At 41.6% G+C, this 116,701-nt stretch overlaps 4 protein-coding genes, 1 long non-coding RNA gene and 3 other non-coding genes across 18 annotated transcripts in view; 6 read left to right on the top strand and 2 right to left on the bottom strand.

Annotated features, from left to right (window-relative positions):
• Positions 1-1,418, bottom strand: part of naca (nascent polypeptide associated complex subunit alpha) — a 22,008-nt gene extending 20,590 nt beyond the window's left edge. For 4 of the 10 annotated variants that reach the window (XM_031895879.1, XM_031895880.1, XM_012956786.2 and 1 more), the window contains exon 1: positions 1,207-1,318. The gene's annotated coding sequence lies outside the window, so the exon portion shown is untranslated. Of the gene's footprint in view, positions 1-1,206 lie in introns of all 10 variants that reach the window. The other 6 variants (XM_012956790.2, XM_012956788.3, XM_012956789.2 and 3 more) reach the window with 4 other exon arrangements.
• A 15,952-nt stretch (positions 1,419-17,370) lies between these two features.
• Positions 17,371-30,723, top strand: ptges3 (prostaglandin E synthase 3). The gene is given in 8 exon segments (NM_001007104.1): positions 17,371-17,477; positions 19,958-20,071; positions 21,193-21,262; positions 22,876-22,974; positions 27,512-27,601; positions 28,499-28,561; positions 29,116-29,140; positions 29,272-30,723. Coding segments are annotated over 8 exon segments (483 nt in total). The 5' UTR covers positions 17,371-17,475; the 3' UTR covers positions 29,292-30,723.
• Positions 30,724-46,710: 15,987 nt separating this feature from the next.
• Positions 46,711-51,354, top strand: atp5f1b (ATP synthase F1 subunit beta). Its single transcript, NM_001001256.1, is given in 10 exon segments — positions 46,711-46,835; positions 47,339-47,521; positions 47,710-47,884; positions 48,034-48,155; positions 48,549-48,733; positions 48,902-49,060; positions 49,813-49,935; positions 50,175-50,387; positions 50,482-50,683; positions 51,121-51,354. Coding segments are annotated over 10 exon segments (1,578 nt in total). The 5' UTR covers positions 46,711-46,717; the 3' UTR covers positions 51,219-51,354.
• LOC116409369 lies at positions 47,560-47,631 on the top strand. Its single transcript, XR_004221810.1, has one exon. It is a non-coding gene; the product is annotated as a small nucleolar RNA SNORD59 (small nucleolar RNA).
• Positions 48,401-48,475, top strand: LOC116409370. The gene has a single exon (XR_004221811.1). It is a non-coding gene; the product is annotated as a small nucleolar RNA SNORD59 (small nucleolar RNA).
• LOC116409371 lies at positions 50,009-50,077 on the top strand. Its single transcript, XR_004221812.1, has one exon. It is a non-coding gene; the product is annotated as a small nucleolar RNA SNORD59 (small nucleolar RNA).
• Positions 51,355-60,592: 9,238 nt separating the features above from the next.
• Positions 60,593-107,546, top strand: baz2a (bromodomain adjacent to zinc finger domain 2A). 2 transcript variants are annotated; one of them, XM_004911895.4, is made up of 29 exons: positions 60,593-60,692; positions 77,608-77,752; positions 78,102-78,635; positions 80,018-80,203; positions 80,594-80,803; positions 81,788-81,955; positions 82,698-82,758; positions 83,836-83,944; positions 85,424-85,525; positions 86,468-86,675; positions 87,726-87,787; positions 88,318-88,362; positions 89,525-89,749; positions 89,893-90,147; positions 90,309-90,523; positions 91,925-91,999; positions 92,357-92,507; positions 92,592-92,654; positions 95,074-95,218; positions 96,282-96,781; positions 97,137-97,377; positions 98,153-98,308; positions 99,280-99,440; positions 99,973-100,253; positions 100,889-101,021; positions 101,196-101,342; positions 101,852-102,057; positions 102,223-102,366; positions 102,935-107,546. In XM_004911895.4, exons 2-29 carry the CDS (start codon positions 77,617-77,619, stop codon positions 103,101-103,103), a joined length of 5,088 nt encoding a protein of 1,695 aa, XP_004911952.1. In that variant the 5' UTR covers positions 60,593-60,692; positions 77,608-77,616; the 3' UTR covers positions 103,104-107,546. The 2 variants fall into 2 exon arrangements, with proteins under 2 accessions (XP_004911952.1, XP_002934572.1); XM_002934526.5 differs by lacking the exon at positions 60,593-60,692 and adding an exon at positions 73,854-74,092.
• On the bottom strand, positions 70,020-75,020 carry LOC105946554. The gene is made up of 3 exons (XR_001169996.3): positions 74,326-75,020; positions 71,528-71,622; positions 70,020-71,262 (listed from the first exon to the last, which is right to left on the bottom strand). It is a non-coding gene; the product is annotated as an uncharacterized LOC105946554 (long non-coding RNA).
• Positions 107,547-116,701: the final 9,155 nt, after the last annotated feature.

Below are 116,701 nucleotides of genomic sequence, written 5' to 3'. Positions count from 1 at the left end.
GCCCCCCAGGCCATACATAGTGCTCCCCAGGCCATACATACATACATACATAGTGCCCCCCAGGCCATACATACATACATACATACATACATACATAGTGCCCCCCAGGCCATACATAGTGCCCCCCAGGCCATACATACATACATGCATACATAGTGCCCCCCAGGCCATACATACATACATGCATACATAGTGCCCCCCAGGCCATACATAGTGCTCCCCAGGCCATACATACATACATACATAGTGCCCCCAGGCCATACATAGTGCCCCCCAGGCCATACATACATACATAGTGCTCCCCAGGCCATACATACATAGATACATAGTGCTCCCCAGGCCATACATACATACATACATAGTGCTCCCCAGGCCATACATACATACATACATACATACATACATACATAGTGCTCCCCAGGCCATACATACATAGATACATAGTGCTCCCCAGGCCATACATACATACATACATAGATACATAGTGCTCCCCAGGCCATACATACATACATACATACATAGTGCTCCCCAGGCCATACATACATACATACATAGTGCTCCCCAGGCCATACATACATACATACATACATAGTGCTCCCCAGGCCATACATACATACATACATACATACATACATAGTGCTCCCCAGGCCATACATACATACATACATAGTGCTCCCCAGGCCATACATACATACATACATACATACATACATACATACATACATAGTGCTCCCCAGGCCATACATACATACATACATACATACATACATAGTGCTCCCCAGGCCATACATACATACATACATACATACATACATAGTGCCCCCCAGGCCATACATACATGCATACATACATACATACATAGTGCCCAGGCAGGAGGGCTGAGCTAGTCCTGGTTAACGTTCCCCGGGTAGAAGAAGTCGGCACGATATGGGCCCCACACCGGGAGTAGGTATTCTAGTTTAAGGGAACACGTACGAACGTTTTATGTTCTAAGCACTACAATACATTCCTCTCCGCCCTGTCTCTCCGTGACACCCCGGTGTCCTGGGCGCATCACGCGTCTATTATGAGGAAAGGCGCACTAATATCAGCCATAGCAACACAGCCCTGTGCCGAACAGCTTCCCCTGCTCTGTAGTGCCACCCCCAGCCCGTAGTACTTTCGTGAGACAGAGGATGGGAACGGATAAGGAGAAGAGACACTTACTGTGTGGAGTTTAGATCCAAGATGGCTGTAGAAAGAAAGCCACAAGCCGAACGCTTCCGGGATATCGAACCGTACAGAAGATGCACATCCGGGTCATCGGCTTAGCGTAACACCTGCTTCCCAAGCACACTTGTGCTTTCTAAATATGGGAATGGCCCAACATGGTTGCGCTTCAAAGCGAGCCGAAAATACTGTAGTTAGGGAAAATCCTGTCGTCTAAAACTGACTTGTTTGGGCAAAGTTGGACAGTAAAATGATGCTAACAGAAGCCAAGGCAACAAATCAGAGGTTTGCGTTCATTTTGTAACTTGGTAAGCTGGTTGCTATTGGTTACTGCGCTAGTGCAATTTAGCAAGTTGGCGATCTGTACAGCAACTGCCCTGTATGTGTGATTTAAACCCAGAGGGTGATCTTTAGCCTATAAGGTATTCCATGAAAATGGAAATCTGAGCAGCAGAAACACTGATTCATCTGGGCTCCTGTTTAATGGATAACCTATTTTTGGCCGAGATCTGTCAAAAGGGGCTATATTAGTCCTGGCTACTGTTTATAGCATGGCCTTTTCAGTTTGTGTGTCTGAGCTCACATTTACACATAGGGACCCATTTATTAAACCACAATTTTTTTTTTCAGAAAAATTTGTATTTTTTTCTAAATATTAGAACTTTCCATAATGACCACGATAATATCGTTATAATAGTACAACTTTTTTTGTGGTTTTCATTAACTTAAAGAGCAAGGAAAGGCTTCTACTAAAACCCTTAATATATTGTAGAGCCCACTTGCCTGTAGCAGATCGACAACTTTTTTTTTTTTTTTTAAATAATCCTCCCTTCTCCCAAAATGTGCCTTCAAACTTTCCTCTCTTTGCACTCTGTGGTGGCCGCCATGTTCGATTTTCCCCCGGCTCCCCCAGCATCTTCCCTGCACAACCAAAAAACAACCCCCCCCTTCCCGCTCGACCTAACACCCCCAACCCGCAGCGCCACACTCTCAACACCCCCCCCCCACCCCCCCTGGCTCCCCACAGCGCTCGCCTGTTAGGTCTGTGTTTCCCAGCTCTGATCGCTCCTCATTCTGTGTCCTCTGGGTAGGGGAGGGGGGAGCGTGCCTGCTTGTCACACTGAAAACAGCAAAGCGCATGCGCTGCCTACAGTGTCCCGGTCACACAGTCAATGCAGTAGCGATGCATTATGGGAATCCTCTTTACCCAGCTCAGCGTTTTTTCTCCATGTTTGGCTTCAGATCTTCTGAACAGGTGAAATATGGGGAGACTTAAGGGCACTATTGAGAGAACTGAAGGTATGCCTGCATTTTGAGATTAACTCTTTACTAGCCTTTCCTTCTCCTTTAAAGGAAAAGTAATGCTAAAAATTTTTAACCAAAAAATCTATTCTACCCTCCCCCAATAATTGCCCTATCCTGAAAACTATTTGTTATTTATAATGCTTTAGAAGAAAATACCTGTAAAAAAACTTGGCTTCCGGTCATTTCACAAAGCATATGGCCATGCAAGTATCGGGTGAAGTTTAACTATGCGGTGATCGATTGATCGAGTCTAGCCTGACTCCTTCCTATACAGAAAGAAGGCTAGACTCGATCAGTCAATCGCCGCATAGTGAACGCTTCCCCTGAAACTTTCCCTGTGTCGCCATATCGCCTTTGTTGAAATGACCGGAAGTTTTTTACAGGTATTTTCTTCTAAAGCATTATAAATAACAAATAGTTTTCAGGATAGGGCAATTATTGGGGGAGGGTAGAATAGATTTTTAAAAAATTTTTAGCGCTACTTTTCCTTTAAGTCGTATTTTTCGCAAAGACTACGCCCATTTCAGAATTCATTCAAGCTTGGGTATTGTGACTATCTTTTGTCCAGGTTGGCTCTGTAGAGTGCCACTGAGTCCTATGGAAGGCTTCCAAAATCATACATTGAAGTTTCAAAGCCAGAAAGGTTTTTGCGCTGTTTACGAACATTCAGATACAAAAATTTTGTGACTTTTGGATGGCAACCACAATATTTTTGTACGACCAAGAAAATAATTTTTGGCGCAATTTTCGCACATCAGAAATTATTGTGTTTACTCCAAAATTTTTCCAATCCTGCTTTTAATTGGCGAAAATGTGTGGTTTAATGAATGGGCCCCATAATGTATAAACTATTTAGGTCAGATTTGTCTAACTTGTGTTTTTGAACATAGGGGCACATTTACTTACTCACGAACTGGGCGAATGCGTCCGATTGCGTTTTTTTCGTAATGATCGGTATTTGGCGATTTTTCGGAAAATTGTCGCAACTTTTTCGTTGCCATTCCGAATGTTGTGCAAAATCTGGCGATTTTTTCGTAGCGTTACTACTTGCGCGAAAAGTCGCAACTTTTTCGTAGCCTTCGCGCCGAGTACGAAAGATTCGGATTCATTCTAGCTTCAATATGGTGACTTTTCTTGGGCCAGGTTGGAGCTGCAGAGTGCCATTGAGCCCTATGGGAGACTTTCCTTGGGCCGGGTTGGAGCTGCAGAGTGCCATTGAGCCCTATGGGAGACTTTCCTTGGGCCAGGTTGGAGCTGCAGAGTGCCATTGAGCCCTATGGGAGACTTTCCTTGGGCCGGGTTGGAGCTGCAGAGTGCCATTGAGCCCTATGGGAGACTTTCCTTGGGCCGGGTTGGAGCTGCAGAGTGCCATTGAGCCCTATGGGAGACTTTCCTTGGGCCGGGTTGGAGCTGCAGAGTGCCATTGAGCCCTATGGGAGACTTTCCTTGGGCCAGGTTGGAGCTGCAGAGTGCCATTGAGCCCTATGGGAGGCTTTCCTTGGGCCAGGTTGGAGCTGCAGAGTGCCATTGAGCCCTATGGGAGACTTTCCTTGGGCCGGGTTGGAGCTGCAGAGTGCCATTGAGCCCTATGGGAGACTTTCCTTGGGCCGGGTTGGAGCTGCAGAGTGCCATTGAGCCCTATGGGAGGCTTTCCTTGGGCCAGGTTGGAGCTGCAGAGTGCCATTGAGCCCTATGGGAGGCTTTCCTTGGGCCAGGTTGGAGCTGCAGAGTGCCATTGAGCCCTATGGGAGACTTTCCTTGGGCCGGGTTGGAGCTGCAGAGTGCCATTGAGCCCTATGGGAGACTTTCCTTGGGCCGGGTTGGAGCTGCAGAGTGCCATTGAGCCCTATGGGAGACTTTCCTTGGGCCAGGTTGAAGCTGCAGAGTGCCATTGAGCCCTATGGGAGACTTTCCTTGGGCCGGGTTGAAGCTGCAGAGTGCCATTGAGCCCTATGGGAGGCTTTCCTTGGGCCGGGTTGGAGCTGCAGAGTGCCATTGAGCCCTATGGGAGACTTTCCTTGGGCCGGGTTGGAGCTGCAGAGTGCCATTGAGCCCTATGGGAGACTTTCCTTGGGCCGGGTTGGAGCTGCAGAGTGCCATTGAGCCCTATGGGAGACTTTCCTTGGGTCGGGTTGGAGCTGCAGAGTGCCATTGATTCCTATGGGAGACTTTCCTTGGGCCAGGTTGGAGCTGCAGAGTGCCATTGAGTCCTATGGGAGGCTTCCAAAATCATGCAAAGTCTGAAAGTTTCGGCCGCCGCTTACGAGCGCTCAATACGAAAAAGCTGCGACAAGATACGAGCGCATCGTAATGGCTATGAAAAAGTTGCGTTTTTTCGCGCAAATCATATTGGTAACGAAAAAGTCGCAACAATTTCCGAAAAGTCGTAAAGGCGCCGAAAAAATCTCAAAAAATACGAAAAAATCGCAAAATGTTCATTTTCCAATCGGAATTTTTCCAATTCGGATTCGTGGGTTAGTAAATGTGCCCCTTAGTGTTGCCATCTGTGCGGTTTTAACCAGTACTTTCAGGTTTTTCAAGGGGCTGTCCAAGTCAAAATCTGCCTGGTTTTTAACATTTTAAAAATAAGGCAGAAACCCTCCGTATTTTGTTTGGGGGACACCATAACCCCACCTCAAATGTTGTCAAATAGCTAGAAACGTCTTCACATTATGACATGAGCAGCTTGCATGAGAATGTTGTTTGATGCACAGCACCAATGTCACACATGCCCCTTTGTCCAGTTTTATAACCCAGCTAAGGTTGCAACCCTACATGAACTACAAAGTAATTGCAAAAAAATTTCCCCGTCTTTAATTTGGTTCTAGATTCGGTGGAATTCTTTGTGAAAGGATTCGTCCAAATCCCAGAAAAAAGTGGGCTTGGTTCATCTCTACTAGTAATCACATTTCTAGTCATTTGCTAGCCCAAATAAAGCTGGTTGTTTTTTCTAACAAAAATCCACATATTAAAAGAAAAGTCTAATAAACTGCAAATTAGCTCTCACATAAGGGATTAACTAAAATGCTCAATCTTAGACGTGCAGACTTTGCCAGTATAAGGGCATATCTGCAATGTGTCAACTGGGAATGGCTTTTCATAGGGTTAGACACAGAAGGACAATGGAACATCTTTAAAACATTGCTTTGCAAGTATACAGATCAGTATATTCCCCTTGTAAGCAAGGAGAGGCATCGAAAAGCAAAACCTTTATGGCTGAATAAAAGTGTTAGTGTCGAGGTTGGTAAGAAAAAAACGTGCTTTTAAAGCATTCAAGTTAGCTGGGACAGCGGAAACTTTCATCAGGTACAAGGAAGCAAATAAAGCATGCAAAAAATCTATCAGGCAAGCTAAAATAGAGATGGAAAGTGATATTGCAGCTAGGAGTAAAAATAAAAAATTATTTTTTTAATTATGTTAATAGTAAAAGCAAGAAGGGGTGGAAACCTTATTATCATGGGGGGGGGGGTAAGTTGGTTGATGAGAATGGGGAAAAAGCAGAAATTTTGAATACTTATTTTTCATCTGTCTATACATCTGAGAAGCCAGCTAATGAAGGCTTCCCTTTTAATATGTCCAGTTCTAGTAATATAGCTACTGACGCGTGGGTCACTCGGGAGGGAATTCAAAAGAGACTTGAACATGTAAAGGTAAACAAAGGTCCAGGACCGGATGGGATTCACCCCAGGGTATTAAATGAGCTGAGCGCTGTGATTGCCAAGCCTCTTGACTTAATTTTTCAGGGTTTGTTGAGGTCTGGCATGGTGCCGAGAGACTGGCGAATTGCTAATGTGGTGCCGTTATTTAAAAAGGGATCCCGTTCTCAGCCTGAAAACTATAGGCCTGTTAGTCTGACATCAGTAGTAGGAAAGCTTTTGGAAGGGGTAATAAGGGATAGGGTACTTGAATACATTGCAGTTCACAATACTATAAGTTTGGGCCAGCATGTTTTATACAGATCTTCCCAGACTAGTCGCCTTTTATGAGGAGGTGAGCAGGAACCTCGATGCTGGAATGGCAGTTGATGTCATCTACTTGGACTTTGCTAAAGCGTTTGATACAGTACTTCACAGAAGGATAATGATCAAATTTAGGAATATTAGCCTAGAACATAATATTTGTAATTGGATAGAGAACTGGCTGAAGGATAGATTACAAAGAGTGGTGGTAAATGGAACATTTTCTAATTGGACCAGTGTTGTTAGTGGAGTAGCCCAGGGGTCAGTCCTTGGTCCTTTGCTTCTTAACTTGTTTATTAATGACCTGTAGGTGGACATAGAAAGTACTGTTTCTATTTTTGCTGACGACACTAAATTGTGCAAAACTATAAGTTCCATGCAGGATGCTGCTGCTTTACAAAGCGATTTGACAAAACTGGGAAACTGGGCAGCAAACTGGAAAATGAGGTGCAAAGTTATGCACTTTGGTAGAAATAATATAAACACAAGCTATCTACTAAATGGTAGTTTGTTGGGGGTATCCTTGATGGAGATGGATCTGAAGGTTTTTGTAGATAATAAGTTGCCTAATTCCAATGTCATTCGGTGGCTACTAAAGCAAATAAAGTGCTGTCTTGTATAAAAAAGGGCATTGACTCAAGGGATGAAAACATAATTTTACCTCTTTATAGGTCCCTGGTAAGGCCTCACCTTGAGTATGCAGTGCAGTTTTGGGCTCCAGTCCTTAAGGATATTAATGAGCTGGAGAGAGTGCAGGGGTGTTCTTTTTTCCCATAAAAACAATCAACGCACCAGAGGCCACCCATTTAGATTAGAGCAGTGTTGTCCAACTTCTGCGGTTCCGAGGGCCGGAATTTCTCTTGCATACATGGTGGAGGGCCGCTAATGGAAGCCAGTTTTGGCCACTCCCCCATTTTAAACCACAACCACTTCAAACCACACCCATTTTATCACAATGGTCGCTGCAGGGATATCAACCATCGTTCATATGTTAAAAAATTGTATTGTCATATGCTGCCTGTGTGTGCCATACTCTGCCTGCCCTATGCTGCCTGTGTGTGCCGTACTCTGCCTGTCCTATGCTGCCTGTGGGTGCCATACCCTCCCTGCCCTATGCTGCCTATGTGCCATACTCTGCCTACCCTATGCTGCTTATACACAGGCAGCATAGGCCAGGCAGTACATACAATGTCTTAGTGCTGGGCGGTATACCGGTAAAAACCGATCACCGGTTTTTTTTTTGAAACCGATATAAATTTTTGACATACCCCCATACCGGTGTGCTGAATACTTCCGGGTGCGCACGTGACGTCAGCGCGCACGTGACGTCAGCGCGCACGTGACGTCAGCGCGCACGTGACGTCAGCGCGCACACTCTACAAAAGCGCCATCGCTAGGACGCATTCAGAGTCGGATACCAATGTGAGCTGTCGGGGGGGTGCCTGGCCAGTAATTATATTTTATGTGAAGGGGATGGGTGGGGGTGGGTGGGTTATACTTATGTGAAGGGGATGGGGTTGTGTTTGGGGGGGTGGGGTGGGGGGTTATATTTATGTGAAGGGGATGGGGTTGTGTTTGGGGGGGGTGGGGTGGGGTTGGGGGTTATATTTATGTGAAGGGGATGGGGGGGTGTTTGGGGTGGGGGTGGGTGGGTTATACTTATGTGAAGGGGATGGGGTTGTGTTTGGGGGGGTGGGGTGGGGGGTTATATTTATGTGAAGGGGATGGGGGGGTGTTTGGGGTGGGGTGGGGTGGGGGGGTGCGTGCGGATGGGGGGGTGGGGGGGCTGCGTGCGGATGGGGGGTGTTTGGGGTGGCGGGGGGGTGTTTGGGGTGGCGGGGGGGGTGCGGGTGGCGGGTGTTTGGGGTGGTCACCTAATCATGCATGGGGAAAAAAAAAAATACCGTCAAATACCGTGATAACGATATAATTTTGAAAAATACCGTGATATAAATTTTTGGTCATACCGCCCAGCACTACAATGTCTCAGGTGTGAAGAGGTGAACAATGTGGGTGATTACAGTCTGAGCCTGAGGTGTGAACAGTGCAGGGGTGAACAGTACAGAGATTAAAAAGTGTGAACAACACAGGGGATTACATTTTTAAACAATACAGAGGGATTACAGCCTGAATCTGAGGTGTGAACAATGCAGGGGGGCAGTTAATCTCAGTACCATTTAAATCTTACACAAAGGTAAGACATCAAAGCAGCCAGACAGGTGGGGGGCCACACAGAGGGGGGTCGAGGGCCGCATGCGGCCCGCGGGCCACCAGTTGGACAGCACTGGATTAGAGGAATGGAGCTTCCAATGGAAGCCGCGTAGGTGGTTTTTCATGGTAAGGGCAGTGAGGTTGTGGAATGCCCTTCCTAGTGATGTGGTAATGGCAGATTCTGTTAATGCCTTTAAGAGGGGCCTGGATGAGTTCTTGAACAAGCATAATATCCAAGGCTATTGTGATACTAATATCTACAGTTAGTATTAATGTTTGTATATATAGTTATGTATGTGTTGGTATAAATTGGTAAGTATAGGTTGTGTGTGCTGGGTTTACTTGCACGGGTTGAACTTGATGGACTCTGGTCTTTTTTTCAACCCTATGTAACTATGTAACATGCTCTTCAGTACAATACAATTTACACAATATCAAAGCCAGAAAACTCTAACTTAATCAAACTCACATAGTGCTTTAAACCCTAGAAGTAAGATACATTCACAAAATCATATATATATTTTAAATTTGTGTATTTTGTAAAGAAATTAACAGAAAAACTGCTGGTTATCCTCCAGTCTGCAATTGCAACAACAAAGCTTTACTATACCATTATAGTCAAATGAAAATATTTATTCAAAAACTACACAGCAAAGAAAAAGTACAACAAAACATAAATATAACACAACATACCTTGTCCTGGGATACTGTCATTACTTTAGTACAGTGCTGTCCAACTTCTGCGGTGCCGAGGGCCGGAATTTCTCTCACATACTGTACATGGTGGAGGACCATTAATGGAAGCCAGTTTTGGCCACTCCCCCATTTTAAACCGCACCCACTTAAAACCACACCCATTTTATCACAATGGTCGCTGATATCAACCATCATTCATATGTTAAAGAATTATATTATGTCATATTAAGACACACCCTTAAATCCATATGCCTCCTCCTCCCCTGTGGATAGCACAGCAACCCCCAGCATATAATTACACACCTTATGGACCATTTAATGGCTATTTCCAACTGCTAACAAACTCCCAGAACAAACCCCTGCCAGGTTCACCTCCCACAGGCAGCATAGGGTAGGCAGCGTATGGCACACACAGGCAAAACTCTGCCTGTCCTATGCTGCCTGTGTGTGCTATACTCTGCCTGTCCTATGCTGCCTGTGGGTGCCATACTCTGCCTGCCCTATGCTGCCTATGTGTGCTATACTCTGCCTGTCCTATGCTGCCTGTGGGTGCCATACCCTCCCTGCGCCCTATGCTACCTATGTGCCATACTCTGCCTACCCTATGCTGCCTATACACAGGCAGCATAGTCCAGGCAGTACATACAATGTCTGAGGTGTAAATAGGTGAACAATGGGGGTGATTACAGCCTGAGCCTGAGGTGTGAACACTGCAGGGGGTGAACAATACAGAGATTAAAAGGTGTGAACAACACAGGGGATTACATTTTTAAACAATACAGAGGGATTGCATCCTGAATCTGAGGTGATAACCAAGCAGGGGGCCAGTTAATCTCAGTACTGATGCCATTTAAAGCTAACATAAAGTTAAGCCATCAAAGCAGCCAGACAGGTGGGGGGCCACACAGAGGGGGGTCGAGGGCCGCATGCGGCCCGCGGGCCGCCAGTTGGACAGCACTGCTTTAGTATATACTGTCCGTTATAGTATAAAGGTGCATTAGTGGGTTATATTTAAGTTTGGGCCCCCATCCATGGGGTCCAAACTTTGTCATACAGTATTTGTTTACCCAGGATTTGTTTCATAAGTTTCTTGAGCATAATGACATTGTCCAGCTTAGTTTTTACCAATTGTGCATCCAAAATTGGGGTTTTCCATGCTCTTGCTATAGTTTGTTTTGCTGTTTGTTTAATGGGGCCTTTGCCAGGTCCTTTTTAAAAAAACAGACTGGTTACATTGGTAATTAAGGCATATATTCTTAGCCACGATCTGACTGCCTTTGGGCATTCCCACCATATATGTATAAAGGATCTGGGTTGTCCACAGATTTTGAAGCAGAGAGGTAAACAAGATGTCAGTGGTCTGCGGTGCTGGTTCTGGCATAACTTGGCTTAATGTGCAATATTACCCATTTTCTGCAGTGATTTGTAATGATTTTTGAGTTATTTGTATATATAATTGCTATTAAAAGCAGCGTTTGCCTGTCCTTTTCTATTCTCTGCCCTGGTGGCTCTGACTGTTGAAACAATGTAACACAAGCAGCAGAGTGACAGACTTGACTTGCTGGAGGAGACTGACAGTTGCAACATTGTTTAAAAAGTAATAACCAGGAGTTTAGCAAATGCTGCTTTCTTTAGCAATTACATTTACAAATAACTTTTAAAGCAATTTTTTTAATTATTTCATATTGGAAAATTGTGTAGAATGATGTTTTCTTTTTTAATGCAAAAAAATTATTTTTGACATGCCCTGTCTGAAAAGAGTCCAAGCCCCTGCAGAGGAGCCTCTCATTACAGTGACTGACTGATATTGGCCAGGAATTGGGCATTTTCTGGACAAAATCTACCTGTCACTGCTTGTTAATTAAAATTAATTGCAGGCTCCTTGACATGATTTGGTCTCCACCCTCTAAAAATGCCAGTGGAGGATATGTATGGCACACACAGTGTTTTCTGCACGACCAAAAAGCCAGATCCATACTGCTTTGTCCTGTATACAATATCACAAAAATGTATGAGCTCAGTCTGTCCCCTAGCACATGGGCAAAGAACACTGTGTTTATATTTTCAGTCCAAAATCTGCCTTGTGTGCAATGACAGACAGATTTCATTCATTGCTGTCACTTTGTATATGTGGCAGATGGAGGACATATCAGTCTTATCTCTGTGTTTGCCAAGGGCACAAATCAACCCTTTATGCTTTGCCAAGATACCGTGTTGAGTGGCAATTAAAAAAATACACCATCTAGGGATTACCTTACAGGGCATAAAAATCCAAAAATAAAAATGTTGTCTAATGAAAAAAGATAAGTAACTTTCCAATATTAATAACACATTTTTAGTATCAAACTGTTTGTAAATGGAATTGCAATTGAAAGCAATACTTTACATCCTTATTTTCTGCCCACATCTGGTAGGCAAAGAATAGGGTCATAAAATATTGTTTTTAAATGAGAAAGAAAGGTAAAAACTAAGTAAGCTTTATCAAAAAGGTCTATGTAAATACAGCCATAAGCACTCACAGAAATGCTGCACTGACTTCTGTCAAAAGATTTCTTGCGTCTGTAATTCATGTGCCACAGACACGCAGCTCTCTGTTCTCTCCTCTCTTCTGCTCCCCCCCCCTTAGGAATGTGGATCTGAGCCAATCAGCAGGAAGCTTGACTTATAGTCTAACTAACTGAGCATATTCACTTGGTCTTGGTCTTTCTTTACACAGCTCAGCGTTTTTTCTTCCTGTTTGACTTCTGATCATCTGAACAGGTGAAATATGGGGAGATTTAAAGGAGAAGGAAAGGCTAGTAAAGAGTTAATCTCAAGCTGCAGGCATACCTTTAGTTGTCTCAATAGTGCCCTTAAGTCTCCCCATATTTCACCTGTTCAGAAGATCTGAAGCCAAACAGGAAGAAAAAATGCTGAGCTGTGTAAAAAAAGTTCCCATAATGCCTCACTCCTGCACAGACACGCAGACCAAACTGAACATGCTCAGTTAGTTAGATTATGAGTTAACTTCCTGCTGATTGGCTCAGATCCACATTCCTAAGGGGGGGAGCAGCAGAGAGGAGAGAGCAGAAAGCTGTGTGTCTCTGGCACAGGAATTACAAACACAACTAATCTTTTTTCAGAGAAGTCAGTGCAGCATTTCTGTGAGAGCTTATGGCTGTATTTACATAGACCTTTCTGATAAAGCTTACTTAGTTTTTACCTTTCTTTCTCCTTTAAGGGCACTATTGAGAGAACTGAAGGTATGCCTGCAACTTGAGATTAACTCTTTATTAGCCTTTCCTTCTCCTTTAATTGCAATTCCATAAACAAACAGTAAATGTTCTGTATTGTAAAAAAAAAAAAAAAAAAAAGCTATTTGTTCGCCTAACATGATTCTGAAAGTGTACTCATTTAAAAGCCGCTTTGTGCTGCTGTCATTCTGATAAGGTTTGTATGTGTTATACACAAGGAGCTTGTTGCCACATGCCCAGCGTTACTCTTTGGCTTGTGAATCATGCTCCTGCAATATAACCAACAGGGGCACAATTAGCGCATCCCATGCATATTATAATTAGGGTTACCATCTGACTGGTATTTCACCAGCCTAGCCAGGAAATACAAGCCTGCTCTAGGCCAGTATTACAGATTTGCCAGCAATATAGTCGCCAGAAAACCTGTAGTTCTGTTGTTCTGCTCCAACCCAATCCCTACTCCTAGTTCAGCCGCTATATGCCAACAATCAGTCAGCTTACTCAACCCACTGAATCCTTACCTCTGCTATCCAGCCTACATTTTTTATTTAAAAGATGGCAACACTAATTATGATCTGCACCGAGTAGGTTTGCTGGTCTCTCTTACTATTTTCTTCCTAACAATACATTAGTGCCTGCTACCAAGGAAACTTGGGTCAAGTCAAAGTGTGCCCAGCATTTGCACTTCATATGTCAAGTTCTCCAGGCTGTAGTGCATAATCACTAAAAGACGGAGTACATAAATAACATTACTATCTGCAAGCAGAACATAGGGATACCAGGGTTTTTTAGGGCCGTGGTGGGCCCTTGATATTAGGTTCTCTGGTGGGCCATTGGTGACACTGTAGGTACTCCCAATCCCCCCCCCCCCTTCTCCACAGCCATAGGCACAGGCCCTCGAATTGCCTATATGGTATTAACAGCCTTGTGGGCTGGTGCATTTCTGGTAAATGAGGAGCCCCAACCTGGGGACTGAAGCTATAAGAGCCTAACAAATTACAACCTGGCACCAGGTAATGTTTGGACTTAAAAATAGACTCTGACATTATCAAGTAAACAGAGGCCCAAACAGCCCCCACAGGCCCAATAAATAGTGACTGTGTATGGAAACTTACAGCAGCCCGTATTTGCCAGAAGCCGAAGATTGCCAGTCTGGGCCTGCTGGTACACCCAGTAATTCTACCTTTCCTTGTAGGGAGAAAGCCCTTCAGTATCGTTAAGGCTGTATTAGAAGCATGGGCTGGAAGCAATAGCAGACATATTATAAATGTAGCACATGCATGAGGGTCATGAGTGTTTTTAAAAAAAATGAGCATGTGTTCACTTGAGCTGTATACAGAATGTGCTGGCACCTTGGGCAGAAAGAGTAATTGTACAACTCCTTGCAAGTTCCTGTCTCACTCTGCAAGTGTTACATTTAATCCTGTGCCTCAGGTAAGCGCCAGCTGGGCTGTAGGAGAGCATCACCAGTACGCACTAGCAGCGGTGGTAAAATTATCAGGACCTCTTGTAACTCTTGCAAACACAAGCTTCATTTATTGAACACCAAACAATGGTTAGTCATCAGCATTTGATAAATAATTGTAAACATTCTCAAACATACCTCCCAACTGTCCCGATTTCCATGGGACAGTCCTGATTTTAACAGCTCAGCCCGCAGTCACAGATTCTTACTGAAAAGCCTCTCATTTCCCTTTGATCTCCTGCACTGAACCTTTAAAAAGATACAATGTTTCTCAAACTTAAATAAGTAGGCTTTTGGCAGAGAGCCCAGAAAACTGCACTTAGATACAATTTTAACTAATAATCTAAACAGGTCTCTTGGGGGAACTGAGGCTTGCAACTTAAAGGGCAATTTCACTTTTTTTTTTTTTTTTTTAGCAAAAATGTAATAACACATTAAACAAGACCTGAAATGTGTTCAAACTTTAAAAACGCCTGTCAAATTTTGTAAAATAGGAGTGATATTTAGGGGGTGTGGTCGCAAAAATGCACATGGTCAAAAAATTTCCTTTTCACTATGTGCGGCATTTCTGTCCCTTTTTACATTTTTCAAATGTTCCACACTTAAGAGATCAAATCTTGCACACTTAAGAAATCAAATATTGCACACTTGAGAAATCTTCTTTACCCTGAGTGATAACTTCCTTTTGGCTCTTATCTACCCTGAACTTACATTGTAAGGTAACCCCCTATTTGGCTGTATATACAGACCAGACCAGCTAGATATGCTTTAGAGCAGTGCTGTCCAACTGGCGGCCCGCGACCCCCCTCTGTCTGGCTGCTTTGATGGCTTACTCTTCTGTAAGCTTTAAATGGTATCAGTACTGTGATTAACTGCCCTCCCCTGCATGATTAACACCTCAGATTCAGGCTGTAAACCCCCTGTATTGTTTAAAAATGTATTCCCCTGTGTTGTTTACACCTTTTAATCCCTGCATTGTTCACCCCCCTGCAGTGTTCACACCTCACATTGTTCCTCTGTTCACACCTCAGATCAGTAAAAACCCACAAATAATCCCTGCATACTACAAAAAGTACTGAGATGGTACTGCTATTAAAAAGTTTTTTAATATATAGTTAGTGTGCAGACTGTAGGAATAGTGCCAGCATTGTGTCGTTGTATGCTGCCTGTGTGTGCCATACAGGCAGCAAAGGGCAAGCTGAGTATGGCACACACAGGCAGGGTAGGGCAGGCAGAGTATGGCACACACAGGCAGGGTAGGGCAGGCAGAGTATGGCACACACACACAGGCAGGTTAGGGCAGGCAGAGTATGGCACACACACACAGGTAGGGCAGGCAGAGTATGGCACACACAGGCAGGGTAGGGAAGGCAGAGTATGGCAGGTTTTTGCTGTACTATAACCATTGATATGGGTATGGTCATGTGATAACACGGGTGTGGTTTCAAGTGGGTGCAGTTTCAAAAAGGGGAGTGGTCAAAACTGGCTTCCATTATCGGCCCTCCACCACGTAGGTCGGAAAAATTCCGGCCCTCTGTACCACAGAAGTTGGACAGCACTGCTTTAGAGCATGGGGTACATAGGACTCTAACATTCAAGATGGGCTTTTGCTATGTGGAAATAACCAAGGGGTGTAGAGCAACTACAACTCACTTAGGCTGTGTGCAAAGTAATTAAAAGAATGGATGCAAGAAGGTTCTTTTGCGGTAAAACAGAGCTTAACTTGTTTATTGTCCAGGACAAATGATCCACAGGGTTATGCAATACTCACTCAGAGGAGTTAGCAGATAATGGCACAAAAGGTAGAAAGGTATGGTGTCCACCGTTTTGTCCCTACTCAACAGAGTATGGGCAGGTTAAAGACAGCCAAACAGCACAGCACCCCTGTGAAGAGTAGTCTGGAGAAGTATCTATGCCCTCAGGATGTGTAGCAATCAAGGATCCTAAACAGCCAACTATGGATCAGGGATAACCTTATACCTGTGTCTTAACCACGGTCCTATATTAAAGCAACAATGCCTGTAGGGAAGAGTACTTCCAGCTAATCTCTCCTGGTTGGAGCCAGAAACTGCTCTTTCTAACTAGACTATCTCACTTTCCTAGACAGTGCTTCTAAAGGTATTATCCTGATTCTTGCTTATCCTCATTCACTGGGTCCCTGTTCTCCGACTTCACTAGAGTTATAGATAGACTCTAGGGTAGATGGATTACTGGGGCCCTATTGATCCCAGGCTCAGTGGAACTTGAGTCAATGGATGTAGCCAAAGAGAAGGATCCACCCCTTTGCTAAACATATTAGAGTGCAAAGGGAGTGGTGTACCTATGAACCAATAAGGCACAAATGCTAATATCATAGCATACTCGGGAACTTTGCCCAATAACAGGAAGATATAGGAAATGGTGGGGCTTAAAGCCATAGGGGCATATTAACCCTATGGGTCCCTACACTAAATCCCTGGTTACTAGTGGTTAAACTCAGCACAGGGTCCGAACCCCTTTGCACTCCTCGGTGGGGCGCAAGACTGCCATCTACATATCCTATTCTACTTTTTACTCCCAGAGCAACTATAACAATACTAACTGCTAAAATTCCTGAACTAAATCCTGCAGGCACCTCTCAGTGAGGTGAAATCCTAGGGAAGACACAAGCACAAACGAGCTCTCCCTGTAATAAGTTCATATACTGCCACCTACAGGGCAGGCTCTAGAATAAGTCTCAAATTTCTCCTGTCCAAGGGAAGAAACTTTACACATAAATGTAGAACCACGCTTAAAGCTCAGTTAGCTGGCCAAACTCTCAAGGAACTGTTTAACTAAATCGGAACTAAATTGAGAGCCCCTAACTATACACTATATAAATATACTGTCCCTGAATAACTCATGGTTGTTACTTTTCTTTTTTACCTTATGCCATAACCATTTTACCATTATAACCATAGTGCATACGGATAGTTTTCTTACTTGGACGACTTAGGATATGTAATTGTAACACTGTAGGAGTTTAAGTATCTTAAATCATTTTTTTTTTATTACGCACTGCTTAATTAAGGTTGCTTGGGTATAGCAAATTCCACCATAGTGCCATATATTAGAAGGCAGAACATTCCAGCAATTACCAGACGCAGGTAGCGCCGCCATGCAGTGCCTCAGACAGCCGGTAGGCGGCTTTAGCCAAAGATGCGCACGTAGTGCCAGCCGGACGTATTATCGCGAGAGTAGGCGCCATCGGATTGTCGGAATGAGCGCGGCACAGCCTATTCCAGTCCCTATTGCTCGGTGACGTAAGGCAGGCCTGGAGAGAGAGAGCGGGGAGGAGCGGTAGTAGCTGCAGCTTAGGGTGCAGCGGGAAGTGCGTGAGGAGAGCGGGGAAAGAGCGCCGAGCTAAAAGAGACGCAACATGTAAGTAGCAGCCATGGGGCAGTTCCAAGAGGCTCAGGGGATGTGAGAGCGGGAGTGTGCGGTTGTGACGGCGGGACCTGACCATCACAGGCCATGTTGCCGACACTGCCATGCAGGAGAATGGTTTGCTCAGTCAGGGCGCCCAAGGAATGGGGAGGGGGTATGGTTATTCCCATAGCCGGGAAGGCTCGCCTGTACTTGAGTAGGGTTAGAGGGGCGGCAGGGAGCGGGTTACTGCCCGTAAGGGAGGCTGCGGTGAGTGTCGGGCTGTACCTTCCATTACTAACACGTGTTGGCTGCGACCGGCCGGCGGGCCTCCCCCTGCTTCCCTCTGACTCCCACTGCCTCCCTGTACTTCCCCCTGCCTCCCTGTCTCCAGAAGCTTCTCTCGGCGGTAAGGCTTCTGAGCCTGTTGCTTCCGAGGAGCGCCATTGCCTTCATCCGCTAATCCTCTTATGTCGGCAGCATGGATCTGTGTCGGCTCGGTGCTAGTACGTGTATTACAGCCCGAAACGGCAGCCGAGCGACCTGTGCGACATCGCTCCTCCGTGTGGCCTGTAAGACCGGCATGTCTGCCCTACGCTTATGGGTGTCGCCATGTCTGCAAACAACATACTGCCCCTTCCTTTGTTTCTCCCTGGCATTCGGCATCTGTTCTACCAGCCGCGCCATCTGCCCACACTAGGTACACAGAAGCTTGCCCCTGGCATGGCTACCCATCATGCGGCTCAACTGCAACAATCAGCAGGCACGTTAGTGGCTGGGGCTGTTACACCATACACGTTCTGTTAATTAGTTCAATTAAATAAACTTCCCATCAGCGGCACAGCCAGTGGCTTTCTGTAGAATGTTCTAGTACATATAGTAGGCTGTGTAGCTTGGGTCCTGCCCACCTGTTAGTGCTGCTTGGGGAACATTTACATTTCAAACAAAAAAGAAAAGATTGTGTTGATTTTCCCTGTATCTAAACAATAGAGCTTCAGGCTGGTGATACCTGATCTCTTAGCTTGGCCAGTTATCTCAGCCTGTTAATAGGAGCTGTTAATATTAGTTATTTGCTGTATGTTAAAATAAGGCTGCTGCAAGATTCTTCCAGTTGTTTTATAGTGAAGACATTACAGGATGGATGGGGTTTAAATATTTGTACAGCTCCCAGTTTTTATTTTAAAGGAACAGTAACACCAAAAAATGAAAGTGTATAAAAGTAACTAAAATATAATGTGCTGCTGCCCTGCACTGGTAAAAGTTGTGTGTTTGCTTCAGAAAGTCTACTATAATTTATATAAATAACCTGCCATGGAGGCAGCCATTCAAAGGAGAAAAGGCACAGGCACATAGCAGATAACAGATAAAACACTATTGTATTCTACAGAACTTATCTGTTATGTAACCTGTGCCTTTTCTCCTTTTTTCCAGCTTGAATGGCTGCCCCCGTGGCTACACAGCAGCTTATTATATAAATTATAGTAGTGTTACTGTAGCAAACACAGCAGTTTTACCAGTGCAGGGCAACAGTGCATTATATTTTTATTACTTTAAAGCTCTTTCATTTTTTGGTGTTACTGTTCCTTTAATAAGTTGTAGGGTTTTCCAATCTATCAAGATTACAATTAAATATGAAAGCACAACCCAGCAGAAACACATACTAATACCTTCTAAAAATTGTTAACACAATTGCAGAACAGATGTTCAAACTTTGCCCCACAGGTAGCCAAGTATTAAACAGGTTACCTTTAATTACGTGTAATGTCTTGTAGGCTCATACCCAGTCATACATGCAGTTCACCTTTATGTAAATTTTTTTATATCTTATGGTCTGTCCTGGTATTGAATTATTTGCCAATTTCCAGGGATAACTGACCAAAAACACTTCTTTGTGCGGCTACAATTTTGTTATTGATACTTTTGATTACTTCTTTCTTTTTTAGCCCTACTCATCTTTGGGTATCTCATTTTAAACTGTTGCTATGTGGACCCCAGCTACTAAATAGCTGCTGAAGTTCTAAACTGTAGAGCTGCTTAACAAAAAGCAAATTAAACATATAAAATTATAACTGTAAATTTTCTCCATCATTGTTTACATCATATAAAAATTAATTTAAAGGTGAACTCAGATTCTGTCCAATCAATTAGTGTGACAGGTGGATTTTTGCCAGAAAACACTGAAAGGTGTGCATTCTTGGTAAAAACCAACTGTTATCACTGGTCATTGGCTGTTGTAATTCAAAAGCTGACAGGCTCATTAGTGCTGTTTGGGCATTTCTCTGCTTGCATTTTCCAGCATGTGTCATGAGCCCACTGTCTCACTATTGGGTCCTTTTGGCTATCTGCTTTCTCAGAGGTATACTATATCATTTTTGTTACATGCATCTTTATTAGCATGTATTTTTATCCAAATAAACCACAACAAACAGGGGGAAGATATATGTATGCATATGAGATTCTGTTAATATAAATATTATTGAACAATTTCCTTGCAGGCAGCCAGCATCTGCAAAGTGGTACGATAGAAGAGACTATGTCTTTGTTGAATTTTGTGTGGAGGACAGTAAAGAAGTAAAAACAGACTTTGATAAAAATAAATTAACATTCAGGTAAGTAAATTTGCTGTTTTAAAGGTCATCTGCTTTAACAATAAAAAGCTGTTTGAAAAAATAAACTTGTACATATGTTCTAGTATGGCTTCATAAGTGCCTTTCTATTCAAGGGGTTTAAACAAAAAAAAAATAGATGTAAATTTACTTGTAGTGCTTCTCTAAGCTGCTGACATTCATTTTGTAGTTTTACAAGTGTGTGTCGGATATTGGCAGTTTTAGACTTTTTCAGCTCTGAAAGACAGATGGCAGTTTTAGGGTTAATTGTCAATACAGGAAGTGCATAGACAAAATCACTTACACTATCAAAAAGGATACACAGTCTAACACTGCCAAAGGTAAGAGAACAATAAATGTGGAAAATTGCAAAAGTGCTTAGAGGAACATATGTAAATGCACAAGAGCCATTAATATCTTGTAAATTATATCCTTTTAAATGGTGCTTAGCGATTGTCATTGTCGATTTGTAAAGCATATGTAAGATGTAGGGGATTATTTGCTGTAGGCTAAGTGAGAATTTTTGTCCCCCCAAGAATTTTCTTGTTTTCTCTTTATTTATGATGTATTACCTGAATTTCTCTATCCCATAAACTTACCAGTTCTGAGGTGGCAATATCTAAGTTATATCCTATGTGCAAAATTTTGTAGTTTTCAAAGTTCCGTTTTTATGGTGTTTAAATGTTTTTTCAATCATCTTTTGCACTTTTCCATGATTGAGATGATTGCCACAAACAATGTTTTACTTGCAGCTACCTTAGGGGTAAGCACTTTCAGGAAACCTCTCGCCCACAGTATTGCAGACTTACTACAGGCGACAAATCTCCCTGTGCATCAGTACCCTAAGATGTTTTAAGGATGACTGCTACTCCAGATTCCAATTAATATACACTGGGCTAAAAGGGACCACCTTTTATATCTTTTAATGTGTTTTGCAGTACATTTTGGGATTAAACTCCGTACCTTCAGTATCCTGTGATAAATGTTTTTTTTTTGTTTGTTACACTAAATATTTTTTCAATTTTGTGATTTTAAACATCTGTTTCTAGGTTACTGGTCATGGAATAGATGTTGGCTTTGCTGATTTAAACTAAGTTTTGTTTTTTTTAATTTCCTTTTTACAGTTGTCTTGGAGGAGCAGATAATGTAAAATATTTAAATGAAGTTGAACTTTTCCAGTCTATTGATCCCAACGTAAGTTAACATACTGGGTTTTTTTTTTCTTAAAAGCATGCGTTAATCAGTTCTAGGATCATTTTCTTGGTCTTTATATATAGTGTTTTAAATGTACTATTTTTGTTCTGCAATTATCTTGAGACTTAAAAGGTTCATAAGTAGATTAAAAATATTATAAATGATACAGGTAAGAAATCAAAACCTGTTATTTGAAAGACTGACAGTCAAACTATACGCCCTTTTCATCTGCTGAACGTACTTTGTGCCTTTTTGTTTTCTGTTATTTCTGTTACTAAACAGGAATATGCCAATTTCCACTTTAGTACTTCATGTCACTTTGGTCACAAAAAACTTACTATTACTAAGATTACTTAGATTACTAATATTATAAATATTAAAATTTAGATGTGGAAAGACTGCCATCGTTTATCCCTGTCTCAAACATTCAGAGTTATAGATCTGGTAAAATTCTGGTCTCATGAGTAATCTACATTCCATTTGCCAATTTTTGAAAGTTAAATCGCCGGTGGGATGGCATACACGGCACGATTTCAGTGAAATCGCGGAAGTTGCCTTGAGAGGAAACTTCCACGATATCACTGAAATCGCGCCGCCGCGTATGCGATTTTCATTTTTGCCGGTGGGATGGCTTTTCGGGGAGATTGGTCGCCCGCAAACAGGGAGATTTTTCGCGGGCGACTAATCTCCCCGTGTGCCAGAGCCCTTAGTGTGTGTAAAAGTCTACTCTAAGCAGAAGAGCATGCAGGTGGGCTGTAAGAATTATGGATTCTTGCCATTCCTCTGATCATTTTTCACCTAGTTTGCAGAGAAGAACCTACAACAATAATTTAAATATTGAATAAACCCAATAGTCTTGCTTTGCCTCCAATAAGGATTAATTATATCTTAGATAGGATCAAGTACAAGGTACTGTTTTATAATTACAGAGAAAACGGAAATCATTTTTAAAAATTAGAGTTATTTGCTTATATTGGAGACTATGGGACTTGGCCTTTCCATAATTCAGAACTTTCTGGATAGCGGGTTTCCAGATAAGGGATCCCATACCTGTATACTTTATATTTTTAAATTACACTGTTTACATAGCAAATAATTCACTCTACCAATTAAAATTTTATTCTTAAGCCAACAAATGTATTTTTTTAGCTGTAATATTGGTGTGTAGGTGCCATCTCAGTGCATTGTGCCTGAGTCTGAGCTTTCAGAAGAAGCCAGCGCTACACATTAGAACTGCTTTCAGGTAACCTATTGTTTCTCCTACTCCCATGTCACTGGAGGAGTCCCAAGCCAGACTTGAATTTCTTACTATTGAGTGCTATTCTGATGTCTACTGGGAGCTGCTATCTTGCTACCTTCCCATTGTGACTGAAGTTTATTAGAGCACAGGTCACGTGGCTGTGGCACCCTGGGAAATGAAAAATATGGCTAGCCCATGTGAAATTTCAAAATTAAATTTAAAAAATCTGCTTGCAATTTTATAAAGGTCAGTGCAGGTTATTATGGTGGAGAAGTTCTATTTACTGATGTGTTTTGGAAAAAAACACTTTTTGCCATGACCGTATTCCTTTAAATTGACAAGTCTTTATTTGTTTTTTTTGGATTTTTTTTAGGAGTCCAAACATAAAAGAACAGACCGATCTGTTTTATGTTGTTTACGAAAAGGGGAGTCTGGACAATCGTGGCCACGGATTACAAAAGAAAAGGCAAAGGTATGTTATTTTATTTAATAACTTTAGCTGTAGTGGTTTTGATGGAAAAAGAGTCTGTGAAGGTTAATATTACCTTTATGTAAATTGCACTGGCATTTTGCAGACCTTTCAGAACATTTCCTTACAATTCCATACCTCGGACACAGCACTAGGGTCAGTTTTGTTACATGCCAAGTAACCTACCAGTGTATTAAAGGAACAGTAACACCAAAAAATGAAAGTGTATAAAAGTAATTACAATATAATGTACTGCTGTCCTGCATTTCTATAACTGGTGTGTTTGCCTCAGAAAGACTACTATAGTTTATATAAGTAAGCTGCTGTGTAGCCATGGGGGCAGCCATTCAAAGGAGAAAAGGCACAGGTTACTTAGCAGATAACAGATAAATCCTCACTATAAGCGGCTTATCTACTAGTTTTTCTGCTATGTATCATGTGCCTTTTCTCCTTTTTTCCAGCTTGAATGGCTGCCCCCATGGCAATACAGCAGCTTATTTATATAGTAGCTTTTCTGTAGCAAAAACACCAGTTTTTTTGCAGAGCAGCAGCACATTATAATTTAATTACTTTAAAACACTTTATTTTTTTGATGCTACTGTTCCTTTAAAGGTTGTGGGTGTAAACTGAGGCTAATGGCACAGATGAAGTGTTTTGTCTGTTAACATCTGGTAGAAAAAAAGAGGCCTTCAGACTGTTTTGCTTCTGGCACCCTTTAGAGGAAATGTTAGGTCTTCTCCCCCCTTTAGCTCATAACTAGTTACTGATTTATGAAAACATTATTAATATTAACACCTATGTAAAGCAGCGACTTACCTTTTAGGAATTTTTTTTTGTTCTTCAACTCGAATATTATAAAAAAAAATGTAATTATTGAAAAAAAAACCTTATAGTAGAAAGCACTAGCCTGTCTCCCATGTATTCCCTGAGCTAGGACGCTCTTGGAAAATGAAGTGTTAATGTCATAGCCCAGACCTAAACCAATATATCTGTGCCACTTTTATGATGACACTTTGTTTAGGTGAGATGAATGACAGGCTTGCAAATGTGCTCTTCACATTAAAAAACAATTTAAAAATGCTGATATATTTTGGCAGAATAAACAGGGGAAATAGGTGAACAATCCCTTTATTGTGTAAAAAAAAAAAAGGGGGGCCTGTTTTTAAATTCTGCTCTTTTTCCCCTGGATGGTTGTGACTGTCATATTTGCCATTAGACCTTTTTAGGCAAATTTAGGGACGGCATACAAACTTTACACAAATTGTGGCATTGGTACAAATACATCAATCTCCAGTTCTTTAAAATTGCCTGATGTTCATATTTATCACACAGTACAGTCACAAAATAGTGCAAATACACTAAATTCTGGCCACATCCTAATTTTTAATACTTTTTACTAAATCCCGACAAACCTGTGTGGCGGAGCAGTAGTAGTAGCCAAAAGGACTCACTGCATTGGTCTTGTTTAACTGCACAGGCCGAAATTGCTTATAGCACATCTGTGCTATTTGGTCATCCTCTTCACAAAATGTATGGCAGCACTGTGTCATGAATAGGAATAGATTATTGCAAAGTGTTTTGCAGTGATCCGCCTTATAACAGGGAAACAATACCAGTTACTGTTCTGTTCAGCAGGTGAATGGAATAGTGGCATTTGTTAATGTACTGATTTTAGCAATGATATTTTTTACCAGCAGTAAGGTGGATGTCAAAACCAAGTTTTTATTAGACATTTAGTTTTGACTATTGATTAACAGGAAATAAAGAGAGGAAATTGGTGAGTGTTTTTCCCTGATATTACCAAGGGCTGTACAATGTCCCACAAAAGCACAAGCCCTTAGACATGCTGCCCTTATTAAATAACCTATATGTATCCTCAATTGCAGTGAATAGCACACAGCAGCTTGATATAATGGCAGCCTCGCCTCAAAGATGTCTTACAGGCCCATATTGCTACTAAAACGTGACATGAAAATATTTGCTAAAATACTGGCCACCAGGTTGTGCTCGGTTATAGGGGAATTAATCCATCTGGAACAGACAGAGTATGTGCCAGCTAAGACAACGGAGATAAATCTAAGGCATCCCTAAATATCTCTTGATGCACACTAATACCGATAGCAGAGTGGTGGTCTCCCTAGATATGGCAAAGGCCTTTGGCATGGTCTATTGGATATGTTGGATCGATATGGTCTAGGCTTCGTTTTCGTAATTAGATGTGGGCACTTAATACCTCCCCACAGGCTAGAATCCAAATAGGCAGACTTACCTCCCAACCATCCACCTTGAGAAGGGTACCAGACAGGTCCACCCACTTTCTCCCCTGTTTGCTCTAGCTATTGAGCCACTTGCAATTTCTGCACAAGTTGATCAGGCCATAGAAGGTCTGCACTTGGAAAAGGTGTGCAAGAAAGTCTTACTTTACACAGTCGGTATGCTCTTACTCTATACCCAGCAAATCCAGATACCCCTAATGGACTTTTCCCATTGTTCCCTTACCACAAGACATCCCTCCAAATATACATAAACTACAAGTTGTGTCCACAGTCAAATACTTGAGGATAGTAATTCACAGGGCCTTAGGCAGAAAGTGGAAAATATCCCTGTGCTGAATGAGATGTGGAATTGATACTGCAGCTGGCAGATATATTCAGGTTAAATTTCTACAGTTTCTTACCCCCACAAAATTGCAACAATATACCAGGATGCCTCAGATGTGTGTCCTAAATGTTAAAATTATGTGGGTATTTACTATCATGTTTTCTTGGAGTGCCCCCGATGAGAGGATTCTGGTGAGAAGTCTTTGCTCTCCCCCAGTTTGTACCTGCTAGGGATCATGGGAACACTACCCATGTGCAGTTATACAAAACCTTGTTATTTACAACTATTTTACTATGAAAAAAAAGCTATTCTACTTCAGTGGAAGTCACTAACTCCTCCATCCATGGGTTTTTAGAAGAAGCTAGTTAATTATTCCCTGCCCAAGTAAAAGCTATACTTGGCATGAGGATGTCCTAACAATTTTGAAGAAATCTTTGGTTCTGGCTGGACCATCAGCTCCCAGGGCCAGCACAATCATTTATCCATTTAACATCCTACTCATTTGGCTTATCTTTTCCTTCATGAGTAAAAACCCCTGCTGCATATTGAAGCCAGAATATGAATAAGGCGTGCTTATAAATAAAACAACGTATGTTCACCACCTTAACTTGGCCATTTGATCATGGATAATTGCAATTTTCTTTCATAACAATGTGCTTTCTAAAGAAATGCTTTTTCTAAAAAAATTATACAAATGTTTTAGTTGTAGAAAACTGCAAAATGCTGTAGACCAGTGCTGTCCAATTGGCGGCCCACAACCTCCCTCTGTGTGGCCCCCCACCTGTCTGGCTGCTTTGATGGCTTACTCTTGTGTAAGCTTTAAATGGTATCAGTACTGTGATTAATTCACCCCCCTGCATGGTTCACACCTCAAATTCAGGCTGTAAACCCTCTGTATTGTTTAAAATGTAAACCCCTGTGTTGTGCACACCTTTTAATCTCTGCATTGTTCACACCTCAGGCTCAGACTGTAATCACCCACATTGTTCACCTGTTCACTCCTCAGACAGACTGTAGGAGCAGTAGAAACCCACAAATAATCTCTGCACACTACAAAAAGAACTGATACTGAGGTGGTACTGCAATTAAAAAGTTTTTTAATATATAGTTATTGTGCAGACTGTAGGAGCAGTGCCAGCATTGTGTCACTGTATGCTGCCTGTGTGTGCTATACACACAGGTAGGGCAGGCAGAGTATGGCACACACAGGCAGCATAGGGCAGGCAGAGTATGGCACACACAGGCAGGGTAGGGCAGGCAGTATGGCACACACAGGCAGGGTAGAGAAGGCAAAGTATGGCAGGTTTTTGCTGTACTACAACCATTAATATGGGTGTGGTTTCAAAAAGGGGAGTGGTCAAAACTGGCTTCCATTATCTGCCCTCCACCACGTAGGCCAGAAAAATTCCGGCCCTCGGTACCACAGAAGTTGGACAGCACTGCTGTAGACCATGATTGCTTTTTCAGTATGATTTACTCTTAAAAGGATAAATAAGCCTTTATCATAAAAGCCCTAAAACACTCTGCAGCCCCCTGAATAACATAAAAGCAGCTCAACGGCACTTGGCTACGTCATAGTCCAGCGTGAAGATCCGTCCCCTTTACTTTGTGAGCCTCCCCTCTGAGTGTGAAGATGGTCGAAGAGTTGTGAACTGCCCACGCGTGATTGATTTATGTTGTAAGAGAGGCAGCAAGCAGTAGCAGACCCCTTTTCAACTATCTTTACAGTCCGAAAGATGGAAGCTCGGCAAAGTAAAAGGGGGCTGGGCTTCATGCTATAGACTAGCTGAGAAAGCTGCAGTTGAACTGCTTGTGGTACAGAATTTACATGTGACTGAATGTAGGGAGAAAGGTATGTTATTCTGGGCACTATTTCTTTTGGTATTGAAGATGTAGCTTTTATATTGTATTAAACATTTTAGTATCTTTTATTTTTCAGCTAAATTGGCTTAGTGTTGACTTCAATAACTGGAAAGATTGGGAAGATGACTCTGATGAAGATATGTCAAATTTTGACCGCTTTTCTGAGGTAACTGGTCCTTTTGTAACAGCAGTACTTCAGCAGAACCTTTATCTTAACTGTGTTCCTAACAATGTTTTTCTCAAAAAAATGATGTTTATGATAAAGACTTTAAGGGGGAGATATCAACATTCGAGTTTGACTTTATCATTTAAAGGTTTTTGTTCGGTAAAAAACTCCAAATTTGAATTATGGTTCAAAAACTCAAATGTCTGGTATTTAAAGTGCTAAAAACTTGAATGTAAAAATTCCCCATCTAAAATCTTGTGAGCTTCTATAGAAATCAATGGGAGTTGTACTAGGCAAAGTCAAGCCATATTTTCAATTTGGGATATTCAAGTTTTTGTTTTTTTGACTTTGTAAATTCTAAATTTCTACTTAGTCTAGTTTTTTTTGTTTGGTTTTTTAAATTGCACGAATTTACCACATTAATAAAGAAGCAAGCATTCGATCTGTGAGCTAATTTGATTTAGAAAAACAAACTCAAATTCATAAACTGATAAATATGCCTATAAAAGTTTTAAAACTAAAATAGTACCTGTCCTCCTGTGATGGATTTTTTTTAAACCTGCCTGATAGAACTGGAGGAGGGGCAGAGTCAGCAAAATTTTTCAGCATGTATATGGCCACATTAAGGGGTTCCATCTACTGACCCAGTTACAAAGAAAGGTGTAAATAAAACCATAGGGAGGAGAAGGAGGAGAACCCCCCTTATAGCTCTGTCTTGATGGTTACTTCTTTGCTTTTTGTTTTAAATTGTAATTTTCTTTTGTTATTTAATTTTATATACAGGTGTTATGGTTACTTTAATGACAACCTATTAAAAATGGTTAAGTATTGGTATTTTCATACAAAAGAACAAAGGCTTGGCTACTTAAATGCTTTTTCCCCCCTTCTTTTAAACAGATGATGAACAATATGGGTGGAGATGAGGATGTAGATTTACCAGAAGTAGATGGTGCAGATGATGTAAGTTCCAGATCTTACTTAAATGATCATACAGGGGAAATTATGCTCCTAGTTTTCTATTGGATCCAAAAAAAGCTGAAAACTTGAGCTACCTTTTTGAATGGTTTGTGAGAGTTAGACCACTGGCATAGTTTATAGGAAGAGATTTATTAGGGTGATCTAAGAGCAAAAACTGAGAGACTGCTCTATAAAGGCTCAGATGTTTTATATGCAGTCTGATTTGCTCCTGTGTCTGCACTGTCAGCCTGGGAGCAGTCACACACAGCATATTTTGGTGCAAACATGTATAGTCGCCTTTGTGCTGAAATCACCTTGTTTTTTCACCTAGGCCGACACAGTGCCTGTCAGTGCAGACGCAGAAACAGCTACAGATGGAACTAGCCTTAGATGTACTGGTTCCATGTGATGCCAGGTTAAAATATATAGAATAAAAAGGCTATTAAAAAGTTTTGTTCAAGTGGATTTATTTACTTAAAATAACAGCATGGAAGAGAGAGTTTTGTACAGTTACATTGACACTGAACATCTTAATTTATATCTCATGTTATTTTTAGGATTCACCAGACAGTGACGATGAAAGTAAGTTCTGCTTCTTCCATCTATATAATATCTTGCCAAGCAGAGACATGCAAAACTACAAATTACATAAACTACTAAGCTGTCCATTTTCTAAACTTTTTTTTCTTTTCTTTTTAATGTTTTCTTAACAGAAATGCCTGACCTTGAATAAGAAGTCCTCTTGCGGTTTGGGAAAGGGATGGGAAAATAGGTGGAAAGCAAAATATTTCAACACACTGCAACAGTTGCTGATATCTGAGTTGTAAATACAGTTACTGAGTACTTCCAGTCAGCCTTGTTTGTTTATCACCACCAAATGGCTTTCATTGAGGGTTGGAGACTACAGTTGTACAGTGCATCCTTCAGACCATTGAGCCTCTTCTAGATGTACTTTTTAGATTACCTGTATTTATGCAAGACTTCACAGCCATCCTTGGTATTGCATATAGCCACAATATCAATGCACTTACATTTTTTTTCAAGGGAGAAGGTGGGGGTGTTCATCTCATCTCAAGCAGCAGGTCACTTACATGTGTATCTCTTCTGACAGCACATTCCCAAAATTTCCCAAATAATTGTACTCATATAGCGATTGTAATTGAACCCAGGTTAGGTTTTTTCATTGTGGATCATAAACACAGCCAAGTGGTTGAAAAGCATTGTACTGGGATGCACAGTTGGGTTTTGCTTGTAGGTCCTGCTTTGGATGGCACTGGGTTATAAGTAAAAGTAATGTGGGCAAATGAAGAGTGTTAGAGACATCAGCAATTTAATCATAGAAAGTTGTCTTTCAAGTAATGCAATTGATCGTTTTAAATCAATGTATAATTGCAGAAGTATCAATTTTCAGATCACTTTACAGTAAACCTGCAAAGAAATTGTAGAAAGAAATAAGGGAATATAAAACAATCTACAGCTTTTCTTTTTCTCCTAACTAGTTTTACGTAGTGTTTGCCCAGTCATGTGACTTTTGGGAGTTTATATTAAATGCAGCGCAGAACGTAATTTTCCTTTAATAGTCTCTTCTGTCAATACTGTGACACAAACTGATTTTATTTACCTTAATTTTGGTGTGCTTATGTATTTTTAATGCTTTAATACAACCATAAAATGTGTTCCTCGTATCAGTTTCCAGTAGTACATTCTATTCATTTGCTACCCCTGATTCAGATAACAGATTTTTAGGACATCCGTAATCTGTATGCAACATTTGTCAGTGAATTCAATACATGTGCTTTTAGAAGGGCTGTCTGGGTTATTCAGATTCAGGGTTTGTGGACACCAAGAATGACCATAAAAACTTGGTTCTCACAGCCCCTGAAACATGCCTGTACAATTGTTTTTTCCACCCTTTTGCAACTCTACGTTTGGAAGAGTGCAGCCAGCTGTACATTATTTCTCATCAGTCTGTACATTTAGACCAAATTGTATTTGCACTGTCACAGTATATATTAAAAAAGAGTAACAATGTTAATACACTATTCTGTTTTGTTTTATTCCTTTTTTTTTTTTTTTTGATCAGGAAAAGATACCTAAAGTTGTATTGGAAGTTGTGGGGATTTTTTTTAATTGTCTGCATTATTTCTAATAAACTGTTAAGAGACTATGTGATATATTTATTTTTTTTATATTTTTTTTTACACATTATATATGAATTAAACATATATATATGTTGTTATATTGTTAATAGGCTAATAGACTGTTGTAATTATAAGCTAAATGTTAATGCTACAGTTAGGTTACTAGTTATATCCCTGGATAGTTTATTTTCTTACAAAACTGATCTTTCATGATTAAAACAATAGGCAGGAAACTATGCTCTGTACAAGCCCTATTCATTGCATTGATGTTGAGCAAGGGGATATACTGCCCCTACACCACATGTTCTTAAATTAAATAGGAATTGCAGAGCAGCTGTATTTAGAAATCATTTTTTTTTCCCCACCTCAAACGGGAATTGGATTCCTGTTAGTCACAATATTGAGTAAAAGAAGGGGGTGGAATACTGGAAACCTAATTAGATTAAACATGGAGTAGCTTTAGGGCTCTGGCACACGGGGGAGATTAGTCGCCCGCGATTAACTCCCTGTTCGCGGGCGACTAATCTCCCCGAGTTGCCTACCTCTGCCATCCCACCGGCGAACATGTAAGTCGCCGGCGGGATGGCAGACGCGCCGGCGCGATTTCGCACAAATCGCCCCGCCGCGTCTGCCATCCCGCCGGCGACTTACATGTTCGCCGGTGGGATGGCAGAGGTAGGCAACTCGGGGAGATTAGTCGCCCGCGAACAGGGAGTTAATCGCGGGCGACTAATCTCCCCCGTGTGCCAGAGCCCTTACTTTACATGTTTGTTCTGTTTTGCTTTAAAATAACAATTAAAACCATAGATTATTCATGAGTAAAACAATAGGCAAAATTCTCAACTAAACTAATAGTGGACAATGTCCAAAACTGGCTAGCCCTCTATTAAATGGCAACACAATGAAGAATAACAGTTATGTATTCAGATTTGTTTGTCCATATCTGTTAACCCATATCAACCAATCAGATGTTTTTTTTTATACAGCTGCCCAGCAAATGCTACCTGCTTGAATGGTTGCTATAGGTAACTAGAGAAGTGGCAAAACTTGCTACTTGGACAATGTAATACATTTTACCTAAGGGTCAATTTATTCTTGCTAGTCAGAAGTTAGAAATAGGAAAGAAACATTTGACTTTGAGCACACGTATAAGAACAAGGAAAAATGTGTAGTCGGATTTGTAATGAGAGTGGCTGGTGCTAAGAAAAACATGGTCTAGATAAAATAGAAGGTATTCACATACACTAGGTTCTGGCTACAATTCAGACCCCACTTGTTATCTGTATTGTTCCAAACATTACCGTCTGCATGTTCAGCAAGTCACTTATCCAAATGTTGAAGGAAAAGACTCAACAGCAGATTTATTCCTCTTCTCAGATAGTGTTTGGTTCTTGGCCAGAAGTTATTTTAACAATATGTCTGCACCAAAGAGAGATTGTATATAAAAAAAAAAATGGCCAATTTGCAGTGTAAGTGTAACCCATATCATTGTTCTTGCCATCTCTACACAAATACTAAAACGCCAAATGATACAGTAAAAAGTACCAGGGTGTTGAGACAATAATGACATCATAACTATACATTCTATATGCACTTTGCAGTATATGTAATTATATTTCTTGTTTCTCATCATATTTTAAATGACCAATGAGTACTGTCACTTCTACTCTTTTTATCTTTCTTTATGCATTTGTGCCTAGGCAGTAATGTGGGCTTTATAGAGTGCAATCTGTTTGGCTATCTACAGTGCCCTCCATAATGTTTGGTACATAGACACATTTTTCTTTGACTTACGCCTCTGCTGCTCAGTGTAAAATTTTAAATCAAACGATTAACGTGGTTAAAGTGCACATTCCAGACAAAGTTATTTGCATAAACGTCCATTTTACCATGTAGAAATTTCAGCACTTTTTATACATAATCCCCCCCATATTTCAAGGCACCATCATATTTGTGACGATTTGCTTCACCGGTGTCTGCGATTACTTAGGTGTGTTGCATTGCTTCATTAGTGCAGGGATTAGACACCTAGGCTGCTTCTACCATTTGGAGTCTGTAGTTCAAAACCTTAGGATTACCAAAATCAACTATCTGGAATATCATTAAGAATGCACTGGTGAGCTCTGTAATCACAAAGAGACTGGTAGGCCAAGGAAGACCTCTACTGCTAATGACAGAAGAATCCTCACTTTGGTAAAGAAAAATCCTCAAACGCTGTCCAACAGATCAGAAGTTGAAGGTGGCTGCGGTAGTGGCTTGGCAGAGCATCACCAGAGAAGATACTCAGCACCTGGTGATGTCTATGAATTGCAGACTTAAAAGGACGTCAACCACAAAAAAAATTTTTTGCCTAATCAAAGAAAACTCAACTCTAAGCAACTTTACAATATACATTCATTACATATTTGTAATGGTTTTTTAGTTATTTGTATATAACTGCTATTAAAAGCAGCGTCTGCCAGTCCTTTCTATTCTCTGCCCTGGTGCCTCTGACATTTGAAACAATGTAACACAAGCAGCAGACTGACAGACCTGACTTGCTGGAGTAGCCTGGTATTTGCAACATTGTTTAAAAGTAACAACCAGGAGTTCAGCAAATGCTGCTTTCAATAATTACATTTACAAATAACTTTTAAAGCACTAACATTTGAAAGTTGCTTAGGATTATGTTTATTAGTCAAAAATCATTTTTGGGGTTGACATGACCTTTAAGCAGTCATTGCTTGCAAGGGATATGCAACAAAGTACTAAACATGACTGCTTTAATATACCTACCATTACTTTGTCCCAAAAATGATGGTGCCCTGATATGAAATGTATGTATGTACAATGTATAAAAAGTGTTTAAATGTATATAAAGTGTTGTAATTTCTACATGGTGAAACTAAAATGTGTGCAAATAACTTTAAATGAAACTCTGGAATGTGCACTTTAATGTCTGAATGGTTTGATTTAAAATGTTACACTGAGAAGCAAAGGGGTAAATCAAAGAAAAATGTGTCTTTGTCCCAAACATTACAGAGGGCACTGTATATATAATAAAAAGGTGCATCCTGGGAATCAGTGAAACCAAATGCATGGGTGCTAAGCATACCTTCATAATAATTACTACAGCCAGCACTCCTCAGTGAAAATATTTAATGAATTGTGCCCAGTATTTAAGCCCTTATTAATGCCTTGGAAAAGAAGGAATCCTGAAGAATGAGTATAAATGCCCTTGTATGACTTCATTATAGCACACAAAAAACTCTAAACTGCTAAATCAGTGGTTTTATGAACATTTCCAGAAATTGAATCACTTTACAGCGCTGCTTGTCCTGCTGACTCTAGAGCAATGATTATATGCTGCAACAATGAATGCAACATCTCGGAAATATAATTAAAGGAGAAAGAAAGGTAAAAACTAAGTAAGCTTTATTAGAAAGGTCTATGTAAATACGGCTATAAGCACTCACAGAAATGCTGCACTGACTTCTCTGAAAAAAAGATTAGTTGTGTCTGTAATTCCTGTGCCACAGACACACAGCTTTCCGTTCTCTGCTCTTTCCTGCTCCCTCCCCCATTAGGAATGTGGATCTGAGCCAATCAGCAGGAAGCTGACTCATAGGGGCCAATTCATTAAAACACAAGTTCGAATCCCAAATGGGAAAAATTCGTATTGGATACGATCATTTCTGAAGATCGTAAATATCACAAAAATGGTTACGAAAAAATCGTATTAGTCACAATAATATCATATTGGCCATCCGAAAGTCACGAAATTTTCGCACCGAACGATTGTAAACAGTGGCAGAACCTTTCCGAATGTTTCGCGCAAGAGTACGAAAAAGTTGCACGGGCATACGAAAAAGTTGCGCGGGCATACGAAAAAGTCACGCAAGCTCGAAAAAATCGGCGAAAGTACGCTCGGGGCATTCGAGTCTTAATAAATCTCCCCCATAGTCTTACTAACTAAGCATGTTCACTTGGTCTGCATGTCTGTGCAGGAGTGAGGCATTATGGGAACTTTCTTTACACAGCTCAACGTTTTTTCTTCCTGTTTGGCTTCAGATCTTCTGAACAGGTGAAATATGGAGAGACTTAAGGGCACTATTGAGACAACTGAAGGTATGCCTGCACTTCAAGCCTTTGTCTTCCAGAATGTAGAATTTGCATGTTTGCCAGGCAAACAGTTATGGCATGTGTTGCTTTCCATGGTAGACTTATTACCAACAATTTTGCACTGTTATGGATACTCAAACAGCTGCATTGTCACCCCATCCCAAATTTATCCAGCTCTATTAAAAATACACATAGCAGTGTTATGGTAGTCATTTTCCAATACCACAGTACAGGTATAGGACCCATTATCCAGAATGCTCGGGACCAAGGGTATTCTGGATAAGGGGTCTTTCCGTAATTTGGATCTCAATACCTTAAGTCTAATAAAAAATCAATAAAACATTAATTAAACCCAATAGGATTGTTTTGCATCCAATAAGGATTAATTATATCTTAGTTGGGATCAATTACAAGGTTCTGTTTTATTTCTACATAGAAAAAGGAAATCAGTTTTAAAATTCTGAATTATTTGATTAAAATGGAGTCTATGGGAGACGGGCATTCCGTAATTCGGAGCTTTCTGGATAACGGGTTTCCGGATAAGGGGTCCGATACCTGTACTTAAATGCCTAAATCAGTGGTTTTATGAACATTTCCAGAAATTAAATCATTTGACAGCGCTGCTTGTCCTACTAATATTTTACAAGGTTGTTACCCACATCATTTTGATTTATAAGCTATGGGGAAACCAGTGAGTGCATTGTACTAATAAAAGTAGTTTTACTGATCTATTTCTAAGGGGATAACGTGTCTGCCCCCTTTCTACCCTTCTGTAGAGTAAGGTTTGTACTAAACAGAAGACTTTGTATGTGGTTGGGTCCCTGTAGTGTTACCCAGAAATGTAGATTCTACAGGAGTCATTCATGACCCCACCTGGAGCAAGCTGCCTACATGCCTTCCCCGACCCAACTTTCTTGAATTGAGCACTGCTTTACGTAGGTGGCACTCAATTCAAAGTGCAGTTCGCAGGTCTCTAAACTCCTAAATGGTGCTACTTGCACAAAGCCCCACCCAGTGTGCACGGTGCAAACTCATGGCCAGTTGCACCATTTTTTTGCATTTTGCACACTGCGTGGGGCTTTGTAAATGAGCCCTAATTGCAGGCTATTACCTTCCTTACCAAGTTGTGGAATCAATATTAGCAGGAAAAGGGTTAAAATACTTGCTCAGTACCAGCCATAGTACTTTAACTGTTGAAATGCCAGCATTTCATGTGCACTTAGTGTCAGACATTTTTTAACATTTTTGTGCTCTATCACTTTAGGGCAATTCTACTTCTGCAACAAGATATAGGGCTTCAAATACTGAAAATATAAAAAAAACCTTACCTTTTTCACAATACAGGGCTATAGCAGAAACATATTTTATGCATGAAAAAACAACTGATATAGGAAACCCCATGTCCTCATTTGCACCAATACCAAATATGTTTAGTTTTATGAAACGTATCACTGTACTTAAGATTGCAAAGCCTTGTATTCCTATAACAGTAGGTTTACCCAAGGGAGGAAAATATGTTTACATGTCTTTCTGCTCTGAAAAAATACATATGCCGCCAAAACAAAAATAGGTAAACATCTTACTGCTTCAAACTACTACTAAAAAGTGGTGGACAGGAAAAAAAATCAGAAAAAATAAATGTACTAATATATGTTCAGTCCCAGACTGGCAAATGCCAGAGGGGCTGCTGTACGATGCCATAGACAGTCAATACTGCCCCACGCTCTATTAGAGCAGTATTTGTAGAAGCCAGTTGGCTGCAAACTTATAAGCACTCAGTCCTATCCGTTTCTGAAAAAACAATTGTAATATGGTCAGTGTGGTGGGGACCAGAGAGGAGCTGGGCGATGCACAAAGTAAAAAGGGCCTAGGGAAGAACACTGTGTGGCACTTGAAGGGATGGTTCACCTTTGAATTAATTTTTACTGTGTTATAGAATGGACAATTCTAAATAACTTTTCAATTGGTTTTTATTATTTATTACTTATAGTTTTTAAATGATGTGTTGTCTTCTTCTTGCTTTCAAATAGGGGTCACTGACCCCAGCATCCAAAAAACTATTGCTCTGTGAGGCTACAATTTTATTGTTATTGTTACTTTTTATAATTTATCTTTCTAATAAGGTCCTCTCCTATAAATATACCAGTCTCTTATTCAAATACTCCCTGGTTGCTAGGGTAATTGAAACCCTAGCAACCAGATAACTGTTGAAATTACTAACTGAAGCTGAACAAAAAGTCAAATCATTAAAAAAACACAAAAAATAAAAAAATAAGACTAATTTCATATTGTCTCAGAATAGCACTCTCTACATCATACTAAAAATGAACTCAAAGGTGAAGAACCCCTTTAAAGTCTTCTATCCACAAAACATAGATTTGATGTTTGGTGGCACTTAAAGGGTTAATTGCCTAATTATGGTTTGTGCATATTGGTAGTGTAGCAGGAGATTCACATCCAATAATACAACCATAACTCACAATGGATATTAACAAAAGAATCATTTTAGTTCACTGACCAAAATATTGTTGCAATGTAAGGATACAATATTATTATTACTGTTGCTTTTAATTACTCCTCTTTCTATTTAGGGACAATACTACCGATCTTCCAGTTTATCATTCAAACCACTGGTTGTTGTTAGAGTAAATCAGACTCTAGGAATCAGATAGCTGCTGAAATTAGCAGCAGAAGTTTAGCAAAAAAATAAAAAAAAAAACACAACAAATTAAGGATGCACCGAATCCATGTCTCTGGCCAAATCTGTCGCATAATCTTTTGTCACATAAACACAGCAGTTGAAAATTTTTTCACCACACACTACGTGTGGTTCTCTTTAGCCATAACTCACCTTCATTTGCTTATACAAATAAGGATTCGGATTTGGTTGGTATTCGGCTGAATCCCAAAATAGTGGATATGGTGCATACCTACAACAAATAAAAATTGCCATAGTAGGCAAAACACATGTACCTGTTCCTCTCAAAAGCTCATGGTATGGTAAGGTTACCATTTGGTCAGTGTCTATGAAGATTTTCATTCATCCAGGTCATGGTATATCTAGTATAAATAAATTTAAAGCAACTGGACTTGTTTGGTAATCATTGAAGACGTTTCACTACTCATCCGAGCAGCTTCTTCAGTTCAACTGACTGGTATGGGAAGTCCTCGGCATATATACTCTTCCACTAATCCAATCACAATGGCACTTTGTAACTCTTCAGAAAGGTGACATCTGAAACTCACAGAGGTGTGAATGCTGTGGAGTTACTTTGAAAGGATTACCAAAGTATCATGCAACTCTTCAAAGCAGGTGTTACTTGTTAGAGTTGCATGAATGGATGTGTGAAGAGTTCTGAAACTGCCGGAGTACAGATGTTAGAACAGCATTGTATGTAGCAGACAGATGGTGTCGAAGTCCCCCGCCTCTGTTTAGGGATGGTTTCTCCACTTTGACATGAATGGCCTCTTTTACACCTCTTTCAAACCAGCGGTCTTCTTTGTCCAAAATTTGGACGTTGCTATTTTCAAAGGAGTGTCCCTTGTCTTTTAGGTGTAGAAATACAGCAGAGTCCTGGCCTGTAGTGTTCGCCCTCCTATGCTGAGCCATTCGCTTGGAGAGCAGTTGCTTTGTCTCACCAATGTAAAGGTCTGTGCACCTGTATGTAGCAGACAGATGCTGGGGGTTAAAATCAGATCCAACAAAGTGGCAGCCTTTTCAGAACACATTAACTCAGTGGACAACAACATCAAGTTCACAAGGGAGGATGTCCATGAGAACAAACTTGCTTTTTTGGACTGTTTGATATCCATTCAAGAGGGGGGTATCTTGAAAACAGACGTATACAGGAAACCCACTCATACGGATCAATATCTGTTGTTCGATTCCCACCATCCGCTGGAACACAAACTGGGTGTCATTAGAACTCTACACCACAGGGCGGAAAGTGTAACAACTGATACAGAGTCCAAGGACAAGGAATGTAAACATCTCAGAGGAGCACTGAAAGCTTGTGGCTACCCAGACTGGGCCTTTGTCAAAACAAGAGCAACTAAGCCCAACAGGAACACAAAAAGGAATAACCGTCCTGAGGCAGAGAGAAGGCCCAATATAGTCATCCCATATGTAGCAGGAGTGTCGGAGAAACTCAGGAGAATTTTCAACAAACACCACATCCCTGTGTTTTTCAAACCTGGCAACACACTGAGAGAAAAACTTGTACACCCAAAGGATCCAACACCAAAGGAAAAACAAAGCAATGTTGTATACGCAGTCCAGTGTAGCGAGGAGTGCACAGACCTTTACATTGGTGAGACAAAGCAACTGCTCTCCAAGCGAATGGCTCAGCATAGGAGGGCGAACACTACAGGCCAGGACTCTGCTGTATTTCTACACCTAAAAGACAAGGGACACTCCTTTGAAAATAGCAACGTCCAAATTTTGGACAAAGAAGACCGCTGGTTTGAAAGAGGTGTAAAAGAGGCCATTCATGTCAAAGTGGAGAAACCATCCCTAAACAGAGGCGGGGGACTTCGACACCATCTGTCTGCTACATACAATGCTGTTCTAACATCTGTACTCCGGCAGTTTCAGAACTCTTCACACATCCATTCATGCAACTCTAACAAGTAACACCTGCTTTGAAGAGTTGCATGATACTTTGGTAATCCTTTCAAAGTAACTCCACAGCATTCACACCTCTGTGAGTTTCAGATGTCACCTTTCTGAAGAGTTACAAAGTGCCATTGTGATTGGATTAGTGGAAGAGTATATATGTCGAGGACTTCCCATACCAGTCAGTTGAACTGAAGAAACTGCTCGGATGAGTAGTGAAACGTCTTCAATGATTACTTAACAAGTCCAGTTGCTTTAAATTTATTTATACTAGACATTTGGTCTGTATTTTACCTGCCCTGCCGGTTAAAGTAATACTTTACTCAAATATTAATGGGGATGAAAGGTGACAGACATGAAGGCTGGTATCTTTCTCAGCAATTAACTGTCACCACACTTGGACACTTATGGCAACGACAGCAAACTGTTACCACACTGGGACATTTAAAAGAACTGCCAGCAAACTAATACCACACTGGGAAATTTAATGGTAACGACTGCAAATTGTCACCACACAGTCCCTGATTGTAAGCTGTTAGATACCATAGACAGAGACTATTTAGTGGGTTGGTGGGGAGGAGGAGGTAGCTTTTTGGGCCTCTGTGTACCTAAAAGGCCAGGGCTTATTTTGAACCCCATTCCAGGCCTGTCACCAAACTAGTAAATTAAATGGTACCTGCAGTAAACTGTTACCACACTGGGCCATTTAGGGAGGTGACAGACAGGGAGATTAGTTGCCAGCAACAAATCTTTGTTGCCACAGGCTACTAATCTCCCCATCCCACCGGCAAGACTGTAAATCGACAGTGAGATTGCATACGCGTCGCTGTGATTTCCGGATGTCGCCCAAAGATTCCTCTCAATGCAGCTTCGGGAAATTTTAGCGACAGGTATGCCATCCCACAGGCGATTTCCATTGTTGCCGGTGGGATGGCATTGCGGGGCGACTAATCTCCCCGTCTGTTACCTCCCTTAACGACCCAGAAAAATAGGATTTTGTTACTCACCGTTAAATCTGTTTCTCTGCAAGTCGATAGGGGGACACAGGGAACGTATGGGGTATAGCTCCACCCTCCAGGAGGCAGGACACTTGATTAACAAATTAAAGGGGCGTGCCAGGTGCCGGCTTTACCCCTCCACTGTACCCAATCCAATCAGTTTGTATCAAAGAAATACTGCTACCGTATTAGAAAACTAGCGATATTATGCAGAACAGGTAACAGGAGAACTATTCCAACTGCTGACCAACGTGGTCACGGAATGTATTAAATAACGGGCGGGAAGCCCTGTGTCCCCCTATCGACTTGCAGAGAAACGGATTTAACGGTGAGTAACAAAATCCTATTTTCTCTGCCGTCTCAGGGGGACACAGGGAACGTATGGGGACTTAACAAAGCAGCCCCAGGAAGAATGGGGTGGGATACTGTTTTAGTGCTTAGAGACATTACTGCACCACGGCGTGCAGTACCTTGCATCCGAAGGAAGCCTCGGCGGATGCAAAGGTATCTATTCTGTAAAATTTTGTGAAGGTATGTACAGAGGACCAGGTGGCCGCTTTGCAGATCTGGTCCAAGGATGCCGAGTTGTGCCACGCCCAGGAGGCCCCAATCGCTCTTGTAGAGTGAGCTCTGATACCCTTTGGTAATGGTTTGCCCTTGGTTAGGTAAGCCCTTCGAATGGCCTCTGTGATCCACCTTGCAATAGATGTCTTGGAGGCTGCTTGACCTCGTCGGGGGCCGGAGGGAATAACGAAGAGCGATTGACAACGACAGAATGCCCTAGTTCTCTCAGTGTACTTGCGAAGGGCTCTCACGACGTCCAGACTGTGTAGCCGTCGTTCCTTGTCGTTCTTGGGTTCCGGGCACAAGGACGGTACCACGATTTCCTGGTTCACATGGAAGGAAGACACCACCTTCGGTAGGAATGATGGAATTGTGCGTAGCACTGCTTTATCTTTGTGGAAGATTAGGAATGGTGCGGCGCATGACAGCGCGTCCAACTCGGATACTCGCCTCGCCGAGGATATTGCCGTGAGGAATACCGTCTTCCAGGTCAGCCAGATGTCTGATATCGAGTCCAAGGGTTCAAATGGTGGCTCGAGGAGTGCTTCGAGGACCAGGTTGAGATCCCAGGCTGGTGTGGGTGGACGGAATGGTGGGACTACGTGTGCTACTCCCTGAAGGAAGGTGCGGATGGTGTCGTTGAGTGCTAGTCGCGACTGTAATAGAATGGAAAGTGCAGATACTTGCACTTTTAGTGAACTCAGTTTCAGGCCGGATTGAAGTCCTCGTTGCAGGAAGGAGAGAACCCGTAGGATGTGAAGTTCAAGGGGGGGAGAGTTGGACTCTGCGCACCAGGTAAAGTAAGCTCGCCACACCCTGTAGTATGCTCTGGACGATGTTGACTTGCGTGCTTTTAGCATGGTGGTAATGACCTCCTCAGTTAGTCCCTGTCGTTGCCAAATGGCTGCCTCAACAGCCATCCCGTCAAAGCAAATAGTCCGGGGTTGGGATGAAGTATCGGCCCCTGCTGAAGGAGGTCGTTTCTGGGTGTGAGTCTGAGCGGCTGATCTATTGACATTTCGCGGAGGTCCGAGAACCAGGTTCTTCGAGGCCAATATGGTGCTATGACTATCACCATGAGACGTGACTGCTTGATCTTCTTCAGGACCCGGGGTAGCATTGGAAGTGGAGGGAAGACATATGCCAGCCCGAAGTGCCAAGGCTGAGTCATGGCGTCCACTCCGTCCGCCATTGGGTCTCGGTAGCGGGAGAAGAACCTTGGTACTTTGCAGTTGTCCCTGGATGCCATTAAGTCTATCTGGGGAATTCCCCAGTGGTTGGTGATCTCCGTGAAGACTTCCGGGTGAAGTTCCCATTCTCCTGGATTCAGCTGGTTGCGATTGAGGAAGTCCGCCCTTGTGTTGGACACTCCTGGGATGTGAATTGCGGATAGTCGTACGGAGTTGAGTTCGGCCCAGTTGAGGATCTGTTGTGCCTCGTTCAGTGCTGCCGCGCTGCGCGTCCCTCCCTGACGGTTGATGTATGCAACCGTGGTGGCGTTGTCACTTTGAACTCTTACCGGGCCGTCCTGTAGGAGATGCGACCAGTGTGCTAGTGCTAGCTTGACAGCCCGGAGTTCCAGTATGTTTATGTGGAGTTTGGCCTCCGCCGGAGACCAGGGGCCCTGTACATGTAGGTTCTGGCATGTCGCGCCCCAACCCAGGAGACTGGCATCCGTGGTGATTACTGTCCAGTCTGGTGTTGCCCAGGACTGACCTGTGTTCAGGGAGTTGGCTAGTAACCACCATCGTAGGGACTCCTTTGTGGCTTGGGTGAGGCGGATAGAGCGGGAGAGGGGTCCCCCTTTCCATGCTCTTAGTATGTTTGCTTGAAGAGGTCGCAGATGGATCTGTGCAAAGGGCACTGCCTCGATGGATGAGACCATTGTTCCCAGCACCTTCATTGCCTGGTGGACAGTCGGGTACTGAGCATGTAGTAGGTTTTGGGTCAGGTGTCTGATCTTGGTCTGTTTGTCCTGGGGTAGATATACCATTTGCGTCATGGTGTTGAATACAAGGCCTAGAAATGTCATTTGTTGTCTTGGGTGAAGGTTGGACTTTGACCAGTTGATGGTCCAGCCAAACTTCTGAAGGAGCGAGATCGCCCGTTGTAGACTCTCTTTGGCCTGGTCCTCCGTCCTGGCTTGGATTAGGAGATCGTCCAGGTAAGGTGTCACAAAAACTCCTTGGAGTCTCAGGGTTGCCGCCGTGACGGCCATTAGCTTTGTAAACACTCTGGGTGCTGATGACAGGCCGAATGGCAGTGCCACGAACTGAAAATGTTGGTTGTTGAATGCGAATCAGAGAAGACGATGATGGGGGGGCCAAATTGGGACATGTAGATAGGCATCTTTGATGTCCAGGGACATTAGGAATTGTCTCGGTTCTATTCCTCGAACTACAGATCGGAGCGTTTCCATTTTGAACCGTACCGACCGGATAAACTTGTTTAGGTATTTCAGGTCTAGTACTGGACGGAAGGTGCCGTCCTTCTTCGGGACGATGAACAGGTTGGAGTAGAACCCGAAGAATCTCTCTTGCGGTGGTACTGGTACTATCACTCCTGATCGCTCCAGTTTCAAGACACAGTCTAGGAATGCTTGAGCTTTGGTAGGGTTTAAGGGGACCCTGGACATGAGGAATTTTCTGGGTGGAAGGCTTGATAGGTCTAGGTGATAGCCCTGGGAAATTATTTCGTTGACCCATGCGTCTGTGGAATATTGGTTCCATACCTCCCGGAATCGCTGTAACCTGCCTCCTATTAGGTCTGGCGTTTCCGGAGGGAGTGCCCCGTCAGGCTGAGGTTGTCTTGTCGTTTGTGCTCTTGTTGAAGGTCTTGTTGGGCTTCCAGGTAGAGCGATTTTTGTCTCCGGTCTTGTTTCTGAAGTTGGAACGCTGTGGCGAATTGGTTCGTCTGTTATAACGTCCGGTTTGGCCATGAAAAAATTTACCCCGTCTGTTTGAGTTGGTCGTACGAGGCTTGGTTTGGGGCAGGAAGGTGCTTTTGCCCCCTGTGGCCTGGGAGATGATCTTTGTGAGTTCTTCCCCGAATAGCTGGTTTCCCTTGAAGGGGAGTGAGGTTAGAGATTTCTTTGAGCTGAGGTCTGCTGACCAATTCTTTAGCCACAGGGTCCTGCGCGCTGCTACTGCTAATGCTGATGTGCGGGCGATGATCTGGGATGTATCCAGAGTTGCATCACATAGGTAGGCTGAGGCGTCGCCTATTGACCGGGCGGACGAGATTAATTCCGATCTGGGAGTTCCATTCATCCTGTATTATGTTATTGAGCTGGTCATGTGAAGGAAAGATGATCGGTGACTTGTGTTATCTTTTAAAAAGGCTTGTAGGGTGAGACTGTGCTTCAGCTGTCTGTGAAATGTTCAATATCTCGGTCACCCCCGTGATGATGCTGTTGATGTCGTGGTGAGTGTCTTTGTTTTTATCATGACTCTCTTCCTCATCCTCCACCTCCCCTGAAGAGACATCGGAAGGAGGTAGTTCCCCTTCGGAACCTGACGGGCCCAGTTCCCCGGAAGAGACATCGGAGGGGCTATGCGTATTGGCCTCACCTCTGCCGTCTCCTGATCGCTTGCGCTTGTGGCTGGGCTTGCTGGTAAGTATGGTCAGTGCCTTTCCCAGGGAATCAGCGAGGGAGGGGAGTCCCTGAAGGGATGCCAGTGACTGGGATAATTGGACCGCCCATAGAGGAGCTGGTGGTTCAGCCGGGGGGCCCACCGTGGCTGCTGTGGATGTGCCCTCTAGGGGAAGTTCCACGGGTTGTGCTGTGGTCAGGCTGGTGTTACCTGCTGGGGCAGGGGTAGTTGCCTGATCCTTGGAGCAGGATCTGCATAGTGGTTCAGCCTGTCCCCCTGGGATCTTATTTTGGCATATGGAGCAGGAGAAAAATGTCGTCTGTGCTGCCTTGGGTGCTTTGCCCCCTGCCCTGGGGAATAGCCCCCCTGACCTACCTTCTGCCATGGTGATTGTAAGGGGTAGGAGGAAGGGAAGACCGTGCCGCCTGTCAGTCCCCTTTTTAGCTGGAGTGCTGCTGTAGACAGAGAGGCTGCAGCTGTCTGGAGCGCCGTGGGAGGAAGTGGGATGCGTTCCACCGGTTGGCGCCAAGTCAGGGATGCGCGTCACTTCCTGCATACGCGCTGGTATGGCAGGCGGAAGTGCCGTTGGGGTGACTGCGCTCCATCTCCCGCGGCCGAGGCGGTGAGCGGTATCTACGTGAGCGCGCGCGGGCAGCGCGCACCCAGTCCGGAGGCAGCTTGCAGAGCGGGGAACCCCCCATTTCCCTGCGCAGGGTGTGCGCCCCCGTCTGGAGCCAGCCTGCAGGCTGGGGGAAGACCCCCCCTTTCCATGTGCGGGCTGGGCGAGTCAATCTGAGAAGAGGGACGGGGTACTTACCGATGCACCTCACCGGCCAGAGCCTCTGCTATGCTCTAGGTAGGGGGAGCGGTCGCAGGGAATGTCTGGGTGGTCTGTGTGTCCCCTAAGGGATAAACGTTGACCCCGGTGGGTTTCCCTCGTAGGGGGCTAACCATTTAGGTCACAGGTAACCCTGCTCCTGGTGTCACCCCGGGTGTCAGGGCTGGGCCCTGACCGAAGGAATCATGGAAGGTCACGCTGGGGACCTAGCTGTCCATCCTCCTGGTAGCAGGACACTTTAAAAACTGATTGGATTGGGTACAGTGGAGGGGTAAAGCCGGCACCTGGCATGCCCCTTTAATTTGTTAATCAAGTGTCCTGCCTCCTGGAGGGTGGAGCTATACCCCATACGTTCCCTGTGTCCCCCTGAGAAGGCAGAGAAAAAAAGCCTTGCGAGTCTTTTTCGGCGATTTCGGGAAATCGCGCGGCCGCGTGTGCCATCCCGCCGGCGACTTACATGTTCGCCGGTGGGATGGCAGGTGTAGGCAACTCGGGGAGATTAGTCGCCCGCGAACAGGGAGTTTTGTCGCGGGCGACTAATCTCCCCGTGTGCCAGAGCCCTTAATGCAAACTGCTCTCAGTATAAATGCCTCAGTGTGGGGACAGTTTGCTCTTAGCGCCATTAAATGTACCAGTGTGGTGAAGAAGTGTCATCACATTGAGACATAGGCTTTAAAATTTAAAATAAAATAATGGGAAAACCCAACATTTAAAATGTTTTAAAGTTCAACCTTTCTTAAATAATTATGGATAGGAAAACTAAACCATTAAAACTCATTTACGTTCAACCTTTCTAAAATAATTATTAATATATTAATTATAATTTACCTGTTCTAATTCAGTTTGGCTTTTAGGTTTGTTACTAAATAACATTATTTATTAATGTTGATGTCTATTCGGCCTATAAATGTGCACTAATTAGACTAGGCGCTTTATGGCTTATACCAAAGTCAAAGCATAAGCACAAAAGGTCCCGGCACCACGTTGCTCCTCACACTTCCTGCTCGCAACCTGAAAGACACTGAAGGACATGACCGCGCAGGTCACAAAGTCTCTCAAGTCCCGCCTCTTTAGTCGGACGGGTACGCCTACATCCCTACTGACGTTCCTGTTCCCAGAATAGATATCTCATCCAATTGAGAGACGCGAAATGCTAGAGCGACGTTAGAACTGGCTAATCACTATCTTGACTCCTCCCTGTGACGTTATTTTACGCGTACTCAGCGGCTCCTTCTTGTACCCGCCCCCAGAGCTACAGCCTCTGAGTGCTCCTTCTGCACTGCTGCTGCTCTCCGCTGCTGACGCCGCCATGTTAGGGGCTGTAGGACGTTGTTCTGCGGGGGCACTGCGGGCTCTAAAGCCAGCATCTAACCCAGTTCAGCTCGGGCAGAACCTTCTCAGATGTTCCCCTGCAGCGCTGCACTCCCGTGAGTACTAAGCGAGCACGTAGTGGGTGTATGAGAGTGTGACCTAGCTGTGTCATTGAGCGGCGCTTAGGCCTCTAGACTTGCCGGCGGGGCTGCACCGCCCTGTCAGAGATTCATATAAAGCCGGCATTATTGTGGACTACGGTGTTCGCTCCATTTTGGGTTTAGTTGCCGCGGAACTAATTCCTGTCATTGAGCTGCTTGTGCTGCCGTGCCGGCTCCTCACATGGCTGCTGACAGGCCTGAGCGCTCCCCCAGCTCGGTTATTCTCCTGTGTGTGCCTGACCCGTGTGAAAGCTTGTGTGTCTGCCCGGTTTTGTTGAGGTTTCTAATGCTCTCATGATTGAGGTTAAATCGCAAGGTCATGTTCGCTGGAAATATCTTGCGACTGCTGCAGTTTCGGAAATAGTTTAATGCCTTAATATGCAGAAGGTTTATTATGTTTCCCTTATTAAATGTGTGCAGTGGGACGTGCATGTAACAGATTTTCCTGTATGTTGTAGGGAGAGATTATGCAGCTCAGACTTCCGCAGCAGCCAAGCCTGGAACAGCAGTCGGCCGCATTGTGGCAGTCATTGGTGCTGTTGTTGATGTCCAGTTTGATGAAGGCCTCCCACCTATCCTGAATGCCCTGGAGGTCCAGGGCAGAGACACCAGGCTTGTGCTGGAAGTTGCACAGCATCTGGGTAAGTACTGTTATATGTGGCAACAAGTCTCTTGCAGTACTTCCATGACGATTATCTCATTGACTTTCGTTCTTCTGAGGTTTCTGAAGCAACTTGTTTTTCTGAGAAGTAATGTTGAACCATAACTTTTGTCCTTATGTTCCTCTGACTGCCTGACACCATGCTTTTATTTATTTATTTTTTTCAAGGTGAAAACACTGTCCGAACAATTGCTATGGATGGCACAGAAGGTTTGGTCAGAGGGCAGAAAGTCCTTGATGCTGGCACACCAATCAGAATTCCTGTTGGTCCTGAGACCCTTGGAAGAATCATGAATGTAATTGGTGAACCCATTGATGAAAGAGGGCCTATTACTACCAAACAGTAAGCGTGCTGTTCTTTCTTTGTGTCCTGTGTCGGTATATCTAATTTAATACACCCTGAGCTTGATAAGCTCTCGGGACTTAACTGTGTTTGCAATTTTATACTATATAAACCAATTGTAGACTGAGTTGAATGTTGCGCCTTTGCAGGTTTGCAGCCATCCATGCAGAAGCCCCAGAGTTTGTGGAGATGAGCGTTGAGCAGGAAATCTTGGTTACTGGCATTAAAGTTGTAGATCTGCTGGCACCCTATGCCAAAGGAGGAAAAATTGGTAACTTTTTTTTTTTTTTTTTGTCCATTTTAACCTTGGAAGTGGTGCCCTCTTTGCCCTCAAACTTGACTTCTAGAGACTGACAAGGTGAAGTTCACTGGGGCCAACCTTTTAATACAATAAAAAAAAAATTTCCTCTGGATGTTATTCAGTTGACATGCATAAACCCCCCCCCAGTGAATTTCACTTCAATATTTTTTTTATTTTTGGGGGAAACACGCTATAAAACCATATCCTCAAGTTTTCCTTCTATGATGATTTTTTCATTTGACTTTCGTTCTTCTGAGTTAATCTGAAGCGATTTATATAGTCTGAAAAGGAAATGTAAAGGGACACAACTTTTTTTTTTTTTTTTGTGTATAATTTGTAACTTTATTTTTGTTTGTTTTAAAGGTCTGTTTGGTGGTGCAGGAGTAGGTAAAACTGTGCTAATTATGGAGCTGATCAACAATGTAGCCAAAGCTCATGGTGGTTACTCTGTGTTTGCTGGAGTTGGAGAGCGTACACGTGAAGGAAATGATTTGTATCATGAAATGATTGAATCTGGAGTAATCAACTTGAAGGATACAACCTCAAAGGTGACAAATGTTTGGAAAATGCTTCATTGATATTAAACTTACCCTGGGTCGTCATTAGGTATCAGAATGCATAACTGTACCTGAAGTGACTTTAGTTGGGTCCCCAAATGGGTTCCAAATATGGAAATGAGTCTGAAATAGCTTCCTTAATTTTATTTCTGTCTACAGGTCGCACTGGTATATGGGCAGATGAACGAGCCCCCAGGTGCCAGAGCTCGTGTTGCTTTGACTGGTCTGACTGTTGCTGAATATTTCAGAGATCAAGAGGGACAAGATGTGTTGCTTTTTATTGACAACATTTTCAGGTTTACCCAGGCTGGTTCAGAGGTGAGAACACTAGTTAGCTGCATCAGTAACCACTTCTGGGTCTGGCTTTAATGGAATTCTGGCTGGTCTGTTTTAACCCCTTAGGGTAATGGCAAAAGGGAACCTTTGGGGTACAGCCAGGAAATGTGTAACCTCCAGCAAGACAAGTCTGTAAAATCTGCTGGTGTTTGTTACATTGTTTCAAACGCCAGAGCCACCAGGGTAGAGAATAGAAAGGACTGGCAGACACTGCCTTTAATAGCAATTAAATATACAGAACTTAAAAATCATTACAAATATGTAATGTTTATTGCGAAGTTGCTTAGAATTAAGTTTTATTTTATTGGGCAAAAAAATATTTTTGGGGTTTACATGTCTATAGCTAAACCCCTTTTAAGCACCTGCACTCTGAATACTTTTTTAAAGATTTTTTTTTTTTATTTTGGCAAAGTGGTGTCTAATAAGCTAAAAGGCTAAAATATATTGTGCTAAGTGTAGGATAAGGGTATGGATTATCAGCAGTTAGACTATTGCCAAAAGGATACATGCTTTTTTTTTTTAACTGATATTTGGCGTAAATTTTAATGGTTTTTCTAAAGTTGTGAAACATGGCCACATTATATACCTTTTTATTAAAGGCAGCCTCCTGCATAGTCAGTGACGAATAGTGCTGACCAGTGATGCTTCTTTGTTTACAACTGTAACATTTTCCAGTTATGAAATACAAAATTTAAATTTTTAGGCAATCGTTTAAATTATTTCTTTCCTTGAAGGTGTCTGCCTTGCTGGGACGTATCCCCTCTGCTGTCGGTTACCAGCCAACTCTGGCCACTGACATGGGTACCATGCAAGAGAGAATTACAACTACAAAGAAAGGGTCAATTACATCTGTGCAGGTAATCTTCCCTTTATAGACCTTTTGCTTACTGGCTGATCTGCTCTAATTTATTGGGGGAGGGGGTTTACATGCCTGCAGTGATGAGTAAACTGACTTTCGTTCTACTGAATTTGCTGAAGACATATTTTTATCTGAAAAGGCAGTAATGATCTTGTGGAGGGTTGTGTGGCTTTTATTTTTTTTTTTTCTTTAACTGTAACTTCATGTGTGTGGTTTGTTTGTTTTTTTTGTTTTTAGGCCATTTATGTACCTGCTGATGACTTGACTGACCCAGCTCCTGCTACCACCTTTGCCCATTTGGACGCTACTACAGTATTGTCTCGTGCTATTGCTGAGTTGGGTATTTATCCTGCTGTGGATCCTCTGGACTCAACATCTCGTATCATGGATCCCAACATTGTGGGGCTGGAACATTATGAGGTTGCTCGTGGTGTACAAAAAATACTCCAGGTAAATGACTGCATAATTGAAATAAGCTTCAAATTTGTACTGTTTATTCCCCAATGAGATGACATGGATTTTTTTTTTCCTTCCCTCTTCACAGGACTATAAATCACTGCAGGATATCATTGCCATCTTGGGTATGGATGAGTTATCAGAGGAAGACAAACTGACTGTAGCCCGTGCTCGCAAGATCCAGCGTTTCCTCTCCCAACCTTTCCAAGTAGCTGAGGTCTTCACTGGACATCTTGGTAAACTGGTCCCATTAAAAGATACCATCAAGGGATTCAAGCAGATCCTCCACGGTACATATTTTGACCGTTTATATGACTTTACTAATGTTTACATTTTAAGGGTCTGTTAAGGGGTTTTTGCTCTTATATTTATTTTTTCCTTGATTTTTATTTTCCTTGGTTACATTAAATCCATTATGCCCTGTCCAAGGTTCCAAAATGTTTTGTGGGGGTTATGAATGCTGTCAAGTAACGGAGACCTGTATGTATTTCCACCAGAGCGCTTAGCCTTCTGCTAATCTTATACTGCTCAAAACAGTACTCTGTACATGGGTCATAATAATTTCTCCCTCTGACATAAATAAGCTAGTAACTAAAGTGGGGTAAGTCTTTATTTCTGTGTCATCTGGTTACTAGAGGGAGAACTATATAAATTTAAGTTGTTGTATACGTTAACAAATTTGAAAAAAAACTGGATATGTTTATAATGTATGTATTCCTTTATACAGGTGGATATGATAATCTTCCAGAACAGGCTTTCTACATGGTAGGCCCGATTGAAGAAGCTGTAACAAAGGCTGAAAAACTTGCAGAAGAGCACTCTTAAAGACTTATTTCTATTTTCCTCATGCACTTCAATGAAACCTTCATCCTCAAAGTAACACTTAATGCCTGTATCTGTCTTGAGTTATGTTGGCAAAGTGTATTTAAAGTTTCCAATAAAACATCCATGTAAAGACCAACTTGTGTGGCTGTTTTCAACATAAATGGGGTTAATGTGATAAGTGGTGCAATGTCTGCAACTGATATACTGTAGTAACCTATAACCAATCAGTTGGTAGCACTTACTGGTCACCTGTTTAAAAGCAGGCATTGGTATTGCTATTTTTTACTGCCCCTTGGCAAACTTTGTGTTATTGCATTTTAGACCTGTCATTTCTGGTATATCTTGTGTGGGTTTTCCAAGCATTCTACCAATTATATTTTGTCTTATGAAGGTATTTGTTGGGTTTGTGTTTCTTCATGAGAATGTGTCAGGTACACCTGACCAGCAATGTTACATTGCATTAAATTGTAAACTTATTTATCCCCCAGACTTGTGCTCCTGTTTAGTAACAATTGAACTGTTGTTGATCTCACTAAGCTGTGCACTGCCACCTTAGTAGTAGTTCTCAAGGCTCCCTTGTGTATTTGACTGCACGCTTTTAATAATAACATACCATTCAGTTGCCATGTGCAAATCTAGATGGCTGTAAGGGGAGTCTTGGGAAACATAAGGAAGATGAAGGGGTGGAACTAGGATAGATCACCTGAACTGGTGCAGCTTTCAAAATAACACCGGTCTAGAGAAAGTTAGTGATGTAATACACTGGCACATCTCCTTCCCCTCCTCAGTGTATTAAAGGAAAAGTAACACTAAAATCTATTCTACCCTGCCCCAATAATTGCCCTATCCTGCAAACCACTTAGTATTTTGAATGCTTTATTAGAAAATACCTGCTAAAACTTGGCTTCCGGTCAATTGAACTACAGTGATATGGCGATGCAGGAGCGGCATCCACTGTGATGATCGATTGATCAAGCCTAGCCTGACTCCTTCCTATATAGAAAGAAGGCTAGGCTTGATCAATCGATCATCACAGTGGATGCTGCTCCTGCATCGCCATATCACTGTAGTTCAATTGACTGGAAGCCAAGTTTTATCAGGTATTTTCTAATAAAGCATTCAAAATACTAAGTGGTTTGCAGGGTAGAATAGATTTTTTTTTTTTTTTTTTCTTAAATTTTAGTGTTACTTTTCCTTTTACCTGGGAGATTTCTGAAACTCTGCTGCAAGACCAGACACTGGCGTCTGATCAAGTTCTGCTTCTACTGTCCTTTTTGATCAAACAGCGGCCAGTAAATATTACTTAATGTTTACTACTTCATCCTGGATGTCATTCTTGCAAGGGGATCTGAACAAATTTGCAATTTGGGCAGCTAAGTAATAGATCTGTGTTAAATGTACAGCTGTGCATTTGGGATTTAAAAATATGCAAGCCACTTATACCCTTCAAAGAGGAAAATCTTTCATGAAGCATGAAGGCGAGTAAGTCCCAGGAAGGCCCATCGATATTTTGTCCTGTATTAAGGGATATAGATTCATGGGAGGAGAGTCATTCTCTCCCTTTTGCTAAGGCCCTATCTAGCATACACAATGTCGTTTTGGTCTCAAGTTCTTAAAAAGTATATTATAACCAAGCCTTGCTGTTCAACTTATTACATGCAGTGGACTGGTTATTTTTTTGATACATCTGTGAGGGCTGGGTAAAATTAAGATGTCTGAAGTTTATGAAGCCTTTGTGCAAACGGTGGGCCATAAAAAGCCTATAGAGGGTCACATCTGAGCCATGAGTCTTCAGTCGGACAGCTCTGATATTCGGCTTTAGTGTTTCCTCTTGAGTGGTTTAGGCTATAAAGTCACTCCCATGCCTGGCATATGGTGGTTTATAATCCCTTGTTTTTACTCTTTCAATAAAGGTCTACTCAATCTTTCTGGGGGTTTTATCGTTATCAGTCTGAAATTTTCCAACCTGTCAATATACTTAAATGACCGGGATGATCATTTGGAGCCCACACAGGCTGTAAATCGTACAAAACTAGGTTTCATATTGGTGCGTGTATGGCCAGCTTTAGTCCAAACAAGAAGAAAATGTTTTTACAGATGCAGGATCAGAACCAGGCACTGGGCAATCAACTTCCAGTTACTGCACATGTTAGTGGTGTTTTAGGAGATTCTGAATCTTCTAGTGAGAATGTAATAGAGTATTCTGCTATAAGTTCCCACTTGAGCAAAAGATCCATATCCTTTGTAGTTTTGTAAGATAGTCAAGGAGCTTACGCAGAAGGAATGGAAGAGACCCGAGAAAGCTTCAATTAGCACAAGATTTAAATGAGAAGTAAAGCTTAACTAAGACATAGGGTAGAAATGTACATTATGTTTGGGTTTCTGTACCAGCCCAAGGCAACCAAAGTTCTTTAGCAGGGGGTTCTGTGAAATTGTATATGCCCCCAGCAGCTCTCCATTTTCTTTTCTGCTGATATATGTCTATGCACACTATCCGTTTACAGGAAGCTTTATTTGGTAGTAAATCTTGTTTTTATTCAACCAAAACTTGCCCCCAAGTCAGGAATTCAAAAATAACTACCTGGTTTGGGGGCACTGAGAGCAACATCTAAGGGGTTGGGGATCACTGCTGTAGGAGATAAAGTGTGCAATACAGCCTTTTCTCAGTTTAAGCAGACAAAGACAAGAGGTTGTTGTTTTTGTCTTTATGAATTTTGTGGTCACAGCTTCATTAAACCCCTGCTGTATAAAATTCTGGCTAAAAGCAGCTAGGATCCATAAGATTCTGTGGTGGAGATAAGCAACTGGTGTTGATCAACTAAACACATCCTACAAGTTGGATGTAGCTGCATGGGTCAAAATACAACTGAATATCTAACGGTCCCTATACACTGGCAGACGATTGAATTATAATGACGGGCATAGCTAAAGTCGGTCCGGGGACCGCATCAACGAGCCGATGCAGTCCCCGATCCGACTTGATTTTCTAACCTGTCCGAGCGTCATCTGCCCGATTTCAGGACAGATATCGGTCGGGCAGGCCGTCAGAAGTGCCCATACACGGGCCGATTAGCTGTCGAATCGGTCCAAGGGACTGATATCAGCAGCTACTACAGGCCCGTGTATGGGGACCTTAACACGACATGCCTTTTTGGAAGGGAATGCTGCATGCTGGTCTTCATCCCGTGAGATAAAATTTGATGGTGTCTGACATTGCAACACATTGACTGTCGGAAGTGGATGCAGGTACAAAACACATCATCTGACTTTACCTTACAGCCTATGGAGATCAGATTTTGTAAGATTTAAGATGTGAGATTTGTTGTTGCATGGTGTTGCGTGCTGTTGCATGACAAGATCAGATAAAATCAGACCCTTAAAATCTGATCAAAATCTCCTGTGGAGTTCAGCCCTATCAGCCAGGTCTGTGGCTTTATCCACTGATGAAAAAAACCGCTGTAGTCAAAATTTGGTTTGCATATATAACTGCTGGAGTCCTTATCAGGTACAAAAAGGAAGGATCTTTCCGCAGAATAACAGAATACGTTTTTCAGATCTTAAGGTAATGGCGTAAGGGGAGATTAGTTATCCACGGTTAAATCTCGGCTATTGCTGGTTACTAATCTTCCCGAAATGCATTCTCACAGGCAATAGAGTGAATAGTCAGTCCAAAGGCATATGCAGTGCTTCATTTCCGAAGTTGGCCAAAGTTTCCTGTGCAGGAAACTTTGGGCGACCTTGGGAAACAAAGCACTGCATATGTTTTACCACTGGTGAGTCACTTTAAAAAGACCGAGAAGACATTCTAAAACATTATTTTATTTTGATTGTGGATTTCTTCTTTAACCCTTTATCTGCCAAGTATGTAGGTGCTACATTCTTGCAGGAAATGTCTTTACCTGCCAAGAACGTAGTACCTACATGCTTTGCAGTAAAAACTTTCCCTCTGCACTGGTGGCTTTTGCCAGATGCGCCCCTAACGATTGTTACAGGACCCAACTTCTAACAGCAGATACCTATGTGTCTGCTGTTAGTGTTTCCTCCTCTTGCCTCCCAGTGCCCACACATGCACTTCCTGCTACAAAGACTCTGCGATTCTGGGGCCATTATCACTGCCAAGGACCCTCCTGCTCACAAAAGTGGCCTTAATTATATGTTTTTACACATTTACACACATATGCATTTACACATACACAATATACCTTTTACTAAAGGCAGTCTTTTTTTACCACGCTGTCACATCAGTTATTTTGTTATTTTATTGATTTGCCTAATTGTTTTTGATTTTATTGCAGTTTTATGTTAAACCAATTTACGGAGATCAACATTTGTTGCTAATACATTAATTTTAGTTCAACATAACTGGGGATATGGAAACTTGTACTTAATTAATATATTGCTAGTTGAGATAAGAATTTGAATTTTCAAGGATTGTTTTCATTATTCATAGTTTGGCATTATTTGGTGAGTGAAGGGTGCTTTCAAGGTAATGCTGTTATGGCACTAGTGAAAGAGTGGAGATCTAACAGAAGAAGGCATGCCAAAGTTAATGTTATTTGAAAAGAGGGATACAGGGTACTGAACATAGTTGGGCCTAAGAGGTCATCCAATGATGTTATCCTAGGTATTTGATCTTATTTTGGGCTAATATCAATTCTTTCTTTCAGCCAGGCAGCAGCATATGGGTTAATGCCTGGGAACTTTTATTTAGTGCTGATCCACAGATAATTTCTATCCACTGGGGTATATAGTCAGATTTCCTCAGCCCATCATTTGGCAGACTTCTAAAGACTATGGGAACCCAGACTCGTGTGGTGAGGCCTAACCAATTACAATTGTTGATTCTCTTCTATTCTACATTACGTTAATGGGCAGACCCAGCAATTTAACATGGAAGTGCAAGTAACCCTTTCACTAACGAAAAGCAAGATTTAATACTCCCTCTGAAGCTATGTTTGCTTGCATAGTTGCAGTTTATTGGCTCTGTTGCCTTTATTTAAAAGGTTGTGAGTTACAAGATGGAACATTTCCATGAATCATCCTATTGCTGTTGCTACTGCATAAGGCTTTGCCGGCAGATGCTGAAAAGAGAGCTTGTGCTAATTGTCATGCCTGTAAAATATTGCCCATGTGTTTTTATCAGATGGAAAATGCAGAGACCCTCTGAGATGAATTGGTCAGTGAAAAAACATTTCCCATGGCAGAATGTTACATGGTTGGGCCAAACAACCAGATCTCAACAAAGGTATTCAGGCTGATAGGGTGAGGACCACATCAACAAGCCAATAGGATCTTGAAATTGAAACCTGCTTGCTCAACATATGCCCAGTTTTTGGCTCACATGTCAGTCATGCAGGCCCATCAGAAGCCTCATACATGGCCAATAGTTAGTCTAAATGGACCAAATTGGCTTCTTATATCTGCCAATATATGGTCACATTTATAATGTGTTCTCCAATGCCTCCTCAACTATAGGAGGGATTCTTGGAGTGCTTATGTTACCTGTCTGTAGGGTTGCAACCTGGCTAGTAAAAATTATGCCTGATGCCAATGTTATTAATAGGGAATAAGGTTAAAAACAGGCAGGTATTTTTTTGCAAAAAAGGTGTCAGAATCTTTCTTCCTTATGATCTGTTTGTATTGATTACTGTGGTGTAGTGTACAAATCTGCCCTGCAGAAGAAGCTGTATCTATAAGGTATGGCAGAAACTAAAGTCCTGTGCGGAAACAATTTTTGAGATCTGGACCTAACCTGGCAACTTGCATTTTTACTAGCTTTGACCTGCTACCCGACCGGCAACTGCCTTATCCGCAACCTGCTGATCACCATTAAACAGGAACTGCTGTTGCTGCAAACTGGAAGTGACATCATCAGAAGTGGTCAGGGGTTGAAAATGTTTTAAAAGAGTAAAATATACATAATATAGGTAATATAATATAAGAAATATGGATAAGACCCGCAACCCGACCTGCAGACCCGAGACCAGCCAACCCACATCTAAAAAAATCCTACCTGCAGGGTAACCGTATTTCTTGTGGGTAACCCATGGGTACCTGCCCTGCTGCAGGACTCTAGCAGATACTTCTTCACTAGGAGGGCATACCTGCTGGGGGACCCAGGTTGTCCACCACCCAGTTTAAAAAATGGACAACTAAATTCCACACCAGATACCCCAGTCTATTCCATGTATGCCCATAACATGCCTATAATTTATTTAAACCCCACCCACTCAATCTTTTTGTGGTGAACGATGCGCAGACTCTGTGGAAAGTAGAGGGACTTGGTGTTCCAGAATCATTTCACAAAGGAACAAGGGTGAGGGAGGGGTACATGACAGTGTGAGCCTAAGTGGTGTCGGGAACTAGTCTAACCAAGAACAGACTATCATGGTTTCCTTTCAATCTGTTAGGTATGTCTGTGTTAAAAGAAAAGTACATTTATATTTACTTTGGGAATTTATTTCTGTGCATGCCCATTAGATGTACATTTCTGGGATGCTATGGGTGTTGGGGAAGACCATTTCTGTCTTCAGTCCCCTGGACAGTGATGGGATCTTAACAAGGGCCTATGCAAGCCCATCAGACAAGGAACACAATGTGGTTCTCGCCCAATGGTATACTCAAACACAAGACCATACCAGATTAGCTGCTAGCATGGCCCACGTAGTTTAAGGGCAGGGGTACACGGGGTGATTAGTCGCGCCGCAACAAATCTCCGTTGTCGTGGCCGACTAATCTCCCTGCAATGCCATCCGACCGGCTAGAGCGGAAACTTCAGCGACTCCGGCAAATTGCGGCACTGCGTATGCCATCCCACCAGCGATTTACATTTTAGCCAGTGGGATGGTATTGTGGGGAGATTAGTCGCCCACGACAGCAGAGATTTGTCACGGCGCGAATAATCTCCCTGTGTGTCACGGGGGTGAAGACACACAGAGCTACTAGTAGCAGCTACTTGTCACGGCTACAGAAATAGACAATGCTGATCATTTACTGATAATTGTCTCTACATGTGTTTTAGCAGAGGCGATTCTCAGTATTGTTTATGACAGGGTATTTTCTGGCGTTTAGTAGCTTTGACAAGTAGCTGCTACCAAGTAGCTCTGTCTTTACCCTTAAACAAATTTAATGTAAGTTAGACCTGTGACATCTGAGTAAAAATGTCTGGCAAACAAGAAATCTAGGAGTATTATTAGCAGCTGTGCTCATGTCAAATAAGTCTCAATCACATCAAATAAGTCATGTCACATAAAAAAAGTCGGATTCGATTTGCCCAGACTCTTGGATTAGGCCAAATCCTTGTAAAAATGGCTTGGATTTGGCTAAACCCGGATCCGAATCTGGGATTCAGTGCATCCCTAATTATTATTGAGGAGAAGTGTTTTTTGGCTTTTGGGCATGACAGGATATTGGGGAGTCAAGAGCATTTTCTGTAGAATGTTGTGGCCAAACAAACACATTATAAGGGGTCCAAAGAGCCATGATCAGAAAGAAAGTAAGTCACTTGGTTGTATAGTAAATGCTTGTGTAATTTAGAGGGGTAGACAGGGCCGCCATCAGAAATCACGGGGCCCCTCACAACAAAATTTTCTGGGGCCCCCCCCTCCTCCCATGCCCCACCCGCAGTGACCCCTCCTACCAGTACAAAGGACACACAGATATTGGTAGCCAGGGACCCCCTAAAACATTAGTAGCCAGGGACCCCCTAAAACATTAGCAGCCAGGTCCCCCCTAAAACATTAGTAGCCAGGGCCCCCCTAAAACATTAGTAGCCAGGGACCCCCTTAAAAATTGGTAGCCAGCCCAGGGCCCCCTAAAACATTGCTGGTCCTCCCCCAGTGTCCTCATACTATGGCCCACTCCCTGCTGCATCCTGCTCCCCCTACATCCTCCAGCTCCCCCCCAGAATCCTTCAGATCCCTCCCTGGCATCCTCCGTTTCCCCCCAGCATCCTCCAGCTCCCTCCCTAGCATCCTTCAGCTCCCCCACAGCATCCTCCAGCTCCCTCCCTAGCATCTTCCAGCTCCCTCCTGTGTTGGTTCTGGTTCAGCATCCTCCAGCTCCCTCCCTAGCATCTTCCAGCTCCCTCCTGTGTTGGTTCTGGTTCAGCATCCTCCAGCTCCCTCAATAGCATCCTCCAGCTCCCCCCTAGCATCCTCCAGCTCCCTCCCAGTGTCCTCCCCAGCATCCTCCAGCCCCCTCCCCAGCATCCTCCAACTCCCTCCCTGGCATCCTCGAGCTCCCCCCTAGCATCTTCCAACCCTTTACCCTCCCCTAGTGGGCCACAGGAAGGTTAGTGGGGCAGGCTTGGACTGGCAATCTGTGGATTGTGGCAAATGCCAGATTGGCAGCTGTAAGGTGTCATAGACAGTCACTACTTATTGTGCTGGTTGGGTGCAGTTTGGGCCTCTGTGTACTTGAAAGGCCTATTTTGAATCTCAATTCATGCCTTACGGTGGGTCAACGACTTAACTCAGGGGTCCCTAACCTTTTTTTACCCCTAAGCCATATCTAAATTAATGTCAGGGAGCAACACAAACATGGAAAAAACATCCTAGGGGTGCCCTATAAGGGGTATGATTGTTTATTTGGTACCCACAGGACATTCTGTTTGGTAGTACAAATGGGGGCTCATTTAGCAACACTGGGCAACCAATCAGCAATTGGCTTTTTTCAGGTAGCTGCAAGTAAAAAAATAAATGAAACAATGTGATTGGTTGCCATAGGTTACTGCCCACAGGCAAATTAGCCCAGTGTTAATAAATGACCCCCATGGTCTTTATGCCTCCTATACTTGTGCACTGTAAACAGTAGGGTTGTGCTGATGAGGACAAAGGTCCTTGAGTGGGGGGGGGCTGGCTCTCACATTTTAAAGGGGAAGGTAATTCCACCACTGCCTGATTGCTAGTATGACTGGAACTGTAGCAACAAAATAGGAATTGAAATACCAAATGGCAGAGATGCAGAACTAAAAGTTAATCTAAAAAAAACCAGAAAATTAAGGAATAAAGCCCAAACGCAAATGACCAAATAAAAGATTTTTATAGCGCCTAGACTTTGGATGACACCCTTATTTTACTCCCTCCAAAATACACACTGACTGTTAATAAGCGCTCTGTACAGCAATGTTCTATATTATACTGGAAGTTTCAAGGAAACTTTCCCTTTAAATGTTTCGGCATAAGGGGTTCTTAGCAAAATGGAAATCCTCCATAAAGGCAAATTGGCCGCTGCTCCTTGCCGTGTAACCAAACTCTGTCTCCAGTCATAAAAATGAATCGTGCCTCTTTAAATAATTCATGTTAATGTGGCGCTGCTGCTGCTGCTGGGGATGATGTGAGTGCAGTGACATCAGCAGTGGCGGCACAGCAATAACAAGCACCTGCTTCCAGCTAGCGACACAGAGGGAGGGGGGCCGGGCTACACCCCCTACTTACTTCTCTCTGCACTTCGGCTCCAGGACAGGATCCCCAGGTGAGTGAGCTGCCTGCTCGGCACAGCCCTGCCCCCTGCCCCTCTCCCCCCCGACTCCCATCCCAGCCTCACGCTGCACTTTATCTCCCACTCCCTGCAGCTGCCGGCAGCATCTGCTCTTCACTAGAGGCCTCGGCTCTAAATCCTCCTTTGTGATACTTGGCTTAGCCCGAGTCGCACACAGCAGCCCATCGTGCCTAGGTGCCCGGCTGAACAGAATAGGAAAGGAGAGAGTGGGTGAAGAACATCGCCTGCTTTCACCAGAGCATTCTCGTCTCCCCAACCTGCCCACTGTTAGGATCTCCCGTTTATCCAAGGATAGTCCCTCTGTTTTCCTATTAGTACCTTGAGTCGTGACTTACTAAAATCATTTACTAGTGTATGAGCATTCAGCTGCGACTTGGGGGGGGGGGGGGGCGTTGTATGTTGTCTTCCACCTACCACTAGGTGTCACTGTTCCGTATGAGCAGCACTGCAACAGGGACCCCTGGTGGTAGGTCAGAAACAAGACTAATCGCCGAGGCTTCTGCTGGAAAGGGGTTTTCCCATAACCTTTGTAGTGCTATGACTTTGGGATTTCATGCAGTAAATGCAGTTTTATACAAACAAATCATGAGTTTTACTAATGGTACCATCTGTACCAATGCTTTTCATGTCTGTCTGAAATATGATTAGTAAAGGCAGTTTCTCTTGGTCAAGTCCACTCTTTTCTGCTGGGGGCCAGGAAATAGAACTAAGGGAAGGCAGGCGAAGTGACTAGTGACCAGCAGGGAGTGGGCATAAATCAGCAACCAGAGGCTACAGCATGGGGTGGCGGTGACCAGTGTGTTGGATGCAAGTGACTGATTGGTGGCAGGCAGAGAGAGGCAGATAGATGCCCGAGTTCTGTGCCTTGGGCGCCAGTGTAATCTGACCTGCTAGTAGTGGGAACAATGTTTTATTATTTTATTAGGCAATGAAACACCTTTCATACTGCAACAAAGTAAGCACATATGACATACTAAATTATGGAAACATGTCTACCCTTTTGTGTAACTGAACCTTTAAGGAGAATATGATACTAAATAACATAACTTTTGGATCATGGGTCAGGCTTGGTAGGACCTTCTCTGCTTGCGGAATTGCTTTTGTACTATACAATGTGTGGGTTGAAGAAGATAGCCACACTCTTATCATTCAGAACGTACCCAGGAATGCATCCCTGTGCTATATGGCAACATTTTGCATTTCAGTGCCAACTTTCTGTATTTGCCATGGGATTCTAACAGCCAGTTTACAATCTAAAAGTGTAATGTCAGTCCAAAGTGTAATGCAGTGTCTGCCTTGTTATAAAAAGGAGTCAGAATATCAGAAGTATAAACTGTGGGCATGTAGGATTGCTGGGCTCCCAGATCTTTAAGAGCTGCCAAGCCCTTGGGTGCCATTGTGGGCTTGTGCTGTGAATTTAAAGACAAAATGATAACAAAGCAGTGCCAGATTGTGAATGAAAACTGGTTTAGCAAATGTTCGTTTTTGTCTGAGCTTGTGAGCAGTGTGAGGAGGGAGAAACGGGGTAGGCGCACAGACAGTTCTGCATTGGATGTGGGAGGCTACTGCATGTTGTGGAGAATCTAGAAGCTGAGTGGCAATGGGGATGAGACTGTGAGGAGGTGAAGCTCCTATTCCCAGGAGCACAGCAGGCGTCCCATCTGTTGTGGTGCACCTTGCAGCTGATAAGGAGAGCTAGTGTGTCATTTGTCTGCCTTCCCCCAGGCAGAAGGCGAGCAGCTGGGAAAGTGCAGTCAGGGTAAAATAAAAGCAAAGCTTATGAAAGGGTAGTTCACTTGTTGGCTGGATGCTATATCTTAACCCTTTCTTTATTAAACATAACAGACAGACAAGGTTTACATCAGGAAAATACTTGAATAATTAAAGTTACCCAGTGCCTGATGTGAAGGTTTGCACATAATTTTTTGGCCAGTCTCCCCGCACCCTACTAATGGTTATTGGCACCCATTATCCCCTGGTTCTGCAAAAGGTAGGCTACTAGCGAAGCATCACTGCCTCATCCTCTTGCTCCTTCCTCCCACCTACCAAACTCCCCCACTGTTGTTGAATTAATCACTATACACTGGCCAGGGCAGTTTAGCATTGGGCACAGAGGGCACTTGGCTTGGGCCCCTCTGGGGAAGGTAAGGGTGCATTTTTTTCTGGAAAGTATGTCAAAAATACTGTCTCTTAGGGTTGCCATCTGGCAGAATAAGGGAAGGGGTGGTTCATTCAGCTCCTAGGCAGAAGGGCGCTGCAGGAGATATGAAGGTTCATGCACAACAAAGCTATGCTTGTGGGGAGAGGCAGGGGTTTGAGTAAATTGTGGTTAGAGTTTGGGTCTAATGGTGTGTAACTGAGGTATATTGGGTTTTTGATCAGGCATGCAAATTAGTTTAGCAGTTTAGGGCATTATTGGTCAGGGCCTATGACCCAGGGTGTGCAGATGGGCAGTGGGTTAATAACCTGGACCACCTGAGGATGGACTATGTTAAGTACTATTAGGCCCTATGATTTCTGATGGTAGCCCTACTGTCTCCAGCTGGAGTTCACAGAATATCACCAAATGCTGGTGAGACCTTTGTGATTTATGTATTCTGCAAATCTGCAACCCCCCCCCCCCCCCCCAGACACTGCCCACTGTTTCCTAACCTCTGCTGCTTACAGACTTACCAACTGTATGTTGCTCAGCTGTTGCTGGTGGCATCCTTAGCCTGCTGTGCTGTAGTTCAACAAACTGAGCTGTAGGGGGTGCAGCACAGCCCAAATTTCTTGTTACACCCATCTTGAGTTTCTCTTGTCTCTTTATTTCCACCCATCCCTGTGGTGGTTTTTAGGTCATAAATACATTTATGGTGGCCTGCCAATCTCGATCCATATACCATATATATCCACTGGTCCAAGGACTGGGCAAGAAATGAATGAAGTGAAAAAGAGTTATAGCTTGTCAGTATTTGCTGCTGTTCACTTGTTTAGATTATATGCACAAATACTCAATAAAAAGTGTCTGTACTGTGTGTGGCCCATCGAGCACTCCCCTTTGGTTACCAGGTTATTCCCTGTATGGCTGTCTTAAAGGTTCTGTACCTATGACCATTTTTAAAATGTGTTTGCCATGCTGTGTAGTTCTATACATTCCGCCTAATGGTAATGCTTGTAGTAACTGTCTCAACTATCTCATGCTTCTTTGTACTCATAGGAATAAAGACCAACACCCAAAAAATAAGCAACCTGTTTTTATGAGTTTACATTGATTCCCATTTCTGTCTGCACAGACCATAATTGTAGCAGGAGATCAATTAATGCAGGCTTTTGCCAGGTGGTGGAATACATAGAACCACAAAGCAGGGCAAGCAAATTTTACTATGTAAAAAAACCACAAACATCTTGTGAGTACAGATTGGTAAAAACCCACTTCCACCCTGTATCACTTCCCATCACTGGGAGTGTTTTCTAGCGCTAATCGCTAGTACAGCTGACCCATGATGCTTCTCATATAAGTAAATGGAAGCTTCACAGGCTCTGTGTGTGCCATGGCTCAGAATGCAGTTTTTTCCTAATTACTCTATGACTTTGGCTTCAGTCCCTATAAATACACAGTGCATTACAAAGTGTAATTTTGAGGCTGCTTGATATGAAAGCTTGTTGTCTTTTAATCTCCAGCAAACACAACAATGAATTTGCTTTTATTTCACCGAGCATGTTGAAACATTTTTAACATTCTTTGAAAGCTACAGAACCACCGAGCTGCGTGCAGAAGAAATTGTTTTCCCTTAGTCTGTTACAGAGAGATCACATTTGTCCTCTCGTGTTATTTAGGAAACAGCTAACTTAAAGGAAAAGTCCACCTTCTCATCAATTATCATTTACATTTCATACCTCAAATGATAACTTTTGGCAGTTGCTTTGTATTTTGCCCACTATGTTTTTTCTATGTTGCTGATGGTAAATGTATCAACTGATTGTATCAAATTTGACCATTTTAGAAAGTCTGGCCTAGTTTACTGAGTTTATGTCAGATGGAAAAAACATGTTAATTTTAAAACAAATATTTAGGAAAATACTAAAAAATATAAAGCAATTGAAAAAAAATTATTAATTGTAGCATACTTGAAATAATGGCTAATGTTCATTCATATGTCTCCTTAGGCTGGGGCCAGAAGTGGACTGCAGGGTTCCACTGTGACACACTGGAGAAGGCAGGCCTTAGACCCACCTGAGCTTGGGTATTACATTACAGGTTAAGCTGGTTACTGTGGTTTATGGGAAGTGCAGGTTAATGTTATACTGAGAGGCAGTCAATAAAGCAGGAGAGATCAGTTAAAGCCCATCCACATCTTAAAAGCCAATTGTGATAGATCCTTATACACTGGAGAAAATGGGTAAATGTCAAAAGACGCAACAATGTAGCTACGTTGGCAGAGGTGAATCTTGATTTCTTTGATGAGGTTTTTATGGCAGAAAGCTGACCTAGTGATGTGCTGATACTGCTGTTTTGTATGCAATTTCCATTTGGCAGCATTATTGAAATCAATTGTGACGGCAAGAGGCAGAACAGTCAGGAACTTTTCATACTCACAATTTTTGTGCTTGCTTTGAGGATAAGACATCAAATCCTAAAGGGCCCTTATCTTTCTTTAATATATGCTTTGTTAGGAAGAGGTATAAGGGCCAGAAAAGGTTTTAAAGGAGAAGGAAAGGTTAAAACGAAGTCGGCTTTATCAGAAAGGTCTATGTTATGAGTGATGCCGAGAATATGCCCGTGATGTGACACGGGCGTATTCTCGGCAAGCCGAAAAACGCTGGACAAGAATACGCCCGGCTACACTAGATTTCCCCTACCTTGTGCCTGCACACGAATTAATGAAATACGCTCGGTTGCAGTCACATGTAGCCGTTATCTGCCAAAAATGCGAGACTTCACATCTTCGGCGGATATTGGCTACATGTGCCTGCACCCAAGCGTATTTCATTAATTCGGTTGCAGGCACAGGTAGGAGCGCATGGCAGTATAAATATATGCCATACACTCAGTCTGGCATCAGCCTAAATAAAGCCATAAACATTCACAGTCCTCTTTCAAAAGAAACACAGGATTTATTTTCTTTTTTGTGTACACATTTTTCGGTATTAGACTTCTTTCTTTTAGAAAAATCTTTTAGGGCATAACCTGAGTCTGTGCAGCTTGCTCATCTCCCTTCTCTCCCCTCTCTGCTGTAATCTGAGCTACCAGCAGCCAGAACTGTAGCATGGAAGTTAAGGTTGCCATACACAGTAAGATTTGCTCATTTGGTGAGGCCACCAAGCAAATCTTTCCCCTGATATGTCCACTTTGGGTGGGTGTTGTGCTAATTGCAATGAAAGGGATAAGAAAAGTCTGCTCAAGGACCGCATCAATGAGCCTTTACGGTCCCCTATCCAATGAGAATTTAAGCCTGTCTGATTGACATTTGGCCAATTTTTTGCCATTTCCAGGTTGCTGCTGGGATTTTTGTGGAGTGTTTTTATATCAGTAGGTTCTATATGGTGGTGATTCCTTTCTTTTTGTTTGGGATTAGCCAGCATTTTTGTTCGAACCGTGTCGGTGGGTGCTGGTAAGCAGTCTATTAGTTTGCAGATAGTGCTGTATACGTAAAAAAGTGTATAGTTGGTAATTGGGAAGGCCGAATTTTGCTTGCAGTGTGGTGAAAGTTTTTATGCCATTCTGGTCATACAGGTCACCCATTTTTGTCACTCCACATTGTATCCATTGTGTCAGTTTTAGATCTGGGATAATATTCTCTAGTATTGTGATTGTTGCAGGGGCTTTTAGTGGTTTTGTGAGAGTTTGATTGGATTTGATTGGAAGCTACTTGCTGCAGCTATTAACAGCATAGATTGTCAAGATAATGAAATAGTGAATAATGTACCCCCCATTGTAAAATATAGGGATTGTATATGTCACAAAGGAGTTCCATTACCATATAAATGCACAAAGCCAAAGGCCGAGTGCTTTTATAGAGGTCATGCAACTCTGAGGTGACTTCTAAAACTATCATATTTTATAACAGAAAAGAAATTATCCAATAATCCGCCTATTTATTCCAGACAGCTCTGACTTTCCCCTATGGGGAAACAACTCCTTTGTATTCTTGCAGAACAATTTCTCCTACATGTAGGATGCACTGAATCTACCTTCGTAAAATATTCAGATTAATATAGAACCAAATCGTAATTTGCGGATGCAGATTAGGCTAATGAAAGATTAAGTTTTTAAGTTTTTTTACTTCCATGTTCATGTGACCAAAAGTCATGTGATCTTAAGGATTCGGTTCAGCCAGGCACTTGGAATTGGCCGGATATAAACCCTGCCAAATGAGGCCGATTTCTAAACTTAATCCTGGTGCATCCCTAGTAGAGTGCTACATTTTCTAAAAAAAATAGGCTCATAATTATGAATTTTTAGTTTGCTTGTGATGTATGTTAGTGAATATTGTCATGCTGGAACATTTGCATTTGTCCTGAGCATGGGCTTCAGGTTTCTGGAACTGGTTTCCTACTAGCAGGCCTAGATTGGCAATCTGTATTATCTTTTCTTGCTATACTTCCCTCTCTTGATTAAAGCTTAGCTAAATAAGGAGGCAGAAATGTTGTACATTATGTTTTGGTGTTCTTTATCCGCCCAAGGCAACCACAACCCTTTAGTGCAGTGGCAGACGGGGAGATTAGTCGCTGTGCAACAAATCTTCATTGTCGCAGGCAAGTAATCTCTCCGCAATGCCATCCCAATGGCTAAAATGTAAATTGCCGGTGGGATGGCATACGCGGTGCGATTTGCCAAAGTCGCCGAAGTTGTCTTGAGAGGAAACTTGGGTGACTTTGGCCAATCGCAGTGCCGTGTATGCCATCCCACCGGTGATTTACATTCTAGCCGGTGGGATTGCATTGCGGGAAGATTAGTCGCCCACGAGAGCGAAGATTTGCCACGTGGCGACTAATCTACCTGTATGTCACTGCCCTTAGCAGGAAAGATCTGTGCCCCCTAAGATGCCCAGTAGCCCCCCATCTTCTTGTCTGCTGATTCCCTGCACATGCTCTGTGCTGCTGTCAGCACAGGGAACTTAGGGACCCACTCATAATATACTGTGTATATAGAATATAAATATCAATATTTAAGGCTGATTTTCTGCTTGATAATTTTTGTCAACTTTTAAGCTTAGCTTCTCAACAGCTGCAAAGTACACACTGAGAATGTGCAGTGACTTTTTAACAAAATCCAAGATGGGGAGCTACTGTCACTTTGAAAGCCTGGATCCTTGCTGCTATATAGATGCTGAACCTTTAGGCTTGAATTCTCTTCATAGGATGATGGGGGCATAACCTAAATTTCCAGTAGGAGGGATGACAATAATCTGTCATTGTAATCTGTCATTGTTTTGACTTTTACCCTAGTTGTTGATTAGAAAAAGTTTTAGAATAAGGGGTTACTAAGTAATTACTACAATGTACAGAATTTTAATGTATATTTAATTTCCTATAGGAAAACACATTAAATATTCCCAAATCCTTATGTTTTTGAGGTACTCAAGTAATGCATTTCTTTTTAAATAGCCATGGTTAGATCATGACAAGTAGCTGTTAATCTGTTATGTTTGTTATTTCCTTTTTGTTCATTATGTATACTTAAAAGAATTTCTGGATCCCATAGAAGTTCTATGTTGGATCAGCACTGTCCCTGGCAAATTTATTTATTCTCATTAATCTAATATTGACTTTTGTAAACATTATTGTAGAAGCAACATAAGTAACTGTTTCCAGAAACCATTCCATTGATGAATGCTGATGAATGTTTAGCTCTTCATGGATGCCCCACCAAAGGTGGTATCACAATTCTATAAGGTACCAGCAATTGGCTTGCACAACCTGTGCATCTATATAAGATGCCAACCGTAAAGGGAAAGATCACTTTCACAAATTGTATTGTTTTCAAATTGTACACCACAAATAATGTGCAAGAGTTGTTGCCCAGGCTTACTGAACTACTCCAGGTCAGGCCTGGACTGGCATTTTGTGGAATCTAGCAAATGCCAGGGGGCTGCTGTACAATGCCATAGACAGTCCCCTTTGGGTCTGACAGGGGGCTCTTTGGGCCTCTGTGTACTTGAAATGCCAGGGCCTATTTAGAAGCCCTGCTCCTGGTAAACATGGGGAATGGGACAAAATCTATTTGAAGGAGTACTGCCCTTTTACCCATTTCTGCATGTTTTATTTGGTTAAAAAATCATAATTTCCACTTGAAAAACTGTTTTAGATTTATACGATTTCTATGGCATTATCTATGGCCAGTACTGTTCTGCCTTTTACATGTTGTGGCCTGATTATTTCTCATATTTCATGTTTGAGGACAAAATGAAATTAAAAAAGAAAATTACATCATACAAAGAAAGCTGTTGTGCCCTGGAGCAGATTTAGGTACAAAAATCCATGGGGGTGGCACATTAGGCCAACAGGCCTTCAGTTGCACAGTACTCATGGTGCCCAGGAAAGAAATAAATACACAAACATTAAAATACTTTCTCATTTTGACTAAAAAGCATATTTGTAACATTCACATTTGATCAGGATTTCCATTCAACACAATTTCTATTCGCATTCAATAATTTTCGTATTAGGGACCTATAATAATCTACTATGGTAAGAAATAGTGGAAATGGGCAGGACTATGAAAATTACAACCTGCTGAAAAATGGAGGCAGTAGCATTTGAAGATGCTGGGGACACACAAACTGATCTTTAAACGTTGAAAATTGCTTTTGAGATGTCCCATTAAACCTTATTATCACCTGCTGGTTTTTCAGTCTGTCCTAATGCAGCCAACTGATCATAATGAATGACATTTGGCTTTGATAGCTGGGGAGTGACAGGATGCTGCTCTTTCACCAGTCCAGTAAGCACTTTATTAACTAAAAACACTCTAAAGTATTTTAAGAATTTAATCACAACCCTAGGGCTGAACTTTTTTGGGGAAAAATGATTGTTGTTGTCACCCCTATATTCATGTAAGATATTTAGTTCTTTGATGCATCCTTTTCCTCCTTATATATTCGTGTAATTTTTAAGTATATTAAAGGAAAAACATCACCATCAGACATACTTTATTTTTAATCAAATGTTTACTTGCTGATTAAGGGCCCACCAGGAGTTTTCTTGGTATCCTGGTATTGAAAGAACGTAACTGGCCTGCACAGAGCCTTGACCTCAACCTAGCGAACACCTAGAGCTGATCATCCAACATTGATTAATGCTCTTATAGCTAAATGGATGATGAATGTTTCTATATGTAGTGGAAAGTCCTCTCAGAAGAGCAGAGGAGGTTATAGCAACAAAGGAAGGACCAATATCATATTAATACCCTTAGTTTTGGAATGAGATGTTGAAAGGCAAATTGGCAGATGCCTAGATACTTTTGGTAATATAAAGTATTTGTTACTAATTCTGCTGTCAGATTTTACATTGCTTTAGAGTAATTTCTTTTGAGCATAGCCCAAATCATCCACCTCCAGACACCTTACAAGGTTAAAATGCTTTTGAGAACAGAACATTGTTGTTTGCATGCTTTTAAGTACATTTATTTATGAAAGTTACTTTCATAAAAACTTAAACATATTTAACAGGAAGCTTTATTGAAAGAAAAACATATAGGGAAAGGAGGTATATGAAAGACTGTGTTTGGCACCTTGCATGGTATTTGCATCATGCATGATCTGTGGGACAATATGTTGGATGCTATATGTGATTGGCCAGTGTATGGGTGAATGCCAATTAGTACAGTACGAGGCAAAACTGACAGGCGTTGAGATGTGGCTAAGACAAACTTGCAAAACATTGTTTGGTCCCTATAAAAAGGTTTTTGTGGATGATGAGTCTGACCCTGTAGAATAAAAAATGATAAAGCAAATAGGTATCCTGAAAAATCCTCAGCACTGAAATTGACAGTTGGGAAGGTTGTGCAGTAGATTGTTTAGGGAGTTTAGGACTGGGCAGCTGTAACCTTGTTAGACCCAAGTCTGTTCTATGCCAAGCCTGTGTTAAGCATCCTTTATTTATTCTGTCACTGTGGCCCTATGATATTATGTGGTATTTTTTTAGCACATATAACATGAGTTTCTTGCTGGTTTAAGACTCTGTAGTGAAAAAGCTAGCACTGACGCTTACCTAATGTCCTTTTGCATGAAGATAATGATGCTGCAGTGTACATAATGTGTTTCCTAATGCACAACACTATCCTACTAGAGCTTCCTTTAAGCTCCCATTTGGCCTACATGCGCCTGGCTGCATTTGAGGTATTCAGTAACACAGAGCACAGGGTCAGCAGTCTATTGTCTGTGGGAACAATGTCCATCTTGGAAAAAAATGGGAAGTCCAACTATGTCCTCCTATTCCCGGGGATGGCAGAGGGGTGTTTTCATGTTGTAGTGCAGCGATCTGCTTGGATAATTAACACTTCATTGCCAAAGACTTCATGAGCTTATGGGACCATGTGGTTAAGGAGCACATGAATTTCCTGAACAGATGAAAATAGAGAATAGTGAATTTACAGGCAAGCCATTCAGTAAATAATACATGGCCACTCATCACAAATTACCATTACTATTGAAGAACTAGAACTGTAGAAGCAATTGTTGCTGAAAGCCAAGGTGTTCCTATAAAGCAACAATTTAGTAACACTGAAATGTTTTGTGTACTTTTATTACTGAAAAGAATGAAGCCTTAAACATCTTTACCCGTAAAGATAAACTATGCCCCCCACTCCCCATGTCATGGCTCACCTTCTGGGCTCTGGTCACAATCCCAGCCTTGGGTGCTCAGGAACAAACCTGGCAGTGGAAGTGCCTGCTGCTAAAATACTGAACTGGGCGTAAGCCTGCAATGTAAAGAAAAGACATAAAGGGCCAAGTTGCACTTGGAAAAAGGTGTATATCAATCCAATATAATAAAACAAACACAGGCATATTGTAATCAGTCATGTATCAGTAATATAAGCAATGTCTTAAGGGACCTGGTGCAAAATTGTCACTGGCGCCCCCCCACTGACGCACATCCTTGCAGCACTGTTGACTTTGCCTAGTATATCCCACGATTACAATGTTGTTGGCTATATCTACTGCCACTACATGCACAGTTTTGCAGTGGTTAGCATTTGATTCCAGCAAGGCCACTATCTGCAAGAAGCAGTTTGTGGGGCCAAATGATCGAATTAGAACGCTGGTAACAGGCGCAATTGGTTTGGGGACCGGCTCCCGATTCGACCAAACTTTTTAACCTGCCCGGTCAATATCTGGCAGATTTCAGGCCAGATGTCAATCGGATAGGCCTGTAATTTGTGCCCCTACACGGGCTGATAAGCTACAATTGGCCCGTGTATGGCCACCTTTAGTCTGTAATTTCTGCAGGGGCAGGTCTATTGTAAATGATAATGAAGGAATAATATCTGTATGGTTCTGCAGAATATGTTGGAGCTATATAAAGTTTAATAATACTGATATAGTACAGTTATTAAACCAAGGTGCTTGTAAGACTTCTGTAAAATGCCAGAGGGGCTGCTACAAGATAGACAGATGCCAGAGACAGCTACTGCTTATTGGGACTGTAAGGGGCTTTTGGGGCCTTGGTGTACTTGAACTGGCAAGCTTATTTTGAATGTCAACCTGGAACTGGACCATGGCATTGCAATAACCTGCTGCCAGCCTATCTAATCCCAACACAGTCTGATGCTACAGAGCTGGAAGTGGCCAGAATAGGAATGGTGTAGGCTGTGTCAAAAGGGGCTTAAGGTATTGAAGGTAGGGCTCTTACCAATGATATGCCAAAGTTATTAATAGGGAAAAGGTTGATATTTAGTTGAATGATAAGCAGTTTTAGTGTATGAATAAGAGATAGGTCTTATTCTGAAAGTCTGCTGTCTGACTATCATAATTTTTCTGTGGGGTCCAGTAACATCTAATTATGCAGTTGCAGCAGGGAGATCGCAAATCAGAATATAATCCTACAGCATATTGCATGTAAGATAAACACAAAAATTTCCATGTTGGAATATTGTGTGTAAGGAAGAAAAGTAAAAGTATCCATGCTAGCATATTGTATTTAAGGAAGAAAGAGAGAGACCAAGAAGTATCCATGCTAGCATATTGTGTGTAAGGAAGAAAGGGAGAGATGTAGAAGTATCCATGCTAGTATATTGTAAGGAAGAAAGGGAGAGATGTAGAAGTATCCATGCTAGCATATTGTATTTAAGGAAGAAAGGGAGAGACTAAGAAGTATCCATGCTAGCATATTGTGTGTAAGGAAGAAAGGGAGAGACCAAGAAGTATCCATGCTAGCATATTGTATTTAAGGAAGAAAGGGTGAGATGTAGAAGTATCCATGCTAGCATATTGTGTGTAAGGAAGAAAGGGAGAGACCAAGAAGTATCCATGCTAGCATATTTTATTTAAGGAAGAAAGGGTGAGATGTAGAAGTATCCATGCTAGCATATTGTGTGTAAGGAAGAAAGGGAGAGACCAAGAAGTATCCATGCTAGCATATTGTGTGTAAGGAAGAAAGGGAGAGATGTAGAAGTATCCATGCTAGTATATTGTGTGTAAGGAAGAAAGGGAGAGACCAAGAAGTATCGATGCTAGCATATTGTGTGTAAGGAAGAAAGGGAGAGATGTAGAAGTATCCATGCTAGTATATTGTGTGTAAGGAAGAAAGGGAGAGACCAAGAAGTATCCATGCTAGCATATTGTGTGTAAGGAAGAAAGGGAGAGATGTAGAAGTATCCATGCTAGTATATTGTGTGTAAGGAAGAAAGGGAGAGACCAAGAAGTATCCATGCTATCATGTGTATAAGGATGAAAGGAAAAGATGTGGAAGTAGCCATGCTAGCATATTGTGTGTAAGGAAGAAAGGGAGAGACACAGAAGTATCCTTGTTAGCATATTGTGTGTAAGGAAGAAAGGGAGAGACACAGAAGTAGCCATGCTAGCATATTGTGTGTAAGGAAGAAAGGGAGATACATAGAAGTAGCCATGCTAATATATTTAAAAGGATGAAAGGAAAAGATATCGAAGTAGCCATGCTGCTTAGTTTCATGCGCCTGCGCATATTCTAGCTGCTGACTGCGCATGTCTGTGCTCCTGGCAGTGCAGGGGTTACCAGGGATACCGTTTGCCTTTAGGACCCAGCGGCTCTCGCCAACACTTCCTGTCTCGCTATCAGAGTCTTTCCCCAACGCACGGAGCCGCGGCCTCGTCCTGCTGCTTCCTGCCCCCCGGCGGTGCTGCCCGGGCACTGGGACAACATGTAAAGCAGCTGAGCCGCCATAGCTCCGCTCTCTGTACGGCAGGGCTCAGGTGAGGGGCCACAGGCTTGAGCCACAAGGGGGCTGGGTCCTGAAGGGTGGGGGGAAATCGCGGGGTCTCCATCACCAGACACTGGGTATTCCCGAGACCTGCCCGATGTATTGATGGCTGTGTCCCGCCTGCCTGCGAGCTTGCTTCTACCCCACCACCCATGTTACCCCCCTCCTCCTCCTGCTCCTGTGTCTATAACGTACTCCTATCCATTCAGCTAACCGCTCACTCACCGGCACTTCCAACTTAACTCCCCCGGCGGCAGCCCCTCTCCGTCGGATGATGCTGGGAGTTGTAGAAAGAGATATGCCAAGGTGCCGATGAGTGCTGTAGGCCCAAACAGTCCTCCCCCGCCTGCCTTCCATTTTATTTGTGTTAATCTCCTGAATCATCAGGCTGCTCATTAATTCGTGTTGTGAGAGGCGCATACTTCCCCTGTCGTGCAGCTGCTGGGAATCGCTCTAGTTCGTCGCATTAGGCAAATGTCGCTTTATTGCGCTTTGTGTGAGATCCTTCAACGTGCGACACAGCAGCAAGAAGAACGATTTTGTGGCTTGAGCCCCAGTGTCTGCCCATCTCTTAGATCAGTTAAAGTGCACTGGCTTTGTGTATTGTGTGTGTATTGTGTGTGTATTGTGTGTGTGTTAGTTCTGCCCAGGCAGCATTGGGCCTTGTTCTCTCTACTCGGGCTCTTTACATTGTCTCTTGCCATTTGTGGCTCAGGGAGTCGGAAAACCTCATACAGAAGTCAGACTAAGTAGCCCTTTGTGCTATTTACAAGTAACTCTATGGGGATAGTTGTGGGTGCAAGTGTTGAACAACTGACCCCAATGCATGAAAGCACTCAGTCCTGTGTTGGGGGTGCTTGACCCTAAATCATCCCACCGCTGGAAAGTGTAGATTCCAGCATTTATCAAGCGCAGAAATAAATTTCATTGTAGCATCCAACAGCCCTGACCAATTTGGGATCTATTGTTACAATAGAAAGAGTGGGAAATCCAGTTTCCTAAGTCATAATTCAGCTGAGGTTTCCCACCATTCTTTCTCCAGCTGCTGCTGACCCCCACACCATCTCCCAATATCCTATGTTTGCCAAAGGATCCTGGAAGGGACTATCGCTGCAGCTGGGAAGCGACTGGGTATGAAACCCAGCTGTAATGTGTAGCCCATCCCAGTGCTGCGTGACACACAGCTTATTTCTGCAAACTGATTATGTAAACCATTTTATGCCGACTTTTTGCTATGTTTAACACTAGGAACTAAATGGAGATTGTGCTGTTATAATAAACAGGTTGGACACCAGAGGTCTCCACCACTGCTTCACACATCTATAGTGTTAAACAGCTTATGCCCTACTCATACTATTATCATGAAATGCTAAATTCTGTTTCTGGGATATCTATAAACAAGGGTGGGGCACTAAAGTTGTTTTTCCCCTCTTGTTTTTCTCATTAATCTTTGATATACAGTCATAAATGTGAAATAACAGTATTAGCCTTTGTTTGGAACAGTACTTGTATGTACCTGAATAATTTGCATGCAGAACCTATTTTGAAACAGGCTGTTCTGTGCTAAGAAGAGCATAATATATTTATCACAAAGTATTATTAACCTGTATTTATACAGCGCCAACATATTCTGCAGGGCTTTTCAGTAAGAGTTTTGTACTGAGAGTGCAAATTACTTACAAAAAACTACAACCATTAACCAATATGAGAGAAAAGAGGTCCCTGCCCAAAATAGAATGCACCCTAAAAGAAACCTTCAATAAAACACTGACTTTGCCCCAGCCAGGATTGTGTTGGTTAAATGGATACTGTTATGGCTAAGGGCTGTCAAAAGCAAACATTTTAAAGGTGTACTACAGCTGATTTAGAAATGTTACATTTTATATCTTGAGCCTTATAGCAGCCCAAGGGCATCAGAGCCCATTTTACAGAAAGGATCTGTGCCCCCCAATATGTTTTGATTTCACCCCATTTTTATGATGATATATCACACATGCTCTGGGCTGCTAATGGTTTATTGATTTCTGGTGAGCTTTTAGCTTTGCAGCAGAAGCCTAGAGCACACTGAGTATTCACAGTGCCAGACAGATGATGGGGAGGTCCAGTCAACAGCATTAAAGGCCTGAGTCTTTACTAGTAATAGGTGTAGCAAACCTTTAGGCTGGTACAGTAAGTTCAGTATATGACCCGCAAAATCTCCAATGTAGTTTAGCTCTAATAGTGTTCCATGCCAGTGTGCATAGATATACTCCTTTCCTGTCTTGTTTTATTATGCATTTCTGCTATTTTTATTCTTTATTTTTTATTCTTCTTATTTTACTGCCAAGTTTGCTTAGCATCTCTTTCCAGGTTCCCCCCCCCCCCCCCCCCCAGTTATCTGGTGTTCCTTTAATATAAAATTATTTTCTGTCATTAGAAGAAAGTTTTTGGGTGCGCATCATCTTTAATCTTCTTTGTTGTTGAATAGATGTAGAACACAAAGGAAAAAAGCAATAGCAAAGCAACCCCAAACACCAGTGTCTATATGTCATACTAAAAGTGAATTCTAATGTTAACATTTGTATTTCTTGGGATATACTGCATGTTTAGTCATCCCGGTAACAGTTTTGCATCCCATGCATATTGCTGTACATGAAGAGATTATACAGGAATCTCACTTTGTAAACTTATGTTCAAAACACATAATATAAGGCTAAGTGCTCTTACACAGTTCACGGAATTTCTAATATCCTCTTATTCAATCTACAGTGGGTGCAGTTTTCTATTATAGTACAAACGTTTTAGTCGTGACAAATTACATCACTAAGCACCAATAATAACTGATGACATCACTAAGCGCTGTTTTTATAATGAAATAATTTAGAGGATATTTCATGGCTTTTGTGTATTATAAAGACATATTAACCCTTTCTTTTACTAGATAGCTCTGCCATAGAGTTGTTTCCTTATCCTACTCCTAATTTAAGGAGGCCATATTAATGGAGCATGGGACATTGCATAGGAATGAATGGGGTGGTGATTCCACTTGCTTTATTGTGTCCTTCAAGGAAGTGCACAAGCACCTGTGTGCTATTACTGTTAAATCTCAGAATTCAGTGATGTAAACCGTGGGTTTTACACCAAATTTTGGTGGGCTGTGGCTTCAGTGGTTTGTTATAATAGCTGGAATCTGTCTGAAAGCAAAACCACTGCTTTGTGGGGTCAAATAAGGCGATTTAACTGTGTTTACACTTCCTTATGCAAGTGCAGTAACCATAACATTTTCAGTTTATGTAATTTGTTTTCCAGAGTTTTTTAAGCACTAATACAATATTTTTGATGAGTGTCCCTCTACCCTCTTGTGAAAAGTGTAATATTTGATGTCTGTTCCGTTTGTGGTTGTGGATGGTGCTTTCACCAGTAACATTGCTGTACATGGGTATTGTTCCTAGAGAACACACTGAGATTGGCTTAGTGTGGCATTTCATGTATATCTTGTGTATAAAGACTTGTTTCTATCTTTTGTAGGCTTTAGACATGGAGACACAAAATCATCTTTCTTGCACTGGACAAACACCTCTCACTAATGCCTCAGGACTAAAACTACTGCCTCAATCGGTGGAACCAGTTTACACAAACAGTACACTTACAAGCTTTTCCCAACATGGAAAGGGTGAGTAGCGGCCACTGTATTTGGCTGTACTTCTGCATCAGTAAAATTTAACTGTCACCAACATCAACCATTTGCGTAAGACTTGTGCTCACACCTGAGAATGAAGGCATAGTAGGTCTAATTTATGAATTCCCCCTGCTGCACCTCCAGCTTGTGGCACTGCTCACCTGTTTAGCCTGGGAGAGCAGCCAGCAGGAAGTGGATTGGTTGGCGGATGCTAGCAAGGATTTTGTAGCATGTTACAGTACAGTGGCATGAAAGGCTATTTTTAAAGGCACATTCCTTTTTATTTGTGTTTAGAATTTTAATAATAAGTTTTAATTATTTCTCTTATTTGTTTTATTTTCAGTGCTGAAGTATGACATGCCAGTCAATGGCCTAATCTCTCCCTCCTTGTCTAACAATGCTCATGGGACATTATTATCAAACGATCATATTACCCATAATTCTGTATCCAATAACTACGACTACCTCTGGAAAAAGCCCAAGTCCTCGGTGCATAAGGACTCTCGTGTACCTAGTCAGTTCTTAATAAATGGCTCAAGCTGTACAATAACTAATGGACCTTCCATTAAAAGAAGTCCACAGGAAACACTGGGAAACTGTACTTCAAACCAAACAGCTTCCTGCAACCTAAGCAGCAACAACTTGTGCAGTCCTAATGAAGCTGATATTAAGGTGGTAACTGCAGCTAATGGGACACATTATGGCTTCTGTGAAGCATCCCTTCCTGATTCTGTGTCGGCTTCCAGCATGCAGTCTGTTTCTGCTGATAACCAGGTCAAGGAGGGAACAGAACAGGAAAGTGAGGCAGGCACCTCTGAGAAGTATAATCGCACGCCCGAACTGGCAGAGGCATTGGAGCCATCTGATGCACAGACAGGTATGGATTTGTAGCCTGTAGGGTTGGTATATATTTTAACTATTTTGTCATTTTTTTGAGTGCAGAATGTATTTATATATTTACAGTATGGATTTGTCCCACCTTGTATACCAAATGCATATTTGTAGCACTTGTCAGATTGGTTTGATAGGAAATAGTCATGCTGATAATTAGTATAAAAAAGGAACATTCTTAAAAATATTATACAGTGAAACCTCAATTTTACAATCTCTAATTTTGTATTCCCTCATTTTATACCTTTTTGCGGTCCCACCAATATATAATACACACAAAGCATTTCCTTGATTTCACATTTTCCCTGATTTTAAAGGAACGGTAATACCAAAAAATGAGTGTTTTAAAGTAATTCAAATATAATATTCTGTTGCCCCGCACTGGTAAAAGTTGCGTGTTTACTACAGAAACGCCACTATAGTTTATATAAATAAGCTGCTGTGCAGCCATGGGGGCAGCCATTCAAGCTGAAAAAAGGAGAAAAGGCACAGGTTACATAGCAGATAACAGATAAATCACCATTGAATTCTACAGAGGTTATTTGCTATGTAACCTGTGCTTTTTTTTGAATGGCTGCCCCCATTGCTACACAGCAGTTTTGGTTATATAAACTATATAGTGTTTCTGTGGCAAACACCCCAGTTAGACCAGTAAAGAGCAACAATACATTATATTGTAATTACTTTTATTTTTTGGTGTTACTGTTACTTTAATCCATTTCTGGTCCCCTAAAAAATGTAAAATAGGGTTTCTACTGTGTTGGTGCTTAAAGCAACTATATATTGTTAAATGTTCATTGTGTACACCTTTCTCTGCTTTGCATAAAGAAATCTATTACCTTTTAAATGACTCCTTGCTATAAAATAACTCCATGGTTTAAAATAATAATAGAGCATGGGCTTTGTCACCCTTTTCATTGTGACCTGAACACTAAATGGTCACAATTTAAGTAGCTACTAAACAGGACACTACTACAGCAATTAAATATTAAGGAATATTAACATATATTGTACAACAAATGAATCACATTTAATAAGAGATGTTAAGGAACTCTGTGTTGGCTGTGGAATTAATGTACCAGGGATGGTTACAGAAGTTGGATTATTTCCAGTATTTGTCAAATGGGGGCAATTTAATAATAAAGGGACTATAATTCCACTAGAGGAGATCTTGATCTGCTAGTTTTGTTCTCCTTCATATGATAGTGCTGTCTTGGTTCTAAACACTGTCCAGTTATCTGCTGATCCTTTGTTTAACCATTTGCAGCTTAATATTTAGGGTTTTGGGATGTAGCTTTATGTCTTAAAGTTTTAATTCTATTTTTTGCTGTATTCTATCCCTTTTTTTAATTTTATTTCAATGGATAGATCTTAACAACATTTGTGAATACAAGGAAACAGACCTAGACCCTGTTATTCAGTCAGCACCCAACCCACTCCTTCCTCCTGATGTTAGCAATCTGGATGACCCATCCCAGCTTCCATCCCAGCTTGGGAAATCCCATCTTCTTAATGAAGATTCTCTGGAGCCCTTTGGAACAGATCTAATTCAAGGTAATGATAGTTGACAGGATTTGGTTTTATGTAGACATATTTGGGACTATATTTCCATCTAGTAAAATCACATGCTAAAATATCCTGCAGAAGTTTTTAATTACCTTTTAGGATTACATAATTGATCTTATACTCTAGTTTCCCCGAGGATGTGAGCTGTAGTTAACCTTACCATAAGGAAGCCAGGTGACAAAGTTATGGACAGACGTGGAATATGGTTGGGCACTGCAGTTTGTTTACTGGTAATGCTCAGTAATGTGTGCATGAGAAGCTAAAAGAAAGCCCTGTGGTTGTAGGATAGCAGTTAATGACGGTGGTAATGTTGTATTAGTGCTACATAGTTTGCAACTTATCAGTTGTTGCTCATGTTTTCATGTTTACTACTGACAGATCCAATAAGCAGCACCATGTATGATCTAGAAGAAATGGAAGTAGGTGGCATGCAACAAAAGGATCCACCGTTGGACGCCTCAAGCTTGGAATGCCCATCATACACCCTTTCTGCCTCCTTTCCGCTTATGGCTGAAGACACTCATAACTCTTCTGTCCTTTTTAATGCAGCATCTGCTTCCCCAGTTCTTGGAGATTCTGTAATGCAAGGTATATTTACATGTATAAAATTGCTTATGTTGGAACATATATTTTATTTTTTTAATGCATTTCTGGTATAGGGGTTTTAAAGGTTTGCACATGGAGTATTGATCATTTCTGTGCAAGGTTTGTCCTCCTACAAATGGGTGACAAAGTAGGAATACACTGCAGTGATTTTGTTTCTCCATCTCAGTACAAAGTGCTTTCACAGTGCAACTAAAACTTTTAAATACAAATATGTGTTTGAATGCACAGGACTCTTTTGCAAGGTCCTGTGTAGAAAGGCCCTTTTAATAGTAAAGGTATAGTCTTCTGTATATACTGACATCCTCCCTGTTGTGTTGACGTGTAAATTGTGACTGAGACTCTGTAGAGAGAATTTGCAGAGAGCTATGGCATGACCATTTTTGCCTACTGGTGCTCTAGTATTACATGGCCAGATTTGCCCGCACCTGGAAAATGGATGCCTGAAATCAGCAATAGGTGTATAAATTGCATAGGGCTGCTGTTCCTAGGAACGTAACCAGACAGCCATAATCACAAATTTAGAGGTGCACTGGACACTATTCTTTGCTATTCCTACATATGCAGATTCTACTAATTGCAGTCTTTGGAAGAGCTTTGTATTTGGCTTTAGTATTCATAAATGTGTTTAAAAAGGCATGCCTTAATTAACCTTTTAAAATGTCACCTACCACTTTTTGTCACTTTGTGTTTAAAGGGAAACTGTACCTTTATTTTCTAAAAAGTTCCCTTGTTTGTTTAAAGAGTTTTTAACGTATATGTTTTCCATTTGCTTTATTTGCGTAACTTTTGACTAAGCCTGAATCCCAGCTTGTAGTTCCAGCCTTGTTCAACAGGCGTTTTCACCTCCTAGCTGCATGTGATTTAACTTTAATTTTGATTTGATGCTATTCTGTACTACAGAAAGAAAAACCCATAAAGCATAATGGTATTCTTGCAATTTAAATGTAATTCTTGTTGTTTTAACAGAGAGTGCCTCTGAGATGGATGAGGATCCTGAAGGCAGCAAGGCTGAGGAACCAGTTTCAGTACCAGAGAATGTGTCCCAGGATGAAATGAACATAGAAAATACAAGTCCAGAGCCCTGCGTTGCTGCTGAAACTGAGGAGGAAGAACTGGAACCTGGCGAAGTAAAGGGTAAAAGCATTAAGCGTTTAATTATTATTGATGTAACTGAATGCATTGTAGTCCTTAAACAGGAAAAATATATTTTAGTCTGAGCAAATAATGGAGACTAATAAACTCTTTACAAGGTAAATACATCTCTGTAGACTGTTTTAATTGATACTTGTTATATCAGTGGGATTTTTATTCTTTAGTCTGTTGTATTAGGTGTTGAATAGTGTCAAGCAGCTAATTATTTTTAAAGAGGTAGTTCACATTGACAGGGTAATTTGTCTCCATTATTTTTAACCTTTTTGGAGAAAATTAGCTTTAACGTTAAAGAACCCCACAGTGTGCAAGAGCAGCCTCTGCCTTGATATATTAAAGTTAAATGCATGTATATGCCTACTTAACAGTGATGTGCACGCAAGTATTCTGTAACTTATGTGGCAGAGAATTGGATAGTGCCACAGAGACACGTACAAGCAAATGCTTTTCATCTGAATTTTCTTAATGCTGTTTACTGCACATGTTATAAGACCATACATTGAAAGGTCATTGGTTAATTTCTAATTGCAAAAGTAAAGGATCAGCAGAGAGATGATTGGGTTCATGTTGAAGTGATTTAGGCATGACTGGCAGCTAAGTGGTACATTCTGCCTATGTATAATTGTGTCAGTCATCTGTATTAGTTTTTATTAAGCATGCTTGCATACTGTATAAATATTTTGTTTTAGTTTTACAGCCTGAATTTAGAAAAAATGCCTTTTTTCAGGTACTATTGCTAGAAGGAGAATGGCTACTCCAGAACAAGTGTGTTTCCCATTACGGCATGGGTAAGCTAAGCAGTTTACTGCCACATTATTATTATTATTATTATTATTATTACCAGAGTTGGTCATACATCCCACACTGATGCTGTGCTTTTAAAGGAACTGTAACGCAATTTTTTTATATTCAAAATATCTTTTCTAAATATTTAGATTAACATATAATATATCATATAGAAATTTCAACCACTGGTTTACAGCTAAGGCTGCAGTCTCCTAGCTAGCTTCCTTTCTGCTCCTCCCTCTCCCTTGTGTAGGCTCAGGCAGGGCTTCTTCAAACAGAAATGCGGACTTAGCTAGGAAGGAGAAATGGTCCAGTCCATCTCCTTTCCTTCTCGAAGACCTATCACTAATAGCCCATTAATCATTCAGAAAAAGTACTACTAAGAATTCAGCAAACTACTAAAGAAAGGCAGTTAGGATTAACTGTAACCACAGCGATATGGCCTTGTGGAAAATCGATTTTCTTTTCATATATTGCTTAACCTGCCTCTATGCCTTAGGCATAGAGGTGGGGCAGACGGTTACTTTCTTTCAGTTAACCACGTGCATGGACATGGGTATCAGGTCCCCCCATACTGGCACAGAAACAGGATTTTGGGGTGATACAAAGCTTGCCTTAATAACAGTGCCCAGGCTGAAGAAAATAAGATTAAAATAATTTCTACAGCCCCTGCCTAGAACAGCAGACACCCCGAATTTACCATATTAACTCCTTAAGTCTCACTAACCCCAATGCGAGCAAATGTGCAAACTCCCTACCAACCCTTCTTCCCTTCTCCTTTTCTTCCTTTTCTCTCCCCCTCTCTTATATTTGTTTTATTTGTTTGGAAAAAAGAAAAATAAAAACATTTAAAAAAAAAAATAATTTCTACAGTGTAGGTGACGTTTATTTTGCTTGACAAACACAATAGAAAACAATTTGGAATTATTTTTTTGGGTGACAGGTCCCCTTTAAGCCTAATTTTTTTTTATTTAAGATGGTCCCTTTCACCCTTAAATCCTGGTTTGTCTGGCTTATTTTGATTAAATGATATTGGCAATCAACCTGAAAATTGTGCTTGTAATACTCCTTTTGTGTAGGTGGAAACGAGAAGTAAGGATACGGAAAGGTAGCCACCGCTGGCAAGGAGAGACCTGGTACTACGCTCCTTGTGGCAAAAGAATGAAGCAGTTCCCTGAGGTTATCAAGGTAACAATATGTAGATATAACTTTAAATGTAAGCGCTGGTCATGTTTGAAAGCATTCAGTCTGCAAAATGACAAATATAACAGGGTTAAGGAGACCTCTAACTCCATACTCTTAACATGTTGGCAGTTCCAACACTTCTGTTAAAAAACAGTGCTCCATGAAAATACTTTCTCACTGGCATGTGGTAAGTCAGTAGCTTTTGGCCCACCCCCAGTCATTAGGTTTACTGGAAATGTTCTGTTTTTTTTCTTTCACTGCTTCTTGCAGAAGAAACTGAGTAAAATCAAAAGCAACTTTTTTGCCTGCATCCAGCGCAAAGCAAAATGTAAGCATCCCAACCTCAGGCACTATAGCCACTGGAACCCAGCATGGGCAATTTCCCTCTCCAATTCATACCTCTGCCCATCCCTATAGTTAATATTAAGTGGCTTACCTGGAAAGTGGTGTTCTTGATGGCCATGTTGAGTGTGCTGTCCTGTGACTCTCCCTACTTGATTTTTCCATAAAGAAAAAGCGATTCTGTGTAGAGTGCCCTCCTTCCTTCCAAATATGGTGTGTCCCTTTCATCTAAATAATGAAAGAGTGCTTTCATCATTCCGTAGCTCACCCAAGGAGGCGAGGCTGCACAAACTCAATGAAGTTTGAGGCCCGCGGATCTTTGTGGATCGAACCACCCACTTATGCAAATCCAGAACCCTCTTTGTTCTTCCATCTGGCAGCCACAAGGGCCACCCAGCCTCTAATGTCACTATTGCTTATTGGATCAGGGAAGCCGTTCACCAGGCGTACATCTCTCTTTGGAGAATGCCTCAATTTCAAATAAAGGCTCATTCCACTAGAGAGCTTGGTGCTTCATGGGCATGCCAGAACTTGGTCTTTGCGGAGCAAATGTGGAAAGCTGCAACCTGGTCCTCTGCTCACACCTTACCAAGTTCTATTGTTTTGATACATTTGCCTCAGCTGAGACAGCTTTCGGCGTCAAGTTTTGCAATCTGTGATTCCAATTGCATTTCTTAAGTGTTCTGACTCCTGATTGGTGGTGATTTAACCTCATGGTTTCAGTGTCATTTAAGCCTTCCATTTGCTTTTAAATATTCGTAAGAGAAAATAACTGATATACATTTCGGTTCTCAAATTATAATAGCTGTTCCCTTTGCAGCAGACATGACCATTGGAGGGATTTGCATTGTACATCTTTGAGAGAACACTAACCCCTTCAGAATTTATGAAGCTTCACTTCAGGGGGTACTTACTTTATTATATCTAAGTCATGATTTCTTTTTAGTTAGGGTAGTTTTTCATATATTATTTGTGGCTGTAAATAATAAAAACAATAAACACAATTCTGTTGGCTAATACAGAAGTTATTGACAATATACATCCTATTGTTAACTGTATACATGTGTTTCACTCATTCATGTTCACTTATTCGCTCCTATGTTTAAAGATAATTTATTTAAAAATGTCTCTTCTGTATAGTATCTGTCTAAGAACGCAGGCCCATACGTGCGTAGAGAACACTTCAGCTTCAGCCCTAGGATGCCTGTTGGGGACTTTTATGAAGAGCAAAATACAGCAGAAGTGAGTCTGGTTTGTTATGAAGATGGTACAATATATAAATCTGGAATGTTGAGCAAAACATTATAAATAGTCACTAAAACGGTGTAGTCAGAAAAATAACACTGAGCAGCACCTTGGCATCCCTCTCTAAGAGCAATCGCCTTTGAAATTCATCTAACACAAACAGTCCACCTATTTAAATCCCATTGAACAATTTGAAAAGATCTGAAAGCTGCAGTTGGGAGAGGGCGTCTGTCATATCTGGTAGTACTAAGGCATTTGGCAAGAGTAGTTTATACTGTCTGTAGAAGTGTACAAAGCTCATGTATGGCTATAGGAAGCTTTTGATTTCAGTTTTGCTACAAAATATTAAGTCTAGGGTGTCAATAATGTAAGCACTGTCATTTTGTTAAATGGTTTGTTTGCCTTCCAAACGCTTTTTCAGTTTGGTTGGTATCAGTTAACCCAGAAATACATTTTTAGCTGCTTTCTACTTTTTACTTTTAACCCTGCTGAGAATAATTATCCCTGTTTTATGAAAGGTGGCTGGTAATTGATATAATAGTATTAATTTCCAAACGCTAGTTGCAAATTATTGTACTTACTTTTTGTTTGCATCTCTCCAGATTATTAAAAATTAGGAACAAACTGCAAATTGTTGCAAAATATTATTGTCTTCATTCATACTAAAATGTAATTGCAAAGCTTATATATTGTAAGTTCACATGAGCAGGGCCTTCTTTCCTAATGTTTCTTGACAATCTGCAGTTGTAACCATGCATTTGTTCTTGTGAAATGTTTGTATGTGTGACTGGTGTCTTGTCTGTATCCCCTTACTTTATAAAGTGCTGTTGGAAATGATGCTATATAAATAATAATAAACTGCCCCTTTTAAATAGAAAAAAAAACAAACAAATCTTTATTCTAAACTTAGTTTCCTTTTTATTTTAACTTTCATTGTAGGGTCCTCAGTGGATATTGCTCAATTCTGAGGAAATTCCCTCTCGAATCATAGCCATAACTGGCAAAAGAGGGCGCCCTCGTAACATGGAGAAGGCAAAAGCAAAGGAGCAGAAGGTGAAGAGAGGACGAGGGAGACCTCCAAAAGTTAAAATGATTGACCTATTAAGCAAGCCTGATGCTAAACTCCTACGGAAGTTGGAAAATCAAGGTGAATACTATACAACAAATATAACCAGTTATCCAGTAGTTTTTATCTTTAGCATAGCTTGATCTAACATACCAGACATATTGGATCACTGATTGATTCTTATTGGGCTTGACAAGGATGGGGCATATCATTTCAGTGCACTGAGGATTTTGGGGAAGAATGTACACAAACCTAGAATCTTCTTCATTTGCAGCTAATGTGCTAGAGCTTTTTTGGGTGCTTGCTTAGTCAAGGGCTTAACTTGGCAACATTTGAGGGGGGTGATATCGGTGGGGAGAGAGGATGCAGAGGGTTAAGGATGCACAGAATAAATAGATGACTACTGATAATATGCACTGTTTAACAGAAATGATGCTTGTGCTTCACCAGCTAGCTGGGCAACCAGCTGGGGTGCAATATGTAGAGAATAAACCATAGTTCAGATGTGTAATCATCTTGCAGAAATTGTCATGCGTTACAGTAAATTGTTAAAGACTACTATGCCTTAGGGGCAGTAGATGCAGCTTTAAATATAATCTAATTGGAACCACCAGCTATTTTGTTTATATTATTCAGGGTGTTAATATCTCAGTCAATCTTTTGTCTTCTGTGAGTAAAAGTGTTATACTTTTGAGTATTATAGCCACACTGTTTAGGGATTGAGAGCAAGCATTGTGGTCTAAACTTTTTTGTGCAGAAAGAGTGTATATCTGCACTCTAATGAATTTTCAGTTCTGAGCTCACCTCATTACATAGGTTGCAGGGACCCTACATGGCTTTCCGTTGTTTGGATGCACACCCAGTTCTTCCATTGCTTTTAATATAATATTATAAATTTATTTTGGCTTTCTTTGGCCACGTTGCACTTAATTGATACTATAGGCTATTCTATTGAGGCTTTCTGCATAGTAGAATGGTTGAATCCCATGTCAAGGTTGTACTTTAGGATACTGCATTATTAGCTAAGGGTTACCTTCATAACGTTATTCTGATTTAACTTGCAGTTTTGGATCCTCCTTGTGAGAAGAGGCATTTATTTTATCATAATACTTGTTTTTATTACTCTTTCAGATATTCTTAGTGATGCTGAAAAACTGCAGCTATGTAAGTTAAAGAAGAAAATGAGAAGGAAGGTGAGTCTTTATCCCCATACAAATATTAAAACAAATAGGTCATATATTAAAGAGCAGGGATCCTTAACATTTTTTGCTTGTGAGCCAAGCTCAAATATAATGTGTTGGTGAGCCACAAGCATGAAAAAAGTTCCTAGGGGACCGAATAAGGGCTGTGATTGGGAATTTGTTGAGAAAATTATCAGCATATTTGGTATCCCTTTGCTAGCCTGCAGGAGGCTCTCCTTGGAATAAAACTGCACCTCTATGCTTTCAAAACTTGCCCCCAAACCAGAAATTTATAAATGGGCACCTGCTTTACTTGAGCCACTGGTTGAGGGTCACTGTTTAGGTCTTCTGACTAATGTGGTTGCATATTAGTTAGAAATGGCATATAAAATTGATTCTGATTCTTTGTATTTATTTTATACATTCCAGTGGCCTTTTAAATGTCAGTCTGCTGGTAACTTGTGCAAATCTTACAGATCTTATAAGGGACCTTATTAAGCTTATTCTTTGTTATTCATAATAAAAACCTATTTCTTTTCAAGGCCAGAAATCAAGAAGCAAAACTAGAGGCAGCAAAAAAAATAAAAGTAAGTTAAACCAGAAAGTTTAATATTCCTGCACAAAAGTGAATGGTAATCCTTTACTAGATCAACAAGATCATATAAGACATGTAAAAGTGCTACATTACCTGCATTTTTTGTCGGTTAGACACATTCATAAAAACTTGAAGGAAAGAAGCATTTTTGAACGTGGTAGGTATCTGGATGGTAGGAACCCTTTATTTTAAAGAGACCTTGGACTTCAAAATCCACGCCATTGCAAAGTTTGTTAAAAAAACTAAGCTTTAACTGGGTAGTGCCGCAGATGTCTAGGCCTGTGACCAAGTAAACTCAAATGGTTTATGTTTAGTCATGTTTATTAGTTCTAAAAGCCCAGAATGAAGACCAATTCTGCAGGATTATCTGATAAAGTCCACAAGGCAGATTCCCTCATCTGGAATGTGGACATGTGCTACCCTAATGGCCGAGATAACGCAATACCAGTTGCCTATAAATCTGTACTTGGTCTGAAGAGTTCTAGCACATTTAATATAATACTATTGTTTTACCTCTTACACAGGAAAAAGAAACTGTCAGATGTCACTCATAGCTTTCAAAAGGACATTTGCTGCCAATAAATACTTTATAGGTGGTTTATGAAGAGATACAAACTTTTAATGTAAACAAAATTTTTTAATTGGTGTTATGAGTCCTTTAACAGTTCCACTGCTGCCATAACTTTTGTGGGACTGAAGGATGACAAGCTAGTAATGTCAAACCAGCCTGAGAAGCAATGGAAGTCTGGTTGACTTGGAAGAGGCAAAATATGCATCTTTTTTGAGTTTTTATAGTCAAAAACCTTTTTTCTATAGACAAAAAAAAATATATAATATAATATTTAATAATAAATGTATATATATAAGTGCCCTAAGTATGCTGTGCAGTGACAAAACGCATACTCCTGAGCTTTCAGTGCTTTAATAATAAAATGTATTAATATCTGATGCATTACAATTCTCTTAAATCTTCGCTACTGTTCATAATTGGAGAAAAAATATGAAATCGGTTTCTAGGTAGTTTCATGCTATTTCCTAGTTGATTGTGCCGATGCACAATTAAAGGTCATGCTTTCATGGCTGACTTATTTTTAAATGTCCTAGTCATTGACCTACTACTGAAGATTCCTTAATAGCACTGCTTGTTTTTAAAGGAAATGAAAGAAAAGGAGGAAAAACTGCAAAAAATCAAAGAGAAGGCAAAGAATAAAGAAAAGAAAAAAGTGAGGAGACAGCCAAAGGAGAAAGCCCCTGTCATACACAAACCTGACAGGAAACAACTTGCACAGCAGCGGCGCCTGGAAGAGCGAAAGAGACAGCAGTTCATCTTGGAGGAGCTGAAGAAACCCACAGAAGACATGTGTTTACCTGATCACCAGGTGTGAGTCCGCAAGACCTCAGTAGGAGGAAAGGGATGAAGCTGTTTGTAAAATTGGGGGGCAAAAGTGACTTTTTTCTTTTAATTTGAACATTTAGGTTGCTTTTATTGTTTTAAAACACATTCTTTATGTTTTGTTTTTAGCAACTGCCAGATTTCCCTTGTGTACCAGGATTGGTTCTGCCCAGCTGTGCCTTCTCTGACTGCCTAACCACAGTAGAATTTTTGCACTCTTATGGCAAAGTGCTTGGACTGGATGAGGCCAAGGACATACCCAGCCTGTGCACTCTGCAGGAAGGCCTCTTTAATGTTGGGGACAGCCTAGGAGAAGTTCAAGACCTGCTGGTGAAACTCTTGCGGGCAGCAATGATTAACCCTGGGTTGCCACCTTATTGCCAGGTATCCTTCCCCCCCCCCCCCCCCCCCCTTTTCCTTAATCTGTATCCTTTTTTTTCCCCCCATTTCCGGTATTTTCTCATTGTAATTTATTTCTTTACATAGTTTTCCTTTTGTTTCTTTTTATAAACAAATAGTAAGTTTTTCGTATTCTTAATTTTTAGTCTCTAAAGATTCTTGGTGAAAAAGTGTCTGAAATTGGACTAAATCGTGAGAATGTGTCAGAACCTCTGCGACTCTTCTTGGAATCTTATGGTGGTGACATAGAGCTTTGTGACAGTCTCCGGTCTCATCCTTTCCAGGCCCATGCTCCTCATGTCAAGGCTAAGATTCTTGCATTTCTTGTCAACGAATTGAATGCCAGCTCGCTCATTATTTCGTAAGCTCTCAAAAGAATAACAGTATCACAAATGTTTATCTGCATTAATTATATTATTCTGTCTAATAGATCCTTCCTGTATAAAATAGCTACCCCTTCACTTTAGATTAGATATGGCAAATATACATTACCTATTTTCTTTGATAGCAATAAGAACTATTAATCAATGACAGAAACCCACCAAATTAGAAAATATATTGCTGTAAATTATAATCCACTTCCTCATATGGAGAAGGATACTACTTGTAGGGGGACAGCTACTACTGTTTTATTCTTGCTGACTTTTTCCTTTCAGACATTTTACAACCACTTTAGCTTTTGTAAGGACGAAACGGCTTATTCTTAAAAGCTTATTTATTTTAGCAGCTCAGTCCCTTGCCTGCTGGTCTGAATAAATGATTTACACTAGTTGTAATTTGTAAGTGTAAATTTTTTTCCTGCACAAACAATCTACTATAAAGGTAGTGATACGCATTAAGATCTACTTGTTACGCAAGGTTGGCAAAGGAGCGTATGTTTTTCCTGATATGCCGACCTAAGGTTGTTTGGCCTGACAAGTATAGGAGCTGTTGGACACTGATATGGTCCCTTACCCAACAGAAAAATCAAGCCTGCCTAATCATCATCTGGGTGATTTTTAGCCAGTAATCGTCGGGTAGACCCATCATGGGTCCCCATAAATGGGCAGCTAAGCTGCTGTATCGGTCTAAAGAACCCGGATCAGCAGCCCAAATCTTACTGTGTTACCTTAACAGTTCGACTGGGGGTTAAATGGTTAATCTTGAGAAATAAGTAGTGCTAGCACTGATTGTTTGTGCAGGTTGTACAAGGCTAGCAGGCGATGGAAACAATCAAGTACGAATGAGTTATACGAGTTATATATGAAGAACCATTAAAAAAGTAGTACAGAGCATTACTAGATGTACAGGAGAGGATGTTTGTAGTGCAAGTGGATGAAAGGAAATGGCAGCACTGGTAAGTGAGGAAAAACAGAACCCTATAAAGTCTGACCCTGTGTGATCATTCAGGGGCATCAGTATAAGCGGACACCATGTAAATGCGTTGCCAGATTCTTGTCAGTCGTGTATATAAGGTCTGCATATAAAGTCTGCCCTGAGAATGTCAGACTCTGGTACAAGGTTAAAGCAAAAGCAACTTATGTCAGATTTCAATCGAAAGAGACCAAATTGAGGAAATGTTTGAGCAATATTTTAAAGTTTTAAAGATCACTGACCCTGTAGACACCAGGCACCTATTTATTACAGCAACTGGGGGGGGGGGGGGGAGAAACACTAAGTTAAACTATGTTGTACACCCTGGATATGTTCTTTAAGACTTTCTTTTTAGGGTGACCTCTAACGAGAAAGGAGCAACTTATTCTACAACTTTTCATCTTTACAGTGAAATTGATAAAACGCTGGAGAACATGTCTCACTATCGCAAACATAAGTGGATAATTGAAGGAAAAATTCGCAGGTTGGTCATTTGTCCTGAAACTTTAAGCTACTAGTTGTAATGTCACTAATATAAATATCTTCAAACTCTTCCCAATGTGAAACAAAAGCTTAATGAATTGCCAGAAATATTAACTTATAGCTGTAGCTGCAAGTTTATGAATTTAATCTGTAGGTAGATTGTTGCTGTTCTTTCTCCATGATTAATAGGTGACTGTATAAAACCATTCCATCCATAGTACTTGTACCCTTATGTTTACGAATAAAACTTTAGACAGAAAGCACAGGAATATGTTGCTATTAACATATATATTTTGTGGTGCTCTATAATATATCTAATGCATGTGTTATATCATGCTTTAATTTTTCCCTTTAAAAGGCTGAAATTTGCATTATCCAAGAGGAAGAGTAGTGAAGAAAGTCAGACAACCACTGCAGAGGAGAGTCAGAGGAGGCGCAGTGAACGCAATGCTGAAGAGAACGATGCGCTGGACATTGATGACAGTACCATACAGAAAGATTTTGTGGAGGTACTGTATGTGAAAATGAAAACAACGAATAAAATAACCATATTGTGTTTGAAATATTAATTGACATTGGTTTACTATTTATAGGTAGAAATCCCATCCTCTACCAGTGTTGTGGAACTAGAGAGACAAATTGAGAAGCTCACAAAGGTAACTTAAATTGTGAAAAAATATTGTATAGCAGTGGAATAATCCACTTTTACAATCCTTGATGTAGTTGTGTTTAGTGGATTTAGTCAACATTGTTTTGTATATGATATGGCATTGACGTAAACTTAGTTGGAACAAGATGAGCTCTAAAAGTATTTATTATAAAAGTACTTATTGTACAGCGCTGCGGAATATGTTGGCGCTTTATAAATAATTGTTGATAATAATAATGTTGATAATAATTTTGCTGAGGAGTCATTAACCTCTGTAACGTCTCTGTTCATGGCACCATATCAGAACCCTGTTCAAGTACATCACTTCTTTTGCAAAACACTAATATAATATATATATATATATATATATATATATATATATATATATATATATATATATATATATATATATATATATAAATAAATAAATGATTTTCTGGTAAAGCTTAAGGGGATTTTATCGTGATTAGTATAGTTTAGTTGTATCATTACATTACATGGTGTACATTGCAAATCATTCATTAAACCAATACATTTATTTTTTTTAGTTGTATTATTGACGTGTAGGCAGCCGTCTCAGGCCATTGTGCCTGATCCTTAACTTTCAGAAAGCACTTCACAGTGCAACTGCATTTAGATACACTAAGTAAGAGAAATAATAGCATAACTGGAAGAGTCATGACCAGGCTTGGATATTTCCTATTTAATGCTATATTAATATCTACCATTAGGTAGGGGTATAGGAGCATTTTTAGCAATACAGGTGTCAGGGTGCTTTTATCTTGTTACATGCTGGGGGTGGGAAAGAGGTGGTTTGATATCACACCAACTTGCAGTGCAGCAGTAAAGAGAGACTGAAGTTTATCAAGTCACATATCTGAGGGCACCTCGCAAACTAAGAATATGACTTGCCCCATGTCACATTTCAAAATGAAACCTAAAAATTTGCTCTTTTCAATAATGGATTTCAGTACAGAATTTTGCTGGAAGAGCATTATTTATTGATGTATTTTGGTAAAAACATGCATTCCCATGATAGAATTCCTGTTCTCTTACATGCTGGGGACACAGGGGCCATGGGGTTCAATCCCCCCCCATCAGTAGGCAGGATACAAACTAGATGACCAATTGCAATCAATTATGCAGGAGGAATGGAATTTTCCTGAACATACAATTCAGACTACTAGAAAGTTTACAAAGATGTACCCATTTTCCATAGAAAAACTTGGAAATGTGGAGTAATCCTCCTCTGGTGGCTCCAGTTTTTGGCGATTAAGGAGACAGTCTGCAGGGCTTACCTTTTCCTTTAAAAGCCAGTTCCATTTCAAGTCGAAACTCATTCTACAAGGGCACTTATTGTCTTATGGGCATGCAGGAATATGGCTTCTGCAAAACAGCTGTGCAAGGTGGCAATGTGGTCATCCGTTGATACTGTCACAAAATTCTACTGTTTTGATACCTTCGCTTCAGCGGGGGCAGACTTTGGGTGTAAAGTTTTGCAATCAGTAGTTTTATAAATACTTTGCTTATGGTGTACTTGTTTCCTGTTCATTCCCTCCTAGTTAGGGGACTGCTTTGGTAGCTCCCTGAGGTTCCTGCGTCCTCCCACGTTATAAAACAGGGGAGTTTGCTGCTTCTTCCTCTGTCTGTTTGCTGTTCCTGGCTAAGTTTACGTTGCTCAATTTTTTGATAGTATAACTGAGGTATAATTGGCAGATGAGGTTTATATAGAGGCTAGGACTTCACATCTTGTTTGTGCCCTGCCTCCTGATGGGGAGAGGATTGTTTGGTTCCATGTGTCCCCCCATAGGATTTGAGAGAAAAGGATTTAACGGTGAGTAAATAAATAAGTTCCAACTCTGTGCCAGAGCTTTGTTGGGAACCCACACACACACAAAAACAGTAAAACATACCTATTTGTAACAATTTAGTGTTCTGTTAGGTTGTACCTAACTTACACATCCATATTTTTCTGCAGAGACTGTTGTCCCTTGGACAATAACATTGAGAACAACTTGTATAAACAAGGAGCAGACAAACCAGAGACCAACATTCCCCAAATCTTTTATGGTTCTTTATATAGCAGCAGCTGCATATTCTGCAGCACTTTACTGGGATTGTGCATCAGTCACATCTGTCCCTGCCTGGTGAATCAAGGTCCCTTTCACATTCACACACACCAGTCACACACTTATCTGTAGCAGTTTTACCTGCCTGTATATTTCTGGTGTGTGGGAGGGAAACACAGTCAATGCAATCCACAAATGTCATGTGTGCAAATGAGCAGAAACTATTATGGAATTATTTTCTGTAGAAAACATTTTACTTCAAGAGATTTTCTATTTGTGTCCCCTCTTCCAAAAATCTTGCAAACAGACTGTTTGTTTATTTTTTTCTGATTTTTGTGAAATGGTTTTAATCTGCAGCGCCAGATGTTCTTTCGAAAGAAAATACTTGGTTCTTCACAAAGGCTTCGAACCGTGTGTCTGGGACAAGACCGTTACCGCCGATGTTATTGGATGGTGCCACACCTAGGGGGAATATTTATAGAAGGCTTACCTGAGAGTGCTGGTAAGTGATTAAATCCTTCCTTACATTGGCTTCTAAATATGTAGGTTTCATGCAAACATTCAATCGCTTCCATAAAGGGACTCACTGAGCAAGATGCAGAACTTAGTTTGATATATGACGGGGTCTCAGGATTTGTGTGAATCAGAATTCTGCAAAATGTGCCAAGTGCTAGGAGGCTGAGCAAAATCTGAACCCTTAAGGCAGTGATCCCCAACCAGTGGCTCATGAGCAACATGTCACTTTTCTCCCCCTTTGATGCTGCTCCCAGTGACCTCAAAATAGGTGCCCATTTTTAATTTCTGGTTTGGAAGCAGAACCTCCTGCAGGCCAGCGGTCCACATAGGACTACCAAGTACCAATCACAGCCCTTATTTGGCACCCCCAAAGAACTTTTTTAACTTAAAATTAAATAAACTTGTAGAACTTTTCCACAACCTTTTAATTGTGATAAATTTCCCATAACGTGAAAAAGAATTCATCTTTTCATGTTCAAGCTTTTGGGTCTTAGGATATAATGGTTTTTGATTGCCCAAAGAGGGGATAACATTTTATGGAGGAAAAAAGAGGGTATTTTTAAAAAGGTTTCTAAAAAAACGTTTTAGAAATGTCAAGAAAAGCTTTATAAGTGTGACAAATGCACAAACAAAAAGGTACATTTTATAAGCAAAATATTCCACTTTTGATAAATATGCCCCTCAAGAAAGTGCAGCAACTCCCATATTCTATTCTATAAAAAATACCTAGAAGAAAAGAAATGAGGCGTACTGAAGAATTTCCTGACAAAATCTGACTGACGGTAATATAAACAAAGTAATTATATATAAATCGTTAAAAATGTTAACACTTATTTTTTATGTCCTTTTATCTTTTTGGTCAAATGTTTATTAAAAAAAAAAACATCACTATCTCAATCTATCAAAATCCAGCCAAATTTATCACCCCATGTAGACTATTTAGGCTTTGTAAGTGCAGTTTTGTGTTTGGATAGTTGATCAGCAGCAGGAATACATGGCAGACATTGGGGAGCAAATACTCTGACCAGCTTTTAATTGTGACTTTCCAGAGCCAGATAAAGAACCTACACTGGATACCGGCACTGAGGCTTCTTCTCTAAAGAGTGAAGATGTAGAAAAGGCTCAAAACAAATCTTTTGACTCCCTAAGTAAAACACAGGATCATCCTCGAAAGTCCAGGGCTGAGCCAGAGCATAACTGTACATCCTGTCGTCATTCAGCTTCCAAGGAAAAGGAATCAAATGTTGTTGAGCAAAATCCAAATATTGTGCCTCTCTCTCACAACCAGCAGGATCTCAGTCAGTCTGTGTTTCTTTCATGGTTGACTAAAAATCAAAATATCATGGACAGCACAGTGCTTACTCCTGAGAGTAGCCCCCCACACAGTGAGTCAACCCCCATTATTTCCTCCGAAGCGCCTGAGAAGCCAAAGCAGTGGCTTCCCCTGCATTCCAGAACTCCTTGCCGTAACCTTACCCAGGGCTCTTTTACTCGCCCATCAAACCAGTCGTCCCCACCATCACCTACTGCAGCCACATCTGTAAAACAGGTAGGAGTTCCTGTATTTTATATATGTTTATGTGTACAGTAGATATCCTATTTTTCAAAGGACCGGAAAAATGGTGGAAAATCAGGGAAATGTTATGATTATACATTGGTGGGACCCCAAAAATACGATTTAAAATGCAGGAATACTTAATTTTTTCCATATCTGCACTATTTTACAAAATATTACACATTATATTCAGGTGATCATTAATGTTGTTCATTCTGAAAACAGTATCCCCCTTAAAAATAGGTATAGTTCCACCTCTGAAAGGAAACTGTATCTGCAAGTAGACATATTCACTGTATATTGCACATTGTTTCAGAACATCGCAATAAAAGACTGCTGAATTTTGCAGGCAAAAGGATTCAAGGTGGAAGCACAAAGTTATGTTACATCATTGCCTTCAGATTCAACCCCTTGTCATGCTTGCGCCAATCCTGGGAAGAGCTCCACTGCATCCCATGAAACAACACTGAATTCTCAGCTTCTCGGTGACTCGGAGAAGGAAAAACGAAGGGGACGCCCTCCCAGTAAGCTGCTAAAGCAGATTGAGCAGAAATACTACAACCAACTTATAGAAAGGCCTATACCTGTTGGTGAGTGCTCCTATACAACGTTCCATTGAACAGCAGTGTATATAAGATGTAATATTATATAGATAAATATAGGGACACCTTGCTTCATCCGCTCATTGGTGCTTGTGATTGCTGGCAAATGCCTATTTGTTTTAGCATCTCCTCCTCAGGGCTCTGCTATCCTGGCAAGAGGCAAATCTCCCTTTGTTCTCTGTGGATCGCACTAGGAAATTGACTTTATATTCTTGATAATTTAAGCAAGAATTTTCGGAAAAAAAAGAAATACCCAATGCAAGTTTTTTGCCCCTGAAAGCTTCCATTGCATACAGCCATGTTTGGTCAACACTACTTCTGATTCTATGTTGCACACATGCAAAGTGCCCAAGCTGGGGCCCTTACTAAATTTGCATGTACCCTGAAATAGCTGTGAGGGGCATTTTCTTGCAAAAATAGTATTGCTTACCACAGCCAGAGTGCGGGCTTTATTAGACCACACCTCCAGCGGGGAAAAGATTTTGCTGTGATAGGTGCAATTTAAAGTCATGTGCAGTTTGGATTTTGTTCACCTGAATCAAATTTGTCTGAATCCCAATTCTACTTTTAATGCACTTTTTTGATATGAATGGAAATGATAGGCCTGTGTCTCATATTATTGGCCCAGGTGTTTCTTTGCGGTTTTAAGAGTGTATTTGTAGTACCCACAAAACAGCAACAAGTGCACACTCCGATCCAGGTGCCAGGTGCACCCTGCTTTTCTTCATGCTATGCGGCTTATTTGTTCCTTTGGTATTTATAGGTATGAGACAGAAGTGGTGGTGGATAAAGGACCCTGCAATGTTGGAATTGTTACTGAAAGCTCTACATCCCCGTGGCATCCGTGAAAAAACATTGCACAAGCATCTCTCTAAGCATTTGCAGCACCTAAAAGAGATGTGTGCACGACCAGCCAGTGGTGAGAGAGGTTTTGTCCCATCCTTTTCATACCTGTATAATGATATAAAGGCATTCATTCCAGAATGTACATTCCTCATTCAGGCTTCTTATTCTTTTGAAAGGGAAAACCACCAATGGAATGCCTTTTTTAACTTTTTAAACAGAGTAAAATATAAAATTGGGAATAAATTTACTTCCAGCTCATGCAAGAGAAAAAAGTAAATTGCCTGTCCACAAGAAGCCCTCTGTATAAACATACCCATCCCTTACCCACAGCTGCAGTCATTTAGGCTTAGTGATAAGAAGCAACTCATTATATACAGGGCTTCTCTGTGGATTACTGATTTATTTTATGCTTGTATTAAGGAGAAGGAGAATGTGAGTTTAATTTCAGTTTCTGATTTTGCCCTGTTTTATGCAGGAATAACAAAAACCATAGATACTTATTGCCCATTGATTTAATTAGCAACTGTATTTGGCACTAGCCCTATTCTTTAAACTTATGTTGAAAAGGGGACCATTTATATTGACCCTTTAATGTAATGTGGCAGGGGGAAATACCTATTCTACCATAATTTCATTGTATCCCTCTGCATAGCCTTATCGGTGTGGTCAGTTTATGACAGTTTGGCTTCCACACCCCTGTGCCCACAGCCCCAGAAGGCAGTACCCGGTGTTAGCTACTTCTGAGGGATTTATTTCACAGTGGGAGGAATAAGAATGGTATAAGACTTGGATTGAGCATAAGGTATAACTATAGACATTTATATCTTTAATTTATCCATAATGCAAATTAAAAAATAAAAAATTATAGTATCGTATTCATGTCCCTTAATAAAGGAATTTCACTTGTGTTTACTGAGCAAGATAAACGTCTGCAGTGGGCTACTAAAATAAGTCTTTTCATGCTTGTGTGTATGATATGATATGGAGCATTTTGCTTTATCAGAGTATAACCTAATTTCATTGTGCCTTTGTATCTTTTTAAAGATGCTCTCTTCAAGTTCACCTCTGCAGAAGGTCACCCTGTCAGCCAAGAGACACTGGATAAATGGTCTGTAACTGATTTGACATTCCAAGTGGATCTGTCAGCCCTGCAGTGGGTGGAAGACCTAGAACAAAGGGTCATTTTGTCTGACCTGCAACAAAGGGTCAGTACTTTGAGCTTGAGTACAGATGCAGTTCTGGTTATTTTGTGTTTTTTGTAAATTTTATCAAAGGGGTGCACCAAATATTAAATGTTAGGATTCCTCCAACTAACAAAAGTCAGATTTGACTTTTCAAGATCTCATAGTTGTTGGTGGAACCAAGTCAGCTGGGGCGGAAGCCAACCATTTTGATGGTTTATGGCTTGATGCACTGTAAATATCTCAGAATTTTCTCAAAAGTCTGCCCTACATGAAAATTCCCATGAGTATGCCACAAGAGTACAGTTCCAGCCCACAGGTTGTTGCCAGTTATTATACTGGGAATTACTTTCATGCTTTATGACAAATTCTAGGTAACTTTATAGAGGTCAGTCCACAAGAATGTTGTGCAACAACTGTGGTTTCTGGGTTACATTCAGCGTTTCCTGTGATCAATTGCTACACTTTGTGTCTTCATCTCCCCTGCAAAAAAATAATCATTTAGCAGAAACTGAGGCTCTTATTATATTATTGATGAAGTATTTGTTTGATACAGGGATGGACTCCTCCTGCCCCAGACTCGGTTAGAACAGATCTTAAGTACTATGAACACCTGGTGGAACCTGCCGACGACATCACAGTGAAAGTGAAAAGAGAAGATTGCCGACTCTACCGAGTGTGTTCTAATCCCTTGGATTTAGCTGTCTTGCGGCTTCTATGTTTGGAGGAGAATTTGGAGAAAAGATACTTGAAAGAACCTCTCTGGTTGTTAAGTGAGGTGCAGCATGAAAAGGCTGTGATCACAAATCCAGAAGATCCCCTCTCCACAACAGAAATGTAAGGACAAAGTGCTTTTCTCCTAAAGGAAAAATATTCCACCCTTTTTTTGACATGAGCTCATTCATTATATGACCTTTCGGAAATGGAAGATTGAATGGAAACCATGATAGTCTGTATTCTTTGCAGGGATGAGTTCCCCACTCCCCTTAGGCTCTCAGTGCGACCCCTCCCTCACTTTATTCCATTGTGAAGCGATGGATTCTGAAACTCTGCTTTCAAGCGAATCTGTGCATCCAGTACAGAAAGCAGAGGGACGTAAAGCCCCAGAATCCATCACTTCACAATGAAAACATTTGAGGGAGAAGTTTGCATTACACTGTTACCTATGGAATGTTGGGAAATGGTTTGTCAGAATATCATGGTTTCCTTTCATTCTGTGGAATCCGGTATGTCTGTGCAAAAAAATAAATGCTTTATTTATTTTGGGAAAGTTCAGATAGTGTTAATGCCCAGCTGAATGAGCTCACATCCCTTTAATTCCTCTGCCTGCTCATCTTAGTTCTTTTCTATTCTGTCTTTTTTGACAAACATATATATATATATATATATATATATATATATATATATATATATATATATATATATATATATATATTAGACTATAGTGCCACTAATTCTTCCATATTTGGCAGTGAATACAGCATTACATCACGCTTACGGTTGTGGCGTCAGACTGTGGAAAGATGTCGTAGTGCTGCCCAACTGTCACTTTGTCTGCAGCAGCTGGAGAGGTCAATAGCTTGGGAGCGGTCAGTTAATAAAGTGGTAAGTCATTTCTGCAACATTTAATTCTTCAATATATAAGGGCTCTATTGAATTGTATTTCTTTATATGTACGGAGTTTTTATGCAGTGTGTGTTGGCTTACACACTGTAATAACTATGCCCTCTAAATGTTGAGGTGTCACAGTGGGATGTAAGGAAGCCTTTTCTGTTACAGACCTGCTTATATTGTCGAAAGGGCGATAATGATGAGTTCTTGCTACTGTGTGATAGCTGTGATCGCGGCTGCCATACTTACTGTCATAAACCTCAGATGAATGAGATTCCAGAAGGTGATTGGTTCTGTCCTACTTGTATATCACTGGTAAGTTAAAGAGTGAACACTTTCCTTAGTGCTTTGTTAGTATTAAAGGAGAAAGAAAGTTACAATCACTGTGGGGGTGCCAAATGTTAGGCTTCCCCAAGTTATTAAGATCACCTATTTGATACCCTGGGCTGGTGCTCCTGTTAGTAGAAAATCCCACCAACCCGGGGTACATGCAGGTGAGCCATCCTGCTCTTTCCTTCTCATTTTGCTATTCTATATCATTTATACACACTGCTAGTTTAACAGGCATGTATGCAACCATTTGTCACTGTCATACTTGTCATGCAAGTAGCAAAAAGTATTTGTATCTGTTATGAATTGTTCAGAGGGAAGGCTCCCTCCCAGCTCATGTGTATCTTTGGCCAGATCTGGAGTTTCTGGGCCATGTGTCTGTGTATAGTGTGAGAGCTGCAGTTGGTTTAGTGGATAGTACAACTAATCTCGAGTCTGCTTCATGGTCCTTTTAAAACTTGAATTAATCCATAAAAGGGAATGTCTTTACACAGCAATGTGAGAGTGAGTTTCTAAGAACCAGTGGCTCATCAAGACGCATCAGAAAGTGTACTTTGCGATTCAAAGAAAACAGCCCAGCAAAGCCTTCACGGCGGCGAGAACATCCCACAACATCACAGTACTCACCAGGAGAATCCCCCGTTTCCAAAAGGAGGCGCATGGCCACGAGGAGCCACAGTCCGGATTTAACTTTCTGCGAGTAAGTAATGTCTGTCTGTCTTATTGACCTTTTCCTCTTCCATTTGTCTGCAGAATGTGACTGCAGTGAGAATATTTATAACATAAAAGAAACATAACTTATTTCTTTTTATTTTCTAGTCCATGCATTATCCTTTATGTATTTCTCTTGTGCTTGGTTTCCTAGAATCATTCTTATGGAATTGGAGTCACATGAAGATGCCTGGCCTTTTCTGGAGCCTGTGAACCCACGCCTTGTGCCTGGTTATAGGAAAATAATCAAAAACCCCATGGACTTCTCTACCATAAGGCACAAGCTGTTGAATGGAAAGTAAGTTCCCTACCGGAGACCCCCATGTATGTCGGTCTATTATATTGCGCCTTACTGTCCCTCAGTAACTTTCTTTTGGGAATATGGATTCCTTCTATTTGTGAGACCAGCCTTGCTCCCCATACAAGTGACTGGCATCTGCTGGGCTTGCATACAAACACTTTTCATTACAGTATATTGTAATGCTGTTATGCGTTCATTAGTCATTTTAGAATAATTAAGGTCATCTTCTGTTATTAAAGAATAATAGAAAGGGAAGATGTACATGGCATATCCTTCTTCACTAGATCTTCATTGAAGTCTGTTTTGTATCCCTTAATAAGAGTGTATATACGTATACTGACCGATACATATGTTGCTGTGGAATATGCTGACACTTTCTTCATGTTTTAATATAAATATTGTGTCTTATCTGTATACCACTTGCTAGAAAAACATGCCAGGCTGGAGGTGTAGCTGGCATCTAGAGGAAGTTCTGTTGCAGTAAGCAAATAGAGTGCTATTAAAGGGGGCAGTATAAAGATGAAAGGACTATACTGATTCTGTACTTTCCTCTTACCCCCCCCAGGTACTCTAGCTGTGAGGAGTTTGCCGAAGATGCCGAGCTTGTCTTCAGCAATTGCCAGCTGTTTAATGAGGATGACTCGGAAGTGGGGAAGGCTGGCCTAATTCTTAAGAAGTTTTACGATGCTCGCTGGGAAGAGTTCAGTCAGGAACGTAACCAGATTTCGCTGTGATACTGGAGTCCTCAAACCCCTCCTTCCCTTCGGCCCATTTATGTTGTGCATTCTCTGGGATGCTGAAAACGGGTTAAACTCTTATTGTCAGTTCAGCTCTTATTGTGTTTTTCACACAGAGATCCGTTGTGGTGAATCAAGGGTAAATGAGTTCTTTTCCTCCAGGATACAATCTTCCAGCATCATTATCACATGGCTTTTGGAACACATTCATTCTCAATCACCTTTCAGAGATTTAGCCCTCAGCTGGGAGGCTGGGAGGCAGTTTGGTGAACTGGTTGTTGGTGAAGACTTGAGTACACTCTCACACAATCTCTCCTCTGCCCCTTCCAATTGTGTATGCATTAACATGTCTTTGTATCATTCTGCACTTGCATCTCTGAATTCTAGAACACATTGTCCCATGCTGCATGTCAGGCAGTAACATTGGCATGTGTACATATAATCACTTCATGCAAATGCATAGTGTTATTTACAGAATGGAGATATTTAATATAGACATAATCCACCACAACATGGGTGTGCAGTGATACCTGCTATAGGATATTCTTGTACGAAAGTAATCATTAGGCATAGCATACAGAGGTAGGTGCATTCCCACTTATATCTGCTCACTATTACAGTTAATACCTGCAGAACAGACAAGCAGGAGTTCTAAGCAATAGCAAATAGTCAAATGTGTTTCTTTTTTCTCATGTTTAGACAGCATGGGTAGAAATCTACAGTGTAGCATTTGTTTAAATAAATATTGTTGTATGGCCAGTACAGTGGGCACCAGCCCATGGAAGGTAACCAGTATTTAGCTGTGTCCTGGGCTGGACATGTCCATCAACCCTCTTTGTGCTGCTTCCACTGGTTGTCACTGTTTGGTATAAGAATCCCTTACCTTTCTTACGCTAGCACTACCTCTTTCCCGCTCCACCTTTGACTTCACATTTGTTAAGTTTTATTTCTGGTATTGAGGTTGCAGCATTCAAGGCATTGTGCCTCTGGCCTTAAACCTGTTACTGGCTTTGAGCACTACAGGGGTCCCAGAGGACAACCATTTAATGCCCAGTGGTAGGGGATTCATGGTGCGTACTCTGTTGTATGTACATTGTTTTATTTATTTAACTTAGTCATGGCTGCCGAGGCCCATTGCTTCTCATATTTAATGTCTTGCCCTTCTTTTGTGTATTTTAAGCTGTACGGCCCTCCCCATCTTGGTATGTGACTCCTCCTGCAGCTCTGAAGTAGCCGGCCTGTTGGCTGCTCTAATAATCAACACCTTGAGTGGCTTAAGTGGTTTCAGTGCAGCTTTTGCCAATATGTCGCTGGTCATTTATTCTCCTTATTCACTGTGTTACAGTCACGTACTCTCCAACTTCTTAGTTCAATTCAACCGCTATTTAAGAACGTCACATTATGAGGGATAGGATTATGTTTGGCCGATATGCATCAAGTGCTATTGTTTCTATAGATCAGTGTTCTTTGTTTACATCAGTGTGGGAGGAGGAGTGGCTTTGCCCTGTACTTTGCACATCCATGAAAGAATTTTGGTACCTACAGGCACGCGGGGTATGGCCCAGCTCATGCACGCGGGGTATGGCCCAGCTCATGCCCTGTAGACGCTTACGGACATGGCTGCAGTCGTCACCCTTAATTTTTGCATAAAGTATCAGATTCTTTAGAATCTTTTGGCTTTAGTACTTTTCAGTGTACAACTCCTAGTTAGGGCCTTGCAATTACAAAGTTTTAATTGTTTGGGGAAAGTTCCTTTTTTCAAGGGAATCTAGCGTGAAAATAAATTAATTTTAAGGTTTATCTCATAGAAATAGCATTTTGTACACACATTCTGTGCATATCTGTCTCCCTATGTGCAGCTTTGTGTTGGAGTCATTATTTTGAATAGTCGTTGGCTCCAATACATTGTCTGGCCAATGACTTCCCATCACTCTGAGAGACAGATTGCTGAGAGGGGAAAGTACAGAGTAACTTGGTTATTTCAGAAATGGTACAGAATTTTTAACTGATTGTATTTAGAATGTTTTCTTATTTCTATGAAATGAAACTTATTTAATTTTCATCTCCATAATTGTATTCCTTTCATTTTCATGAGCAAATATTTAGGCTTCCATTCAGTGTGCCTCTTAATGTGCCAGCCTTGTGGCCAGCTTTATTTACTTCCTGGTTCATTCGCTGCCATTCACATTGCACTAAAATCACTCTTTTCTGGAAAACCGCATGAAAAATCTGCGCGGTGTAGCGGCCATTACCTGTACAGAGATATCCAGCTCCAGGCCTCAGGGCTCTTTGCAGGCCAACTAGTACAGCAGTAATTTGCCTTGCATTTATCCTAGCTGCCTACGCTGTGCTTGATAGTGGGTGGAGCCACCACCTGCCCTGATAGAACTCTCTGGGCTTGGAGTTGGGCAGCCCTGGCCTATAGCAATAGCAGTTGTTTCTTTTATTAAGGAAAACTACATTTATTTTGAAAGCAATATATTCCTCCAATATTCCTTTCGTGTGGCTTTCAGTTCAAGGCAAATACTCTCCTGGTTAATAATAGAGGGAGGCAGTGATGCCCTGTGCGCACCATTAGCCAGTGCTGGCACAATGAAACTATTTTTTTATTTTAGTTTTGTCATTTTTTTTTACCTATAAAACATGAAATGGCTTTGTACTATAGATATATTTATATTTTGTCTGAATGCCAGCTTTGTTACCAGGTTTTCTGTTGGGTGTTAGCTCCTTTTCTTATGGGGTTTGTTGATTTTATAATATATAACGTCTGCCTCTTTTCTCTGGGATTTGTGTTATTGGTGAGCAGAGCTTACATTCTTTAAATATATGATGTTACGTAGAGTCCAGGCATTTGCTGAATGGACAAAGCAGTTATGACCCAGACTGTAAAAATGGATGAAGGACCAGTCCAAACCCTCTTTTTAAAGGGGAAATACAGCTAAATGATAGTAAGAAATCCATATTGTAGCAGGTAGAATATACATGTTAAAGCTTCCATCGTTTCTTCTTCCTGGTGAGAAAATGTTCATTTGTTAGCCGCACTGGCTGGTGTAGTACTGGGAATGGGACTGCTTGGCTTTGCTGGTAGCCGGCACACAGCATATGGGACCCTTCAGTCTTACATTGCAATCCTTTCACTGACTGCTTGCTAGCAGTTGGCTACTTTTAACATAGAAACATTCTAGGCACACATAGGGTCTCTCTCTTTATTGCCTTTGTGGGGTCCTGTAGTCAAGCCAACCTCTGGCCCTCCATCAGCTCATGAACTATAGCTCACATATATCCCTGTCTTTGGCAGTCAGTGGCTGCTTGGGAGTTGTAGCTTTGCAGCTTGAAGACTCAAGATTGGTCAGCCATTTTAATTCTTAAAATCAGTGAAGCTGTTTCTGTTGCCACAGCGGCTGCTTGCACAGGCTGCATTTGTGGTGCACAGTGGAACGAGCCCCTAGGTAGAGAGGGACCCTCGATGGCCATCCCTGCTATCAAAGCCTTAGCACAAACCCATGCCCCCTGAGCTGTAGGATCCAGACATAACAAAGCGTTGGCTACAGTAATTCTACAACCGCTTTTCCTAGAAAGGAAGAAGAAATGTTATTTGTTCTACAAAAGTCCTTCTCTTTCTCTGGGGGTCTGTCATTTGAGTTTTTATCCCACAAGAACAGACCTTCCCTCTCCAGTCCAAGCTGCACTGCTGTCAGCAACCTCAGGCATAAGCTGCGGCTTATAGGAAGGACCAGGATCAATCAAGTGCCACTTATTTGTATTGGTATTCCTTTGGGGGGGCAGGGGGTGGTGTATGTTTTTATTTTAATACCCCTAGACCCAGTTTCCTTCTCTATGCATTTCAGTAGTGTGTTTAAAGCCTCTTTGGGGTGTAATGGGGGTTAATTTAAGATTGTTTATTAATTTCAGTGACTCGAGTCATTTCAGTGCAACGTAGTCTTTAGCCCCAACCGGAAAAACATTTATTGTCATTTTGTCTTCGCAGCTCCATCTGTAACACACGCCAGGAAAACACAGGTTAAAGTCTTTACTACACTGAATGAGAGTCTGGGAGGGGCTATTTAGTTATTGCTGTGCTAGGCACCTACTCGCTGCAAAATGTGACTGAAACTGCTCTGAGTCTCCACGTGGTTCTGTTTTGCATCTGAATGTTGCTGAGCACCCCATTGGTATAAATAACCCCACTAGCTCTCACATCCTCCTATATTATTTTTTATATATATATATATATATATATATGTAACCAAACTGTGTTCAAGTGACTTTTTTGATAAATGTACAGTTTTTTCTGTGAATTTAAATTTATTTCTTTCTATATTTTTAGGACCAATCTCGTTTTTAAGAAATAAAAAAAAAAAAAAATAGATTCACGTTGTTGCACATGTGCTGTAGTGTGCCCTTTAGCAGCTGAAGTATAATAAAAAAATCTAAAAAATGCATTGACTGGTTTCTGTTACTAAATTGGTTTGAATTAATGTTTAGATTGTGTTAATGGCTAAAGGGGCGTCACTGGGCGACTTTGCCCATTATGTAATGACAAAAAAATCAGTGACAACAAAGGTTGGTGAGTACGGGGTTTGTATACTGGGAGTCCTCCATATTCCAACAGATATTTGCTGGATTTGGCCACCCTTGTGGGTGTTTGGGTATACAGAATTTCAGTGAAGTTTCATGAGCTATATAAAAGCACTTGGCCTGTAACAAATATACTTGGGGTGGGGGTGGTTACATCTCAGTGAAACATTGGATTTTATGAAGCAAGGTTACAGCATTCCCTAAGGCCTAATTCGCTGCTGTGGGTAAAACTGCTCTACCAAACATTGTTAAAAAATAGACTTTTTTTTTTTAACTGTTCCACTAATAAGTAAATCCCCCCCATCTCTAAAATGACTAAATGACCCAGAATAACATACCTCCCCCCCCCCCCCCCTTCAGTCTCATTTGGTTTCTACAGCACAAGCTGAAAATGGCACAGCTCGTTTCAGCCTACTTCCTGGTTTAGATTGAAGCCCTGCCCCTTTTTGAACAGCAAAAACCACATGAGACTGAATGCACGGGGGAAGGTATGTTATTGTGGGGGCTTTTCAGAGTTTTTTTTTTAAGGTTATTTTAAAATTAAAGGCTTGCTTATCCTTTCAGTACCTCACTGTCGCAATCTATGATCTTAAGTGCTGATTACTCATTTATTTGTTCTGCTTTACTCCCCACGGCCTTAGTGCTGCTAATATAGGCCTGGTTCTGCAGGAAGCAGTGTTAGACAACAGAACTTCCATCCTAAGGAGATCACTGGGAAATGGTCATGCATCACACTTGCCTCATTGGCTATAACAGATATACATATGGGGCTTTGGGTTACAAAGGAATGACTATCACAAGGGTTCTCCCAGGTGGGTGGGGGTCTATACTCTATTTTTGTATCCAGCATTGGGAAACCGGGTGGGCTTCACCAACCCAGATCCATTGCTTCCCCTATTGAAGACCTGGATTGCAGCGGCCACAGACAGGCAAGGCAGAGTAGTACATTGAGTTGCTTAGGGAGGGGACTGCGTGTGGACCTTGAGATAGCTGCCCCCAGACAATGGCCTTACCTGCCCCCTTTAGGCTTATGTCTTCTGCGACACTGGTATTGCCACCAAATGTAGGCTTACATATGGTGGCAATGTAAGATGGCTGTGAGTGCGACTGTGGAATGCACAGTGATTTTTTTTTTTTAACAGGCATTTAAGAAAGACAGAGAAATGCAGTGTGGGAGCACTAGGAAAGAAGAAAAGCTTGGAGCTGGCATTCTACTTGTGCAAGTGAAGGTTATGGAATTCTTTCCATGGAAATCTACCCATTTCAGCACTGAATTTACTGGCATGTTTGGAGTTAATAAAGAGCTCATTGGCAGGGCCTTATTAGCCCTCTTTCTATTTTTCAAATGTCAAAGAACTCAGCCAATGATCAGCTCCAGAACAATCAAAGAAGGTCTAATTTTACCTGTGAGTACTGTTACAATTAGGAGGCGCTTATGGGAAGCCAATCCGCAAGAAGCCCCACAAAGTCCCACTGTTGGGAAAAAAACTGAAGAGGTTACAATTTACCAAAGAACACAGTGACTGGCCTAATGAGAAATGGTGCAACGTTTCATGGACTAATGAAAGATTGTTCTTTTTGGGTCTAGAGGCCGCAGTTTGTCAGATGACCCCAAACACTGAATTGAAGCCACATTACACTGTGAAGCATGGTGGCGCAAGCATCATGATATGGGGATGGTTCTCATTCTTTGGGGTTGGGCCTATTTATTGCATTGGATCAGTTTAAATACGTGAAGAGGTCATGTTGCCTTATACTGAAGAGGAAATGCCCTTGAAATGGGTGTTTCAATAAGACAACCACCCCAAACACACCAGTAAACAAGCAGCATCTTGGTTTCATACCAACAAGATTCCATTATGGCCAGAGTGGCCAGCCCAATCCCCAGACCTTAATCCAATAGAAAACTTGTGGGGTCACATCAAAAATGCTGTTTCTGAGGCAAAACCAAGAAATGAAGAAGAATTGTGGAATGAAGTCCAATCGCCCTGGGCTGGAAAAGCTGCTCACAGGTGCCAGAAATTGGCAGAAACAGCAAAATATCAACTGCAACTAAAAATCAGTTCAGTGATTGAATGGAAAGCAAAATCTAGAAAGATCAGTTTATACAGTGAACGTTTCCGTTTGTAAAGAAGAATGCAGGCACTGCTGTTTGTTTTGGGGTTTTTTTTTGTAACAGCCCAATATTTCCTTTTCTTCACTTCTGTAAACGAATAACACTAATTAGATAAATATTTCTTTTATGTTTTGATTTGGAATAGAATGTGCAGTGTTCCCAATGCATTTGTGTGTGTGGAAATATGTGAGGCCTGTGTCCCAAGATGACTTCCGCCCTATAATCTGTACAGTGGCAGTGCGGGCGTGCTTGCAGTCGCAACGCAATCTTCATTCTCCCGCTGGCGCAGTTTCAACACACGAGACTGACACATGAGAGTTGGCAATATTTTCTTTTATTTAAAAACAACAAAAAGGTATTTTTTCAAATTGGAACTTCACAAAATCATTGCAAAAGAAAAACAAAAATGAAGAAAGATTTTAGCACAGAAGCAGTGGATGGAAATCGTTAAACAACAGGAAAAAAAACCAACAAAAACATCTGTACAAATGGGTTTAATGACGACCTATGTTACATTATTTTGTTTGGGACTGAGAGGTGAAAGAGCAACAACACATGGCAATTTACTTATTAATGGCAAAATCAGTTCATTTACTGTGTGGGAACTGGTGGGGAGAAAACCCATTTTGTGCCAGAGAAGTTCCTGGCCCAATGGCATGCAGCGATGCATCTGGGCTCCCCTGCGCTGCCCCCAGTAATTACCGACAGTGAATGGAAGATTTTGCGGTTACCTGACACTGTGTTTGCTATGTGACGCTTTGAGGCTTTTAACATGTCAGGTCCAAGGCACCTTGTCCTTTTCAGCACACCAGATAAAGGATGGTCCTCCCGACCAAGGTTAATTGCCTGCATCCCGTCCTGGAGGCAGAAAAGGTATGTACAGCCCAGACCGGCTGTAGCTTTAAAACGGAGATATATATATATATATATATATAAATCAGACAATTTCTAGTGGAAGACTTGTCACAGCAGTGACCTTTCCCCTTTCCTGTACAGAAAACCAATCACAGGCTGCCTTCATTCTGGGCATCAGAAAGTTCCTGATAGCGAGTAGGTTCCTACAGGCCTGCGTGGCTTTATCCCAGCTTTGCTAGGAGTCTGAACAGGAAGAGTTAGAGGGGTGTTCAATCTACGCCTCCCAAGCATACTGGGTGCTGTAGGCAAGCTTGACCAGTTAGTTGTGTAAAGCAATGTGTGGCACGTGAGCCACTGCGCTTCCATGTTTCTGCTACACGCCAGCAGCGAGAGAAGAGCAGGTTATGTAGATGAACACCAGCCGTTACCTGTCCCTGCCCTAAGGACTTTGTCCTGTTGCCCACTCCCCACTAGAGGACATGGATTCTGCACTAGTCAGCCGGAGCCTGTGTCTACTAAAGCCTTCTGTCCTCCAGCAGTGACGGCAAGAAAAGGAAACACAACTAAAAACAACAGCAAAAAAAAACATTTCTTAATTTTAACTCTAAAAACATAATTACAAAAGGCGTGTGATGTCAGACTGAGGAAAGGGCAGTCTCCTCGCTTTCCTGTCTAGAAGCTTTTAGTGTTTGACAGCTTGGCATCATCCTATTGCCTTTTCTCCAAAGAGGACAGCTTCTATGTTCTCTCTACTACAACAGCTTCACCCTCACACTCATCTCATTGTTACAGTCTTTTTTTTTTCCTTTTTTTTTTTATTATGGGGAGGGGGGAGACATTTAGCAGCAACAGAATGGTTTGGAAGCCAATAAGAACCCTCCGTAGTTCTGAGTGAATAAAGCTTTACATGTGGCTGTTGGCCTATTTAGCCACAAGCCCCTGTACGGTGTAGGAGAGAGAGGAAGACCTATTGCTTGAAAGGAATAAACATTTGGCAGACAAGGTACAAATATGTACAAAAGAGAAGTGTGTGTAAAGCACCAATTCATGCTGTAAAATATATACAAATGTAACATACTAACGTGTGAGCTTCCTTGGCTGAACGGGTTTCTAGCACAGGACCTGGATATTCTATCTGGAGAGATACCTACCGAGCTCTTACTCTCCATACAGAAGTCACACTTCCAAATCTTCATTGCTGGAACATGCTATTTATTTCCTATTGTGCTCATAGCATATGTACTGAAGGAGAACAATAGCCCTAAATAAATAACCACCTGCCTATGTGTTCATAGCTCTGCTTGCAGATTCTCACTTACACAAGACTCCATTGTTCTGTGGCCACAAGCTTCCATATTAATCTAGAACTAAAGGCTCAGGGCCAGATATCGTCTCTCAAGAGATTTTTATGCCCTCCAGCATGCCCAAGATCTCCATAGATCTCTTTATAAGTCAGAACTACATTTATAATAATCTGACCCTGCCCCCAACATTTAAAAGAGCAAATGATTGGCACATGGCAATGAAAAACTTGGACAGCGCTGCTCAAAAATAATAATAATCATCAAAGGGCAATGGTTGTCCAACACATGGGCATGTTCTGGTGCCACCGGGGTACTGACAATTACAAGTAGCAGCAAAAGCAAAGTTAAAATGATACTGTAGGTTTTGCCCCTGTACTAAGCACGAATGGGCTAGACCATTGTTTAGTGTTCCCATACAAGTCATTATAATGGCTGCTCACCTTAGTATTGAATGTTGCAGGTGACATTCCTGGCAGTAACACCACCACTGTAACTGTCTCAATTCCAAAACGCAACAACATATCATGGAGACTTGGGCAGGCTGGAAGATTCTGGCCACCGAACAACAATGTGTCGATGTAAGGGCTGGAGGTTTAGAAATAAGTCACTTATGAACCAACTAACTGCTACAGAAAAGCTCTGGGCTGGGTATAAGGAGCTTCCCCGGTGTCGGTACTGCACTGAGCATCCCAGCAGAATGACTAGGGCTACTGGGAGGAGACATCTAGTTCCAGGAAGAGACCACTGCCACACCAATAATAAAAGTGTATGTAATGGGAGATGAAAGCAATGGTGCCAATCATGGTTGCCAATATGTTGTGCACAAGGCTCTTGGGTTTCCTCAGATACTTTTAAGTGGTTTGAGCTATACTTTAACAAACCGTAAGGCAGATGGACAGATGTTTCTACTTTGAAGCTCTACTGAAACATAAGCAATGTCACTAGATATGTCCCTAAATGGCCAGCTTTCCCAGTCCCTGCCCCCAGACTCTAGCAAGGTGACAGCACATTAGGTTGAGCGAGTGTGGGGGAAACCTACAGACCCAGCACACACATAGGAACGTGTCAGACATACCAATGCCAGCACAAGCACGACTTCAGGAAGGAGCATTACTCTGAGAATTTAACTGGGCCAGAAAAATGCTGATTAAACCTCCCTAAACCAGGAGCCACTACATCTAATGGAAGACAGACACACAGACAACAGCTCCACAGCAGTTGATAACTAACTCCCAGCAGGCTCACTGGCACAGGACCTATTTAGTTGGATTTTCATTTTAGAAAACCAAGTCATCAATGGATTAGCTTATTACCACTGTGCATCTCTGAGTTTTTGGAGCTTAAATTCTGCAGGAACCGATCATTTATTAGACTAGGCCCTACTGCAAGCAATGTGTCTCTTGAGGTAGATAAGACTAAACAAGAACCCATGTTTTCCACCTCCATTTTGGATGGCAGGAGAGACTGCACCCCCTTCCCCAGTGCCAACGTGAGCCCACAGTACAAGAGAAGGTAGAGGAACTGGGCTCTAGAAGAAAGAGAATTACTGCAAAGCTTTGGGGGAAGGAAGAAACTCCTTCTGTCTCTAAGCAAAGAAGGAATTACACCTCAGTGAGAGTGTCAGGCGGTTACAGCTCTGCCAACCTAATGTGTCACTGGGAGCAATATTACTTGTACAGGGACAACCTGCAGCCCACACAGAATGCGGAACTACAAGTCCCAACATGGCTGACAGGACAAGATCTAAATGTCCTGATATTTACAGTTTACAACCCCCCATTCCAGAAAAGTGGGATTTTTTTATTAGTAATTTTCTTTCTTTAGTTTTGATCTGCCCGTCACTATAATCTTTAACAGCAGTACAGTGACTCCAACAATCAAATTTGCTTTTTAGTTTTTGTAGTTACTTGACCCTAAAAACTCCACAAGAAACAAACAACAAGAAAACATTTAATCCATGAAACTTTCAAAACCCAAAGTGACCAGTTCATATATTTATATCAAAAAAGGCTGAAAATGTAAAAGTAAAGAAAATACCCATCCTTAACTTGGCTACAAAAACCTCCAGCATCTGAAACATAGTAGGGGCTCTTCCATAAGGCACTGGGGGATCAAACAAACAAACTAAAACTAACTAGCTTATTATGAAATAAATAGTAATACCTTCCAGATATTCAACTCACGCCTTTACTGCTTATGCAGAAGCAGCTCAATGTTAAGTGGAAGAATGAATAAAAGACAACAACTATTTTCCATGTGAAAGCAACAGGCACATTCCCTTGAATGGCAAATGTACAACTGGTACTGGTGCATCTCATGGTCCAAAAATGTGCATTTATGGTCTAAAATGCACCAGTACCATTGTGGTTGTGTGGGTTTGTTGCGCATGCAACCAGTGGCGCTGTTTGGTGTAGCCCCCCCAGGCATACATTTTGAATGCCCTTATCTTAAAGGGACAGCTCCACATTGCCAACATGAGTGTGTAATCATGTGTACATTGCACATAGACAGCAGCTCCAAGTCAGTCCTGTAGAACACAAACAAACCATGTGAGTATCTTCACAACAGAAGCCATAAGTTATGCCACGGGGTATGTCACATGGCTTTTTGTCCCACCATAATGTCTCAATAGCCTGCCGACTGTATTACTGGTCTCACCATTAGGGCTCTGGCACACGGGGAGATTAGTCGCCCACGACGAAACTCCGTTCGCGGGGGTCGACTAATCTCCCCAGATTGCCATCCCACCGGCAAAAATGTAAATCGCCGGTGGGATGGCATACGCGGCGGCGCGATTTCAGTGAAATCACCGCGTACGCCATCCCATTGGCGATTTACATTTTCGCCGGTGGGATGGCAATCCGGGGAGTCGCCTGAGACACGGGAGATTTGTTGCGAGCGACTAATCTCCCCGTGTGCCAGAGCCCTTATAGTGAAGTGACTGCACATTCATCTAAACAATACTAAACAAAGATATTCAAAAACAACCACAAACACCCCTCCTTCCACAAATACAGATTTGGGGATTAGGCACCAACCTAACAACAAGAAAAACTAAGTTGTCTGAAATCTTTCCCTATATTCAACTATATTATATAAGCAGCTTATCTGCCCAAACTGAAAATAAACGCAAAGACACAAAAGAGCCCCAATTCTCTGCAGTGCCAATGGAATGTAACTACGTGAATGAGAGGGCTTCCTGTCTCCGGCCCAAAGAAAAGAGTGAGATAATGGGCTACTAATGAACAGTAACAGTGGAGTCCTGCGGCGCTGAGTTTAGAGACCCCGCCATGGTCAGAGCAGCAGTGCCCAGTTTATTCCATGTAAAGAGCAGACGTGACATGCACGGTTTGTATGACAGAATCATTTTAATGTAATCCGGCCAACAAAGAAGTCTATGGAAAACTTGGGTATAACAGCCCCCCGGGCTGGCCAGGCCTGCTCTACAACAAGGCATAATTTTCCACTATGCAGTTCTATTGGAAGACCCCTCACATACATGAGCTGGTGCATGTAGAAGCTGGTGGGAGTGCCAGTCGTACTGGAAGCCGCACACCGTCGGCACTGCCATGTTCAGGTTAGGAGAATGTTATCACGCAATGCTTTTCATTACAAGGGGAAGAGGGAGCAGGTTTGCCACCAAAGATGTGCATGGATGGGTTCAACTAGAAATGGAAGACTCTCTTTAGTGGGCTTAGGGCTTTAGGGCTAATGCAATGCGCTCTCTCCTGGCCTGAATATAGGGCTGCCAACACACACAATGCAAACAGTACCCAAATACAAATAGCGCTGTAAGTTCTACATTGCTTCCTGTACATAACCCTATTAGCACTGCATTCCACCCATTCAGAGCTACAACTCCTCTCCAGAACATGGCAGAGGGAAACACAATGTATTGCACTGGCGAGACACAGAGTGACCTTAGAATTTTCTTCCCTTTATGGCTTTTACTTCTTTGGTAAAATCTTCTAAACGCACACACACATATATATATATATATATATATACACACACACACACACACACAAAGGATTTCCTAGGCAGTACCCTGTCCTGTGGAAGATCAGCTGGGCTGTGGCCTACAGACTGTGACTCTACAGCAGCATTTAGGTCCAACATAGGTGGCCATACATATTGTCATCCACTGGTTGGGCGAGGTCACTGAACAAGCGGATCTTCTCCTGATATTCCCAACTAAGTTACCCGATATTGGGTTAATTTGATCTTTTGGCCATAGGGCCAAATGATCAAATGAAAATGGCAGGCATAGGTGCTGTCAATGAGCTGATGCAGTCCCCAATCCTACAGAAAAATGAAAGCTGCCGTTTGAGATCTGGCCAGTTTTAGGGGTAGGCTGTTGGGTGTCCCCATACCTGGAGTCTAGTAGAATTAAGTCTAAATCAACTGGACATTTCTGAGTTTCTTGAAAATGTTTTACCACTCATCCCAGCGGCTTCCTCAGTGGAGAAGCCATTAGGATGAGTGGTAAAACAGTTCCAAGACTTAATTCTGCTAGGTACTGTATGACCTGGATGAATGAGATTCTTCATAGACTTACACGGGCAGGAAAGCTGGCGAATCAGTCTGAAGGACCCTAATCAGCAGCTGAAATGTGCCTGTGTTTGGCCGCCTTCACCTCAGTGCTCCCGAGACACCACCTTAGAGTGGCTTGCAAAATGTTTGTGGCTGTAATGTGACAAAATGTGGAAAAGTTCAAGGGGGCCGAATACTTTTGCAAGCCA

Source organism: Xenopus tropicalis, chromosome 2 (assembly GCF_000004195.4).
Source record: "Xenopus tropicalis strain Nigerian chromosome 2, UCB_Xtro_10.0, whole genome shotgun sequence".
Classification (NCBI taxonomy): domain Eukaryota; kingdom Metazoa; phylum Chordata; class Amphibia; order Anura; family Pipidae; genus Xenopus; species Xenopus tropicalis.
Note: the sequence above shows the minus strand (reverse complement) of the source record. Positions and strands in the feature narration are given on the sequence as shown.

Excerpts from the sequence above, each read along its gene's own strand:
- baz2a (XM_004911895.4), top strand. The coding sequence starts at position 77,617 with ATGGAGACACAAAATCATCTTTCTTGCACTGGACAAACACCTCTCACT. Across the intron at positions 89,750-89,892 it reads TGTGTTTACCTGATCACCAG|CAACTGCCAGATTTCCCTTG; the intron begins GTGTGAGTCCGC and ends TTTTGTTTTTAG. Across the intron at positions 100,254-100,888 it reads CCCCTCTCCACAACAGAAAT|TGAATACAGCATTACATCAC; the intron begins GTAAGGACAAAG and ends CATATTTGGCAG.